Source organism: Fundulus heteroclitus, unplaced genomic scaffold, assembly GCF_011125445.2.
Source record: "Fundulus heteroclitus isolate FHET01 unplaced genomic scaffold, MU-UCD_Fhet_4.1 scaffold_44, whole genome shotgun sequence".
Classification (NCBI taxonomy): Eukaryota; Metazoa; Chordata; class Actinopteri; order Cyprinodontiformes; family Fundulidae; genus Fundulus; species Fundulus heteroclitus.
The window spans coordinates 1,434,119-1,535,490 of NW_023396857.1; the positions used below are offsets into that span (position 1 = coordinate 1,434,119).

The 101,372-nt window shown below is 45.9% G+C and overlaps 5 protein-coding genes across 12 annotated transcripts; all 5 read right to left on the reverse strand.

Moving 5' to 3' along the window:
- Positions 1–288: 288 nt before the first annotated feature.
- arrb1 (arrestin, beta 1) lies at positions 289–33,899 on the reverse strand. 2 transcript variants are annotated; one of them, XM_036131500.1, is made up of 16 exons: positions 33,633–33,899; positions 17,726–17,756; positions 15,388–15,448; positions 15,261–15,305; positions 14,918–15,114; positions 13,701–13,760; positions 13,553–13,620; positions 13,341–13,476; positions 12,987–13,071; positions 12,839–12,911; positions 10,085–10,222; positions 9,914–9,997; positions 9,026–9,049; positions 8,785–8,855; positions 7,328–7,376; positions 289–492 (listed from the first exon to the last, which is right to left on the reverse strand). In XM_036131500.1, exons 1-16 carry the CDS (start codon positions 33,650–33,652, stop codon positions 480–482), a joined length of 1,155 nt encoding a protein of 384 aa, XP_035987393.1. In that variant the 5' UTR covers positions 33,653–33,899; the 3' UTR covers positions 289–479. The 2 variants fall into 2 exon arrangements, with proteins under 2 accessions (XP_035987393.1, XP_035987391.1); XM_036131498.1 differs by having other exon boundaries at positions 289–3,449.
- Positions 33,900–36,422: 2,523 nt separating this feature from the next.
- Positions 36,423–49,517, reverse strand: LOC105915688 (protein Atg16l2). Of its 2 annotated transcripts, none has more exons than XM_021309185.2 (18): positions 49,188–49,517; positions 48,557–48,614; positions 48,388–48,460; positions 45,557–45,630; positions 44,869–45,120; positions 44,395–44,460; positions 44,235–44,312; positions 43,826–43,885; positions 43,626–43,728; positions 42,281–42,386; positions 42,128–42,198; positions 41,954–42,025; positions 40,737–40,857; positions 40,544–40,649; positions 39,957–40,106; positions 39,830–39,877; positions 39,462–39,563; positions 36,423–39,011 (listed from the first exon to the last, which is right to left on the reverse strand). In XM_021309185.2, exons 1-18 carry the CDS (start codon positions 49,312–49,314, stop codon positions 38,918–38,920), a joined length of 1,761 nt encoding a protein of 586 aa, XP_021164860.2. In that variant the 5' UTR covers positions 49,315–49,517; the 3' UTR covers positions 36,423–38,917. The 2 variants fall into 2 exon arrangements, with proteins under 2 accessions (XP_021164860.2, XP_021164859.2); XM_021309184.2 differs by having other exon boundaries at positions 43,626–43,731.
- An 870-nt stretch (positions 49,518–50,387) lies between these two features.
- Positions 50,388–77,331, reverse strand: wdr62 (WD repeat domain 62). 3 transcript variants are annotated; one of them, XM_036131455.1, is made up of 33 exons: positions 77,086–77,331; positions 73,498–73,589; positions 73,304–73,424; positions 73,036–73,203; positions 70,223–70,360; positions 69,961–70,143; positions 69,707–69,867; positions 69,441–69,627; positions 66,742–66,873; positions 64,021–64,178; positions 62,744–62,835; positions 62,549–62,674; positions 62,149–62,219; positions 60,854–60,975; positions 60,708–60,783; positions 60,513–60,624; positions 58,904–58,967; positions 58,710–58,823; positions 58,539–58,639; positions 57,952–58,004; positions 57,673–57,873; positions 57,538–57,599; positions 57,326–57,468; positions 56,021–56,134; positions 55,833–55,944; positions 55,684–55,756; positions 55,542–55,608; positions 52,889–53,029; positions 52,359–52,608; positions 51,649–51,827; positions 51,221–51,304; positions 51,041–51,141; positions 50,388–50,819 (listed from the first exon to the last, which is right to left on the reverse strand). In XM_036131455.1, the coding sequence occupies exons 1-33, from the start codon at positions 77,167–77,169 to the stop codon at positions 50,700–50,702; spliced, it is 4,002 nt and encodes a 1,333-aa protein (XP_035987348.1). In that variant the 5' UTR covers positions 77,170–77,331; the 3' UTR covers positions 50,388–50,699. The 3 variants fall into 3 exon arrangements, with proteins under 3 accessions (XP_035987348.1, XP_035987347.1, XP_035987349.1); XM_036131454.1 differs by having other exon boundaries at positions 50,388–50,822; XM_036131456.1 differs by lacking the exon at positions 52,889–53,029 and having other exon boundaries at positions 50,388–50,822.
- A 1,053-nt stretch (positions 77,332–78,384) lies between these two features.
- Positions 78,385–87,595, reverse strand: rffl (ring finger and FYVE-like domain containing E3 ubiquitin protein ligase). The gene is made up of 7 exons (XM_036131457.1): positions 87,374–87,595; positions 83,396–83,574; positions 81,855–82,052; positions 81,468–81,719; positions 81,198–81,402; positions 81,023–81,046; positions 78,385–80,335 (listed from the first exon to the last, which is right to left on the reverse strand). Exons 2-7 carry the CDS (start codon positions 83,567–83,569, stop codon positions 80,151–80,153), a joined length of 1,038 nt encoding a protein of 345 aa, XP_035987350.1. The 5' UTR covers positions 83,570–83,574; positions 87,374–87,595; the 3' UTR covers positions 78,385–80,150.
- Positions 87,596–89,849: 2,254 nt separating this feature from the next.
- Positions 89,850–100,762, reverse strand: eif4h (eukaryotic translation initiation factor 4h). 4 transcript variants are annotated; one of them, XM_036131491.1, is made up of 8 exons: positions 100,625–100,762; positions 98,335–98,522; positions 96,543–96,607; positions 96,284–96,374; positions 94,104–94,187; positions 93,694–93,849; positions 92,831–92,946; positions 89,850–90,267 (listed from the first exon to the last, which is right to left on the reverse strand). In XM_036131491.1, the coding sequence occupies exons 1-8, from the start codon at positions 100,672–100,674 to the stop codon at positions 90,262–90,264; spliced, it is 756 nt and encodes a 251-aa protein (XP_035987384.1). In that variant the 5' UTR covers positions 100,675–100,762; the 3' UTR covers positions 89,850–90,261. The 4 variants fall into 4 exon arrangements, with proteins under 4 accessions (XP_035987384.1, XP_035987383.1, XP_035987386.1 ...); XM_036131490.1 differs by having other exon boundaries at positions 96,278–96,374; XM_036131493.1 differs by lacking the exon at positions 94,104–94,187.
- Between the last annotated feature and the right edge of the window lie 610 nt (positions 100,763–101,372).

Consider the following 101,372-nt stretch of genomic DNA (forward strand, 5'->3'; position numbering starts at 1 on the left):
GTTTATTACGCTGAAACTGTGACTGCTCCACTGAGCCCAGTTCTCCTGTAAATGTCCAGAGAAGCGCTGTGTAATAAAACCCCTGCAGAGGAAATTATATTTCACAGCAACTCATGAGTGGACAAATGAAATAGGGATGAGACTAAACAAATGAGAGATTTTAAAGCTGTGCAGGATCAGAGAAATACATAAAAACTGCAATAAAATGAGCTAAACAGCTTTGTGTCATAAAGTGGGACTAACTAGTGCTACAGTTTCATCATGACTTACAGAGAAAAACACACACACAGCTTCCAATGTTGTATTTAATAAAGAGACTGTGGGGAATATACAAGTTTCCTCTGACAATATGAAAATAAAAGACAACCCGAACTGAAGTATAAACAGAGATATGATGCCTTTCTTCCTCATCCTGTCGCATCGCATCATCGTGAAGACAAACTGGTGTCTTCCAGTGTCACAGACTGGAACACATCTGTTCACGGCGTCAGCCTTCGGATCAGGAAAACAAAAGTTCAGGAATCAGACCTTCTAATCAAATCAGCTGCTATTAAACACAAACCACCATTAAAGAGCCACGGGGGTGACTAACTCTGTTAACACGTAACACCGTCGCTGAGCAGTTCATCATCATCATGAGTTTTAAAGGAACAAACCAGGTTCAGAGCAGCAACGCTGTAGTTTTTATTTAAATAAAGCAGGTGTGTGCAGATTAAACTAAACCTGGTGATGTTGGAAATGATACCAGGGCCAAATTACGGTTTTAGGAATTAATATATATTATTTATTTTATACATAATATTGTCAAAACCTGTCAAAGCAATTTCAAGAGATTTGATCCTCTGCTCTAGCTGCTTTACAGACTCCCACCAGAAGGTGGCAGTAAATATATATTAAATGCAGAGAGCTGTGGGAAAGCAGTTATGCTTTATTTTACCTCCTTCTGCTTCTGTCACATTTAAGTGCTTCAAATGTTTTAACACGTTTTAATGTCAGGCAAAGATAACCAGAGTAAACGCAGAAAGCGATTTTATCAAACCAACCAACCCTGGCCATGTATGAAGAAGTAATCACACCCTGGATCTATTTACTGGAGTTTGAGCTGACTTCTAACGAGTCTTTTAAATCAATTAGTTCATTTCAGCTACATTGGAGGATGTTTCAACATTAGCATTTGAGGTCATGGCACAGCATCTCAACCAGATTGTAGTTTTGACTTTGACTAGGCCGCCCCATTCAGAGGTGGTTCTGCTGACATGATTTGGATCGTTGTGCTGCTGCGGAACCGCAGTGAGTTTGAACCTCGAGGATCTGCGTCAGGATTTTCTTTTAGTGAGACCAGACCATCATACTGCCACCACCATGTTCTACGCTAGGCTGTTTTTCTGAAATGCTGTTAGTTTTACAGCAGTTGTTACAGGATGTCCATCTTTTAAAAAGGTCCAGAAGTGTCTCATCTGACCAAAGACTTCATGCTTATCAAGATGTTTTTGTTTTTTCGGTAAATGTGAAATGAGTTCTTTGTGTTCTTCTGGCTCAGCAATGGTTCTGACCTTGGATCTCTCCCATGGATGCCATTACTGCCCAGTCTCTCTTTCTTATTGTTTGAATCATGATCTCTGACCTTAACTGAGGCAGTGAGGCCTGCAGAGCTTAGATGTTCTTCTGGGTTCTTCCGGGACCTCCTGGATGAGACTTTAAGGAGGTCTTGGAGTGATTTTGTTCACCCACAGCAGGTTTAACAAAGCTCTGCTACTTTTCCACAGAACGGTTCATGATGCCGCCAATGGAAACAAGTTGAAATGGTGATGAGCTACAAAACAGTCAGAAGTCTACAGGACTGTGGTGCACCCAGCGGTCTTCAAAGCTGGCCGATGAAGATGGTCCAATAGAAGACGGGATGGACCCAGGTGGACCATGACCATGAAAGTCGGACCTTTTATGAGACACAACCATGATATGCATAACGACAAGGATGTCCATCTGCCATAACATTATGACCACTGATTGCTGGTTCTCTGGTTTTGAAGAAGTTTGTAGGAGATCTTCTTGTCCTTGAAGTTTTAGGAACCAGAAACATGTGGTTTGCATTTTAGGGATGTTACTTTTAACCAAACTAAGATGGTTAGACATCTGGATCTAAGCTGTGATTCTGTAGAGCATCTCCACTCTGCCTTGCCAGGACACACAAGACCTCGGCCAACAAAGGAACCAAAGAACCAGAGAAAGCATCGTGGACAACCAAGGTTGGCCATTGTTGCCTATCCAAAGAGAAAAGCAGACCACTCAGGGTGTCCATGCTGACCCAGGTTTACCACCTGAAGCTCCTGCCAAGAACACAGGAGCACCCCCCCCCCCCCCAGCATTCCCTGTAGGGCTGCAGGGTGATGCTTCCTCTCACACTGCACACACACTACAAGAAACCAGTTAGAAGTTTCAGAAACAGGACAACCAGTCTGAGAAGATGTCCTGGCCTCCAGCTCTCCAGATTGCAATCCAATCCAGCAGCTGTGGGCAAAATACCTGATCAAATTAGGGTGGTCATAATGTTATGGCTGATTGGTCCGTACACCAGCTGGAACCATATAAAATAAATCTTGTTAATTAGGCCATCTTTCGCTGATCTGGTAATAAAGTCTCAACCTGTAGGTCAGAACCATGGTTGGGTTTGTCAGAATAACCGTTAAGTCCAACCGGACTCTGTGGATCAGTTATCTGCGTTATAGTGATCTCTGAATGAGGCTCATCTTCTGTTGATAATGACTGGAAAATCATCTTTAACACTAATGATGATGATTTGGAGAATGATCAATATGTAACAACAAATCGAGGCTAACTTAACTATTTGTGACCACGATGAACTATAAAATCTTAATATATTTCATGCACTGGTTCCTGGTCCTCTCGCTGAGTCTGTAACCGTCTGGAGTCCCTGATGTTCATCTGGTGGTGCACCGCTGCAAATCATCCGAGGTTGGCAGTGATTTTCTTTACAAAGACCCTTCAACATAAAATACTGAAGCTACTCTCAGCGCCACTCAACTCCTGGTCGGTCCCTAACGGAAATATGAAGAACAAAGAGAGGCATGCTTCCAGCGGTCGCCGCAGCGCCGGCTCAGACTTCCTGCCGGGGCTCGGCCTGACAACACAAGGCTGCGGTATTCTACACCCTGCGGGACGCAGAGAGAGGACTGACATGAACAAACACACAAACACGCCACCACCGAGTGTTTGGAGGGTGTCCAGACTGTGGTTCGGCCTACAGGTAACCTCTGCCATCTCCACACTACAAACAGCAGCAAAACAACAACAGCGAAGGCGGTGGCGCCCGTCGCCTTTATCTGTCGTCGGGTTTGGGCGAGTCCACCGGCTCTTCGTCTTCCTCCTTCTCGTCTGATGCGCCGATCAGCCGCTGGCGGGCGAAATCCTCGAATATGATGTCATCGTCACTGGGGGATGGAGAATGTAACTGAGGTTAGTTCAGAGCGTCTGCACAGCGTTTAAAATTATGCTCAACCGCCTCTCTGCTGGTGATGCAAACACATGGTTGACAGTTTCGCCCAAAATGATTCCCACCCATGGCAGATTTAGATCTAAAGATCTCTTTTAGTTTGAGAAATATTTCCTCCTCTAACTGGAAAGGAAATAGATGTGGGGTCAATGGCCAAGGAAGAGATTTGATGCCAATGAGCTTGCCAGAAATCACCCATACTCAATCGAAATAATCAGATTTTGTTGAAATTCAAGGCTCTACAACATTCAAAACACCAAATAACCAACAATTTATCAAGAACAACCACTTTCAGGGTAAAAACAGCAGCTTTCTGCAGTTGGCTTGCAGCAAATCATGGCTAAACCAGGCAAGTCATTCATGGCTGCTCGCAACTCAAGGAAGGGGCCTTAAGGTCATAACTAAATGTCTTCAAGTTCCAGTGACCACAGTAACAACTGTTATTAACAATGATCCCAAAGTACGTTGCAGGAAGTCAAAACAGACTAATGATGCAAGAAGTGAAGGACAGTCAGAGGACCACCATCCTATAAAACGCGGGTCATTCCGGTAACAACGTCTTAATGCAGACAACCCAACCCTATGTGCTGCTGGAGTCCCTGATGCAGATCAGGTGGGAAGCTTAGCTTTTATAACATCTCTGGGTCTTCTGCTCTTCTGTCATGTGGTCAGATTAATACAAAATGCATGTGTTCAGCCACATTGATGCATTCTTTAGACGGAAAAAGGAAGAAGCATTCAACCCTGAGAGCAGGATCTCTAACGGTGAACATGGTGGTGGGAGCATCATGCTTCAGGCATGTTTTTAAGCCAATGGGATGTGCAACCTAATCAAAATAAATCCAAACATAACAAAGAAAACTACATCAAGACTAAAAGGCAACATTTGGCAATTTAGAAAAGACACTTGGTCCAAGCCTACAGCTCAAAGATTTGGCAACGCTGAGTCAGCGCCCGACTTGAATCTGGAAGAGAATCAGCGTGGGGAGCAATTCTGATGGGCATTTAGTTGTTTTGTTGCTCAGTAAATATTTTTTCCTTGATTATTGATAAGAGTATTAATTATGTTGGAAACTGCAATTTTTGTTCAATATTCCTCAACGGCACCCTTACTACATTCTCTTATGATGTTTTGGAGAAACGTGTGATTTCCTGTCAGAAAACAAATCTTCTGAGTAAATTTAAATAACTTAAAAAAATCCACTTCCACCAGAAGTGTGAATAATTATGGGCTCCATTGTAGATCTAAAGATATTTCATGCCTTTTGTCTTTTATTTACATACATCTGTGTGCCTCAGTTATAGAAGAAACTAACATGAAGTCACGACAGAAACCAACTAACCTTTTAGGAAAACACTGAGGCGGTTCCTCTGGGTTCACAGAGGAGTAAAGGCTTAAAAGATGCTCATTAGAGAATATTTTAATGATAAAATTAGATAATTTTTCTTAATTTGAGATGGTTTTACTGGTAAGCCTTCTTACCAGCAGTTCTTTAAACATTTTCAAGTAGACCCAGGTTGGCGTTGTGAAGGAGAAAGTTCTCAGTCATCTCTTCTGGTTGAATACATGTTTGATAAAATTAAATTAATCCACGTATTCTGCTGATTTGATTTCTTACATGTGGCTCGACACCAGAACTGAGTGACTTGTGGAACACCATACAGACACATTAGGTTGCAAACAACCCCACTCCCCACTAGGTTCATTTGTAACGCCCTCTTACCTCCACCATGTGCATTAACCACAGTATTATTTGCATACATGCTAACATTTGCAGGCTGATGTTACAATAAAACATGCCGCTGATTAAAAAAGTAGTAATAGAACCAGGATCTAAGAGTAGATCTTTGTGGAGCACCAGCCTTAACTCTGATTACTTGATTTTAAATTGAAACAGCCTGAGACTGATCAGAAATATATGATTCTGAATCTATGGATGCACACGCTCACCGGCCACTATATTAGGCACATGCTGTTAGTAGCAGGTTGACCCCTTTATGCCTTTAGATCTGCCTTAAATTGTCTCTGACATAGATTAGTCTGAGATTCTGGTCCATTTTGACATGACAGCATCACACAGTGGCTGCAGATTGCTGGCTGACGCAAATCTTCCATCTGCCACGCCCCAAAAGGTGATCTACTGGACTGAGATCGTAGGACTGTGGAGCTCATGGATATACAGTGAAATGATCATGTGCAAGAAACCAATCCTAGATGATGTGAGCTTTGTGACAATGTGCTATTAGAGATGGGTCACACTGTGATCACAAAGGGACGGACATTTTCAGCAACAGAACTCGGGTTGGGCTGTAGTGTTTACATGTTGATACTCAGGGGTCCAAAGTGCTTTGAGAAGATGCCATTCACACCACCACCCCTAACCCCTGATACACAGCTGGAAGGATCTATGTTTACTCTAACCTCTCTGACCCTATGGTCTGAACGCTGCAGCTGAAACAGACTCTCATCTGACCAGGCAACATGTTTCCAGTCTGTCGTTTTCAGGTTTTGGTGAGTTGTGTGAAGTGAAGCCCCGGTTTCTGGTTCTGAGCAGATGGTAGGGTCATCTGGTTGGGTGTTCTGCTGCTGTAGCCCATCTGCTACAAGGATCAGTGCATTCTGTGTTCAGTGACGATGTTCTGGAAACCTTCAATGCATTCAAAGTTACAGTTGACTCTCCGTCATCTTGAGGGAGTCAGAGGCGTTTCTGAAGGAGACGGCTACTTCACATCTACCAGAACCTGCTGATTTAAGCAGATCAGCAGCTCTTTAAAAATCACTGAAAGTCTCATTCCTTCCACATTCTGACACTCGCTATGAACTTAAACAACTCACCCTAACCTCTGCTAGATGCCTACATGCAATGAACTGCTACTATGTGATTGTCTTGGCACGTTATTGATGAGGTGTTGCTAATAAAGTGGCCGGTGAGTTGTAAAAGGAGAAAGAAAAAGGAGATAATTTGGATGCACAATGGATTCTTCTCTGAGAAACACCTGCTGATCTCTGAGTCTGTTTAGATTAACTCTCTTACTTCAGCCCAGAAAAAACAAGTTTGATGAGAGCAACTCGGGAAGTAGACAGCAAGTGAAGTGCAATCGATGTCTGTGGATCTGATTAGCGTCCAGCCTGATGAGAGGCTGGGTTCTAATTTCACCAACACAGAAATGCTTCTTCTGACTCCTGTTCAGACGTGTCAGGTGTTATATTATATGGAGGTATGTGCACTTTACTGTATTGACTCCCCTGGTTCAGAGGGAAGCCTTCAGTAAAAACAGCAGAAGAAGAGCGTGGGAGAGACTGCAAGCCATGAATCTGACTGGAGTCAAAGAAAATGTACCATACACACCAGAATCTGGTTATTTTCAACATTTATCTGAGAACTAATTCATGTGTAGACTTCATGAGGTCGAGTCACGACTTCTTCAGTTAAAAGGCTTCCAGAGAAAACACCAGGAAGTCCATTTATGCTGAAAATAAAACCAGCATTGAATCCTTCTGGGGACAACCCCCCTGATAGTGTCTTAAAACAATCTCCCAACCATGGCAGTAATCAGGTCCAGAGTGGCTGCTGACAGCAGGAAGAGTTTCCCGTTTAAAGCCCATTTCCTGCAGCTCCAGCAGCAGCGCGCATTAGGATGCATTAAGGCTCCGGCTCAGGAGACGGCTCCATCGCTGCTAATGCTCCAGCGGGCCGAGAGGAAACCCTCTCTGCTGCCAGCACCGTCCATGAGAAGCACAACCAATCAGAGAGGCAGCTGATGAGGACTGACAGGTGGAGGCGGGGGGGGGGGGGGGGGGGTACGGCTGCTTACTTTGTGTCAAACTCAATCAGGTTAGTGTCGATCGGAGCTTCATCCGGAGCTGTGGAGAGTCAGAAAGAGGCAGTGAGAGCGGTGTCGTCAGCACTGAACACAGGATCCGCCGCTCTCCGCTTCCTCCATGAGGAGGTCGGACAAAGTTGGCCTTGTTGGCAGGATCCCGATCAGCAGCGTTAAAACAAGTCAGACATTAAAGCTGTTCTGGGTCAGAGAAGCTCGTTTGACACTTTTGCATCGTGAAACCTGAGCTTCAACATTCCCTTTAAAACGTCTGAAGTCAACGCTTTCATGGAAAGTCTCAAACAGAAGCTTTTATTTAACTCAGACAATAAATACAAGATATATACCTGAGGATATCTGAGGTCCTGCATCTTTAAATCTAACTTCCCTCTGAGGATAAACCTTTAACTGAGCTGTTGGTTGAAGTCCCTGGCAGGAAAGATGGCCGCCAACAAGTAGAGCGGACCTGACAAATATAATCTACAACTTTTAGCACGATAAAAGGTTGCAAGACAGTTAATAATAGTTTCTATACTGCTAATTTTATACTGTTGGTTCTAAAAAGTTTTAATGGGTGGCAAAACTTTCTTAAAAGAAACTTAGAATCAATGTGGAAGTTAGATTTTACAAGTTTATGAGGTTTAAAGGAACTTAAAGGTTTAGCTCATTTGCTAGCGCACAAAAACTTGACCTTTGGAGCCTCAGATGTGGGAAACATCCTCAGCGCGTCTCTTCACGTCAGATATAGACTGGATTCACCTGTAGCTGAACTGCACACGCAGAACATGCAATAATTATCTGGCAAAGATTGAAGATTTATAAAATAACGGAGGTTGTCCCACCCTCATAGTTACACAGCAGCGCTACATCATCATCATCAGGCAGCTGTGCTTTATTTTAACCAAAATGACATTGATTGGTGACAGGAAGTTACACTTTGTTTTAATATATAAAGCCAAGTAAAACAAAGTATATTTCAGTGTAATAACATGATATCACAGTATTACCAGTGATGGTGCCACCCTTGCTTTCCAATATGACGCATCATATTACGTGATAAAATTACAGCCCATCATACATCAGAACATGCCGTGGACCAGAGACTAGCGGCCATGTTTGAGGACAGAACCTCAGCCGTGTCAACAGGCTTACCTGTTCATGTGTTCATATAATGAGCACTAAAACCTTTACAACCACCATATAACCTGTATCAGATGGAAATTACTTTTGATATTCAGCCTTTAAGGTGAGCAGACGAGGCTTTCACTGAAGCGTCCGCTTGTCATCTGATTTATTGGGGGCTTGTCCGGGATCGTTAGCCTGTTTTGGACGTATAGTAAACGAGCAGGATAATCCAGACCATGATGGAGAACTTTAGTAGGTTGTTAAAATGCTTTCATTGAGAACATCTAAAGGAGTTCTTTAGCAACAGGAAACTGAAGACGACTCACCGTCTCTGTAGATGGACTCCTCCAACGGCTTCGGGTGCATTAATGTGAAAGGCAGCTCAACGGAGACGTCGCTGAAAGACAGGCCATCCAGGTGTGTTACGGCTCACAGGACACCACCAATCCACAGCTGATTCATTAACGACGTTTAATAATGTGTCGCCACGAGGAAGGCGACACATATCCACATGTGACCTTTTGTAAATCTCAGCGTGTTTTCATGTGTGACAGAGTGAAAGGTTACCTGGAAGCCAGATCTCCGAGAAGCCTGAAATCAATAAATATTTAACAGCATCAGTTGCAGAGAAGCAGCCCATCATTTCCAGCTGTTTAAAGTGACAGTAATTTTATCACTGGTCACATATGCCGACATCATATTAATGCAGTTTGTAATCTATGTATAGTGTGCAGCTCATTCTTTATCCAAAGGAAGCATGTAAAATATTGGAGGTTTTTCCATTTTTCTTCTGAACGGATCTAGAACCGTAGCTTCATGTTGATAAAATTTGAATAATGTGTGGCCTATTTTCTGCACTTGAAACGCAGGAGATTCTTCCAGTCCTTGTTTCCCTTTAAATTACCGACAGTCCTGTGGTCTTTCAAAGTGGTCCTAATTAATAGTTTCAGAAGAAATATTTGCTTTTCTTTGGACATGTGCTGCTGTTTGAGGACTAAGAAGCACAAAGTTTTCAGCCATGTTTGGGAAATCAGGCTGGATCAGTCAAACTGAACCATCTTTGGCCATTTTTACAGCTTCTACTGAAGGAATGGGATCAAATTATGGCAGCTTTCCAATAAGCAACACATCAGGGGAAACATGACCCAGGATGTTACAGCTGCAGTCGGTTTTCCTTCATTTATTCCTGACTGATTCTGAGCGGAGAGCAACAGCCATGAAGCCCAGGGTAGAGAACAGATGTTCCCCTGATGAGGACCTGAATCCTCACTCTAATCAAAAGATGTCCCATCAGTAGAGTTGGGGGTTCCAATCCCACCCTACTGTCCAGAGGCTGCGGATGAAAAGTACCTTTTTTTGGCTTGCTTTAATAAATTCATGGCAATGATTATTAACTTTTGCTGTCCCTGTAAAATAAACTAAAGAGCTAAAAAGTTAAAAACAGAGGGAACCCACCCGCCTCGCGACACCACCAGCTTCACTTTGACTTTGTAGGACACGATGATGCCCAGGATCTCCCTGTTGGCTCCGTCTCTCAGGCTTCTCAGGAGAGGAAACAGAAGGTCAGACACCAGCGCTCACATTTTCAGCCGACAGCGAAGGCATCACCAGTGTGACGGGACTCACAGAGTGCTGGAGGCCAGGTTGGTGTCCTCGTGCTTCAGCTTTCCGTCCAGGGCGAGGCCTCGTTTCTCCCTGTTGTTGGCCAGGAACGGCGTGAGGGTGAAGACTTTGCAGAAAGTTGAGCTGGGAGCCACAACATCGCTGAAGACACAGAGACCATGTTCAGGTTACGTCTCAGCCGCTGCAAGAGCTCCGGATTCATTTTCCCCTGAATGTCACTCGTAAATAAAACGTTCTGAATAAATGTTGAGGCTTTGGTCTGCAGAGTCCTCCTCACTGGGAGAAACCCAGCAGGCTGGGCTACAAACCAGACAAACGTGAACCCAAGACTGAGAACTGAAGCATTGCACTCATAAAGAATAATTCAGATTTTAGACAGACAGGTGTTGGTTTAGGTCTGCATGGGCGTTAGGAGCACAGAGCCACTAACGATGAGGAAGCCTGAGAACTCCCTGAGGGTTTTGATCATGGCCAGAGAATCCCCAGAGAGGCTGAGGAGTTTAATCCTTTTAGTAAAGCTGTGTTGGAGGTCTCCTGAGGCCTGAAGGAACATCGCAGCAGCTGCAGCAGTGTGGCATAAGGTCAGGCACGCATGCAGCGGGGCAGCATGGTTGTTAAGCATTTAAAGTGGGCTGAGGCACGTTGAGCAGCATGTAGTTATAACATGTCAGCATCATTGTTGTATTTTTGTTTCTCTCGATCCACATTATATATGTGGATGCACTGTTTATGCCTCATGCACCTTTTCCTCCTTTTAGCACCTTCTTTTGATTATTGAGCCGATGTGACACGTGAATTTCTCCACTGTGAGATTAATTAAGTCTATCTTATCTTATCTTATCTTATCTTATCAAAGCATGGGGCGACTGTGGGCGACAGTTGCAGGGTCATCAGCTATGTCCAGTGTCATAAACTATCACAAAAATGCAGAAATGTAATTTTCATTTTTAATTCAATGTATGTTCTAAACTTAAAATTCCTCTTTCCTCCTTCATTTTGGTTCTGATACCGGTCCAGAACAATCGACTCTTATGATACCTAAACTGTTTAGAAGCAGTAGAGCTTTCTAAGCTATCTAACATTTTAGCTTCATCTAAACCTTCTACCTGAATGTTTATTTAAGTTGTTTAAGGAGATATTTCCTTTGATCAGTGGCCCTATTTTAGACATGATTAATCTATCCTTTGTAAATGGATATGTACCACAGGCTTTTAAAGTAGCTGTTATTAAACCTTTACTTAAGAAACCATCTCTTGATCAAGATAAGTTAGTAAACTACAGACCTATATCTAATCTTCTTTTCTTATCTAAAATTCTTGAATTTTACTTTGACCAATCTATCTGGAGGATTTGATTGAATTTGACTTTGCAAAGAGCCTTGAGATGACATGTGTTGTGTGTTGGCGCTATAGAAATAAAATAGATTTGAATTGGATGCATGATCAACATGCAGCAGCGCCATCATATCAGAGGATGAAATGAGAAAAATCACTGGAGCACCAAATCCCAAAGGGGCAACAGGCTCATCGTCCAAAGAGGTTGGTAGAGGAGAATATTCTCCAGACAAATAAAGTCACGAATAAATGAAAATAACAAATCTGTAAATGTAAAAGGTAAGCAGTGTTTAGACTGCGGTTTCATTGGTTCAGATCTTTTCTTCAGCAAGACGATTCAAACTGCTGGAAGTTCTGTTTCTTCTCAGACTGAAGGTTCTGACTCTGATCTGTTTCTATCTGCAGACCAGTTTAGTTTCCAGCTTTAACCGTGCTTCATCAAATCATTGTGGAAACTGTCTGACATGGAAAGAGATTCTTGATTAGATTAATGTCTGAACCGGCTGCGTCGTCATGAGCGGCTGATGTTCTTCAGTCTGTAACCAGTGACTAAATGTTCCTGAGCCCAAGCTTTCATTTGAATAATTAGATAACGGCCATTTAACACGAGCCACAGAAAAACTAATGTCTTTCCAGCTAAATTCATTTAACAGATCAATTCGACCGTTTCAGCTGATGTGGGTCAGAGATCCAGGACGGAAACCAGACACTCCTCACTGAGAGTTCTGGTTCTGCCTGGTTCTCCTCCCACTGGAGCAGATCTCCAGGACTCCCTGGACCTCAGGACCGCTGAAGGCTTCAGATGCATCAGTAAATGGAGAGCTTCTCCTTTCAGCTCAGCTCCTTCTCACACCTAACCAGAGCGGCGTCCACATGCCTGGAGATAAATGCCTGCAGTTATTCCTTTATCAGCCATCTGTCGCTTTTCCTTCCTTTAATCTGCCGCTTGTTGAAAGCTGAAGACACGACGCCTCCAGAAGGTTCCCTCTCTATACGACCAGGAGATTTTTTATACATGTTGGTGTTTCTGTCTGATGAGAAGAGTGGAGCCCCCCCGCTCCTTTTAAGGGCGGGAATCACCACAGTAACCAATGACTAAGGGATTTTAAAGCCATTAGTTGTCATGGTGAGCTTCATTTTCCTAGCAGAGATGAGGAGGCTGATGGAGGCAGTAGCTCCACATGCTTCCAATTAAACGTTCTATTTTTCCTACCTGAAAACAACATAATTATTTACCTTGCATCTGTTTTTTTGCCTTTTTGATAAAATAACAAAAAGTCTAGAGTAACTGGAAGGGACCAAACAAAGTCCTTAATGCAGCTACTGGTGGAGTTTTTGCACCAAGCTCTGCAGAAACCTGCAGAAACCTGCAGGTGACCCGGAGCTTCTGTGTTTGAAGGTGTGACGACTGAATGAGACTCACTCCGACTCCTCCACGGCCACGGGGCATTTGTACTGCGCCGTGTTGAACAGGCAGATGTCTGCGTACTGTCGCACTGCGGACACAAACCAGAGTTACAGGAGCCAACATGGCCGCCGCGGGAATCACAGGGAGCAGCTGAGAGGCCCACCTGAGATCTTCATCTTCTTCACCGTCTTGTTGGTGTTGTTGGTGACGTGGACGTTGACGCTGATGGGCTCGCCGTGGTAATAAATCTGAGACAGAGCACAGAGAACCTCAGAACCACATCTGGACCGTCCAGTTAGGAGAAGTCCACAATTATCTGCCTGTAGCGCCACCTTCTGGACAAACGGTGCAGCATGCCGCTAACAAACATCCAAAGTTTATCATGAATCATTTCCTGGGTGGAAGACTGCAGTCAAAAACCAAATCACATTTAAAGAGGTCTTCCCCCGGGTTGGACCCTGGTCCCTGGACGCCCTTTATCGGGTCTACCTGTGTGGCCCCGCCCCCCAGGTGGTACCTCCTTGTCCAGCGAGGCCTCCAGGTGGAGAGGTTTGTCCGACATCAGGAACTGTCTGGTGGTCTCGGCTGTCGGCTGAGGACCCGGTTTCTCCGGAGCGTACTGCACCTTCCTGATCACCAGACGCACCGAGTTCCTGGAACAACGAGACCTCAGAACCGCTCTGCAGAACCCGACCCGGACGCCAGCGGACCTCACCGGGGTCCTTTTACCTTTTGTGGATCTTCTCTTCCAGATTTTCTGCGCAGAAAGCTTTCACCTCAAAGTCGACTCCGCAGGCCTGAGGACAGAAACGGGACGACGTGTTGGTCTGAGTCAGAACCGACAGAACGGCAGAGAACCCAACAGGAAGGACGGTACCTTCCCGGTGTCCTCCGGTCCCGGCTGCAGGGTGACGGAGCACGGCAGGTTGAGGGGAATCTGGAACAAACCCGTTATGATGTTACCAGAACATCTGTGACTCGAGGAAAAGGAAACTTCTGATCCCGCTGCTGAGGGGCGGACCAGTTTTGGGTTCATTTACATGTTATTAAGCCACAACAAGACCTTTTTGGGCGATAATATAAAGCTTGGAACTCCACACCACTGCAGATATTTTGAATTGAGAAAGCTTTCTGGATGGGAAGCAAACCGTCTTCAAACTTTGGAAAAAAGTCCAGTTGTTGTTGTTTTTTAACTTTTTTTGTTCTGATCCCAGAATCATAATTCCTCCATCAGAGCCATTTGTCTTTGGAGAACCTGATAGTAAAGAATTACAATAGTCCAGCCTTGAAGTAACAAATGCATGGACTAGTTTTTCAGCATCACTCCTGGACAGAATGTTTCTAATTTTGGCGATATTCCGGAGGTGAAAAAAGGAAACTCTGGAAACCTGTTTAATATGGGATTTAAATTACATGTCTTGGTCAAAAATAACACCAAGATTTTTAACTTTATTACCAGAGGCCAGGTTAATGCCATCCAGATTAAGTGATTGATTAAGAACTTTATTTTTTGAGGACTCTGGCCCAAAGATTACAACTTCTGTCTTGTCAGAATTTAGATGCAGGAAATTTAAAGTCATCCAGCTTTTGATGTCATCAAGACATGACTGCAGTCGAAGTAATTGATTGGATTCATCAGGATTTATGGATAAATATAGCTGAGTGTCATCAGCATAACAGTGGAAATTAATCCCATGCTTTCTGATAATTTTGTCTGAATGTATTTTCCTGACTATAAGGTGGGTGTATTGTCTGATAAAGTCCCGTGAGATGATATGTGGTGTGAGATGCTCCACATAAACACAGCTGAGCTGAACTGAATGCTCATTCTGGTCCATTTTATCCTGTGAACTTTAGAGAACAGTGAAGGTTTAAAGACGCCAAAGGGATCTGCTCTTTACTGAATACATCTGCTGGTAGCCTGCCAGCCAGCGCACCGGTTAGGGAACCAAATGTTTTACTTCACATTAGAATATTCTAAGTATAAAATAATGGGCCACAGAAGTGTGCAGCCATTTTAAGAGAATAAAGGAATAAAACTTGGAGGAGCAAATCAAACTCAGCTGGTAAGTGTAAAAAGCTTCATCTCTGTACCTCGAAGGTGAACGGATGGGCGTGCTCTCCCAGTTTTTTAATCAGGCGCTCCTGAAGACGAGTCAGACTCTTCTTCTCCTCAGGCAGTGGAGGAAAGGCCTGGATGTTCGCCACAAACAGGTCCTTCCTGAACGTCAGGCCCAGGACGTCCAGATCCTCTCGACCGTATCGGAACGCACAGGTGAGAGTGACAAACACTGGCAGGAAACATAAATCACTTCCTGTTAGAGGATCCATGCTCTGGAGCTGAGGCCGCAGGATTTAGTCATATTACCAGAACTTTTAAAGTTTAAGATCCTTCCCTGAGGAACCCCGCTAACTCAAACACTCTCAGGTTTCTCACCTTTCCTCTCCTTCAGGTATTCTGGGTCAATCAAAACCACCCCATCTGCAGGAAGAGAGGAGCAGAGCGTGAAGGGCTGATGATCGGCAGGTTTTATTTTCATAGCCTGACTAAAACCTCCTCTCACCGACAGGCTCCACCAGGTCCACATGGTCCACAAAGTCTCTCTTCCCCAGGTAGACCGTGAGCTGAGGGAAAAACGACAGAATCAGAATGAACGGCTTGAAAAATGTGACCTAAGCAGATCATAAAAACATCTCTGCAGCTCCTGGAGAGACAATATTCAGCTTTTCTGCTCTCCTAGAGACTCCTACAGCAATAGAGAGGAACTCTGGGTAACAGATAATATCACTTATCAGTCAGCCGTCCATCAGCTGAACCCACCTGACTGATGACCAGCAGGTCAGATAGACAGCCTGTTCTGAGTTCAGTTAAATCCAGAATGCATGAAAATTATCCTTAACCTCTTTAAATCTGTTTCAGAGAGCGGCGACTGAGGCTGAGAGACAAACTGGGGAGAAATGGCGAGCTGCAGGATGAATTATGAATAAAAGTGAGACCAGAGGAGCAGGATGTCGTCCAGGATGCTGCATTCCAGCTGGATGTTGCTTTTTATGTCAGATTTTATAAAAAATCCACTCCGGTTATATTGTTGCATAACAGCCAAAGTTCATTAAGCGTGATGCTACTGTGTTGTCTTTAAAATGAAACGATGTTTGCTTATTCTAAGCCGGCCCTAGGCATGAGCGAACTTAGCCGCTGCTACATCAGGAGCGTAGAATCTTAACCGCAGATTCAAAATGTTCACTTTTATTTGAGAATGACGGTTACATCAAAGTTGATTTGATGGTTTCAGCAAAGATATTTACCATTTTTACCATTTTTCAAAATGTACATAGAGAAATGTAAAGGAATTGCCAAGTTTACTTTGTAAAGTTAAAAAGAATAATCAGTGGTTGTGGTGTTAACATCGTTGCAATCTAACAAATTAACATTTTATTTCAGACGATCCAGTCAAATTACAAATTTTACATACAAACATTATGAGTAAATAACACAGTTAATAATGTTATCTGTTTAATTTGATGATTATGTCTGAAAAGATGAAGAAGAGAGACTTATGTCACTGATACTACGAGTTTAACCTTTCTTTGTGTTTGAGCTCAGTTTGTTCATAGATACGTCTCGGCTAGAACAACCAATGAATGATGTGTGATTTCTTTTAAGCTCAGCCAGGTAAACTTTGGCCCCTGCCCCAGATTCCACAAAGGAAAGGTTTATCAAGCTTATTTACATCTTCAGAGACGTTTTAATTGATACCAACAGCGGCAGTTGTTGCATGAACGGTGGAGGGGTTTTCAGCTTTCTATGGTAGTTTTCTCTACCATAGAAAGTACTCCTGGGTCAATGTGAGCTTCTGAGCTTTCTGTGTCTCTGCTCTGTCTTCTCTACCATAGAAAGTACTCCTGGGTCAATGTGAGCTTCTGAGCTTTCTGTGTCTCTGCTCTGTCTTCTCTAACATAGAAAGTACTCCTGGGTCAATGTGAGCTTCTGAGCTTTCTGTGTCTCTGCTCTGTCTTCTCTAACATAGAAAGTACTCCTGGGTCAATGTGAGCTTCTGAGCTTTCTGTGTCTCTGCTCTGTCTCCTCTAAGCCCCAGTGGGTGGAGGCAGATGAGCGTTCACACTGAGCCTGGTTCTGGTTCTGCTGGAGGTTCTCCTCCCTGTTAAAGGGGAGTTTTCCTCTCCACTGTCGCTTCATGCATGCTCAGTATGAGGGATTGCTGCAAAGCCATCAACAATGCAGACGACTGTCCACTGTGGCTCTACGCTCTTTCAGGAGGAGTGAATGCTGCTTGGAGAGACTTGATGCAACCTGCTGGGTTTCCTTAGAGAGGAAACTTTCTCACCAACCTGGAGGATCTGATGGAGTCTGACTTTGGAAAAAGCCTTGAGATGACATGAACCCCAGTCGGTCGAGGCAGATGACCGTTCATACTGAGCCCGGTTCTGCCGGAGGTTTTTTTTCCCGTTAATGGGTGGTTTTTCTTCCCACTGTCGCTTCATGCTTGCTCAGTATGAGGGATTGCAGCAAAGCCATGGACAATGCAGATGACTCTTCCTGTGGCTCTACGGTTCCCCAGGAGTGAATGCTGCTTGTCGGGACTTTGATGCAATCAACTGGTTTCCTTATATAGGACATTTTTGACCAATCTGTATAATCTGACCCAATCTGTATAATATGATTGAACTTGACTTTGTAAAGTGCCTTGAGATGACATGTTTCATGATTTGGCGCTATATAAATAAAATTGAATTGAATTGAATTGAATTGATGTGTTAATTGGTGCTTATAAATAAAATTTAATTAAATTGAAATAGTTCAGTAAAAACATTATATAAAATGTTCTCTACAGGAATCTGCGTCTCCATGACGCTTTGTGCTGAAACAAAAACAAGACTCACCTTTCCGTTGGGGCTGGCCTTCTTAAACACTCTGAAATCAAACAGAAAGACAAAAACAGGTCAGGGCACTTTGTTCTGTATTCATGATTTGCTTTATTATTATTATTATTATTATTATTATTATTATTATTATTATTATTATTATTATTTATTGATTCTTTCTGCTGAACTGAAGTCCTCCAGGGTGTAAAGACCCGATGCAATCGGCGGACCACTGTCGCCACATGCTTGCTGACAAGGAGGGATTGCTGCAAAGCAATCAGCTGAGCTTCTTTAGGCACTTTTCTTTCTACAGTTGGAATCCGATGAATTTTTAACTTGAACTGAGTTGGGATGTATGTAAGGGCAGAATTATGAATTGTTGTATAAATAAACTGAGCTGAACTTCAATGATTGTCAGCTCCCACTGGGGCTGGTTGCTGATCCAAATCAAATATTCTAACAGAACGGCACATCTTTAATTGGTTTGGAGATGAAATAACACGGTAGCTCCTATAAATCTGTCCAGGAAGCAGATAAATCCAGCACAATGCTCCAGGTTCACAAGCTCCAAATCCACAAATACTTTTAGTTTTATTTTACCATCTAGATTAAACATTTCTTTTATTTATTATCCAGGTTAACCTTTAATTTATTTTGTTCTGAGAATGAACCAGAATGTTTCTACCTGGCCTCTTCTCGGCCCCCCGGACAAAAACATGTCAAGGGGCCCTAAATGTGATTGATGAAAGCAAGGTTTGAAACCAAGCTCCGCTTGTAGGGAAGGTTTTACCGCCTGCTGTCAGTCATCATCAGCTTCCTTTTTGCTTCTTGTATAAAAGTGCCTGACAGGAACCCCCCCATTAATGTGGTCATAAATTAGCTTCTGCGGCTCCATTAGCTCCCAGCTTCCACCTCAATCAGCAGCATCAGGGCGCCGTGTTACAGGAAACCGCCCGGACTCCAGGGAGCGCGCTCAGTGCACAATTAGCAGCTCACCATAAACTCTCTAATTATTCCAATTAGATTTTAGCGCCGAGCGGCTCCACAGCTTCACTTCACAAATCACTCCGAGCTGCTGGAGAGCAAAGCTGCCAATTAAAGCCAACTTTAACCTCTCAGGTTCTGTGCTCGGTTCTTCGGATCGTCGCAGTAAACAGAACTTCGGGTTTTGGACCCCGGCTCAGTTCAGCTTCATGTCATCAGAGCAGCAACACTGAACTGGACTGGATAATTCTGACATTTTTGACCCGGAATTAGGCAAATTCAGATAGAAAATATAATGTTCAAGTTTAATGTACCAAACAACTCGTCCTGAGAGCTAAAAAGTCTGCAAATAGTGCTTAGCATCTGATAAAATGTAAATGTTTGACTTGGAAAAGAGAAATTACAGACAAACTTTACAGAATGATGTAATTTATTGTAACCTTGCCTGCAATCTGAATCTTTGTGCTATTTGTGCATCTTGTGCTGCTTGTCAACGTTTCGGGACCGAACCAAAGACGGTTTGGACCAATCACGTTGCAGTATTGTGGTTTAAGGCGGGACATACCAGCTGTGATGAAAGCAAGAGGCCAAAGCTGAATCAACATAAACATGGCGGCGCAGGAGGACGCAGCTGCTGCTCTCATCTGATTGGTCAGAATCCACCATTATTATGAGTGTCACTACTTAAATCAGCGCGCACTGACCAGCGTAACTTCTGGTGGTTTCTCATGCCGCCTGCTGCTTACATTTTTATTTGATACCGTGATTGGCTAAAACCAACCTTTGGTAGGCGGGCACTAGGTGTGGCTTCGTCCAATCAGCTCAGAGAGTTCTGCTGCATGTCCCTCCGTTCCCTGAACGGATTGGACGGGAGCAGAACCAGATTAATAATGTGCAGAACGGAGAGAGCTGCACGTTATTAAGTCCAGTTTATCTGCAGCTCATTTCAGCAGCAGGGCGGTTCAAAGTTTACATCATGAAAACATAAAAACATCATAAACACATCAGTCTCTGGTTGTGAGACCAGCACCAAACATTTAATTATATCAGGTGAAAACATGAATAAACATCAACATGTTGGTCAGAGTTCAAGGCTGAAAGCTGCTCTGAACAGTTTCTCAGTCTGATTTAAAGGAACTCAGAGTTTCTGCTGATTTCCTGTTTTCTGAGAGTTTGTTCCAGATCAGTGGAGCATAGGAACTAAATGCTGCTTCTCCATGTCTGGTTCTGGTTCTGGTTCTGGTATCAGTCTGACTCGCCATGTTAATATTCTAGCTAAGCCTTTGTAGTTGAAACATCATTAGATTAAGTTTGTAGTCCAGCGTTGACCTGCTGCTGCTCCACAGTAATGTGCTTCCTCTATCTGTTCTGTTCATGTAAAGAACTTCGTCTAGTTAGTGAAATAAACTGACCTGGAACCAGCCGTTGATGAGCTGGACAGAAATATTGTTTAGAGGAAAGGGAAATTACCAGTTAATATGATTAATACGGTCAGATTAAATCAAAATGAAATGGTTTAAAGTTTGGTTGAACCGGACTAAATTTTTTTAATGAATTGTTCAAAGTTAAAGAGAATCTGGTTTAAAATGTATTTATTTTCAAAGAAAACAGAACATTGGTTTGAGTCGTGGTTCCTCTGCTGGGATCAACTGTCAGTCGGATAAAACTAAAGTAGATTTGTCTTAGGGCTGGACGATATAGAAAAAAAGAATAACATTAAAATAGAAATCATATTGATCAATCCATTTTCCAAACCGCTTAATCCCTCATGGGGTCGCTGGTGCCTATCTCCAGCGTTCACTGGGCGAGAGGCAGGGTACACCCTGGACAGGTCGCCAGTCTGTCGCAGGGCAACACAGAGACAGACAGGACAAACAACCATTCACGCACACACTCACACCTAAGGACAATTTGGAGAAGCCAATTAACCTAACAGTCATGTTTTTGGACTGTGGGAGGAAGCCGGAGTACCCGGAGAGAACCCACGCATGCACAGGGAGAACATGCAAACTCCATGCAGAAAGACCCAGGGGTGTACTCGAACCCAGGACCTTCTTGCTGCAAGGCAACAGCGCTACCCACTGCGCCACTGTGCAGCCTATATACATATTGATCAATATAGATAATTTTCAACAAATTCAAAACATATATTTTAAGTGCAACCTTGGCCATTTTATGCTGTTGCTTAGCAACCTATTTTTAGATACAGACACAAACACTGAATTCAAACTCAACCCTTTATTCAACCAACTTTTTACCAAAACAGCAAGTTTTTAAAAAAGAAAAAAGAACACGTGCTCTCTGAACTCTAAAGGGGGCGGAGCTTGGTTCCTGGGTCTGTGTTGTGATTGGTTGGGAGGATGTAATGATGTAATATTAACCTACATGATAGAATGCAAAAGGAAGGAAAACTGTCATTCTATTGAACTTTTTATTGACCCTTTTTCTATAGATCCACATATATTATTGAATTATCGTCCAGCACTAACTTGGCTTTGATTGGACTGAACTGTAACATTTGATTGACCAAACACTTTATTTACAGACTAATGTAACCTGTCCTCTCTGTAAAGTCCAGGTATTTTTCCAGTGAAGAGGCTCTGCACAAATGAAACTGAGCAGAGGCTGAATTGATCAGCCGCAGCTCGTTAAGTCAGACGGGTTTATGTGCTGTTGTGGTGAAACACTTCCCATCATCAGAGTGAGAAGATAAAGCTGCTGCGCCCAGGAGGAGAAGACAGTAAACACCATTAAAGATTCATTAGACCCAAATAGAGTCAAACCAACAATCCGCTTTGACGTCTGACAGGAGGGCAATGAGAGCTTATTAACAGATAAATCCTGACTTTCCTCTGAGTGTTTTACCGTCAGACAGTGAGAACAAACAGGAGGAAACTCCTAATCCACCGCTCAGGCTGTTAAATTCAACTTTCTGAGAATAAAATACATTTAAAGGCAGATTTGCTGGTAAAATCAGATCCATCAGAAGACTCAAATTATTCACCGTTTGTTTTCACGGTTAGAAGAGAAGTGAAATAGTTTGTAGTGTGGTTAGCAGGCGGCTGTGGTTCACATGGCTGCAATAAACTGTCGGCCATATTTGTAGTCCAGAAGCAGAAACGCCTGATCGATCGGCTGTAAGAGGATGAAACCAACCCTAACGAGGTGAAACACGTAAAGGTCCTAACGAGCTTCTGTGTAATCTGACACTCATTGAATCAGTCTGAAGGTTCTTTGGTTTTATTTGGAAGAACCCAGAGTGATGGAACATTAAAAAAGTTTAAACCTGATGCTGTGTTTGTCTCTCTGCCTTCCTGCATCTTCACATCAGGTTGTATCCCAGCTAAAACTTCTTTAAAGATAAAACAAGAAGTCTAAACTCTATACCAGCATCATGTGTATTCAGATTAAGATTTTAGAAATTTATTGGGTTCATGAACAGAACCAGAGCTGCTTAGTGTCCATTAATGGTCACTTTGTTGTTCCTCAGGGGTGTGTAGTAAGAAACTTGATTATTCACTGAAAGCTGATAAGATTTAAATGAGTCACATTGTGTCTCCTTTTCCCATGTTTAAATCATTTCCTGAAACCTTTATGAAACATCTTTGACACATTTTCATAAATTTAGCCTGACAGCTTGTGTTTCTGTCCCTCGCAGCATTCTTTCCATCTGTCGTCTTTCTCTTCTGACATCAGTCCACAGCTTCAGGCTGCGTCATTCATTTTAGCTTTGGACACATATTGGAGCTTAGTGACCCCTCAGACACCCTTATTAATTAAAAATGCACGGACCAGCCTGAGAGCTCAGACTAGCACACAACAAACAAGCTCCATCAAGCTTAACAGGTTACCCATAAACTAACAAGTGCTCACTGCAAAAACAGACCTAAAAATAAGTCAAATGTTCTTAAAATTTGTGTTTTTGTCCTAGATTTGAGCAAGTAAATATTGTCTGCCGATGGAATGAGTATTCTGACCCCTAAAATAAGATAATTAGACATCCTGCACTAGAAATAAGATGATGGAGATGAGTTGTTCCTATTTTAAGTGCAAAATTCTCATTCTATTGGCAGATCATCTTATTTAGCCGCTCAAATCAAGGACAGATACTCATTTTAAGAAAATTTTACTTAATTTTAGTTCAGTTTTTGCAGTGTGTGAATAATGTCTTATGTATTAAATCTGGGGCTGTTTCTGCTGTATTTACATCTGCTCACTCAGGTGATCAATGAGAGCTTCTGTGTTCAGACTATTCATCTGATCGATCAGGAGGCCCCGACACTGAGGGAGCACTAACCGCTGGATCGATGCCCGATTGTCGTGTCAGCCTGAATCAAACCTGAAGACTCCCTGCAGACGCTGCAGAGTCACACCGGCCACTTTAAACCTGATGAATGTGCACCAAAAGCAGTTCGTCTGAAAAGAGACGCGTTCATGCAGTTTGATGCAGCTTTGAAAAAGCGTGACAGACAGTAACAGCAGAGCGCTGATGTTTCCCTGCAGTAAAACCTGACCACAGCAGGAAGGCTTTACAGCAAAGTTCTCCAGATGGAAACCTGCTTTGGTTCCTCACAGCACCGACGTCTGAAGACCAAACTGTGGGAAAATGAGTGGATGATCTAAATCACTGAATGCACCTGAATCTGCCATGAAGCTCAGATTAAAACATCCAAACAGGAGAAAATCTTCTGCTGTTTTAAAGAACATTGAAGCTCAGATAATATTTTCTGTTAGTTTCTATATTTCTGTTTACGCTGTAGTTTTGGTTTTTGCCCACAGCGTTAGAGAAGTTTAAACGCTGGACTTCTTTGCACCAATCAGCTTCTTCTAAACCACTTTCACAGGTCTGTTACTTTTTACATTTGATTTTTGCAGAACTTTTCGCAGAATGTCAGGAGAAGGACGACGCGATGCTGGATTAATATACTTTCACGGTCACAGTTTCAGCTGCTCGTGTATATTTCTGTCTCCTTTCAGCGTCTCTCTGCTGGAGGATTTACAGTTTTCTGTCGGATCAGCCCAGAGCGCAGAGACACGCCCAGACTCTGATCCACTCCCGTTATGTTTCTCCTCTGATTTTCTCTCTTCAGCTCGTCAGATCAGCCATGGGAAAATACTGCAGGTCCATAAACAGCAGCATGTGTGGCCTCCTAAAGGTTCTGATGCTCAGGGCTACAGGTTCATCCTCCAGCTGCAAAAAGACGATGAACCTGAACCCAGGATCAGCGTCATCAGGAACGTGAACATCTACGAGGGACGATGCGGCTTCTTACACAATAACGCAGAAATGAAAACATTTATGAACACAGTAAAAACACAATCAGACAGACCGAGACAATAATGAAATGGAGCTCCAGGAGTAAATGTTATTTCTATTATTGTTATTATGGTAGTAGGTGATGTAAAGGCAAGGCTAATTTATCTGTATCACACATTTCAGTACAAAGTGCTTTACATGATTAAAATATAGGAAAATAAAAACAGAATAAAACCAAGATGGAATAAAATGTAAACAAAATAAATAATAGAAACTAAAAGCAAATATTAAAAACAGTTGGACTACAAAGTTGAATTAATGATGTTTCAGTAAAAAATGTTTAACTAGATAATCCTAAACAAATGTGATCTAATCTTGATTTAAAGGAACTCGGGCTTTCAGCACTTTTACAGTTTTCTGGGAGTTTGTTCCAGATCAGTGGAGCATAGGAACTAAATGCTGCTTCTCCATGTCTGGTTCTGGTTCTGGTTCTGGTTCTGCAGAGCAGGCTGGAGTCAGAAGACCTGAGTGGTCTGGAGGGTTGATGCCCTGATAACAAGTCTGTGATGGATTTAGGTGCTAATTCAGGGATTTATAGACTAACAGAAGGATTTTAAAGTCTATTCTCTGAGATCCAGGGAACCATGGAAGGACTTCAGAACCGGGTCCATGTTCTCTACGTTCTTAGTCTTAGTGGAAGGACTTCAGAACCGGGTCCATGTTCTCTACGTTCTTAGTCTTAGTGAGGACTTCAGAACCGGGTCCATGTTCTCTACATTCTTAGTCTTAGTGGAAGGACTTCAGAACCGGGTCCATGTTCTCTACGTTCTTAGTCTTAGTGAGGACTTCAGAACCGGGTCCATGTTCTCTACGTTCTTAGTCTTAGTGGAAGGACTTCAGAACCGGGTCCATGTTCTCTACGTTCTTAGTCTTAGTGAGGACTTCAGAACCGGGTCCATGTTCTCTACGTTCTTAGTCTTAGTGAAGACTTCAGAACCGGGTCCATGTTCTCTACGTTCTTAGTCTTAGTGAAGACTTCAGAACCGGGTCCATGTTCTCTACGTTCTTAGTCTTAGTGAGGACTTCAGAACCGGGTCCATGTTCTCTACGTTCTTAGTCTTAGTGGAAGGACTTCAGAACCGGGTCCATGTTCTCTACGTTCTTAGTCTTAGTGAAGACTTCAGAACCGGGTCCATGTTCTCTACGTTCTTAGTCTTAGTGAGGACTTCACAACCGGGTCCATGTTCTCTACGTTCTTAGTCTTAGTGGAAGGACTTCAGAACCGGGTCCATGTTCTCTACGTTCTTAGTCTTAGTGGAAGGACTTCAGAACCGGGTCCATGTTCTCTACGTTCTTAGTCTTAGTGAAGACTTCAGAACCGGGTCCATGTTCTCTACGTTCTTAGTCTTAGTGAGGACTTCAGAACCGGGTCCATGTTCTCTACGTTCTTAGTCTTAGTGGAAGGACTTCAGAACCGGGTCCATGTTCTCTACGTTCTTAGTCTTAGTGGAAGGACTTCAGAACCGGGTCCATGTTCTCTACGTTCTTAGTCTTAGTGAAGACTTCAGAACCGGGTCCATGTTCTCTACGTTCTTAGTCTTAGTGAGGACTTCAGAACCGGGTCCATGTTCTCTACGTTCTTAGTCTTAGTGAGGACTTCAGAACCGGGTCCATGTTCTCTACGTTCTTAGTCTTAGTGGAAGGACTTCAGAACCGGGTCCGTGTTCTCTACGTTCTTAGTCTTAGTGGAGGGACTTCAGAACCGGGTCCGTGTTCTCTACGTTCTTAGTCTCAGTGGAAGGACTTCAGAACCGGGTCCGTGTTCTCTACGTTCTTAGTCTTAGTGGAAGGACTTCAGAACCGGGTCCATGTTCTCTACGTTCTTAGTCTTAGTGAGGACTTCAGAACCGGGTCCATGTTCTCTACGTTCTTAGTCTTAGTGGAAGGACTTCAGAACCGGGTCCATGTTCTCTACGTTCTTAGTCTTAGTGAGGACTTCAGAACCGGGTCCATGTTCTCTACGTTCTTAGTCTTAGTGGAAGGACTTCAGAACCGGGTCCATGTTCTCTACGTTCTTAGTCTTAGTGAGGACTTCAGAACCGGGTCCATGTTCTCTACGTTCTTAGTCTTAGTGAGGACTTCAGAACCGGGTCCATGTTCTCTACGTTCTTAGTCTTAGTGAGGACTTCAGAACCGGGTCCATGTTCTCTACGTTCTTAGTCTTAGTGGAAGGACTTCAGAACCGGGTCCATGTTCTCTACGTTCTTAGTCTTAGTGGAAGGACTTCAGAACCGGGTCCGTGTTCTCTACGTTCTTAGTCTTAGTGGAGGGACTTCAGAACCGGGTCCGTGTTCTCTACGTTCTTAGTCTCAGTGGAAGGACTTCAGAACCGGGTCCGTGTTCTCTACGTTCTTAGTCTTAGTGGAAGGACTTCAGAACCGGGTCCATGTTCTCTACGTTCTTAGTCTTAGTGAGGACTTCAGAACCGGGTCCATGTTCTCTACGTTCTTAGTCTTAGTGGAAGGACTTCAGAACCGGGTCCATGTTCTCTACGTTCTTAGTCTTAGTGAGGACTTCAGAACCGGGTCCATGTTCTCTACGTTCTTAGTCTTAGTGGAAGGACTTCAGAACCGGGTCCGTGTTCTCTACGTTCTTAGTCTTAGTGGAAGGACTTCAGAACCGGGTCCATGTTCTCTAGGCTCTTAGTCTTAGTGAGGACTTCAGAACCGGGTCCATGTTCTCTACGTTCTTAGTCTTAGTGAGGACTTCAGAACCGGGTCCATGTTCTCTACGTTCTTAGTCTTAGTGGAAGGACTTCAGAACGGGGTCCATGTTCTCTAGGTTCTTTGTCTTAGTGAGGACTTCAGAACCGGGTCCATGTTCTCTACGTTCTTAGTCTTAGTGAGGACTTCAGAACCGGGTCCATGTTCTCTACGTTCTTAGTCTTAGTGAGGACTTCAGAACCGGGTCCATGTTCTCTACGTTCTTAGTCTTAGCGAGGACTTCAGAACCGGGTCCATGTTCTCTACGTTCTTAGTCTTAGTGAGGACTTCAGCACCGGGTCCATGTTCTCTACGTTCTTAGTCTTAGTGAGGACTTCAGAACCGGGTCCATGTTCTCTACGTTCTTAGTCTTAGTGAGGACTTCAGAACCGGGTCCATGTTCTCTACGTTCTTAGTCTTAGTGGAAGGACTTCAGAACCGGGTCCATGTTCTCTACGTTCTTAGTCTTAGTGGAAGGACTTCAGAACCGGGTCCATGTTCTCTACGTTCTTAGTCTTAGTGAGGACTTCAGAACCGGGTCCATGTTCTCTACGTTCTTAGTCTTAGTGGAAGGACTTCAGAACCGGGTCCATGTTCTCTACGTTCTTAGTCTTAGTGGAAGGACTTCAGAACCGGGTCCATGTTCTCTACGTTCTTAGTCTTAGTGGAAGGACTTCAGAACCGGGTCCATGTTCTCTACGTTCTTAGTCTTAGTGAGGACTTCAGAACCGGGTCCATGTTCTCTACGTTCTTAGTCTTAGTGGAAGGACTTCAGAACCGGGTCCATGTTCTCTACGTTCTTAGTCTTAGTGAGGACTTCAGAACCGGGTCCATGTTCTCTACGTTCTTAGTCTTAGTGGAAGGACTTCAGAACGGGGTCCATGTTCTCTAGGTTCTTAGTCTTAGTGAGGACTTCAGAACCGGGTCCATGTTCTCTACGTTCTTAGTCTTAGTGGAAGGACTTCAGAACCGGGTCCATGTTCTCTAGGTTCTTAGTCTTAGTGAGGACTTCAGAACCGGGTCCATGTTCTCTACGTTCTTAGTCTTAGTGGAAGGACTTCAGAACCGGGTCCATGTTCTCTACGTTCTTAGTCTTAGTGAGGACTTCAGAACCGGGTCCATGTTCTCTACGTTCTTAGTCTTAGTGAGGACTTCAGAACCGGGTCCATGTTCTCTACGTTCTTAGTCTTAGTGGAAGGACTTCAGAACGGGGTCCATGTTCTCTAGGTTCTTAGTCTTAGTGAGGACTTCAGAACCGGGTCCATGTTCTCTACGTTCTTAGTCTTAGTGGAAGGACTTCAGAACCGGGTCCATGTTCTCTACGTTCTTAGTCTTAGTGAGGACTTCAGAACCGGGTCCATGTTCTCTACGTTCTTAGTCTTAGTGAGGACTTCAGAACCGGGTCCATGTTCTCTACGTTCTTAGTCTTAGCGAGGACTTCAGAACCGGGTCCATGTTCTCTACGTTCTTAGTCTTAGTGAGGACTTCAGAACCGGGTCCATGTTCTCTACGTTCTTAGTCTTAGCGAGGACTTCAGAACCGGGTCCATGTTCTCTACGTTCTTAGTCTTAGTGAGGACTTCAGAACCGGGTCCATGTTCTCTACGTTCTTAGTCTTAGTGAGGACTTCAGCACCGGGTCCATGTTCTCTACGTTCTTAGTCTTAGTGAGGACTACAGAACCGGGTCCATGTTCTCTACGTTCTTAGTCTTAGTGAGGACTTTAGAACCGGGTCCATGTTCTCTACATTCTTAGTCTTAGTGAGGACTTCAGAACCGGGTCCATGTTCTCTACGTTCTTACACACATGTCCACCGTGTGATGAGTGCTGGAATAAATCAGTATTTAGTAATCCAGGCTCCTTAATTTTTAAAGTTTTTACTCATTTTATTTCCATATTTAATCACGTGTGAGTTTCGTATAACTTAATCGGCCTTCTTGGTAAAAAACGTGTGACCAAAGTTTCATCCTGTGGGAACTCCACTGGGTTTCCAGGTCTCCATCCTGGTGTGAAGCAGCAGAACATCTCCGCTCTCTGATCAGCAGCTGATCCGGTTCCTGACATTAAGGCCCATCTATGGAGAAAGTTCCATGTTTTGCTGATGAGGAACACATCATCTGACCTGCTGCTGCCTGACAGACAGACGCAGCTTTAAGATCCCTGGAATCACTCTGGTTCCTGACTGCAGCGCTGATCTACCAGCCAGGAAGCAGCAGCTCATCTGAGGACCATCAGTGACTGAAGACTTTATTATTTTACGATTATTATATTATTTTACTCTGATCACTTCCACACAGCAGGTCACTTCCTCTTTATTTATTTTATTCATCCTTCACTTCAACTAATGGAAAAACTAAAACAGACATTATGAAGCAGGCATGTTTAAAAGAGAAGCTCAAACAGAGTGTCAGGTTAATAAATGCATTATTAAAATTATGAGTTTGCATCTAAAACAAAATGCTGATAAAGACCTTAAGTCTAAAAAATAAATCCATCTATTTTCTAACACGTTTTATTAAAAATTAATCATCAGTAATTATTTTAATTTGTCGGTTTCAAACAAACATTTCAGGGCTTTAGTTATTTAATAGTTTCTGTGCTGCAGGGACCAATGGCTGCACAGCAGGTGCACCTTCAACCAATCACCCTGAGTGACGCAGTGTAAGTCCCGCCCCCTAAGACTGATTGGCTGGGCTGACAGTTCAGAAAAGCTCTGTTTGTACATTAAACTAATTCATGATTTATTTATTGAATTAAATGACTTTTGGTCTGAGGATCAGTGAGTGGGTGTGGCTAACTGCTCCTCCAGTTAATGTGATTGGTTTAAACTTTGCTGGCAGTCCAGGTGAGCCAATCAGAGGTTTAGGATCTGTTTGGAGGGACAGTTGGTGCACGCAAGCCTTTAACTGGTATTTTCCACATTTAATTTTTTAATGATGTATTTTGTAATCTTTGTTATTACAAATTTTATTTTAAAATGACATTTAATATTGTTTTTGTCCCCGATTGTTCTGCTCTGAACCAGGACAGACGACAGAAACGGAACCAGAAAAGGAGAAAAACCCAGAAAGTCTTCCTCATCTGCTGACGTCTGCTAAACAGGCCTCTGTCTGAGGAACCGCAGCTGATCGCATTGGACCTCTGCTCCTGAGCAGCAGAACCTGACCGCAGAACCGGTCCATCAGAAGCCGAGGGAACCTTCTGGGTCATCGGTGGAACGTTGGACCTTTGGTCCAGGAGGAGGTTTGAGGTGAAGATCTGACGTTCTTCTGACCCAGCCCAGCTGAAAACCTCTTCTCTCTGTCCAGCTGCAAAGCTCTAAGGCTGAAGGTTCTGGTGGTCCGGTAAACGGGTCACCAGAACCAGTGATGGGAGGAAGGAGCAGAACCAATCTGAGCGTTTTCATCTGGAGTTACTGAGAGTTTAACATGATTGGGTTGGACCTCAGCCTGTAGAGCTTCAGTTAAAACCTGAGATATGTGGAGCTCAGAACTACAGGGTGAACCCAGCAGAACCCAGCAGAACCTAACAGAACCGGGTTTAAGGAGTCCAGTCTGTGATGATTTGATGCAGAGACAGAAAGAGGAGAAAATGTTCCTCAGGCTGCAGATTTCTGCTCGTTAACATTCACAGGGAACAGTCGGGTCAACCGGGTTCCAGAACAGCGCGGTACCGGGTTCTCACCAGTACCGCCAGCAGATCTGACCCGGAACGCAGGATTCTCACACAGCTAGAGGGTTCTGGCTCGGCTGAAGTTTGGATTAAAGCCGTTTGTTGTGACGATGCTGGAGCTGCTCAGTATGTCAGAGCCGTCGCTCTGAGCTCATTAAGATTCTGCCGACACGACCCGCTCAGACCGTGGAGGCCGAGGACACACAGAACCGCACAGAACCACTGCAGAACCGCACAGAGACCCGCAGAACCACACAGAACCACTGCATAAACACACAGAGACCCGCAGAACCACACAGAACCATATATAACCACATAGAACCACTGCAGAACCACACAGAGACCCGCAGAACCCCACAGAACCGCACAGAGACCCGCAAAACCACACAGAACCGCACAGAGACCCGCAGAACCGCACAGAGACACACAGAACCGCACAGAACCACTGCAGAACCTCACAGAGACCCGCAGAACCACACAGAACCACTGCAGAACCTCACAGAGACCCGCAGAACCACACAGAACCACACAGAGACACACAGAACCACACAGAACCACGACAGAAAACCCGATAAGTCCCGATGACGCCACATTCTCATGCTGACATCACATAATGGCTGCACATCAGAACCAGAACCAGTCTTGTTATCAAGTTGCTGCACACAAAGGGAACACGGGTTTGGTTCTGATTTGCTCTCAATTAAGATGCTTTGCATATAAAATCTTTTCTCAGTTCTGGTCTCCACCACTGATGGTCATGTGATCATGATCACAGGTCATGTGACCATCAGGCCTTCAGGAGCTTTTCTGGGTGTGACCATCTGGGACCGACCCAGAACTTTATATTCCTTAAAGTTCCTCCAAAATGAATGAATGTGGATGTTCTAGTTTCAGACCTAAGAACCAGAGGTATCACAGCAGCAGGAGAACAGGGAGAACAGGGAGAACAGGGAACCTGGCTGGAAATTATAGATACACAGAACATAAACTAAACCCAACAGACACAAAGAGAAGCTGCATTTTAAAATAAGAGCTGGGTCTGAACCAGAACTGAATCCTGGTTGAATAGAACATTTCTCCCGCTGTTCTAATCGCATCGTTCAGAACCTTTAGTCCGTTAAACGTGACTTTAAAGAACTCCAACCTGAAGGCTTTCCTCGTGTTTCAGATTTAAAGAGCAAACATGACGAGCTCCCAGAGAGACGGCAGGAGGATCAATTATTGATCCAGGACTTCTCTGACATGACGGGAAAACTGCAGCTTCATGAAGACGATGAAGAGGAGGGGGTCTGGATTCTTCATCAGGACCACCCTGATCCTCAGGTTTCCCAGGTAGAACCAAACCTTCCTTCAGCTGAACGTCTCCGTTCCTGATTTAGGTCATTCTGACCTCCTTCATCCCACAGAGAGGCGTCACAGTGAACTCAGCTGCAGGGAAAGAATCCAGATTCAGAGGTAAACTGTTCACACTGGCTTTAGATAACCGGGACCGTCTGAAGTATTTATTCCCAGACCGTCTCGTCCTCCTTCAGCTCTCTGGGCCGCCTTGATTCCAGGATTCCTCCACTGGTGGCCGGTGAGGATCTGAACCTGAGACATCCACCGTCCTCCTGTCTATTCTCTGCTAAAGTGGAGATCTCCGTCTCATTACTGGAACCAGTGGAAACTGGGATCTGGCCCATCGTCCTGAGCAGGGCAGGTTTAGACCCTCAGGGCTACTTCTAACCGTCCCTGTCAGAGGAAAAGGTTCTGGCAGCTGAAGCCGACCCAGCGGGCCTTCACTGCACAGGCCTGATCATTCCAGGAGTTCCTCAAGGCCGTGTCTTTGAACCACAGATCTTCATCATTTCAGCAACACAACTAGCTTAAGGTAAAGCTAATTTCTAGTCTCCAGCTGTGTTCTCCCTCTGCTTTGGGTTCCACGTTAAACATCTCCATGAGAATCGAGGACCTGCTGGCGGTATGCTGACCTCCACCACTACAACCATCCCTCAGGATCACACAGCAGCTTCAGCGCCTTCCTGTTAGCGCTAACATCTTCTACTGATCACAGATCTCCTTCATGGCTTTGCTTCACGGTTCCTCTCTGGCCTCCTGACATGTTTTCCTCTCACCAGGCTGAAAACCTTCAGAGCTGCATTACAGACGACCTGGATTGCTCCTACAGCCAGAAACGCATCAGGGTGTAGATCCTGCAGCGGTTTTCTGGGTTCTCATCGTCTATTCGGGTCTACCTGAGATGTTACTCAGCATGTTGTCATGTTGGCAGAGATTAAAAAGAACTCTGGTGGGAATTAGATTGAAGGTAAGCTGAGTTAGACCCTGATTAAACAATAAAAACCCAATAATGATCTTAGTACACCAAGGAACTCAGCAAGGACCAGAATGGTGTCCTCAACCGGGATGAAGGTACTCCAAGGGAAGATCGGATCTGTTTGAGGAAGAGACCAGAACTCTAGACCTCCGTTTCAAGCTGCAGCCTGAAAACTGCTCAGATTTGTCTGGTTTCCTGGCCGTTAAACAAAGATGTCAGACAGCAGGTGTAAGACGAAGGAGAACTCTGCAGAACCGAGGTCCAAACGGTAAACAGGAAGAACCGAGCCCGGGTTCAGGCAGCGGGCGTTTTAAACCGTCTGACTATCAGAACCCCAAAGTCCAGCCTCCGGTTCTCCTGCACAGCCAATCCAGAGAAGATCTGGACCGGTACCCTTCACAGAACCGATGTGAGGGAACCTTTCTGGAGCTGAAGCGCAGATATGAGGACGGAGCTTTGGTATCCGGGCAGTTTTTGGCAGATTTTTACATCTAATCCCAAAGTTTCCTGTTTTCATCTGATCCAGAATGAGGATTCGTGTCAGAGAACTGAAACACTGATGCGTTTCATGGAAAACAAAGACTCTGCTCTATTTACCAAGGATAAGGAGCACTGATGCGTTTGGAGTTAAAGGGTCCAGCAGTGACACAGCAGCCTGGTTTCCCCGGATCAGCCTTTAAATATTTAAAATGTTGCTTCATCCTCCTAAAATGTGGCGCCTCAGCGGCTCTAAACCCTCAGCTTCCTGTCTCTGTGGCAGCCGTCAAAATAAGAGGGAGAAATGTGGAAAATGTTTGTGGTGGAGCTGTCAGAGTGTGGCTCACGCAGACGTCACTCTCCTCCAGGTTCTGACCCGTTACACAACACCACGGCACCGCGCGCACCAACAGAACCGACCGCAGAACCGACAGAAGGAATTAAACAGAACAAATCCCACCTGGTTCCTTTATCCCCCATCCTGACGACAGCGACGAGCCGACGGACACAGAGAGATGGAGGAGGAAGAGCAGCAGGAGGAGGAGGAGGAGGAAGAGGAGGATGGGGGGATGCCGTCACCGTGGAAACAGAGGGGAGGACGTCTCTGTGGATCTCAGGAAGCCGTCGTCACGGCGTCAGATCGCCTTCAGAGGGAAAAACCAGCTTCTGATCTCAGTGAATGCAGCCCTGAGTGAAGCTGCTGCTGCTCCTCCTCTTCCTCACCCCCCCCCCCCCCCCCCCTGTCAGCCTCATTAGCAGGAAGATGTGTGAAAACATGAGACACCCGGAGGAAACGTTACATTCCCGTCTCTGGCTGTGGCATCCTGCTGTCCTCCTCCCTCCGTCTGATGGAGGAAAACTGATTCATTTAATTACATGTGACCTCTGGGCGGGGGGGGGGGGGGGGGGGGGCAAAAACAGGAGAAAAAGTTCAAAGCTTCAAAATTTATATAAGGAAATGTGATTTTTTTTTCTAATTAGCCATTTAAAAACATTGACTCTCCACGTTTAAATCCACCTTCTAACCATAAATGGACCACAGGGCTCCTTCTAAGGACCCTGCTCAGTTTAGATCCGCCTGCAGGACGACATTCTGCATGGATTCAGCTGAAAGTCACTTCTGATGCAGATGGTAATCCTCTTCATTTTGTGCTCTTGTGCTGCCAGACCTCTAGAGAAACTTTGGTCCCAACAGGCAGTGATGGGAATCCTTGGATTTACTGGAAGCAGGCGTGTGTGGAGCGGACGGCTGAGGCCTCAGGGAGCAGCATCACAGCAGCTTCAGTCACAAAGTGGGTCTCTGGGTTTATGGTGATGCCTTCCTGAAGCTCAAACACTGCGTAAACTTTCATTAAAGTTATTCACCAGGAAACCAACGAGTTTAAGTGAGTTTGACTAGTTATGTAAACCAGAGAAGTGTTGAGAGAAATCTGACCAAATGTTGGTATTTCTGCACAGAAAGCTTTGAAGGTGTGGATGTTTTCCACTGTGAATATATTCACACACATACATACATACACACACTATATATATATATATATATATATATACATACACATACATACATACACATATATACACTATATATATATATATATATATATATATATATATATATATATATACACACATATATACAATTTGGACATATACTTAGAAACAACATTTTTTTTAGAATACTACAAAATCTATATATGCACATCGATCAAAAGCCAATCTGGCTGCCAATCTCTATGAATTAATCTCTATATATTTCTTTACAAGTAAATATAAGCTCCATCTATATCTTTCTATCTAAATACTTACTAAATACTATATACACAGGGAACATAGACATTCACTACTTTCTGCCACATCCAACATGGCGGTGAGGTTGACGTACAAACCTGCGCCCAATGAGGCGTCTACGTTTATAATGTCTGTTTCTTCTCTGGTCTGCTGGAGGAGCAGCTGATCTGCAGCTGGATAAACTCATGAGGAGGACCGGTTCTGAATCGCCCAATTACCCTACAGATTTACACATTTTATTTTACGAGTATCCCTGTTTTATTAAGAACTCTGCAGTATATTTTTCTCATCTCACCTGAATTTCTCCACTCAGGGACAATAAAGGATGTTTTTATTCTGTCGACAACAAATTCAGAGCGTTGCTCAGCAGCAACCCCAGAAATCCACAGGCACACAGATTTCAGCCGTTAGCCTAAGATGAGGAATAACGAAGAGAAATTAATAAATACTGAACAGGATTACTGATCGGTTCTCAGAACTCTGTCAGAGAATCTTTATTTGCAACGACAGATTAGAGATTTCTCCTGGATGGAGATACGGTTTGTGTTCTTCTGACCATGAAGGATCTCAGAGGTTCTTCTCAGAACCGGCATCTTGTTGGACCTCAGCTGACTGGCTGGTCCGTTAAACCGGCTTCATTTACCTTCTCTGAAACCAGCTGAGAGGTTAAAAACAATAAAATAACTCTCTGTGGGTCTGATGTTCTCTCCACTGAGTCCGTTTGTATGACTGGAGTCCTGTGAGGATGAGAGAAAGTCAGAATGGAAAAAGCTCAGAAGTGATGAGAGGATGGAGACTTCTGGCCAGAACTGTGAAAGCCTCTAAACCAGAGGCAGGAACCAGAACAAGGAGTCAGAGAAGCAGAGAGCCGTCTGGACTGTAGAGGTGTCAGCAGCTGGTCCCTCATTAAAGATCTCAGCGTGAAACGGCCAGCGGCGCCAAAAGCTCCTCATCACCTCGTATTTTTAAAAGCCGGCGTGACTTCGGCAGCTTGGAGGCGAAAACAAGCGAGAGGACGAGGTGAAGAAGGACAGCTGGGATTCAGAGTTCAGCTTCAGGGAGATCAGAGACCTAAACGGCTTTGACCGTCAGACCGTGACCTGGAGCGGGTCACAGAAGCAGCAGGGATGACCATCAGCGTGAGAAGATCCTCCAGGTCAGGGCTGATGGTGCAGGAGATGGACACATGGACCAGGGCTGTGGTGGTGAAGGTGGAGCTGAGCGTGAGAAGAACGAGAACATCTTCCCAACCGGCAGAGATGAGTCTCCTCCGTGGAGCAGCCGAGCTCCGCCTTAGACACGGAGAACCTCCACCTGGAGTCAGCTGAGGAGATCCGTGGTTCTGCTCAACTCTGGTGACATCCCACTAGGAGACCTCAGATTAGACCCTGAAGATTAGAACCTAACCCCGTCACCTTATCAAACACTGAGCAGAGGAAAGAACAATCAGCAGGAAACAATCTGTGGGTTAAATTCATGATTTATTGGTTTATTTCAGCACTGATTGTGTTTGAAATGTCTTTCCGTACAGTCCTGATTAATATTCAGTATAAATTAATGAAGGTTAGAACCGTCTGGGTGAGTTTTTACATCAGAGTAGTTTCCTGCGTGTTCCCTTTAAGCCCTGAAGGTCCAACAGAACCAGCAGCAATGAAACCATTTCACATCTTCTTCCCTTTAACCGTCAGCAGCTTCAAAACCCACAAAAATATGAGACAACATCCGCACTTTAAAGGCGCCTAGACACGTAATTTGACCAGAAAAAGAAAAATTACATTTACTTTAAATAAAACTGAATATGCCAGGGGTTCATCCTGATCGTTTTTACGTAGTCCATTTAGAGGCTGAACAGAACTTTGTACCGACCCGATCAGCAGACAAACATCGCCGTCCACCAGCAGAACCACAGAACCATCAGAAAGCAAGAGGACCGACCCGATCTACCGGTTGGGCTTACTTCACTCCTTACTTTTCGTCGGCGCCATATTGGATGTGGAATAGTGGTGCGATTTGGAGAAGATGGCTCAGTCATGAGCAGCGTGGACCGGTACCGACGAACCGGATCTACTGGCCTCACACGTCAGGATGAAAACATCCTTATGATTGGTTTCATTCATTAAAATGTCGTTAATGTCGTATATATTTGTTTATGGGCTCTATTGCTTCTCCTTTACTCGTTGCACGTATGAGAAACATACTGCTGGAAATACTGGTTGTTGTAAATGTTCACAAAAGCTTTTCTTTTACCAACAAACAGAGTAAAAATAAAGCGGAAAACAGAGAAATAGAATATAATAAACCAACAGGGCATCATCATTTACTCAGGAAAGCTTTGTATGCAACCAGAGGGAGATACTGGCATAGACATTCATAAAGTCAGAGTAAGAGCAGAACTGGATCAGAATCAGAACCAGAATGATTTATTGGACCCGAGGAAATCAGGGTGTTTGATGTTGAAAAAGTCCAGAGCAGTTAAAGTACCACCGTTGTCCCAACAGCCACCTCAAGACCAGAACTGGGTCGTCTTCAGAACCCTTAATCAGAATCTCCATCACAGACTCAATCATCATAGGGAGGTATACAAAAGGTCCGAGGCACGGCTGGACCAACCCGTTTCTGTAGAACCGACCCGATCAAAGCCAACCAAGCACCAGGTGGACCTTAAACGCGATTCTACAGCAGATCAAAGGGTCTGTCCTGGTCCAGAAACCATGTTCTTGGCTAGGAGTCAGTCCCAGAAGGTCCAGGGTCTGAACCAGAACCAGAACCATTATCCATTCCGCAGCATCTTCAGAACCGGTCAGGTCCAACTGTTCTGGCCCCACTAAGAGCAAAATACAAACAGCAGAACACGTTTGCAGGCATTAGGGGAACCTGAAGGTTCAGGAGCAGCGCCCTCTACTGGCAGGAGGCGGGAACTGCCAAGCTAAAGATGGTATTTTTAATTGGCCGTCATTACAACTTTATTAATACTAGAAGGCATTTAATATATTATTATGATATGGTTTAGCTTTTAAGGAGCCAAGACAAAAGGACGGGGGGAGGGGGGGGGGCAGAGATAACCGGGACAATTAGAAGCAGGTTCTGTTCTGATCAGTGATGGATTCAGAAATAAATTTCTCTGCCTCGCCTCTGATCCGCTACCTCTTCAGTCTGAGGGGAACCAGAACGTCGCCTCAGTGCCGATAAATACTCCTTCAGCCTCGTTACTCTGCTGAAAGCTCAGAGGCTTCAGGACGTCCAGGAGGTTTTCCCTTTTTTTAATCCCCAAGTTTAACAGTTTCATGTTTAAAAAGCAGGAAGTTAGTAAAACGTCAGTGTTTCCCTGTTAAGATCTGCTGCTGCTGCACACGTCTGTTAGAAAACATCAAGAAATTAAAATGTCCCTTTTTTCTTCTCAACATGTAGCTTAAAAACCTGTAAATGGTCCCTGAAACAGCTCTCAGATCAAACTCTTCCTCCTGCAGCGAAAACTGCAGCTGCTGCTGGATTGGCCGCTTCAGGAAGGCCGTCTGATTGGCCGCTTCAGACGCGTCTCCACAGGAAGAACCGTCTGATTGGCCGCTTCAGGAAGGCCGTCTGATTGGCCGCTTCAGACGCGTCTCCACAGGAAGGCCGTCTGATTGGCCGCTTCAGACGCGTCCCCACAGGAAGGCCGTCTGATTGGCCGCTTCAGAGGCGTCTCCACAGGAAAGCCCATCTGATTGGCCGCTTCAGACGCGTCCCCACAGGAAGGCCGTCTGATTGGCCGCTTCAGACGCGTCCCCACAGGAAAGCCCGTCTGATTGGCCGCTTCAGACGCGTCCCCACAGGAAAGCCCGTCTGATTGGCCGCTTCAGACGCGTCCCCACAGGAAAGCCCGTCTGATTGGCCGCTTCAGACGCGTCCCCACAGGAAAGCCCGTCTGATTGGCCGCTTCAGACGCGTCCTCACAGGAAGCCCATCTGATTGGTCGCTTCAGATGTCACTCCAGAGCACGGCCCGCCGGCTCCTGTCTACGCTGACGACGTATTCTCCTGAGAGGGACCAGGACACGGCGGTGATGAACGAGCTGCAGGACGACAGGAAGCGTTAAGTTCACATTTTCAAAGGACATCATCCCCCAGAATGCAGCACAGGGCGCGGTCAGGTTGCACAAACTAGCTTTAGCAACGCTGTTTGGACTGAGGTGCAGTTGTTAGCACTTCAGCACGATGCAGGGGCTGAACTCAGAACTCAGCCTCCATCTCACTTTGCCGCAGAGTATAAATAAATTAAATGTTAGAAGTCTTGAGGTTTTAGAACACGGCCCTGAGGGACTCCCTGAAGACGGACGTTGATCAGATCCAGTTTTGTTTGTGAAGCCGTTAAACCCGGCATCATTTTCCCTGAGGCAGCTCATCACACAAACACTGAATGCCTATCTGAGAACATCTCTGAACTCTTTTTTATTCCCACCATCGCTGTTCCACTCTGAGTTAGAACCAAAGCGGACCCTGTGAGCAGAACCTCAGCCAATCACCTGTGTTGGTCCGGGAGGCGGGTCTCCAGGTTCCCCTTGGAGACGTTCCAGACGTAAACAGCTCCGTCCGCTGATCCGGCTGCCAGGTAGCATCCGTCAGGGCTGTGGAGGGAGAACAAGGGGGGGGGGGGGGGGGGGGGGGGTAAACCAGCAGAACCGACAAGAAACTGGACCTTTACTGTGGAGAACATCGATTTCCCCTAAACTGATTCCTGCTGGTGTCAAAGACAGACGCCGTGGTCGTTAGGGGAGCGGTTTGCTTCTTGGTGGTTCTGGTTCTGTCTAAACCCAGATTGTCCTAGTCAAAGCCCACTCGGCTGTGAACCTGGGCAGGTGGATCTACATGCTTGGAGCAGGCAGAGACTGACCTGATGACCGCTTTGTTGCTGTCGCCGCCACATTTGAAGCCGTCGGCTCTGAAACAAAACAGACAGCGTCACCAACAGGAACCCCCCCCCCAGGCAGAACCTGAGAACAGGACTGGGTCGGCGCTACCTGAAGCACATGCGGTCGTTGCTCCACCTGAGGTCCAGCAGCTGGAGGCAGTCGTCACGGCAGCAGCTGAGCAGCTGGCGGCGGTCGGAGCTCAGGTCCAGCGAGGTGACTCTGCCCGGAGAGGGGAGCTCCTGAACGCAGCTCACCGTCCTGAGTTCAGCAGAACACGTTCAGAACCGCCGCCATGACACCCATCATAAGACACTGAGCAGCAAAGTCTGAGCTCTAGATCCAACATGGCCGCCCTGCAGGAAACCCTCAGTGACAGCTGCAGTAAAAAGGGTTCATTTACACTTTGGCTGATTTGTTTCTCATGAAACCTTCCAAACATGCAGAACTTTAGAACGTGTTGCTGCGCGGCTTGAAATAAATACATTAGCTTAGCTAGCCTGCTCACTGGCAGCAGACCCCCCTGGTGGTCCAACCTGGAACTGCAGCCTGGTTAAGGTCTCATTCCTAGATCCAAGTTCTGACTTTTTCTCCGCTCCGTGTTTGGGGTTCCGTGCCGTCGCCGGCAGTGATGGGTATGAAGGTTCCCTCTAATGCCTCCTGATTGGATAAGACTGAACAGGTGGAGGAACAGGTACCTGAGGTCCCAGACTCTGATCTTGCAGTCGAAGTGTCCGCTGATGATGCTGCTCTCAGAACAGACCAGGTCGCTGCAGAACGACGCCACCTCACTCTGCTGCACACCTGCAGACACCCAGGTAACCTCAACCACACACAGATACACCTGCAGCAGCTCAGCCAATCAGCAGCGTGGGGCAGACGGTCACTCACAGGCAGCGCGGGTCAGGTCCCAGAGCCGGACGGTCCGGTCGGTGCTTCCTGTCACCACCTGGTGGGGTGCGCAGGTGAACCTGGCTGCCGTCACCTTCCTGCTGTGGCCCGTCAGAGTCACCTGACCAACACACACACGGTGAGGGAAGTGTAGTCTTTGTTCTGCTCTGAGTCTTTCAGGACTCAATGCTGAGCTCATTATATCAGAACCCTTAGAATTCAAGTCAGTTTTATTTATTTAGCTCCAATTTACAACATGTGATCTCAAGGCTCTTTCATAGACCCTGATGTCCTCCAGCAGCCTAAGCCTATAGCAGCATAACTATAGAGGTAGCTCAGGGTAACATGAGCCACTCTGACTAGAAGCTTTGTCACAAAGGAAAGTTTTAAGATTAGTCTTAAAAGTAGACGGGGTGTCTGCCTCACGGACCAAAACTGGGAGTTGGTTCCACAGGAGAGGAGCCTGATAGCTAAAGGATCTGCCTCCCATTCTACTTTTAGAGACTCTAGGAACCACCAGCAGACCTGCAGTCTGAGAGCGAAGTGCTCTGTTAGGAACATACGGGGTAATCAGAGCTCTGATATATGATGGAGCTTGATTATTAAGGGCTTTATACGTTAGAAGGAGAATTTTAAATTCTATTCTTGATTTAACAGGAAGCCAATGAAGGGAAGCTAAAATTGGAGACATATGATCCCTCTGGTTGATTTTCATCAGAACTCTTGCCGCAGCATTTTGGATCAGCTAAAGACTTTGAACTGCATTTTGTGGACTTCCTGATAGTAAAGAATTACAATAGTCCAGCCTTGAAGTAACAAATGCATGGACCAGTTTTTCAGCATCACTCCTGGACAGAATGTTTCTAATTTTGGCGATATTCCTGAGGTGAAAAAAGGAAACTCTGGAAACCTGTTTAATATGGGATTTAAATGACACGTCTTGGTCAAAAATAACACCAAGATTTTTAACTTTATTACCAGAGGCCAAGTTAATGCCATCCAGATTAAGTGATTGATTAAGAAGATTATTTTTTGAGGACTCTGGTCCTCAGAGAATAAACTTCTCTCCTCCATCCGGTCCTGATTAACTCATGCTGACCGCAGACTGTAGCAGATTCTCTCCCCTCTGGTTTAACTTCTAGTTCAGTTCTAGTGAAACCCTCCAGAATCTGGTCTAACCCGGGTCCGGACCTTGGACCGCTGCTGGGTCTGGATACCTTGGGGACGGAGTCGTCCAGGAACCACAGCAGAGCTGACTTGTTGTGGGAAGCGCCGAGGATCCTGCGGCCCTGCGGACACAAACGTGCATCAGCACCTGAGCCCGTCCACAGGTGAGCCCGTCCACAGGTGAGCCTGTCCACAGGTGAGCCGGGCTCAGGTGCTGCACTCACCGTGGGGTCGAACTCCACGCAGGTGATGCCCTCTGTGCTGCCGTCCAGCGTGGCTCTGTGGGTCAGCGAGCCTGGTGACATCATCAGTGAGGTCACAACCACAGGAGACAGACGTGAGGGACGGTCAGGTGAGCCCACCTGGAGCCGGCTTACCTGCTCGCACGTCCCACAGCTTGATGACCCGGTCCGTCCCGCCGGTGGCCAGCAGGTCCGAGCCGAAGCTGAACCGCGCCGCGTTGATGCCTTGCTCGTGGGCCTCCTGGGGGACAGGGACACAGCTGTTACTATGGCAACGCCCACCAGTCAGCGTGTGAGTGCGTGAAGGTCGGAGAGGGGCATGCTGGGTAAGCGGCGAGGACAGAGGAGCTCTTTGTGACGCGCTCAGAGGCTGACAGAGAGGCGGCAGCAGGACCAATCAGAGCCAAGCGCTGGTCCATCAGCCCCTGCAGTTCTCCTGTTTCACCACCAGATGGAGACAAACAGGAGGAGCTGCGATGTTTTCCCCAGGATGGAAAGTTTATTTCATGATGAGCCTGAAAGCATGACATGGCTGCATTAAACTCTGTAGTCCAGCTGTTTTTAATGTTTGCTTTTAGTTTCTATTCTCCCATGTTTCTACATTTTATTCCTACTTGCTTTTATTATGCTTTTTTCCTGTATTTTAATCATGTAAAGCACTTTACATTGTCTCTGTACTGAAATGTGCTATAAAAATAAATTTGCCTTACAGCTGCAGCTTTAAGCGCGTCTTCCTTTTCATTTTCTGAGCATCATTGTTGTTGTTGTGTAAATTTAAACTACAGCTAAAACAGTTTGATGCTCAGGGGAACTCAGGTCTCCCATTTATCAACCATCAGTCGATCTTGATGCAAAACAAATCCACCAAACTGGACAAAATGGGTCCAGAAAAAAATGGGTTTTGGCCAAAATTCTCTGGTGAGGTTTTTTGTTTTTAAGGATTTTGTTTTTATATGGAGACAATGGGATGAAATCACGTTATTTCTGCCGTATACAGAGAAGATGCCGGTCCTCTCACCGACCCAGAGAGTCCAGGTTCTGCAGAGCAGACGGTCCTCCACCACCGTGGATGGAGTGTATAAAGTGTTTGTGACCACGCAGGTGGATGAGATGCAGGTTTCACTTCTATTCCTCAAAGAGGAACAGACATTTTTATTCTGCCCCGAAACGTCCAACAACGAAAAAACTCATTTCAGTTTTGGTTTTTGCTTCCCTGTCCAGATGAAAGCAGGCAGGAGGCCAACTAGCCGCGGTGCCAGCATGTCATGTCATAAGGTGAATCAGTGCTTCCTGGTTCACGTCTGAGCTGTAGACGGGCCGTCTGATTGGACGGGACATTTCTCCTCATGTTTACCGTAGGGGATGGGGAGCGGCAACCAGAGGTTAGAACCGGGCCGTATTCTGGTCCCTGAGCCAGGTTAGCAGCTGCTTTGGGGGAGGTGGAGGTTAGTGCAGAAATGCATGATGGGAAGGAGTTTACCAGCACTTGCAGAGGTCTGGCAGGGACTCTGGCTGATAAACAGATCCCGACAGGATAAGGCAGGTCCTCCTCCCGGCTGTGGACCGAATGGCCTCTTTTCTTCCTGCTGAGGCCAAAACAGGTTTTAAACAGAGAGGAAATGACCCAGAACCAGAACCAGAACCAGAACCGTTAGAAGCAGACGGGCCACCAGAACTCACTCAAACATCTCTCTGATGGAGAACCTGGACGAGAAGAAGAACCTCGGAGACGACGCCGACCTGAGAGACAGGGGAAGGGTTACTGGTCCATATGAGGACGGTACCAGAGGTTCTGGTTCTGGAACCGTCGGGTTTCATCAGCCTCAGAAAATCCGGTGGGAAATTTCAGCTTGAAGGACTTCTGTTTAACATTTTTAAAGATTTTATACGGAAATCCTCCTGAGATTTGATGCAAACATCTGACACTTCAAATCAAATATTACAAATTTTGGACTAAATTTCCCTCAGACTGTCCAAATATTTCTATAAAACACTGAAGTCAAGACAGAAAATTTTCCATTTTATGTTTGCTCTGGGTTGAACTAATGATGAAATCCCCTCTGACACACTATAGACATCAGAGGATCACCTGAAGAGACGGGTCGGTCCTCGTCCCGCGGACTTGTCCTGGTCTCCGTCCTGCGGAGACGTCGCATCGCTGGAGGAACTAGAAGACACAAAGCGCCGCGATGATTTTATTCGGTTAAAGCTCCGCAGAACCGGGCGAAGAGCTCAGGTGGAGAGCTCACCTGTCGACGACGACCGTTGACCTGGCAGCCGTCTGCAGCTCCTTCTGCACGGTCGCCTGTCGAGCTCTGATGGAGACAAACAGCGACGTTTAAAGGCCTGAAGCGAAGCTCAACAGGTGTGATGAACAGGTGTGATGGACAGGTGTGATAAACAGGTGTGATGAACAGGTGTAACGGACAGGTGTTACGAACAGGTGTTATAAACAGGTGTGATGAACAGGTGTAACGGACAGGTGTTACGAACAGGTGTTATAAACAGGTGTGATGAACAGGTGTGATGAACAGATATAATGAACAGGTGAGATGAACAGGTGAGACGAACAGGTGTGGTGAACAGGTGAGATGAACAGATATAATGAACAGGTGTGATGAACAGGTGTGATGAACAGGTGAGACGAACAGGTGTGATGAACAGGTGTGATGAACAGATATAATGAACAGGTGTGACGAACAGGTGCGGGGAGCATTTCCCACCTCGAGCGGCGTTCGTTGCGGTGGTTCATGCGGGCGGCGGCCTGCTTTTTCTGCTGCATCATGTCCTCCAGGAGTCGCTCCTGTTTCTCCTTCTCGGCTCTGAGGTTAGACTCCGCCTCCCTCTGACGCTGCAGCAGCGCATCGTACGCCGTCTTCAGCGTCCTGTTCTCCTCTCCGACCCGCTCCACCTGCTCCCTCAGAGTCCGCTTGGCGTCCGCCGCCGCCGCCAGCCGGCGCTCCTCCGCCTGCAGCCTGGTCCCAGGGAGGAGGAGGAGGAGGAGGAAGAGGAGGAGGAGGAGGAGGAGGAAGAGGAGGAGCGACCATCATCGTTAGGGATAAATGAGATGAAGGACGTAAGGGAAGAGCTTTTTCTGTGGCCCACCAGAGGAGGAAGGCGGAGGAGATATTTAACACACCCTCCGTCATCCGTACGTCTAGATTATCAGATTTTACACAAAGTTAAACCTGGAAATCAAACTAAGATTTTATAAATTGAGTTTCTAATTTTTTTAAGAGCCAAGAACACATCAGAATTAAATGTTGGCTTCTTTAAAGCAGCTGGGATCAGTCTACGCTGGTTCCCCCCTCCTCTGTGTGAGCGCCGCCAGCTTCGCTACCAGAACCGGTCCTTCAGGTGCGGCAGGTGAGCCCGCAGGTGAGCCCGCAGGTTCGGTGGTGTGTGACTCACCTGGTCCGTTGCTCCTGCAGGACGCGTTCCTCGATCCTAATCTGCTGCTGCAGCTCCAGCACCTTGTAGGCCAGCTACAACGACACACAAACACGGCGGCCTCAGCCGGGTTCTGACCCGTTTCCCCTGCCCGCCCCAGACGGCGCCGTGGAAAATGTCCCAGTTCCTCCTGCAGCAGCAGAGGAACCACAACGCAGTTAAAATGAGGAAGCGAGGCCTTCAGGTGTTTCAGCATGGAGGTCCGAGAGGAAACCTCAGAGAGATCCGGTCCGTTAGACCCGCTAAACCAGGGGTGTCAAACATACGGCCCGCGGGCCGGTTCCGTCCCGCCGAACAATTTAGTCCGGCCCGGTGGCTAAATGCATTATCTTTATTAAAAAAAATGTGGCAATAAGAATTGTTGTCTTAATGCCAAAAAGAGCTCATCAGATTTGACTTTTACAAGTGGAGCATTACTGCTTTTGCCATAGTGCTCCGCTTGATTTATGAATGTGAATAGTTTTATTATACTTCATGCGGGAAATATCTCAAATGATATGGACACTACAATGGGAAAGTAGGAGAGGAAAGGAAGAACAAGAACAAAAAAGAAAAGGTGAAAGAAAGAGGAAATAAAAGGAAGAGAATGATAAAACAATTATTGTAAAAAAAAACATGTACTTTGTTTAATTGAAAATCTGCAGTTCCTATATTGTCCACAAGGGGCGCTGTGTTTTAATCAGCAGATGGTAGCACTGAGCTTCAGATGTGGAAAATTGATTTTAAATCTTTTCTTAATTTTTATCTGTTTCATGTATTTTGTCATGCAGGACAGTGTTTTTAAGTTCCAAAAAATTTGAATAAATGTTTTTCAACATTGTATAATCACTGTGATCAGTTCTTATGCATAATGCACAAGTAAATGTTTAACTGAGTAAAAGTATTGTTGAAATAGCACATACTTTTCTTAAAAACGCTGAGGTTATTCAGTTCTATTTAATCTTGTAATGAGTTTACTCGTGTGGCCCTCTTGAGATCAGATTAAGCTGAATGCGGCCCCTAAACCAAAATGAGTTTGACACCCCTGATCTAAACCCAAACCAGCCAGAATTATCTGTGAGGAGCAGAAGCTGAGATGAAGCTGCTGAGAAGATGAAGCTGTCCAGGCTCCGTCCATCCATCCTCTAACAGGTCTATCTTTCATGGGGTGGTGAGGGGTGCTGGTGTCTATCTCCAACTGTCAATAGGTGAGAGGTGAAGTTCACCTGGACAGGTCGCCAGTCCATCGCAGAGCAACACAGAAACAAAACCACTCTAAGGAGAATTTAGAGAGTTAACCTCACAGTCATGTTTTTGGAATTTGGGGTTCTGGACTCGTCTTGGCAGTAATGACTGGTTGAGTCGTACAACTCAGGCCGACCGCCTCTATCAGCTCGTCTTCCATGTTGAATAAAAACTGCCTCGCCTCCGCCGCAGTCCTCCCCCCCCACGTCTCAGCCACATCCGGTTCCTGATTGGTTGTTGCAGCGCAACAAGACACTAAAGTTCAGCTTTTTCAACAACTGTCGTTTCGCATCCATTGCAGGTTTCATGTCGCTATGGCTTCGCTTTAAATCCCCAAAATTGCACATTTTGCTTCGCTAGAACGTTCTCTGTGACGTCGTTTAGCGTCTTATCGCTCCTGTGCTTCACCTGTGCTTCACCTGTGCGTAGAGACATGGTGTAAACCTGCCGCTCAGCCTGACACTTTCCCGCTCGGTGTGAACGCACTTTCACAGTTACAAAGGTCCGTGGTGATGTCACAGATGGAAGCTGCTAAATGGGACAACAGTGCCATCTGCTGTTTGGTCTGTGCATGCAGTCAGTAGTATGAGTAGCAAGGAATTCTGGGTAATCCTCAGCTTTACTGCATTGAGGTAACATAGCTATGAATATCTGTGGCAGAATAATAATTAACTCCTGAAAGAGTAGAAAACTTAACGTAGTTTGATATTAATGGCTTGATATTGTGTCTATTTTAGGTCTAAAGGATTTATTGATGAGGTTCATGCGTCTCTAATGGTAACGTGTGCCGTCTGTCCAGGGAGAGAACGAGTTCAATTCCATCTTTAGTTCTGACTGCGTTAAAGAGAGAAACAAAGTTACATTTTGGACCCATTTTGATGTGACGGGGGTCCATCCGGAACATGCATAGATCTGTGGCTCCAGAGCCGCATGTGGCAGCTTTGGCTCTTAAAATCTCAGACCAAAAATTGGTCAATTTTTCTAAATGTAAAGGTGATTTAGAACTGCTAGCTTTATGATGCATTTAGTTCTGCAATATATGTATAACATTTCCAGAAAGAAAGAAACTAATGGTGTTTAGAATATTTTACTATAGATAATTTAAGTATGTTTTTGTCAAAAGGTTGAAAACGACTTGCTTTTTCATCATTTTGATGTCATTTGCTATAAAAATCAATGTTCAATTGAAGAAAAGTGTTAAACCTAAACATAAAAATACTGTTGGGTAAATAATAACTTGATCTTTAATTTCTTTTAAATTAAATTTCCTATAATATACTCTAAAGACAAGCTCTTGTTTCAAAGAGAGGTGTAACTTTTGTGGCTCTGAACAGAATTTGTTTAGCTGGACCGAGGGCAGAAACGCCTCCTAAGGTTGTTCAGCTCAGAGTCTTTCTTCCTGCAGACCAAGGTCACTAATAAGGAAGCACCGGTTCTGCTGCCGATCCCGGTTTGGGCCCAGCTGCAGCTGCGCCCAGACAAGCCCACATCACCACCCTTCCTCCACCGTGCTTCACCTTCAGCTATGAGGCGCAGGGCTGGTTTAGAGTCAGAATAACGGAGCTCACCTCCCCGGTAGTAGTCTTCAGGTTGCTGTTCTGCTGCTGCAGAGATGGCCGGTTGGAGGCCCCGGAGGGAGGTCTGGGTGCAGAAAACAAACACACCCATCATCATCATCATCATCATCATCAGACACCTGCGCACGGAGAGAGGCGGTCAGAGCTCAGGTGAGTTTACCTGTGGGCGGGGCTCAGGAGCCCTTTGGTCAGGCAGGTTTTCTCCAGCAGTCGAGTGTCTGAGAGCAGAGAAGAGAGTCAGAGGGCGGTACCGAACCGAACCGGACCAGATCTGGGCCGGAACCATTTTAACTAGATGCAGTGATTTAACCAACAGATAAAACAAACTATGCAGGGACACCTTCCAGCACCTGCACCAGACTCCTTTCAGAACCCGCCCCGTTTCAGACCCGGTTCGGTGAGGCATGTGTGCAGCTGCAGAACCAGAACCAGCTGCAGAACCAGCTGCAGAGCCAGAACCAGCTGCTGAACCAGAACCAGCTGCAGAGCATCAGGCACACATGAGTCACTGCTTAGAGGAAGTGCACCAGCCTGCGGTTCGGGGTTTGGACCACTTCCTGTACCAGATGTTGGCAGAAATTCAGTTTCTTTTAGAGGTTCGGTTCGGTTCTGAACTCTGACGCCTGCAAATGTGTCCCTACCGCACAATCAGACCCGGTAAAATAAATAAAGTCGGATTTTGGGTCTAAAACGCGTCATTTCCGTCTGCTGTTAAATGGGCCCGTTTCCGAAGGGAGTTTGGTGCAGACTGGACCCAGCGGCTCCCCGAACCGAACCTCTGCGGTTCTTACAGAAGCGGATCAGGTCCTGGAACATGGCGCTCTGGACTCGGTCCCGGTGCTGCAGCTGCCGGAGGATGTGGCCCCGCCAGCGCTCCGCGGAGCCGCCGCTCCGCCGCGACGCGCCGCCTGGATCCATCCCGGCTCACCGCGGCCATGACCCGGGAGGACCGCGCCGACTCATGCCGCCTCCTCTCCCCGCCTAGCAGCGCTCTCAGGCCGGCCTGACCCTCACGGACACCTCGCTCCTCCGGCTGCCTTCATGCTCTTCTTTCCAACTTTATTTGGAGTCAACGGCTTGTTGCACTTTGTTTCACATTAGTCACTGAAATGGGGCGGGGCGACCGTTTTCAGCCAATCAGAGCGCACGCTGCTCTCTTCCTTGTTTTGAGGCCAGAATAGGCCACACCCCCAACTCCTCACCTGTCAAGAAATACGTTTTTCCTCAACAAAAATAAAAATAAGATTAAAAACCTTAATGGAAATAAAAATGAAGCCGATCCAATGAAGCAGTGAACATTTAATGTACAATAAAAAAAGTTAAGATAGATTATCTTATTCATGTTTGGCTACATCTGTTAAAAACAAATCACTTTTTTTTTTTTTTTTTTTTTTTTTACATGAACCCAATAAATAGGCCACAAAACCCCAATTCCTGCCTGTCAAGAAATACATTACTGAACACAAATAAATGAAAATGCAAACAAGATGAAAAATCTTAGCAGAAATACAAATTAAACCAATTCAATGAGTTAATAAACATTTAATGTACAATTAAAAAAGAAACTAAACACATTAAGACAAGATCTCAATGTTTGGCTACATCTGTCAAAAACCTTAGGGTCCATATGGGGGAAAAAAAAACTAATAAATATGAAAAATAATCCCCGCTTCATCCAACATTCTGCATTTAGAAACAATCATCCTCATGGTTCTGAAGTTCTGGGTCAGCAGCTGACAGATCACAGGTTTTCCCAGTTTCCACCTAAAATAACAGAATTTTCAGATCTGGGTTTCTTGCCGGCCGTGTTCTGTTGCTTCATCATCATCATCATCATCATCATCATCCTCCTCCTCCTCCTCCTCCTCCTCCTCCTGAACTGCAGCCACAAACTTTGGATTGTTGGACTAAAAAGATTCATTGGTACATCTCCACCATGCAGATCCTGGATGGTTTTGAAAGGAGCTGCATCAAAATAAAGTTTTTAAAGTAACATCTTGATTTTGGGTTGTTTTAACAGTTCATGGCTGAATGAAAAAATAAAGATTGTAGTGAAACATGTTGATCAAACATGACATTTATTACAAACGTAAAAGCTTTGTTTCATAAAAACTGACGTAAAAAGGAATAAAATACTGCTGGCTGTAAAACAATAAGGTGCCTTTAGTTTAATAGTTCCTGTCAGTGGCTGAATTCGGTCCTCTGTCAGCCTCCGTACCGATGCCGGTTCTGGTTCTGATTTTTTTTCAGTTTGTTCAGTGAGATCGGAACCAGAAGCTCAGCTCTGAGTTTCCCCAGCTGTGTTATCTGGTCATCCTGGATCTGACCAGAGGGGGCGCCGTTACAGCCTGCAGCTCCCCGAGAACCGCGGCGAAGGCCTCCTGCAGAACGGAGGCCTCTGGACGTCGCTCAGAGCCGCCGACCTGCTGGGAAAAGAAATAAACTTAAAACTAAAAACAGACGAGCAGGAACAGGCAGAAGCTCAACGTTTCAGGCTAGACGACTTTTTATATAAAAATGATCCATAAATCTAATAACTAAGATCCTGTTTGTGATCAATTAAAGATTTTTAATCGTTTAAAGATAAAAACAAGATTTATTGCAGCAGTAAAACAAACATGGCTGCGGCTGGAACAGCACCAACCTGCCGGTAAAGAAGCACGGCTCGTTGCGTTGCCTGCCGCAGCTCGCTGGCAACACGCTGACACAGCAGCAAGCTGACAGACTCCGCCTCCTCCTCCTCACCTGAAACAAAATGTTTTTAAATATGACAAAATTTCACTGTTTCAGAGCAACAATTAGTTATTCTTGGATCCCGTGTTACCTGTCCGACAGGTGGAGGCGGCGGCCTGAGGGCGGAGCCTCTCTGACAAGGGAGAGGAGGAGGAAGTGGGCGGGGCCAGGAGCGCTGCAGCAGAAACATTCAATGAATAAAATCAGAGTATAAACTTTTATAAAACAAGCCGTTTCTCTGCCTGCAGAAACCCAGAATATTCTGAGACTGTTTTCCAAACCTTTAATTTAAATCGATATAATTTAAATTCTCTAAGGTCTTGCCGTATATCACAGCTAGTTGTGTCAAACTTAACCAAGCCGAGTAACACTCCATGCAGATGATATGTTGCTATGTTTGATTAGTCTAAAGTTCTTCTAGTTTAATGAAATTAACATTTTATTTCATCCTGAACATATTTTACTATATTAAAAAATAATTAGGAAATGTTAGAGCAACGTCAGCAGGTGCGTCGTTACCTGGTTCAGTCTGGGTTCTGGTTTCCCGCTCCACCTTTCTCACAGCAGGTGGCGCTGTTGGGCCGGGGCTCTGGGTTAGTGTTCGGCTTCCAGTCGGCGTCTCCTCCAGGCTGCTGAAGCTCCACCTACTTTCTCCACACTGTGACATCAGCGGAGTGGGCGTGGCCAGTACCTGCAGACTGAAACGCAGAAAAACTGTCAAAAAAAAATTAAATAAAATTTAAAAAGCCAAACAACTTGACTGGAATCACGGAGTCAGATTCAACTTGTTGCAGAAAATTTGTGAACCATTTCCTTTGGTTTCATTTTAAAGTCACTCCTTTAAAAAAAAAAAAAAAAAAAAAAAAAAAAAAAAAAAAAAAAAAAAAAAAAAAAAAAAAAAAAAAAAGCAGTTTATGCTAGCTTTCTATCCAGTTTTATTAAATTCAAACTTAAGTTTCAACCTTAATTTTCCAGAATTATCAAAGTTTGCCACAAATTTCCTGCCAGTATTTCAACTAGAAGGTGGACACCTGTTAGAAGGTGGACACCTGTTAGAAGGTGGACACCTGTTAGAAGGTGGACACCTGGACAGAAAGGCCTTACGGACAAATGGACATTTAGACAACAGCAAAAGCAACAACGGGTTTTTCATCCTCATACAGATCCAGAGCTGAAAAATCCCTCCAGTCCAGTTTCTCTGACTGAATCCTGCCAGATGACGGCGTTACCTGCGGCTCTGCTCCTGCGGGTCCAGGGTTCTGGTGCACAGGTCGGGGCCGTCAGGCTGCGAGGGCGTGGGTGGAGGCTGGAGGTCTAAGGCGCAGCTCCGGTTTTCCTTGTTCTCCTCCTGGGCGGAGGCTGGGGGGTCCTCGCCGGGTTTGGAGCTGCTGGGGAGGTCCAGGCATGCGAGTCCAGCCTCCTCCTGTGGGACTGAAGGCTCTGCGCTGCCATTGGCCGTCTGAGTCCTGGAGGTGATGTCTGATTGGTTCAAAGAGAAAAGGTGAGAGGGTAAACCCAGCAGTGGACTGCGTGCTGAGAGGAAACGGTGCGTCCGCCGTCTGCTCCGATGGATCATCGTGACCCGATCACAGGATTGATTCTGAGGCGGCTGATTAAAATCATCGGCTGATCGATCAGGAAAAGCCAAACTTCATCTGAGCAGAAGCTTTCAGCCCCAAAGGGATCCAAACCCAGTGAGCCGTCCGGCAGAAGGAAAGCCCAGAGGCCCAGACAGAAACACCCAGTGACGCTCACAGACCTCCTAAAGTCCTCCTGCACTGCAGCACCAGCGCAGTGTGTCGTCTGCGGGCCGGACGCCGCTGGGGCTGATGGGAAATCCCACAGGAAGCTCTCCTATGGAGGACTGCTTTACCTCTCACTGTGGTCACACACACACTCCCTGTTGGTGAACCATCAGATTTAAAGGAGAAGCGCAGCGTTAGCGGTGCGTGGAGCTGCTGGACTGAATAGAAGGATTTAGCTTTCAGGACCAAAACTCCTTCATGAGAAACAGAAACGTTCATCTAGAAAACAATCAGCACAGATTAGGGAACCAGACTGGACAGCAGCACATAGACTCATACGTGTAGAACAGACGCTCTGACCCGTTTTAGGCTAAATATCGGTGTGAGAATTTCTCCTCCACTAATTTTCCCCCTTTTCTCATTTCAGTTTAGACTGACTCAGTAATTTATGTAAAGAATTTAGAGAGGAGCTCATCAGCTGGAAGTGTTTCAGTGTCAGGATGCGTCATCACCACGAGAAGCAGGACTGCATCAGCAACAAGGTTTACGTACCAACCGCTTGTCTAACATCTCTCCACTGGACACAAGGTTTCCCAGCAGAACTTCATGCATTGTGCTGGAAATTAACCCAGATCCATCAGACCAGACCAACGTTTTCTCTCTCTCTGCTGAGTTCTCCTACTGCTCTCCAATCTGCATTGTTTGTTGTTATTTCAGCTTTTAACTTTTTGTTCTCTGTCATTTTTCTCCTCATAGAAGGTACACCTGGTCTGGCGTTCTATTAGCTGTGACATCATCAGGGGAGGCAGATCATCCTCTATTACCATCTAACATAGAAAGTACTCCTGGGTCAATGTGAGCTTCTGTGCTTTCTGTGTCTCTGCTCTGTCTTCTCTACCATAGAAAGTACTCCTGGGTCAATGTGAGCTTCTGTGCTTTCTGTGTCTCTGCTCTGTCTTCTCTACCATAGAAAGTACTCCTGGGTCAATGTGAGCTTCTGAGCTTTCTGTGTCTCTGCTCTGTCTTCTCTAAGCCCCAGTGGGTGGAGGCAGATGAGCGTTCACACTGAGCCTGGTTCTGGTTCTGCTGGAGGTTCTCCTCCCTGTTAAAGGGGAGTTTTCCTCTCCACTGTCGCTTCATGCATGCTCAGTATGAGGGATTGCTGCAAAGCCATCAGCAATGCAGACGACTGTCCACTGTGGCTCTACGCTCTTTCAGGAGGAGTGAATGCTGCTTGGAGAGACTTGATGCAACCTGCTGGGTTTCCTTAGAGAGGAAACTTTCTCACCAACCTGGAGGATCTGATGGAGTCTGACGCTGGAAAGAGCCTTGATGATGTGATGTTAATTGGAGCTATATAAATAAAACTGAATTGAATGAATTGTTCTCCAGTTCTGATGCTCCAGGGTTCCTTGTAAAAGCTCAGAGGAGAACCCGGGGAGGTTCTGCAGCTACGCAGCCCTGAACCAGCCATGTGGGATGTGTTCAGAACCAGTCGAAGCCCCAGAACCTGTTCTGTTGCAGTTCTGTAAACTGATCTGATCTAAAGTTCACTGAAAAGCAGAAGCTGAACCCGTCCATCCGGTCTGGCTGCCTGCTTCCACTGAACAGAAGTTTTCCTGGAGAGACTTTGGTTCCTGAGGGCGCCGCAGCTGAGAAACAAACTTAGCCTCAAACACACGAAGCAAAGAACCATCCGTAAAACCCAAACTGCTCCTGCATGTTTAAACAGCCACACTGCAGAGGTTCCCCTGGGAAAATGACTGGAGTTCATAAGATTAGGATCAGTAGAAAGTTTCATCTCCAAAAAACATTTAGGCCGTATTTTGCATCTGAACCGAACCCAGAGACCGGGTTTCCTCAAGGATTGTTTTTAAATCTTAGAGCTTGTTGGGTCGCTGATGTTAAAATCTTATTGAAATGCAACATATGTTAACATTCGTTTATGAAATGATGTACAACACTGCCACACTATGTAGATCTACTTTTACCAAAAACGTGGTAATCAGAGGAACCCATTCAATGAGGTGAATAAAGTGATTCAAGCTGTCTGGTAATCAGGCAATTATTTTAACAGTTTCAAAGAAAAAAAATAAATTTAAATCATCAGTAACTCTGTTATATGTTTATAACGTGAAAACGGAGCGGCTCTCCTCTCCGCTCTGACAGCATGCAGGGCTCAGGAAGAGGCAGCTGCCTGTGAGACAGCGCTGAGGGAATAGGGAGATCCACGCAGCTCCAGCTGTTAGACGGTTACGGTAGACAGATTGCTGCTTTCATGTGAAGTTGCTAAATCACCAAAAACACAGAAAAGTCACTAGATCTGTTTCTAGTTGCTTTTTTGAATAAAAACTTTCTAGATGGGTCTGAAAGGTCCCCAAACATTCGTTCTGAAGGTGTGGAGGCTTTTATTTTGGTGCAACGTGATCAATTTCATGAAGCAGAAACCCTGCAGTTCTAGAACCTCGGGTCCAGTTTTAACCTCAGAGGTTAAACAATCAACAAGCTAAAGAATAACTGGAGTGACTTTTTATTTTGGCTTAAAAAAAAAAATCAAGTTTCAAACAATCTAGAAGCTGGAAGGAAACTCCGGTTCTGATGGCTGACTGGATTTTAATATAAATCCAGATAAAACCAGAACCCTCCAGAATTTAGATGAAGACTCACCTCCATCACAGTTCTCCCTCGGCGTGGAACCAGCAGCCTTGGTGGAGCAGCTCGGCTCGGATCCCACCTGAAGACGGGAGTTTTAGATCTCAGCTCCGTTCCACAGGAAGCTGTGAAACGTGTTCCTGGTGGGAATATTTACCGCCCCGCCGCTGATGCTGCTCTCCTCAGAGATCCTGCCTGGAATGGAGATCAGAGCTCGACCAGGTCGGACCCTAGAATCACATCAGAACCCGGTTAGAACGGCCGGGCTGGGCGGCGCCGGGCCGTGAGGACTGCGGCTGAACGGACCTGAGCCGGTCCTGGAAGCGGGACAGGAAGCGGGCGGAGATGCTGAGTCGGGGGTTCAGGAAGGCTTTTTCTTCCGCCGGCTGCAGCGACGTCAGGTCCGTGTCGAAGCGTTCTGCAGAACCAAACGGACCTCAGTGCTCCGTCCTGCTCAGAGTTCAGAACTCTGAGCAGGACCAGGAGTTTCCTACCTTCGTTCAGGCTGGAGGCCAGACTTTCAAAGTGGTTCTTCAGAGAGTTCCTGTCCTCGTCTTCCTCCGGACCCAAACTGCCCGCAGAGCTGCTCTGGCTCAGAGAGTCCGTGTCTGAGGAAGAGGAGGAGTTCCCGTCAGCAGCCAGACTTTATTTAGGCCTTAAAGATTGAGGCTTTTATTTTGAAATCCAAGGTAAAATCTGTTCCCCTCTTTTTTGGATTAGAAATGATAAAATTCTGCAGAACTTGTCGGTTAATTTTCAGTGTGACGGACCCTTAAAGAGCCTGTGGAGACAGTCGTGATAAATTAGAGTAAAAATCACAGGAGGTCCGACAGGAAAGACGGCTTTAGAGTTCAGCCGTCTCCCTGGACTCATTTAAAACCAGAACCGGACGTCCTGAAGCTGTGAGACACACTGAAACATCCACCTTCTGAGGCATAAACCTGGAGACAAACGCAGATTAAATCTAAACCTTTCTGAATATCTCAGTCAGAATCCCTGAGCTACCTCTATAGTTATGCTGCTATAGGCTTAGGCTGCTGGAGGACATCAGGGTCTATTTCTCTCACTCTGCTGAGTTCTCCTACTGCTCCCCACTCTGCATTGTTTGTTGTTATTTCAGCTTTTAACTTTTTCTTCTCTGTCGTTTTTCTCTTCATAGAAGGTACACCTGGTCTGGCGTTCTGTTAGCTGTGACATCATCAGGGGAGGCAGATCATCCTCTAATACCATCTACCATAGAAAGTACTCCTGGGTCAATGTGAGCTTCTGAGCTTTCTGTGTCTCTGCTCTGTCTTCTCTAATATAGAAAGTACTCCTGGGTCAATGTGAGCTTCTGAGCTTTCTGTGTCTCTGCTCTGTCTTCTCTAACATAGAAAGTACTCCTGGGTCAATGTGAGCTTCTGAGCTTTCTGTGTCTCTGCTCTGTCTTCTCTAAGCCCCAGTGGGTGGAGGCAGATGAGCGTTCACACTGAGCCTGGTTCTGGTTCTGCTGGAGGTTCTCCTCCCTGTTAAAGGGGAGTTTTCCTCTCCACTGTCGCTTCATGCATGCTCAGTATGAGGGATTGCTGCAAAGCCATCAACAATGCAGACGATAGATTCTCGCCGTTATGTTTCGCTTCATCTCGGCTCCCAGCGTCGCTTCAGTCCTCAGAGTTTATATTGAGCCCCGGCAGGAAACACAGGCTTCAACATTAGAGGTTCTGGTCCATACCGCCAGCGGACCTGTGCTGTTAAAGCTCAGGTTCTGATCGTCATGGTGACGGTGTAGCAGAACCCCTGCTGGCCCGTTGGAGGGTTACCTGTGTCGTGCTGCTGCTCCAGACTTCCTGTCGAACCTTCGGAGCACGCCGAGTCCGGACTCAGGTGTGTCCCCCACGCAGGCTCCACCCCCTGACCTTTGACCTCCTGCTGAGGAGCGGCCACGCCCTCCACTCTGAAGTCCCTAAAACCAGAAGAAGAACCTCAGACCCAAACAGAACCGCAGAGCGCCGAGCCGAGGAGAGGAGCTCACCTGTCAGAAGAGGCGGAGCTACAGTCTGGGTGGAGGATGAAGGTTCTGTTTGGATCCGCCGTCTGCAGCAGAGTTCAGAACCGAGATCAGAACCAGGAAGGCAGGATGTGACTTCATCAGGGTCTGCAGACTCACCTCCTCTTCCTCGTCTCCCAGCAGGCTGTCCAGACTCTGAGGCTGAAACTCCTCCTCTTCCTCCTCCTCTTCTTCCTCCTGGCTCCTGCTGGGACTCGGGGAGAAGCTGGAGCAGATGCTCAGCGGGTTCAGACGCTCCGCCCACTGGCCGCGGGCCTGATGAGGCTCCGGTTCTGATTGGACAGCGCCGTCGGCCTCAGCCTGCAGGAGACAGAGGTTACTGGACCCACCGGCTGGGACTGGACCGGCACCGTAGGGACAGAACCGAAGGGAACCAACCAGCTTCCGGAACCACATGGGCAGCTTCCCGTTGGTCTGGAGCAGCGAGGTCTCTGGAACAAAAAGAGCCGGGTTTATCCAGAACCGCCTCAGCAGCCCGGCGGGTTCAACACCAGAACATTTAAAAATCCACATCAATCCTAAACAGCAACTGGACCTGCTTTAGAAAACAGAACTTAGTGATCCAGAAGGTTTTAAACCCTCTGACGCTCCAGAACCTTTGCCCAGCGCCGTACAGAACCAGCCTCCTAACGGACCTCTGGTGATAAACTGTTTCAGCTGAAACATTAAAGGAAGTTCCCACAAAGATCGGATCAGAACCAGCGGCCGTTTCTAGAGACTAAACCAAACCAGAACCTGACTCCTCCACCCTGGGCACCATCAGCTGATCTCTGGTTCTGGAGGGACTTGGACCCGTTCTGGTTCAGATGATTCATTTTCCAACGGCTCGTTTAAGCCTCTGAATCTCTAACGGATCAGAGTACAGACTTTAACTAGGCCACTCCCAAACACTCTTGTTGTTTCCATTCATCCAGAGGGAGCTGGACCCGGTTCTGTGCTTTGGATCAGAACCAGAGGATTCTCACCTGGATCAGGGTCCAGTTTTCCTGGAGTCCTGAGATCCTTCTGCTCCTCTTCCTCCACCAGGAGCCGCTGGGATGAGGGGACGGTGATGAAGGTCTCCCTTCTGAAACAGAAACAGTGAAGCTGGAGCGTCACAGCGCCCCCCGCTGGCCGTCTTCAGTCACGTCACCCACCTGATGCTGGGCTTGCTGAGGCTGCGGCTCTTGGCTGCTCGGCTGACTTGGAGCGCCCGCCTCTTCCTCATGGCGCCGGTCATCTGGGGGTCCAGGCGCCACACGAACACGCAGCTGCAGGACGACAGGAAGCGGTCAGACCCACAGCTGAGGCCCCCCCCCCCCCAGACGGGCTGTGGCTGCAGACAGCTTACCTGTCTCCTGACGCTGAGATCAGGTGTCTGCAGTCCTGGCTGAACTTCATGCAGCTCACCAGCTCTGAGCGACAGACAGCAGGTCAGAGTTCACCTGGACTCAGACGTCAGCGTTTAACAGACAACATGAGCAGCAGCAGCAGCGACGGGACTCAACCCTATCAGCCGTTTTCAGCTTAAAGCATCATCAGGAGGCGTCTCCAGCACCTGAACCAGGTGAGCTGGACAGAGACACGGCTAAAGCCTGCAGGTCCCTGAGGACCAGAGGTGGACACGCCTGATCAGAACCACCTGAACCTGTCGGTGTTCTGCACACAGAGGCTTCCTCTGCGCTTCATGAACCCAGTTCAGCCGCTAAAGCTGCAGGACTCTTCACAACCAAATGGAAGTTATTTTTATTTTAATAACGCGTACCGTAGAAAACCTGGTTAGATTTTTGTGTTTAGGTCGTACGTTTTCTTAAGACATTTAAATTTTTAATCTCACACTTTGACTCATGAAGTCATTAAAAAGGGCCAGTTTCACATGTATAGATGATACTTTTAATTTCATTTCAGTTTGCAGAGAAATATAAAAATTCACAGTAACAAAAGCAGCACTTTAGTTCCAGTTTATAGTTTATCTGCATAAAAAAAGTTGATATTATTGCGAGTTAAAGTTTAACTCATCATTCTGCATCACTTCTTCTCTTTCTGGACATTTCTGGGTTATTTTAATGTGTTGTGGGAACAATGACATCTAGTGGCAGGATGCTGTTACTACACAGTTAAAATAAAACATTCACTACAGGAGGCTCAGTTTTAACCACTTTATACACTTTAAGAGGATTTATGCCTCTACTTTATGACATGATGTGCCTTTTTAGGTTCTTGAGGGCCAGATAAATTGCCTTGACGGGCCAGATTTGGCCCACAGGCCTTCAGTTTGACACGATCTTCTAACAATTTGATTCTGCAGTCATTGAGGAGAACATCTGGGCTAATTAATAAAGCTGAACATGAGGCACGGTGGAGGAGGCGTCATGCTTTGGGCCTCATGGCTGCCACAGGGACTGATGAGTGAAAGCTTCACTTCAGCTCAACGTCTCCCAGCTCAGAGTAAACCAGTTAACTTTCCATTAACGAGTTTTCACACCATCAAACTGAACCGTGGCTCTAATCCTCTAAAATTACAAGAATTAAGAGTCTGGATTATTTTTGAGTTTATTTTAATCCGATTCGTCTATAAATGAGTTTTACTTCCTGATACGAGTGACAGAAGACGTTAAACGGGGGAAACGTGTCTGGGTTTCAAACCGGCAACCTTTGCAGCCTCTCCCTGACCGCTGGACAGCTGCTCACCTGCAAGTTTTTCCTGAGCTTCACTTTTCTGAGCTGTTAACCCGGGTTCTGCTCCGTCAGAGCCCGGGTTCTGCTCCGTCAGAGCCCGGGTTCTGCTCCGTCAGAGCCCGGGTTCTGCTCCGTCAGAGCCCGGGTTCTGCTCCGTCAGAGCCCGGGTTCTGCTCCGTCAGAGCCCGGGTTCTGCTCCGTCAGAGCCCGGGTTCTGTTCCGTCAGAGCCCGGGTTCTGCTCCGTCAGAGCCCGGGTTCCGTCAGAACCGCTCCTCCTCACCTGAGTGGCCGAACAGCGTGGCGACGCACTCCCCTGAGTCTGAGTCGAAGACGCTGATGTTCTTATCGGAGCAGCTGGTGGCGAAGAACGAGCCCGACGGATCCATCTGGACCTGCACACATTCAGCCGTCACCGAGGCCCGGCCCGCGTTCCCCGGGTCCGACGGCCGGTTCCGCCTGAAGTTCTGCTGCTTACCTTGAGCAGAGCGCCTTCGTCGCTCACCGAGCCTCTGACGCTCCTCTCCAGCTTCCCCGCCTCCACGCCGTAAACCCTGAGGACACGGCGCAGCGTCAGCACCGGTTCTGACGGTACCGGCACCACCGGGCCGGGCCGGGCCTCACCTGATGTTCCTGTCCTGACAGGCGATGGCCACGCGAGTGCCGGTCGGGTCCAGGTCCATGTCGTACAGCGTGGTCTTCTCCACCACGTGGTGCCGCCTGGAGAACGTCAAACCCTCGGCGGTCTGGAGACGTTCAGAGCAGAACCGGTCCAAAGCAACAGCAGAACCAGACGGGAACCAATCAGAACATCAGCAGAACCTCCGGAAACCCACCAGAGCTCAACAGGAACAAGAACCTTTAGTCTCCAGGTGTTACCAGAACCACCAGTTCTGCTGCAGAGAACCTGGACTTCTCCTTTTAAAATCGGCACCAAAACCCACCGTCAGCTCCAGCACCAGAACCAGAACCTAGAACATTCAATCGACCCTCAACTAGTCGATTGACTGAGCAGAACTCAAACCCCACAGAGGGAAAGAGACCCGACGGTTCTGAAGGGAGGCTGGTACCGTGCGACCCACTTTCTGGGGTTACAATGCTCTCCATGCTTTAAGGCCAAGACAGAGAGACGGGTCGGTCCACTCACTTCAGAACCAGCTTGGGTCTGATTAGGGCTGAACAATTAATCGCATTTTTAATATAATCGTGATTTAAAAAAAACACAATTTCCAAATCGCAGAGGTCTGCAATTTTTGCCTATGTAACAATTAGTGAATTAGACACGTCCATTAGGTGTTGGTAAAATGTTTAAAGTGGGTTTGCTCCACATGGAAGGGAAGACAGTTGCAGCAGTGAGATAATCTAATTTAATTACTTGTTTTAGAGTTTATATAATCATACATAGCATTAAGTACAGGTCAATCAGTTTAATACATAGACTTGCTTGTTGGTTGAACTTTATGTTCAACAAGGATTGATGTCCAAATCAACTAAAAGCTGTTCTCTTGAATAATATTCTGATTAATAGAAACATTAAAAGTTCTTGTTTTAAATAGTCCTTTTTTACAAACGTCTTTATTTAGAAGCCATTTTTGTTGCTTGTGGTTAATGTGGAGAAAAGACAAAATTGTAATTTTGATTGATTTATATCGTAGGCAGAACGTAATTATTTCTGCTCTGAGTTTAGATGCTGTGGGTCTTTTAGCAGCTAATCTGCACAGTGAGGAAACAAATTGATTTATTGTTTTTATATATTTTGAAACGACATGATAAATTAAACTGGAAAAAAAAAAATCGTATTAAATCGCAATATTAAGAAAAAAAAGTCATAATTAGATTATTTTACAAAATCGTTCAGCCCTAGGTCTGATCTTAAAGCCCAAACCCGTCCGCCTGCAGAACCCAGAGACGGTTCTGACCTGCTCGGCTGCCTGGAAGTAGATGCTCTTGTCGGCGCCGCAGCTCACCATCCGGACCTCTGGACTCTCACCTGGAACACAGACGACACGCAGGAGGCGCTGATGGACTCTCAACCCAGTTCTATACGTGGACCGGTTCTGGTCCAGTTGGATTTTTTTTAAGTAAACCATCCATGCAGTTGGTGCGGCCCAGTCAGGTGACACCTGAGCATGACCTTCTGATTGGACCGGAGGATTTTACCTCCTGCAGCAGGTCGAGACCAACAGAGGAGGAACCCAGAACCTGAAGGAGTGAACCCAGCAGAACCCTCCTGGGCCCGGCAGAACCCTCCTGGGCCCGGCAGAACCCTCCTGGGCCCGGCAGAACCCTCCTGGGCCCGGCAGAACCATCCTGACTCACCTGTGAACCTGACGGCGGTGATGGAGGCTGAGTGGTCGTTGAGCGTCTGCTCCAGGCTGTAGTTCTTCTCCAGGTTGAAGACGTGGATCAGTCGGTCCCGGCTGGCAGAAGCCAGCAGCTTCACCCCTGAAACGGCAGCAGCAGCGTTCACACCTGCAGCAGGTCGGCGCGGCTTGATGATGTCATCGACCTCACCTGTGGACGCGGGAGAGAACTCCAGGCACAGCACCTCCGAGTCGTGGGCCTCGATCTTCACCAGCTGCTCCAGGGACTGCAGAGCGAAGATCCTGGAAACAGGAGGCGTCACTCCGTTACAGAAAGCTGGAACATGGAGGTTCTCATCCTGTCGTGACGGAGAACCAACCCTGATGGGTTAAACGTTCTCACACCTGGAGGCTCTCCCCCACGCAACCAGGAGCAGAACCGACCTGCCCGGAGCTCCTGACTTTATAACGAGCCTGGAGACGACGTTAATCAGCGTTCTATGAATAAAACGTAACAGATCAGAGGAAATGACGCTAGCTCGGCAGTTTGGGCCACATCCAGAACATACGGGCCGTTAATCATCATCATCATCATCATCATGGCAGCAGGGCCCCAGACATATACATCCGCGGGAGGAAATAGATCCAACAGGCAGAAACACCTGCGCGCACTACATGGCATACAATTTAATGAATGTTTTTGATTCTTACCGGACAGAAGCTAAAGTTACGACCAGCATGGAGGCAGCTCTGGTGGTAAGTAGCTAGTTTTACATCACTGGCTGGTTCCTAATAAATCATATGCCATCTCTGGAAATAAACCAGTTTCCTACCTCTCTTTGGGGTTATTAAGGGAGTGTAACTTTCTCGTTATTCCAGCCCTTCATTAGTAACATGTTTAATTAGAACTACTGGTATCTGGAATTATTACATGATTCTAGTTATTGCAGTGGATGTAAGGAAACACGCTACAAAGTTGCTCCACAGTTCAGGGAGCGAAAGAAAGGTGACGCTCATTTATTTAAATCAGGGGGAGATGAGTTTATTTCCCAAAATTGTCCAGTAATGCTTTTTCATTAAACGGATGCCTTCTCTGTTAGATTTAGATGACTGAGGTTATCTAAAGAGATTAATAAGCAACTGTCACAACAAACTTACATTTTCTTGTATTCTAAACAACTCATCTACTGTATTGTTCTTATATTCCTTTTTTTATTTAAACAAAGATAAATGTTACTCCAGTTGCACGTTTGCTGTGGACATCTTGACCTTGTTAGTTTGTAAGGTCGTGTGATAGTTAAGTAAACAAAGTTGATGCTCAAACTGTTTATTCTCCTTTTTCCCCCAAATTGGAATCGAAAAGGAATCGAATCGTTTCACAGAATCGATGAGGGAATCGGAATCGTGAAAATCTTTTCAATTCCCAACCCTAGTGACGGCAGCAGCAGAATCTGAACGCGTGGCGGTCTGCAGACGTCGGTTCCTCACCTCAGGTTCCCACAGCGGTCTCCGGCCGCCAGATGTTTGCCGTCCGGACTGACCCCCAGCACCCTGATGCCCGCCTTGCCGTCGGGGCCCTCGGCCTCGGCCCCCCCGGCCTGCAGGTGCTGCACGTCCCGCCCCACGTACAGGATCCTCAGCAGGTCCTGGAAACACAGAGGAATCAAACCAGCAGCTCTGAGGAGGAACGTCTGGCTTCAGCTCATCGGACGCTAAAGATCGACAATGTGACGTTTAAATCGTTGATGGTTTTGTCTGCAGGATGGGATTAAAACGTATTCTGATTGTCAGACAGAAATCAGACATAAGAGGAAAACAGAAGCTTTAAAAGTCTATGAACTTATTAGAAGCTCCTAAACCAGACGGTCTTAAAGCAGGTTGGGATGAGGAAATGATCATGATACCGTTTATTAACGTGAAGCACAGCCTCAGCTCATGTTCTAAGATATTAAATAGATCCAAACGGGTAAGATTAAAACTCAGGAACGGTGAAACATGTTGGAGATGCGATGGAACGGTTGGAACTCTGAAGCATATGAGTGAGAAAGCTAAAGACATGTGGAGGAAAATGATCTTATTTGTGAATAAGGTGCTGGTCTCACATTTGTTGGCGTTACTTCCAGATGACATTAAAATGTCAAAAGGTGTGGTTTAGCTGTGACAGCATCACTTTACACCACTGGAAATCTCCCACTCAGTCCACTCTTAAATAGTGGATACAGGTTTTAGGTTTAATGGCTGAGTGGGTCACCTACAGGGAGGCTGGGAGGGAAGAATTCAATGAGGTGTGACCATTTCTAGTTAAACTGCTGGACGTGTAAGGATGTCTCCTCCTAACTACATTTTTATTAGATACAGCTGCAGGATCAGTATAAAATGTAGACTTTTTGTCTTGTATTGTGATCTATGTTATATGTTGTAGATCTGGCTTGTTCTCTACATTGTTGCTGGACTATTTTTTATTAAAAGTGTTTGTTTTCATGGTTATTTAATAAAAAAAGAAGTATTCGGATTACCTTTGTCGGTGTGAACGTAGCTGCTGTTTTGTTCAGAACCAGGTAAAGGTTTTGTTTTATAGCCACGGTGAGCTACAGGAAGCTGTGGTGAGAGTCCACTGATAAATAATGAGTTAGACCACTAGAGGGCGCCTCTGAGCTGAGAGCAGCCCGCCTCAGCCGCTGGTTGTAATTTAATGTAATTATTGTATTTCTTTTATTATTAAATAGGTTTCAGTGGAAAAGTTAGGACATTTAGAATAGAAATACCTTTAATGTCCCACAGTGTGCGACCATGGCAAAAACAAGCCGACAGGAAGGATACGCCAGAGTTACACACTAAATATGAAAATAACTTAAAGTTGGGCTGTACAGCAGGACACAAAAAAATAACTATAATAATAAATTAATAATAATAATAATAATAATAATAATAATAATAATAATAATAATAATAATAATACTTTTCTGTTCGAAACATTAAAAGTTTGAATTTTTTTATTTATTCAGTGAAATTTAAACAGGAATTAGAAGCTGGTGCATGTTACAGGCTGGGCGCTCGGAAGACAAACTACTGTAAACCTGCTTTGATATTCTTTGTTTTTCAGCAAAGTTGGAAGTTCTTCTGTGTTTTTTTTTTAGGGAAATTTGATAACCGCGCATGTCAGAGTGGTTCTATTCTGCATAAAGGTGCATTGTGTGTCCATATAAACGGTAAAATCTGATTATTTAATCCAAATATATTTTAATCTGATCATGACATTATGTGCCTTTGAACATGGCTACTGACATGGGAGACCTTGACGTCTTTTTTCTTCCAGTTAATACTATTAAGCTGTTTTTCTGTACATTGAAAACATGTCATAATGAATAATAGCTGCTAAATTACTAAAATTTAAATTCTGTTCACCATGTTGGGGGTTAAACTGATTGATCAAATGTACAGGAATCTATGCAGCCAGATAACCTAAAATATATGAATAGAAAATTAGTGCATGAAGTCTGAAATTTAAATTTATTATTATTTAAGTTATTGCTTTCACTGACATCTTATTATTTTGGGTCTGTGAGAACCGTTAATCTCTCCAGTACAGCGTCTCCTACGTTACTGAAAAGCTGCTGTTGGCGTAAAAACGAAGAGCAGCTCAGAGAATTAGTTCAGAACTCAAAGCTTCTCCTCGTTATGAGCGAGGCGGACAATTAAAATCAGTGACTATGGTGGAAAACGGGAACGCTCCACATATAATCTGGATTTAATCCTGGTCTGATCAGTATTTCTCACACTTCCCTGTCCAGATCTAAGATAAAAATGGAAGAAAAACTCCCAAACAACTCTGCTCAGTAGTAATCTGTTGTCATAATTTAACTCAGGGTATGCAGGAACATTTATTTCAGTAATCTGAAATAATCTCATCTCTGGAGGTGGAGAGATTAAAAGCCATGAGGAATAACGGGGTTCTGCTAGTCTCTGCATGGCGGCGGTCTAGTGGTGAGATCTGGTCGTTGGAGTGAGAGGCCTTAAGAGGTTGCCGGTTCAATACTCGGTCTGTCTGGACGGCTCCCTGGGGCCTCTGCGCTGGGCTCACCTGGCCCTGGGCTCACCTGGCCCTGGGCTCACCTGGCCCTGGGCTCACCTGGCCCTGGGCTCACCTGGCCCTGGGCTCACCTGGCCCTGGGCTCACCTGGCCCTGGGCTCACCTGGCCCTGGGCTCACCTGGCTGTAGCGGTTGCTGTGCCTGACGGAGGCGTCAGAGTGCCACAGCCTGATGGTGTTATCAGACGAACAGGTGAGGAAGGAGGACGGAGGCAGGCAGGCCTGAGACGGATCCTCCAGCTCCGGATACACCTGGAAACAGGAAGCAGGTAAATTATCAACTCCTAGAGGAAAAAATGTTGGACATAAAAGCATGTTTTTAAAACTATTTCCTTTTATGAAACGAAAAAGAGAAAAATAAATAAATCCATCAATTAATTTTAAGCCACATCGCCCTAACGAGACTGCAAGTCAATCATTAAATGGACAATATTGTTAAACGGGTTATAACTGGATTATTTGATGTCTAGCCCATATAAAACGCTGCATTCAGAACACACTGACATCATCTGCTCTGTCTTCTCTAACATAGAAAGTACTCCTGGGTCAATGTGAGCTTCTGAGCTTTCTGTGTCTCTGCTCTGTCTTCTCTAACATAGAAAGTACTCCTGGGTCAATGTGAGCTTCTGTGCTTTCTATGTCTCTACTCTGTCTTCTCTAACATAGAAAGTACTCCTGGGTCGATGTGAGCTTCTGAGCTTTCTGTGTCTCTGCTCTGTCTTCTCTAACATAGAAAGTACTCCTGGGTCAATGTGAGCTTCTGTGCTTTCTGTGTCTCTGCTCTGTCTTCTCTAACATAGAAAGTACTCCTGGGTCGATGTGAGCTTCTGAGCTTTCTGTGTCTCTGCTCTGTCTTCTCTACCATAGAAAGTACTCCTGGGTCAATGTGAGCTTCTGTGCTTTCTGTGTCTCTGCTCTGTCTTCTCTAACATAGAAAGTACTCCTGGGTCAATGTGAGCTTCTGAGCTTTCTGTGTCTCTGCTCTGTCTTCTCTAAGCCCCAGTGGGTGGAGGCAGATGAGCGTTCACACTGGGCCTGGTTCTGGTTCTGCTGGAGGTTCTCCTCCCTGTTAAAGGGGAGTTTTCCTCTCCACTGTCGCTTCATGCATGCTCAGTATGAGGGATTGCTGCAAAGCCATCAACAATGCAGACGACTGTCCACTGTGGCTCTACGCTCTTTCAGGAGGAGTGAATGCTGCTTGGAGAGACTTGATGCAACCTGCTGGGTTTCCTTAGAGAGGAAACTTTCTCACCAACCTGGAGGATCTGATGGAGTCTGACTTTGGAAAGAGCCTTGATGAGATGATGGGATGTGAATTGGAGCTATATAAATAAAATTGGATTGAATACTTTCTTGCCTTTTAATCTAAACGTAGGTCAATCTAATCAGGAATCGTTGCTCGGTTATAGTCGTGCTCCCTTCGCCCTCAATGACTCCATGTGGCTTCAGGTCCTGCATCATCATTGTGGCGCTCTCATGCCGTGTCAAATCACTTGTAAATCTCCCATGTTACTTTTTTTTTTTTTTTGGTTTTGTGAAGCGCAAAGTGCTCCCTATCTTCTGAGGACTTGAGCCGTTTTCTTCGTGTTGTCATTTCTAGAATTCAATTTACTACAGCAGCATTTGAAAACAGCGCCTCGCCTCGTTTCTGTCGTCCTGCAGCATCGACGACGCTCTGCAGATCAGAAACGGCTCCGCAACACGAGCGAATCGATGAAACATGTTGCCGCTGCTTTTAATAATCTAATCAGACTCGTCGTTGCAGCCCCAGTCCAGACCAGGGTGTGCTGGAGTGCATTCACCGCTGCTCCCTGTACCTCCTGGGTAGTTCATTCTGCAATGTGACGCAGCCTCAGCGTGTGAAACAACAACTGACATAAGCATGAAACGCTGGTTCTGCACTGCTAAGCTCAGTAAGAACTCCCCCTCCTGTTGGCCCGTATGCTAGCTCAGAGCAGGAGAGGCCCATCCAATATGGCGGCTACGCAGGATGTGCTCCAGCTCGTAATGAGGCGTCTAATGTTAGGGCTGGACGATATAAGAAAATAAAATCATATTGATCGATATCGATAATTATCAACAAATTCAAAACATTTTTAAGTGCAGCCTTGGCCACTGAATTCAAACTCAAACCTTTATTCAACCAACTTTTTACCAAAACAGCAAGTTTCAAAATAAAAAATAAATAAAAAAAACACGTGCTCTCTGAACTCTGAAAGGGGCGGAGCTTAGTGCCTGGGTCTGTGTGGTGATTGGTTGGGAGGATGTAATGACTAATATATAATATAGTTTTTATTGATTTTCATATTCAAACATCAGACATCCCATTCAAAACAAAATAGTAGGATTAATTGTGTTTCCTCCAGTGCCACACCAAAAATGGCTGCCAGAGGATCGGACTTTATGTTTTTGTTGTAAATGCATGAAAAGGTTGTGAAAATTTTGGTCCAAAATTCTTTGAGCCTAAAGCGAGACCAGAACATGTGGCATGTGTTGGCTGGCATGTACTAATGTAATATTAACCTACATGGCTGGCAGGTAATGATTGATTAATTATTTTTTTTTTTATATATATATATATATATATATATATATATATATATATATATATATATATATTATATATATATATATATATATATATATATATATATATATATATATATATATATATATATATATATATATATATAATTATATGAATGCTAGAGGAAGGAAAACTGTTATACACTGTTATACATATACATCCATATACGTCTATCGATCCATAAATATCGTTATTGAATTATCGTCTGAATCGTTTCCCGTGTGCCGCTGACCTGGATGTTCCACACGCAGCTGCTGTGATAGAGAGCAGAATAAAGCTTCCCAGCATTCCTAGCGTCTCTCACGTCCCACACGTACACGCTGTGGTCGGAGTAGACGCAGGCGAGCCGTCGGCCCCGGGGGTCGAAGGTCAGGGCCAGCGTGTCGGGGTGCGGCGCCTCTGAGCCGGCAGGCGACGGGCTGCAGGTGGAGCACATGACGGGGATGAGGGCGGAGCTTAGCACTGAGCTCAGCGGCGGCGGCGTTTCACGGTCCTGACCTGTGCGGCGCGCTGCGGCTCAGGTCCACGCCCAGGCGGTGCGGCCGAGGCAGCGAGCCGACGTACTGCAGGTCGGACGGCCGGAAGACCCGGACCACGCCGTCCGCGCAGCCGCAGAAGACGAAGTCATCGCTGACGGCCAGGCTGCTCGCCGCCGCCGTCTGTCAGAGGAGAGAGAAGAAGAAGAAGAAGAAGAAGAAGAAGGCAGGAGGTCCAGAGTCGCCCTGAGGCGCTCCGGCCTGCGCGGCGCTTACCTTCAGGTCCACCCAGGCCTCCAGCTGCCGGCTGCCGTTGAACTGACACAGCACGCCGCCGGTGGTGACGCAGTAGGTGTTGGTCGCCGTTAGGCCCCGCCCACACGCCACGCCACAGAACACGGCGTTCCTGTGGTCGCCCAGCAAGCCGGAGCGCCCAATCAGCGGCACCGTGCTGTTCACCTGCCGACACAAACCAACCAGGTAAGAGCCACGGAGAGCGGGAGCTGAGCTGTGATTGGCCGAGCGGAGGTCAGCTGACCCGCCGTTCCTTTGAGGCGTCCAGGTCCCAGAACTTGACGTGTCGGTTTCCCGCGGTGACGAAGCGGCTGCCGTCCTGAGAGCAGGAGACGGAGAAGACTCTGCTGGACACCTTGTTGGAGGCGATGATGGCGCCTCTCTGCTCCGAGGGGGGGGCGGGGGGGGGGGGGGGGGAGAGACGAGAGGAGGAGGGAGGAAACGAGGGGAGACAGGAGGGCGTTAATGTCGCTGCAGGCAGAGAAAGGCCTGATGGGTCTAAACCGACCAACTTCTGGTCATTAAACACATAAAACAACATTTTAAATACATAAAAGCTAACTGACAGTTTTCTTTATGCGCAGCAGTCTATGGCGCTGACAGCAGCATCCTTATTCCGTCTGTTAATGGAATAAAGATCTAAAGAATAAAGATCTAAATTCCAGTGTTGTAGTCAAGTCACTATGCCTTGAGTCCGAGTCTCCAGTGTTCAAGTCCGAGTGATTAAAAAATAAAAAAAAAAGAACAAAAAGTCGAGTCACTATTGATCAAAGTCGAGTCCAAGTTCCACACTAAAGTAAGCATAGCTTTCATGTTTTTAAACTAAAAAAAAAAAAAAAAATCCACACTCCACCACATTGCACTAATAATTTAGATTTTAAAATCATACACCAAATAATATTCTAATGACATATTAAAATTATAGCCTAATGATATAAAAAAAAAGTCAAGCCTTTTGCTCAATTTCCGAGTCAGAATGATCTGAATGTAGGAGTCCGAGTTCGAGTCATCAGTGCTCAAGTCCAAGTCAAGTAACGAGTCTCTAAATTTAGCTAATGACTCGGACTCGAGTTCTTCAACACTGCTAAACTCCATCTAAAGCTCTATTAGCCGACTGCAAACTGGACTAAACTTTTCCAACACTAACGCCCTCCGCCTTCTGCTTCGGACTAACTGCTCACAATGAAACAACGTTTTTAGTTCAACGCCAGCGAACCGCCGTCACAGATCAACTAAATTTTTACGACCGCATAAAATGAATATAAACGTCTCTGCAGCAGGAAGTCTTCACATGTGTGACACGCAGCATCAGTGTCTCTGTTCTCCCTGACAGGCGGAGGCTGCAGGAACAGAAACGGCTGTAATTGCTCTGCTAGCTAATCACAAATTTCACCTCCGTTCTGCTGCTTCGTCCCGCTGGAGGAAAGTCCAGGGCAGTCAAAAGTAGCCGGTCAACGGCGGCAAATCGCCGCCTATAGCAGCTCTTGCCGCCGCCTATATTTCCCCGATTATATAATAAAGCGATATTTGTGCCTTCTGGTTGAGCGTGCAGCAACCAATCCGAGCTCAACTCTGAAAAACTCTTCTCACGCGACGCTGGCGGAGAAACAGCCAAGGAAGCGCACAGCACAGCTGGTGTTGAGCATCGAATGAGCAGGACGAGCGCGCGGAAGTTAGTAAATTATATATATTCATCAATCTGTTTTATATGGTGCTAGTAATTCAAATTCAACTAATTTTATGCAAATTTGTTCACAACCTTGTTAAAACATGATAACATGTGGAAAAAATGTTTTAATAATAAAAAAAACAAAGGCTGTTTTTGAAGAATTGATCAGTCACTTTTTTTGCTTTTTATTTAATTTAAAACATGCAATCTATTGTTTAAATAATCACCTGTCTTGAAAGCTTCCAAAATACATCAGGGAGAGTCTATTTTTCTAAATTCTCCCCTCCAGGGCTCGGGCAGCGGCATAAATGCACCCTGCTACCTGATAGTGTGCGGCCTGCTGCTGTAAAAAAGTTTGACTGCCCTGAAAGTCTGGGAATTATAGGATTTGTCCCAAGAAACGTAAACAACAGCTCGCTCAGCTGTGAAGGTAAAACATCTGAGGAGAGTCAGAGTGTGTGGGAGCCTTTAGGCAGCAACAAGAAACCTGTTAAGTTAATTATAAGTTTATTTTGGCCTTATGTCAAACAGGCAGTGTAGTCCAGCTGTTCTATAGAGGATAGAGAGCTGTGGACGTGGAGGAGGGATATTACAAACTTATTTAATGCGTCTTATGGTGCTAAAAATGTGACATTTTAGAGATCTGCAGAAGGCTGAAGGCGTTTTTACTTCATCTGGACCGGCTGCCCAACCAGAACCAGAGGTTCTGTGGTTTAGTCTGCGTGCAGATATTAGAGCCGATGTGGCAAACCGACTGTTTTAAAGTGGAGAATGTTAAATGCGAGGCTTGTTCTGACCCTGCAGAAACCCTGTGACTAGGGCTGGGCGATATAGATTAAAAAATAAATCTCAGATTTTATCATTCCAAATCCAATTAATCGATTTTTTCCTCCTTTTTGTTTCATAAAAAGAAATTAGAGAAATTATTTTAAAACCTTATTTTTATGTCAAGCATTATCAGGGAGTTGAGTGCAACTAAAAACAAGCTGTGAAACATGTAAAACAAGATGGCCGCCGTCATCATTATAAACAATGAAAATATAACAAAACATTTGCTGCTAGTGGTTTTACACACTGAGCTAAGAACAGGCTTCACTGCACTGTGAACTTCAAACTAAGTTAAAAAAATAAATAAGTAAATGAAGTACCTCGTATTATGGTAAAAAAAAAAGTTTCTACTTAACAATATTTTGACAATACATTTGCCTAAACATATATGCAGCATCACATGCTGTTCTCTTCATGGAAACCCAATGAGTGTATTGGCAAAATAAAATCCAGATTTTCCAAAAATGAAATCTTAAAGAATTGTAAATTCGAATTAATCGATTTATCACCCAGGCCTCCCTGTGACGGACATTTAACACCACCCGGTTCTGAGGACTCACCCTCCAGTCCCACACGCTGATGGTGCGGTCGTGCTGGAACCCCACGGAGACGACGTAGGAGCTGTTGGAGGAGAACGCCACGCAGGAAACGCCGTACTTGTGGGCCTGGACCTCGGCCACCTGACCGCCGCCCAGCTCCCAGACCCGGACGCAGGGCATGTAGCCGCTCTGCAGGGACAGAACCGCTTCATGAACCCGGCCACACAGAACACACGGGCGGGCCGCAGCGGCGCCAGGCGGGCCGCAGCGGCGCCAGGCGGGCCCTCACCTCTCCGGTGACCAGGTGCTTCCCATCGTGGGAGAAGTCCAGCGCCGTGAAGGGCTTCCTGGAGCCGTTGATGATGTGGCTCTGCTCGTTCTTCAGCGGGTGGAGCAGCACCGCCACACACCTGGAGCGGGAACAACCGTCAGCTTCCTGATGCCGCACCTTCGTACAGGTGGGCGGAAGGAGGCGGGGCTTACCCTGCGGGATAGGCGATACGGCCCGAGTTGGGGTCAGATGTCAGGAAGCTGCTGCTGACGGTGCTGATGCCGAGGACCTTCTCCAGAGTGACCTGAAACAGACGGAGAACCAGAACCAGGATAGAACCGTTAACCGCTGCAGACCCAAAGATCCGGAGGACCGTTCTGACAACAGAACCCGGAACCGACCTGGGGTCCGTTCTTCGTACGTTGCTTAAAACATCCGAGATCAAATGACACATCCAAGATGATTTCATCCGGCTAATCATGATCCGGCTAATTGGGTTCTTCCAACACACCTGTTGTTTATGATTAGTATGGCTGGATTGAGTTATCTGAGATAACTGTGCGTTCATGCGTTTGTTTAAAAGGGGAAATGTATCGATAGTAGAAACAATGATCAGCAGCGCTGCTATTGGCTGTTCAGCATGAACAAAGAACGCCCACAGTTTTTCTCCCAGCAGAACACGAGCTTTTAATGGAAGGTTATGATGAATTTGAGTCATTAATTAAAACGACAGTGAACACCTCAAAGTCTGCTAAAGCCAGGAGAGAGGGCTGGCAAAAAGCAGCAGACAAATTAATGTGTAAATACTGTCCATGGTAGATGTTTCCATAACTTTCTACAGTATGAATTTTTGCATTTTAATAATTTCATATTTACTTTGTTCTTTTATATCAGAGCCTCCACGGGACCCACTAGAACACGGGGACAAGTAAAAGTGAAATACAAGAATATTCTACAAAATGGTAGCCTTTAATTATTATACTTTATTTTAAAAAGGCACTTGTTATGTCAAGAGATCCAAATTTCAGTGTCATTCCTTAGAGACTGGAAGTAAAGGACGCGTGCAAACTGGGAATTTTAACAAAAAATTATTTATCCATAAAAAATGAAGTTCTTCCTTTTCCAAGTCATCCACAGTTTACACGGTAAAACTGTATTGCTCCGTGTCTAGATAATTCAACCATAGTTTTTTCTAATACAATATACGGCTCGACAGGAAGCTAACCTTTCAAAGTAAAACTAAACTTCACAATAAAATGGCCCGAACAAATCTTCTTACTGAAGATGATAAAAATAAAAAGCAAACCATCATACAAATAACTTAAATATTTTAGATTTATGGCTCCAACATCACTTTTTCCTCTTTAAAAGCCACTGTTAAATGATGTTTGTCTGTTTATAACAGCCACCAAGAAAAATCTCTCTACAATTACACTGTCGCGCTGCGCTAAAGGATCCTGTCTATTGCGCAATACGTGATTAATTCAAAAAGCTCTAAAATTATTCTTGCACCTTCCGCAACAGGTTGCTGTCGTAAAAATGGACACGGCTACGGCAGACTTCCCTATCTCCTCCGCTTATACAGCCGTGATCTAATCCTGTTTACATGAAATAAGCCTGCTCTGGAGCAGGCTTAAGCTTGCGCACATGTTGCTATGACAACAAGTCCAGGATGAGTTTCGAAGAACCAAACGATCCAAGATCATGCCAAACCATCAACAATGAAATCCTGCTAACTGAGTTAGCGACGTACGAAGAACGGACCCCTGGTAATATAGACATGCTGCGCTATAATTATGCTTTTATGTGTTCCAGTGGTTATTTCCCACCGACATCTGGGACTAAGCTCTGATTCAGAAGCTTTTTTATAATTATATTTATTTACAAAAAACATAAATATTGTCTAATCATGTCCTGGTCCAGCTCTGGTAACGAGTTGAAAGTTGTCCGTGAGGTCAGGACAACAGGTGTTTTTTTTTTGTTTTTTTTGTCCCACCAGTTAGAAATAAAATAAAAATCTAATTAAAACACCTTCCTGTGAAAACGGCTGCTTGCTGGACTGAGAGCGGAGCCGCCTCACAGAACTTCCTGGACAACAGAACTATTATCACAGCAGAATGGTGTCGTTTCTGCAGCCGTCAGTCCATCCTCGTCCCTTTAAAGCTGAAATAAAACATCTCTTCCCCCCCGTAGCCAAACTGGGCTTCTTTCAGAGCTGCTTGGTGAGCCGCTGGGGGAACCGGGTCTCTCTCCTGCCATTGGGAGGGATTTTAGTACCACATTAAATGGACGAGCCAATCCGGATCGCTGGTCGAGGTTTTTGTGGACGTGACGCATCGGAGAAGCGACTGTTTGGATTCAGACAACGATGGCGGCGAGGAAGCAAATGAACTCCAGAGAACGGCTTTGAAGGTTTTTGTTAGTGGAAAAGTAGCGCGTCAGTAAAGATGGTTTATCCAATCATAGGCGAGGATTTTTGATAAGGCCCCACCTCCTGAAACACATCTCCAGTGGAGCGATCCCAGTCTGGCTGGTGTAGCTCCAACAACCTCAGCCAGACCCGTTCCAAGTCAAAGGAACTGACGGTGAACATTAGACGGTGTAAATCAGGGTGGAGATGCAGCAGGGCTTCAGCTTCCTGAGCATCCACATCCGTAGAGACCGGACCTGGACTGCAAACTCTGTCTCAATCCAGACGACACTCTGGTTCTGGTTCCCCAGCTGGATCGCCGCAGACAGGAAGCAGCACCAGAGCGTCATCAACCCGGCCCACACATGGACCGGCTGCCCTCCTCCATCTTTAGCGGGACCTCTGGGACCCGCTGCCTCTGGAGAGCCTGCAGCATCAATCAGGACGCCGCCTCGTTGAGCTCTTTCCCCTCAGGGAGGCGTTTCAGAACAAAAACAGACTAAAAAAAAATAAATAAATACAGCCTGCCTCCATCAACGCAGGTCAGATGTCAGTGATGGGCGGGTCGTTGATTGGCATCCGATGCGCTTAAAAACAGCAGCGCTCCAACTGCAGGCTGCTCAGTGCAAGCCGCCAGCAGAGAAACTGAGCGACGGTCCGGTCGCCTCTGATTAAAGTCTGACGGTGGCACTGAAACACATTAGGCCCAGAATATTCTGCAATAATTTGGGTCCAATTCTGCACTGAAATAAAGGGCTATTCCACTCTTAATGGCGTTTTGGGCTGGCCAGGTCCTAAGTCTAAACATTACTAAACAATTAAAACCTTTCAGCATTTTGTTCCATTTCTAAAAGCCCCAAAGGGTCAAACTAAAAGCCTCTTTTTTGTTATTTTAATCCAGATTTAGTTCAGATCAGTTAAATAATTAGTGTTTCAGGTCAATTAGGGTTGTTGAAGGAGAAATTAAGCAAAACTGAGGACTGGAGTTTCCAGCATCATTGTCTAGGAAGAAAATGTTCACTTCTATTATGTTTGTATGACTTTAAATGAACAGTTTGGGGAATCTGAGTCTCTTTAAAGAGCTCTTAGTGGAAACTTTTACAAACCGCAACAGTTTTCAGGTTGAAATGCAGCTTAAAATCCCTTTAAAATCAGCCCTGAACTAAACTTGGGAGGTGAGGGGACGGAATTTAGCGTTACACCGGTGGCCCTCCGCTTTGTTTTTCTCCGAACATTAACGCGATTAAACCTTTTTTTAAAACCTCTGATTATTTACTAAAGCTTTATTTCAACATTCAGCTCGGTTTCAGCTCCTGGGACCAGTGGAAACTTGTCCCGACGCCCACGGAGCATCAGCTAACGGTGCTAACGGCAGCTGCTCAGACTGTACCCGGCTGACGGAGCTCTTCCTCGGCTGGCTCTGTCGGCTCTTCCGCCCCGCTGGCTTCCTCCTCCTGTCCGCTCTGTCCGCCATGACAGCACCTTTAACACGAGCTGCTAAATAAAGCGGCCTCCAAGGAGCCGTTACAACGAGAAGAAACCACCAGACGACGCTTCTCGGTGTGAGGGAACGGCTCCTCTAAGTTTACCAAAAGTTTCATCTGGCCGCCATGACGGCAGCAGGAAATCTGATCCTTATGTAGGCGGCGGGACTGCGTTTCAAACGGAGCTCCGCCCACTCAGTCAATACCCAGCCAATCAACTACCGGGGAACTATTCTGTGAACGATCCAGCCAATGAGAATGAAGAGGATAGACCGGAGGCCTGTCCAGGCCCCGCCCTCCGCACAGTGACCGCTGGAGTCTGGCAGCAGCCCCAACATGACCCTGCACGGCCAGCAGAGAAAATGGACGGAGGAAAGTCTAATCAGACACCACGAGTGAGTCAGTTAATCAACCATTTAAATTAATAAATGAATAAATAAATAAAACCGTCTAAAATGGTGCTTCACATAATGCATCATTAGGAGCAATGAAAAAACAAGCTGAACTAAACAGGTTAGAAAGTAAAAGCAGGCAGGCAGGAATGTCTCATCTTGTTGATACATTTCCCTAACTTCCCCATTGCGGGGCATTAAAATAATTCTTATATTAAATGTGGTGCTAGCTTGAAAGACTGGGCAAGATATCTGGTGATGGTGGTCAGCCGACAACAGAAATAGCAATTCAAAACTGAAGTTAAAAAGTCTGATCATTTGAATAAAATGTAAAATAACTCATCCTGGTGACCGCTGACAGACTTCTGCTTTGGCTGTAGAGTCCTGATCCAATAAGAGTGTTGGGATGCAGCCCGGGTCCTTTGTTTGCACCAGTGACAGAACGCATCAACAGCCATGTGTCCAGTTTGTAAATGTCTTTAATTTTCTTCACAAAATAGAACCTCAAACTAATCTTCCCACAAAACAAAAGGCATTTTTCTCAGCAGGTCACTTTACTTGCTACGTTTTATCATCAGTTTCCATCCTTTGACGACATTGATCTTAGAAACAAAATCTCTCTCCAAGTCACCGTTTTGACTTGGGGTGCAAATTTTCCCCAGAGAGGCCATGAAGGCGTGACAGACGGCCCGATAACAACACGGCTTCTTTTGTTCAGGAAATACAGCGTGTGGGAGAAGCTCCAGGCTGGAACCATCACCTGGGGTCTCAGGTAAACAGGTGAGCACGCACAGAGGACACGGCCACAATTCAGATGTTTCATTAGAAAATTTATTCGGAGCTCACGCCACCAACTAAAATCTCTTACAGATATCCCACCGATTCCAGGAAAAAAATAAAATAAAATCAAGAAACATCTGGAGGATTAGACAGCTTCCCGCTACATTTGGAGTATCTGGAGAGGTTTGCAGTCTGTTGCTGGGGGGCCCCATGAGGGCCAAACACTGCATCCCTGGATCTGTTCGCCCGCTTCGCATTAATGACCTCAGCAGGCAGAAACAACAGGTTAGACAATCAAACATCACCTCACAATCAGAGAAAGTCCAGAGTCTTCACAACAAAATAAAATCAACCCCCGAAGTATGAAGTGTCTCAGCATCGACAGGTTTTAGTGCAAACAGGAGAAAACTTCACACAGGCTGCTGTAAACGTCACAAAAATCTGTTAGATTTTAACAATCACTCAGCAGAACATCATCCTGGTTCCTAAAGGTCCAGAGCAGGAAGCAGCCTGCTGATGCGACGCAACGTTTGCAGAAAACTTTATTCCCTTTAAGCTCCTGCAGGGAGTTTCCTCCACAGGGCCGACTCTCTGCTGCCCCCGGTGGCCCAGCAGTGAAAGGTGATGCGGTTCTCCCTTTTTCATCCATTCATTCACTTCTTCTAAACCGGAAAAGGTCAGAGACTGGACATAAAGAAGCTTCACTTTATCTCCAGGACAAAACACATGAAATCTGATCATTTCAACATAAATAATTCAAACATGTCCGTAATATTCAGACGCTGCTCTTCTTCTAGTTTTAGATTTCCCTCCAACCGGAAAAGCGAGTTTTAAAAAAAGGTTTGGAAAAGTGACGCAGTGTCATGAGCCCAGCAGCTTTGCCTCCTCCGATCAATCTGAAGCTGGGGGGAAGGGGGCGGAGTCACGCCGCACACCTGGTCTCAGGTGACCAAAACCGCCGAGTCGGAACGGAAACGCTACAAATCGGTTTATGTCAGAGGAGACTGGAAGGGCCGCCAAAGCAGCTGCTGACCCAAAGCTCAGGAATTAGGCACCACCCTGGAGACGAGCCGCTCAGAGGAAGCAGGAAGACACTCAGAAAATGCCGAGTCACTGGTTGCCACGGCGATTCCCGCCTATTGTGGACAGCACCTCTTTCATCTGAGAGAAACGAGGACCTAAGCCTCAGTTCCAGTGAGAAGTTTAAGTAGTTTCAGAACAATTCGGACCCTGAAGAGTCAGAACCTTCTGGGGAACGTCGCCCCGCTGCTGCTACGCTGATTTCAGGTTATTTACGCCTGAATTTCCCCCACTGAGAGACATTAAAGCCCGTCTCTGTTCTCCTGACCCAACCCGGCTAAACTTCACTACTCGGACCGGTTCTTTGGGTTTTACTAGCAGCACAATGAAAACTGGACCCTGGAATGTAGAAACGGTTCCCAAAAGGCACTTTTGAAGGAAGAATTAACCCATAAAGTTAAAAAAAGGAAAGGAACCCGGTGTTCTGACCCTGAAGGAACCACAGTTTACCTGAACTGCGTCTCTGGTTTAAGCTTAAGGCAACATGATGAGTCTGAGCAGCTGCAGGACTGCGAGCGGGTCCCCGGCAGCGCCGCCGTCTGAAGGTCCGATCTGAAAGCGTCGTACAGTCGTACCGAATGTTCAATCACAGCGGAAGAAAGAGGATTAAATCATCTCTAGAGGAGGATCTGGCTCTGATTTGTTGCGTTTAAGGCGGTCGGTTCTGCAGCGGAAGAGGAGAGTAAGGCTGGTTCTTCGGCACCGGAGCCCGGCTAGCTTCAGGACCGGAAGACGTGGACGGCTCGGATGACGTACTGCCGGCAGATGGGACACTCGCTCATCCTCTTGCCACACTTGGTGCAGGTGACCATGTGGCCGCACTCCAGCAGGACGCAGTCGATGGGAGAGTCCATGCAGATCTTACACAGGTTCTCCTCCAGGCCCGGCGCCGATCCGCCGCCACCTGTGGGAGGACAAGGTCAGAAAGGGGCCGATGGGACCATAGACAATATATAAGACTAGACACCGCATTGACAGTCGCGGCGCAGAAATTACGGCCGCCATCTTGGGGCGGTCGACCTGCTACCCTCACCTGCTGGCATAAGGTGAACAGACGGAAGACGCCTCAGCGCTGGTGCTGGTATTGTGCCAAAAGAGTTATTCCCCACAAAATAGGCTAATTTAAATAATAATAATAATAATAATAATAATAATTTAAAAAATAATATATTATATATATATAAATATTTATGTATGTGTGTGTGTATAAATGTGTTTGTGTATATAGTGATAAAAAATTATAACAATGTATGAGGCAGTGTTGTGCAACAGACATTCTTTCAGAATATTCTATTACTTTTAACCCCCGCTAAGATTACTTAAATGCACTGAAACATTTGTTAAAATAGCTATAGTGTTAAAGGTTTAAGCAAAAAAAACAACAACGTGAGAATTAGTTTAATATTCAATGAGTTGTAGTTGATTAAAATTGATTCTGTGCCTGGTCAACACATTACACTGAGCTGAGCTGTCGACCTCCCCAAGATGGCGCCCCCAGATCTCGTCACATAGGTGAAAACGCTTGATGTCTACTCTTTAAATTATGTCTATGGATGTGACAGCTTGACCTGAGCGACGGGAGCAAACTCACCTGCAGCGCTCACAGAGCTGGCCGCTGAAACAGAAACACAGTGACATCATCAGAGAATCGTCCAATCAGCTTCACCGATGCTTAAAACCAGAACTGGAACCTGGTCTGGGCTGGATCCGGACCAGGAGAACCCGGGTTCCAGTCCCGCGTGTGAATCCTGTTGGGCTTCACTCACCCAGCAGGTTCTGCTGGTCCTGGTACAGCCGGGTCACCCTCTCCATCAGCTCCCACTTCTCACAGCAGCCTTTGTAGTCCACGAAGTTACGGGCCAGAATCTCCTTCAGCTGCCGCACGCTCAGCTCCTCGATGCCGTCCACGTTCTTCAGGTCGGACAGTGAGGCCCTGCGGCCGGAGACGGGGGCCTCCTCTGGGTCCCAGGCCTGGGGGGGGGCAAAGACACGGGTAAGTCAACAGAACCAGAACCAGAACAAGCCAGAGGCCTTACCGGGTCGTCGTCATCGTCGTCTTCTATTCCAGGGTCTGAGGGTGGAGTCTCTGCGGTTGGGGGCGTGGCTTCAGGCTCAGGTGTGGGCGGAGCAGCGCTGGACGTGTCAGAACCCGTGTCAGAGACGGAGCTGCGAGGCGTCGGCTCCGGGGGGTCAGGTGTGACTGTGGGGAGGTCGACGATGGGGGTGTCGGGGGCGGAGCCGCTGGAAGGTGACGACTGCTGACTCAGCACCAGCTCCACCAGCTCCTCCTGCAGAACAGGAAGCAGCGGCTTAACGGTGGATGCCGTTAACCCACCTGAATTCAGGTGTTTAGAATCATCAGGTAAACATGAGCAGCTCGTCTCTGATTGGTTCTGCCTGTCAGCGCCAACAGCAAGACGCACCTTCTCTCTGCACAGGTGCGTGGAGACCTCGTGCAGGTGCAGGTAGTCCCTCAGCTCCTTCACCTTCAGCTTCATCAGCTCCGCCCGCTCCAGCAGGTTCCCATAGAAACGCTGACAGGTGTGACAAAGGCGGGGCCGCAGCCCCTGCTGGGCGGAGCAACGGCTGCAGTAGTTCTTCTTACAGTCCACGCACACGTGCTGGGAGACAGGGGAGGACAGGTGAGGACAGGTGGAGACAGGGGAGGACAGGTGAGGACAGGTGGAGACGAGTGAGGACAGGTGAAGACAGGTGGGGACAGGTGAGGACAGGTGGGGACAGGTGGAGACAAGTGAAGACAGGTAGAGACAGGTGAGGACAGGTAGAGACAGGTGAGGACGAGTGAGGACAGGGGAGGACAGGTGGAGACAGATGAAGACAGGTGAGGACAGGTGGAGACAGGTGAGGACAGGTGGAGACAGGTGAGGACAGGTGGAGACGAGTGAGGACAGGTAGAGACAGGTGGAGACAGATGAAGACAGATGAAGACAGGTGGAGACAGGTGAGGACAGGTGAGGACGGGTGAGGACAGGTGGAGACAAGTGAAGACAGGTAGAGACAGGTGAGGACAGGTAGAGACAGGTGAGGACAGGTAGAGACAGGTGAGGACGAGTGAGGACAGGTAGAGACAGGTGAGGACAGGTGAAGACAGGTGAGGACAGGTAGAGACAGGTGAGGACAGGTGAGGACGGGTGAGGACAGGTGGAGACAAGTGAAGACAGGTAGAGACAGGTGAGGACAGGTAGAGACAGGTGAGGACAGGTAGAGACAGGTGGGGACAGGTGAGGACAGGTAGAGACAGGTGAGGACAGATGAAGACAGGTGAGGACAGGTAGAGACAGGTGAGGACAGGTGAGGACAGGTGGAGACAGGGGAGGACAGGTGAAGACAGGTGGAGACAGGTAGAGGCAGGTAGAGACAGGTGAGGACAGGTGAGGACAGGTGGAGACAGGGGAGGACAGGTGAGGACAGGTGGAGACAGGTGAGGACAGGTAGAGACAGGTGAGGACAGGTAGAGACAGGTGGAGACAGTTTTAAACTTGTTCAGTTTAACAGGACAAACATAAAGTAAGCAGCGTCCCCTCGCTGGACACTTCCTGTCCAGCGAGGGGACGCTGCGTTTCACAGCTCGTCCTCCAGAAACACAGCTGACTGCGTTCCTAAAAACTTTCATCACATCTGAACGTCTCTAATGGACTTTAAATCCGTCCGTGTGGACAGAACCGGCCTCATGGTTCTGGATGTCAGTGGCACCAGTTTGTTCTGTCAAGCTGTGGAACGGATCAGAACTTCTAGAACAGCTCAGCTCCTGATTTCATCTCCAGACCATAACATTCACAACTTTGTCTTTTATTAAATAAAGATTTTAGTTTTTGACTCGGCGTTAAATCGCCGTCTAACCGTATTCAGCCAGAACTCAAACCGGGCCTCAGACGGCGCCACCGTCAGGCCGTCTGAGGCGCTGACAGCGATGCGCTACGTCTGCCTGAGTGGGCGGAGTTACCTTCCTGGGTGGCGTGCCGAAGGGCCCGCCGCAGGCCTTACAGGTGTGCTCAGGTGGCGACGGCTGGGAGTTGAAGGCCGAGTTGGTGTAGGACTGGTGTCGTCTGTCGGCGCCGCCCGACGGATCCACGTCAGCCGAGTCCATGCAGAGCCAGTTACAGCAGGACGCAAACATGGCGGCTACAACACAAGGCAGACGGTCAGAGCCATAGACATCATATAAGAGTAGACGCGTCGTTGGGCGGGTTCTGCCTATGCTGCGATGCGTCAGAGCGTCCGCCATCTTAAATGTGGCAAATCTGCAGTTAGTCACTTAAACAGTATCAGAGGGACTTTAATCTCTGAATATACTTTGTATTCGTTGTATTTTTTTTGTAACATTACAAGTTTATTTTCGTATCCCTTTAGCTTCATTCTCCTGAATTTATTCTCCTAAAGAATGAAAATATTTAAAATAATCTAACCTGGCCCTATTACTCCAGGAGTGAAATAATTCTGCAAACTGTGATTATTCTGGAAATGTTCCCCCTTAATTCTCATAATATGATGTTTTTATCATAACATTATCACTTTTGTGTTTGTTTGTTTATTTTTACTTTATTGACCTAGGACTTTTTTTTTCTCATATTATTAGTTTTACCTCTTTAATACTCACCCAAAAAGTCTGTTCCTAAAGGTTCACATGTGACGCGGTTTTACGAAATAATGAAGACAACAATGTTTAGATTTAACAAATTGATCCTTATATTCATAACACATACACAAAAAACATAAAAACAATATATATATATATATATATATATATATATATATATATATATATATATATATATATATATATATATATATATATATATATATATATATATATGTATGTATGTATGTATGTATATATATATATATATATATATATATATATATATATATATATGTATGTATGTGTGTGTGTGTGTGTGTGTATTTATCGCAGCACAGGAATGAGGCATCTTCTCTGATCCACGTTCACAATAACAGAACTCAACTTTTTTCTGCCACATACAATATGGCGGTGACGTTGACGTGCCAATCTGCGCCCTGTGACGCGTCTACGTATATAATGTCTGTGGTCAGAGCCACCCAGGGTGCTGGAGCAGAAAAAAAATGGCCGCCCTGATCTACAGGAGAAACGTCTGCGGATGAAATCAAAGCGTCTAAAAACGACGTCCAGTTCCCTCAGCGCAGCCGGAACTGGACTTACATTTGAAGTCTCTGCATGTTTGATCTGATAGGAAAGTCCTTTATTGTCTCACATTTTATAGCAATGGAAAAAAAGAAACAAGCTAATCTGAAATTAGTTCTCAAGCAGCAGAGGATGAACTTTAGCAGAAAAAAATAAAAGTAAAATAAATGCCGTTGTAAATATGAGCCGAGTTTGATTTGATTTGACTCCAATATCGATTACTTTCAAATTAATGCTCAAAGTCATTCAATCACCAAAACCAGCCAAATATTATATTTATGTTACATTTATTGAACTCTGATATATTAACAGGAAAATAAAGAGCATTTGGTTCAATGCATATTTAACGTATCACAGAAATCAAAAATGTGCCAAACATCTGATTTTAGGGACGAAGGCGCTAATAAAATCCTGTCGGCCGTTCTGCAAATTCGTCTCACTTCCTCTCTGTGAACAGTAACAGCTGTAATAGCGCCCCCTAAAGGCTGGGAGGTATATCAATATTAAAAGCCAGAATATCGATATTAAATCATTTTTAAAAACATCAATATTAATCTTTGTATCGATTTAATGCACAGCCCTAATCGTTGTATTACGTGCAGGTAGAAAACATGAAAAATATTAAAGTTAAATAGCAGGAGGGGGAATACAGAACAAAAACAACTCCAGCCTGTTTACAGAACAATATGACTTAATGTGCATGACAGCGCAGCAGCATCAGTAGCTAAGTCTGTGTACGTTTACATCACCATATCAGAGGCAGCGTAAACGGGTAATGATCGGATCAGAACCGGTGCCACCATCAGCGTCAGGTAAACGGTTATTGAGCCTCAGGTGAGCATCAGAGATCATGACGTCCAGCAGCAGCTGGGAGGAAGGAGCTGTGGAAACGCTGCTTAGAGCGTCTGGGATGCAGCAGTCTGACAGAACCGGTCCTCCTCATGAGATTATCCAGATCAGCTGGTCCATCAGACCACAGAAGAAGGCTGAGGCCTCCAGAGGTAAAGAAGGTCTGCAGCAGCGCCCCCTGCAGGCCAGGAGACCTCAGCCTCCTCAGCAGGTAGATTCTGCTCTGACCCGTCCTGGAAAGACCATCAGGGTTATGGGTCCAGGTCATGGTTCTGGTGAACACCCAGGTACTGAGGAGAGTCCACCAGCTCCACACCAGCTCCCTGGACGTTCTCCTGGGTCAGAGATTTGGTTCTGCTGGTACCAGTCATCTCATCTGTGATGAGACGGACTACAGCAGGATGGCAGCCTGAAGTCTGCAGTGTGGAGGGTGACCAGAACCGGTACCAGCAGGTCAGCCTATCAGAACCTCAGCCTCCTGTCCTCACATACTGGGTCGACCGCTCAGGTAATCCAGCGTCCCGTGGGACCGGTGGTGGTCCACTCCTGACAACTCTGGTCTGCATGGTGACAGAAGCACTGGAGGAATCAGAGAAGAAGATCTTCACGGCGCTTCCAGGTGAGATGATGTCATCATCCACCGCAGGTGAGAGGCTGCAGGTCGACCATTGGCCCTCCGCAGCTCATCCCTCCGCTGAGGTGTGGAAAGGCACAGGACGGTGAAGGCGGCTCGTTTCTTCTTCTCTGGTTGCGTTTCCCGCCTTTCTTCCTCTTCAGCTCGCTGGGAACATCGTGTCGCTCGGTGGGAGGCGCCGCAGCAAAGCTACCAACAGCCGACCTCAGGTGGAACCACAAGCGCTCCGAACACAAGCGGCGTAAAAAAATCAAAGCAAAGCTCTGCAGAAAGGTCTAAAAATGGATTTAAATAGAGAATGTGGGGCTGAGCAGGAATAAGATCAGACTTTGGACCTGATTTTGCTTTAAAAGCTCTCAGGACTCTGACCTAAACCGCACTGAGTAAACATTTAATACGGGATGTTTACTGCAGCTAAAATACTTTTATGCCTTTAGTTAAGCACATAAAGAGTTAATCTTATGACAACAGTCCCCATTTCCGGATAAAACAACAAAAGCTCCTTTAAAATGTCATAAAACTGCTTAGAAGAAGAAGAAGAAGAAGTGATTCTGGTGTCATGTTGCAGTTTTCTGAGCAAACAGATGGCATAAAAACATAAAAGCTCTCTCGATGGGAATTTACATGAACTCTCGTTTCATTAATTTATGGGTTGAAACTGCTGTTGTCATTAAAATAAAATCAGATCTTTTTTTAACCACAAACAAACTTTGTTTACAGATGACCTCACGCCAAACCACAGAGAAAAACTTTTGCTTTCATTTTTTTAAATAGAAACCTAAGATTTTTATTTTAGAGATGAATATAACTTATCGCATCGAAGATAATGCTTGGATAAATCCGGCTTGACGTTTAAACGAATTTCATGATTATTTAACAACTATTAAATAAAGCTCCATCCAAGTGGAAAAAACTTCATTTAGTTAAAATCTATTACAGTTCTATGTTGATTTCAGGTTTTATGCCAGCCGAATGATAAAACGTCCAACTGTAAACAGTATTAAATCGGTTTTAGTGTTATAGTTGGGTAAACTTTTCACCCAGGAGATAAAATTGTTTAATCGAGCTTTCTGTGGAGGGAGTCTGGCTGAGGAGTCTGGAAAGTACCCCACGCTGCTAGCAGGCTAGCCAGGCTAATTATACAAGTTTATAAACAGCAAAGAAGAAGAAGAACAGCTCATAACAACTAACCCAGATTATAGTGGCACCGGTTTAAACTAACCTGGTTAACCGTGTGACCCACAGCTGACCGGAAAGAGTTTAATCGAGCCGCTTACCTGTCAGAGATGGGAGAGCCGCAGCTAGCACCCAGCCGCGGCTAACTTAGCGACGAGTTAGGGTTGGTTACCCACAAACTAACCAGCGGCCCGCGTCTCAGGCTGGAAACTGGTTAACAAGACTAGTTAACATGGCGGCAGGAGCAGACAGGACCAAGTAAAGTGAAGGCAGCGATAAGAGCAGAACCAGGAAGTTTCTGACCACGTACACGCGCGCGCGTGTGTGTTTGCGTGTGTGTGCGCGCGCGCGCATCAGAGATGGGTAAATAAAACTAAAGCAATAAAACTAGCTTCTAATCTAGAATAAAATCAAAACCCCATCAAGCGTTAATTATAAAGTCCTTTTAACTTTCCCGGTGGATCAAAGTGCAGCACAGAATAATTTATCACTGCTGTGTATATCACTGCAAAAGTATTCACACCCCTTTAACTTTTCCTAATACTGTCACATTACAGCAGGGGTCTCCAACATGGGGCCCGTGGGCACCAAGTAGCCCCTGAGGACCACATGTGGGGCCCACGAGTCTGTTCTACAAAAAGCAAAATCCACTTGTGAGCTGCATCTAAAACTTTATTTTATTCCATTACTCCTCCTGTTTATTCACACCTGCATTTATATACATATAAAACCGACAATATCTATAACAAAGCATAAAAAATGTGTTTATTTTACATAAACTTAAGGTGAACTCTGACTAGGGCTGTGGACGAAGAAAAAACATTTTGATAAAACCAAAAATATTGATCGATATCAATAATTATCAACAAATTAAAAACTCAAATGTTTTGTTTTTAAAGAGCACATTTGTGCAGAAACACAACTGATAGTTGTCCTGTGGACAGATTCCTCCACCTGAGCTGTGGATCTCTGCAGTTCCTCCAGAGACAGCATGAGCATTTCGGCTGCATCTCTGGTCTGTTCTCTCCTTGTTCTACCTGTAAGTTCAGGTGGACGGCCTCGTGTTGGTAGGTTTACAGCTGTAACTCTTTTAATGCCCAGATGATGGATTGAATGATGATCTGTGAGATGTTCAAAGCTTGGGAAATCTTTTATAGCATAAACTGCTTTAAACTTCTCCACATCTTTAGCCCTGCTGTGTTCCTTGGACTCTGATGCTGTTTACTCCTAATTATTCTCTTAACCTGTGAGGCGTCACAGAGGAACTCTACTGTGCTGAGATCAGATCACACACAGGTGGACTCTGTTCAGGCAATCATCAGGGAACCTCTGAAAAAAGGGGAATACTTTTTCACACCACACTTTTCAGTTTATTTGTAAAAGAATTTTTTTTAAAATCATGTATGAATTGGTCATATAGTTGGTCTTTCACACAAAATCCCAATAAACTGTAATGTGACAATATGTGGAAAAGTTCAAAAGTACTTTTGCAAGCCACTGCATATAAAAAAAACTTGAAATAAAGTGCAAAACACAGAAGACAACAATATAGAACCGTCTACAGCTTCAACAAACCATGGTTTTCATGCCATCTGAGGCACCAAGGAAGAAGCTTTCCACAGTGCAGACCTGGCCCTGTATAAGCAGACCAGAACCAAGGAGATCAATCTAGCAAAAATGAAAATGAGTTTCTCCACCAATGACACTTCTTCAGTGTGGAGGAGCCTGGAATCCCCCCACCACCACCTGGCTGAGGATCTGAACCATGTCTTCTGTAGGTTTAATTGTCAAACCGTCCAACAACTCTTCATCCTCCTCCTCCTCTCCATCTTGGCCTGCACCTGAGGTCAAAGAGGGCCTTGAAGCTTAGTCGGTTCATCTGAGTGGCATTAAAGCTGTAGCTGGTAACCCTGATCAGAAACACTTTTTGTTCTAACTGGGTGAAATGCTCCTTACATCCTGATAGTAGAAAATACATTATGTGTATTCAGAAAAAGGTTTAAAATTAGAGCTCTGTGGGAGCTGCAGGCCTCTAAAAACTGACCAATCCCTGCCGTTCGGTCCGAAGAGCAGCGATTGGTCAGTTTTAGTCCTGCCCCGATAAACTCTAGATGTGATATTTGCATCGATAAAAAGGTGAACTGTCCTCACCTTCTGGGTCAAATGTTTGTGTAAAAAGTGTTTTCAATATTTTCCTGAAGAACCATCGCTGCATTTAAGCCGAGAAGTTGAGAGACCAGACTTACATCTGATAAAAGCAAAAACTAAAGAAAAAAGCTTTTTATCTTAGAAATTACTCTGATTTTTAGGTTGATTGTTTCCCAGGACTTGAAGCTGAACTTTTCACTACATCTCTGACGCTCTCCGTGTTCTTAGGAGCACTTTAGCATCTAAATCTCTTAAAATAATAATTAAGCATGTTTGCACCAGCGCCCTCTGCTGGAGGGATGAACAAACATGGAGCTGGAACTTCTTGAGTCCCACAGTATTTTACGCCCGAGGGCTGCAAATGGCCCCCGGGCCACACGTTGGACCCCCCCCCCCCCCCCCCCCACCATGAAATCAAACGCACCCAGGTTGGTGTTGGATGATGATGACACAGTTTTATTGCAGTAAACAGAGTGGGTCAAGAAATGAACAAAAAAAGTTGCAGATTAAGAAAAACTTCCTTTAACCGTCCCGCTAAAGAAAAACCGCTCGGTGAGACTGAACCCGAACCCAGACCCGGTCCTGATCCACGCCGACAACACAGAGCTGTAGAGCCGGGTCATCAAATCAAAGAAGCACACGTTACAGTTGGAGCTACAAACCAAAGATCCAGCTTTATTGGACAGGAAGAGTTTGGACTTTACAACATTTATCTCCTCGGAAGTCAGCGTCTGATCCACACTGAACCAGACAAAACTTCTAATTTCTTCTTCTGGGTTGGCAACAAGGCGTGCTAGCGCCACCGTCTGGTCGGGAGTCTGTGGCGGCGGCTTTAAACGAGTCAGTGCTGCATTCAAAGACAGGTGGAAGCAGATTGGGAGAGAGGAGACGCAGCACAGAAAGAGGGGGAGAAAGCAGAGACGCATTTAAACAGGACAGTTCAGAACCGCTTCCTTTCCTCCGTTCAGCAACACATCCAAAACCTCAGAACTCTACAAATCTGATGGAGATCCACCCGCTCCTCTGCCGTTCTTCTGGGTTCCTGTTAACCCACAGAACCGGTTCTGTAGAGAGCAGGTCAGGGAGTCCCAGATCAGCAGAACCCGGTGCAGATGGGACCCAGCCCCAGGTTCTGCTGGGCGGGAACGAGGAACCAACCAGAACTGCCGTGTTTTAAACCCAGAGTCAGTCCTTAACGTTCTCAAAGGAAACCTGAGAACCGGTGTAGGTACCAGATCGTCTCGGGCGCTTACCCGATGACGTCATCATATGGCAACTCAACTCAAACAAACTACATTATGCCCACGGTCTCCATTTGTTACAAATCAATTTTATTTTGTTAATTTACGGTTATTTTCCTGTAAATTAGTCGAGGCATGAAAACTTTTAACATCATTTTGGAATACTTGTGTGGTAGTCTGACAATTTAAATCGGTAATTTTGCAGGATCAAAGTTACAACCTTAGAGAAATTCAATTCCTCCAATTTTTTTTAAGTTGTGAAGGGAAACTAAACCATAAACTCATTTAATTTTTAATAAAAGTCAGCAGCCAAATTTAATTTTATCACGGCATTCATCACTTTAAAAATCAATGACGTTCATTCCTCCTTTTTGTACTGATGTTCTTTCTGATCACATGTTTTTTTATTATTCCAGATGAAATTGTAATGAATTTGATTTTTTTTTTTATTGTGGTATTTGGTAGATTTAAGATATATGCTTGATAAATTAGTCTGGCTAGCCCTTTCATTTTTGTTAACAATATTCTTCCAAACATTGAGCCAATTGACAAATATTTGTTGATTTTATTTTTTTTGTAAAATGGCTTGCTTGGTTCAAGCTTTTGAGAAAAAAGAAACCGCTAAATTAACTAAATAAAATTGATTCGTTACAAATGCAGACCGCGGGCTCTATGTAGTTTGTTTGAGTGGCGTTGCCATAATGTGACGTCATCAGGAGGCACATGGAGAATTTCTTCGTAAAATTGTCCGTTTACAAACCGCAATCCCGCTCTAGAATAAAACCTACACCCCGCTATAAATACTTTAGTAAGTTGTCCAGACCAATCACAATATTTTGCGTAATTGAGCAAACGTTAAACCAACCACGTATAGTGATGTCATCAGAAGGCGCAGGGCCCGAGCCGATCTGGTACCTACAGCGGACACCAGAGGAACGGTTGCTCCGCTCTTTAATGCATCGGCTCTTCGCCTGGTTCTGGATTTAAACAGGCGGTGGCTCAGTCTCTCTAACCTTCGGTTCTGGTCCAGAGTGGGTGTCTAGGCTCTGGACCAGAACCAGAACCTGATCCGTTACTACTTCTCCACCCACCCCGGCCTCCCCGTCCAGGAAGCAGCGGGAGCGCCGCCGCCTGGTGGAAGCTAGAAACGTTCTTCTGGATCATTTCCAGAGAATTTGCGTCTTCTCCAGAACATTTGGGGATTTTTCTCTGAAAACGGCTCCGAGCCGAACGGACCGCCAGGAAGCAGGGAGGGAACCTCCCAGTTTGGGTTTCAGGCCCAATTAAGCCCAGAAACTGTCTGCAGCGTTCAGTGTGGATCGATGGACCAATCAGAGAAGAGCTTTCCAGCAGGCCACGCCTACCAGCAGTCACCATGTGACCTGTGCTGCGTTCGGGTTCACCTTCAGGCTCAGGCTTTTCTGCTCTCATTGCTTTGTTTCGTTTTCCAGCAGTTCCTGATTTCCCCCCTTCAGCGCCTGAACGCATCGTTTCACAGCAGGGAAGGAAATCCTGCAGACAGTGAAGGCAACGTCTCTCTGTCCTCCACCTGAACAGGTGGGAACAGAAACCAGGGGTGCGTTACTTTTAGGTCTCCCTTCAGGCAACTCTGCTGCAGATTGCTGAGGGGGCGGAGCCTGTGGGTTAGCCCCGCCCCCTCAGGAATAAAAACATACATTAACACTGTGGAGGCGTTTGAGGGGGGGGTAAATAAAAACAATCGTCTGTGCCGTGACCGATGAGGTCTAAGGGGCGAGTCTGGCGCAGGTTCGACCTGCTGGGGGCGGGGCTACAGGAGGATGCAGGTATGACATCACAGGAAGCGGCGGTGAGGTGGCGGGGCAGAAACCCAGAGATTGGACATGCATGGACGAGCTGCTCGCTGTGTTTACAGGTTTGTTACTGAACAGGTGAGTGTGTTTCCCATTCATTCCCACTAAGAATAAATATTCGCCTCAAACAGGAAGAGGAGGAGGAGGAGGAAGAGGTCAGCGTCCGCTCGCCGTCCATCCGTCCGTCTGCAGGGAAGCTAACTGTGCCGCTTCAATCATCCCAGCTCCTTTAACCCAAAGTTTGACTCCCCCCCCTCCCTCCCTCCCTCCCCCAGCCCTCCTCCCCTCCAGCCCCCAGGAGGCCTTCAGTCTCTTATGGTTTCTCCTTTGAGATCACCTCTTCTCGCGGCTTGGCTCCGCCGAAGATGGCGGAGTTGGGGTTGGCGACCTGGTTGAGCGGTTCGGAGACCGTCCGAGGCTTCAGCTGGAGGCGGGGCCGCTGTGCACGCTCCTCTGCAGACAGACACACACAGGTGGTAACGTCAGCATCAGGCCAAACTCACCACAGGTCAGAACCCCCCCATCAGAAAAGATGCCTCATTCCTGTGCTGCAATAAATACACACACACATATTTTTATATGTGTGTGTGTATTTATTATGAATATAAGAATCAATTTGGTAAATCTAAACATTGTGGTCTTCATTATTTCATAAAACCGTGTCACATGTGAACCTTTAGGACTTTTTGGGTGAGTATTAAAGAGGTAAAATTAATAATATGAGAAAAAAAGTCCTAGGTCAATAAAGTAAAAATAAACAATTAAACACAAAAGTGATAATGTTATGATAAAAACATCATATTATGAGAATTAAGGGGGAACATTTCCAGAATAGTCACAGTTTGCAGAATTATTTCACTCCTGGAGTAATAGGACCAAGTTAGATTATTTTAAATTCTTTAGGAGAATAAATTCAGGAGAATGAAGCTAAAGGGATACAAAAATAAACTTGTAATATTACAAAAAAAATACTACGAATACAAAGTATATTCAGAGATTAAAGTCCCTCTGATACTGATTAAGTGACTGAGTAACTGCAGATTTGCCACATTTAAGATGGTGGACGCTCTGACGCATCGCAGCATAGGCAGAACCCGCCCAATGACGCGTCTACTCTTATATTATGTCTATGGCGCTGATGGTTAGCGGGGAGTCGGACCAAACGGATCATTCAGGAATAGAACCAGCAGGCGGCGGCACCTTCAGAGGGTTCCCTGAAGTCGGGCGCTCCTCCTCCTCCGCGGGGGGGCGGTCCCTCTCTGAAGCGGCCCATCCCTCCGCCTCCCCGCGGCCTCTCCACGGGACGACTGCTGCCGCCTCGACTCCGGCCCCCCATGTAGTCGTCGTCTCTGAAACCTGCGGACGAGCAGACGGGTGAGTCGGCCGGCGGCCTGAGGAAGACGCGGCGGAGATGAGATGCAAGGGATGATGGGAAATGACAGAGGGCGCCGCGGCGAGCTTCACTGCCAGCTGCTGGACAAATGGAGCAACTGCACGGGCGATGGCTGCTTTTCCATCAGCTGCCTCCCTAATTAAAACCAGCCTGCCGTCTGATTGGCTCGCCCGCCCAGCTCGCAGCCTTCTGATTGGCCGGAATCATCTGACCACACCTCCTCCTTGCTGGTCGAAGAAATCTTCTCGCGAGTCCCGTGGTCCGCCGCCTCCTCTGGGACCTCCTCGCGAACCTCCTCGCCCTGCAGACAACACGGGAGTTTAACACCGGCAGGAGGGGAGAGAGGAAGAGGAGGAGAGAGAGGAAGAGGAGGAGAGAGGAAGAAGAGGAAGAGAGGGTGGAGGGTTAGAGGGAGAGAGGAGCAGGAGGAGTCGGCGTCTCCTAGAAGCAGCTAGGACAGCAGTGAGGAGGCGGAGCTTGTTAGTGGGCCATCAGCCAATCAGAGGAGGCGTTGGCAGGAAGCAGCAGTGAAGCTCTGAACGCTGAAGCTGTCAGAGGGAAGGAGGTGAGTGAGGATGGAGGGATGAGAAGATGAAGGAGGAAGAGTTCCTCCTCAGAGTCACAACCAGACAGTTTCGTTTTCCTGCAGCAGAATCAGAACCAGAGCCGTTTTCAGGGATTTGGACCAGCAGTTACTGGCTGCTCACATGCTGCTGCACGCTGCCGGTCAGCTGGCTGAAAACCAGGCTGCAGCTGTTTGGAGATTATCGCTGTACTACTGCATGCAGCCGCGGTTTGTTTTGGATTATTAGGTTAAGGTTTCTAAATGCAAACAATACAGAAATATCACCCATTATTATAATGTAATAAATAAACTTCATGAAACGGGATGTAGACTCCTGCTTTTCTGTTTTTTAAGCTTGATAGAAACCATTTCATCTCAACATTTAAGTTTTTAAGCTGTGAGACCCTCATTCAGGTCCTACTTTGGACTTCAATCACTTTTTTCATTCAGTTTCAGTTTTTGGACTTCTGGACTAAATAAGGAAACTAAAAGAGACGAACAGGAGCTGCAGCCTGATTCAAACACCAGAACCTGACGTAGCTAAGAGCAAACTTCTGACCACACACCGGACCCTGATGGATCCCCATCTTTTAATTCTGCAGACCTTTTTACTCCCGATCCTCGGCTGCTTCTCTCGGCGTTGCTCTAACCGACCCACGTCTAGTTTTGCACCAGGATAAGACTCTGGTTGGGGGCTCGTCCGGGATCTTCAAACTTTATATCAAAGACTTTCACAGATTTATTTCTCATACAGATTCTGGTCATATCATTAGAATATTTTGGAAACCATGATTTCTTTCAGTAACTCCATTCAAAAAGTGAAACTTCTGTATTATATTCATTAATTACACGCAGACTGATATGTTTGTTTCTTTTAATTTTGATGATTATAAATGACAACAAATGAAAACACCAAATTCAGTTTCTCAGATAATTAGAATATCATGAAAAGGTCCAAAATTGAAGAGACCTGCTCACAGCGCCAAAGCTACCAGTACCTGGTTTAAGGACCAAGGTACACCTGTTCTTAAAGGGCCAGCACACTCACCTGACCTTAACCCGATAGAACATCTGTGGGTTATTGTGAAGAGGAAGATGTGATGCACCAGACCTAATGAAGGCCTCAATCAGAGCTACCTGGGCTCTCATCACACCTGAGCAGACTGATGGACTCCATGCCGCGCCGCATGGCTGCAGTAACCCAGGTAAACACAGAGCTGCACATGCTCAGACTGTTCATGCTTTTCAGTTGGAGAACATTTTGGAAATATTTTTTTTTGTTTTGGTCTAAATAATGAAATTTTCTGATATCCTGAACCTGGTGTTTTCATTAGTTGTCAGTTATAATCATCATGATTAAAAGAAATAAACACTTGAAAAACATCAGCCTGTGTGTAATTAATATAATATACAAGCTTCACCCACTGCAAAAACGGATCTAAAAATAAGTAAAATGTTCTTAAAGTTAGTCTATTTGCCCTTGATTTGAGCAGGTAAATAAGATTATCTGCCAATAATCAATGTTTTGAATGGATTTACTGGAAACAAGAGCTACTTTTTCATGATATTCTAGTAATGTGGACCAGCCGGTGGAGGCTAACAGTGACCGGGCCCAGAGTTTGAGTCCTCAGTAGTTTAGCTTTGGACTGAAAAAGTGCTGACGAGGCAGATTAACGTTCTCTAACGTTGTTTCCACCCGTTTCATTACATGTGACAGCAGCCCCTGATCTCCTGCTGCAGTCTGGACTCTGGTTCTGCAAACGTTCCTTCAGCCTCAGACACACCCACCAACAGCTAACAACCTGGTGTTGCTTTGGCGCTCATACCTCTACCTTCGTCTTTCCTGAACCCGAAGCCGCTTCCTCCGCGTTCTTGCCTCCGTCCCTCTGCGATGTCCACCCTCAGGGACCTGTCGCCTAGCAGCTGCAGAGGTCACATGGGAGCGTTAGTCCTGCGGGACGCACTGAAGCGCAACACGTCTGCTTTTCTCATCATTTCAACCCAAACCTGCCGCCTGACAGTCTGAGTTCAGCCTCTGAGCGTTAATTAATATCCTTAATGTTAAGATCCGCGTTCTCAGCAGATACTTACGGCGCCGTCGTATGTCAAAGCTTCTTTTAGGGATTCCAAATCCTCAAATTCAACATAACAAAAACCTGAACGAGACAAAAAAAAAAAAAAAAGGAAATCAGATTTAGATATTTACAGAAATATGTTTCCAGAAAATTAGCAGAAATACTTCTGAATAAAAAGCCAAGCATAATAATATGAAATTATTTTCTAAATCATCACAAATGTGTTCTCAATACGTTTCTACAAAAGTATGTTTGAATAGAGAAATATGATGGATAACAACAATAAATTAACGCAATGAATTTATTTAGACTTATTTAGTAACATATTTTATTCAAATGTATGCGGTCAAATATATTTTTCAAATATGAAACCTTTGCCTCAATAATCTATTTTCTCTGTAGTTATTTTGTTGATGGAGTTCAGTCATTATTAAAATAGAGTAATATTAATATAAGTATGTACATTACTGCGTCTATTTTCAAGCAGTTTTTAGAACTTCTATATCAAACATGTATAAAAATGAAATTGTCAGAATGATTTGACCATTTGCTGCTCGGTTTGTTCCCTGAGAACGTCTAAAGGCTCAGAAACACGATTAAACTGATTAAACCGGGTCATGATTGGTACCGTCACCTGAAAATGGCTGAAAGGAGGAGATAAAAAGAAATAAACACGCCCTCCCAGCTGGGAACCCGTCAGAGCGGGGGTGTCCTAACATTTCACTACAAGGGCAAAAAAATTAACACATTTTTATAAAAAAAAAAAAAAAACAATTATGTTAATTTTTCACCTGCTCTACAAAATATAATCATTTTAAATAAATAAGTCAGATTTTTTGCAGGAATAATGTGTAAATGGTTGTAGATCCAAATTTAAAAAGGGTTTTGCTCATTTGTTGTAGTCATCCAGTTTGCAAATTATACTGAATAATTTAATTTGAGTCTAACAACAATAAACTGAACGGTTTTTGTTCTAGCGATATAAGAACCGTGTTTGGGTCAGTTGTTCTTTGAAAACACTTGCTGTAATTAGCCAATTTTAATAATTGATTTTAAAGCAGATTTCGGCAGCTAAAAACTAAACGAGTTTAACCAAATTGGTTTAAACTAAACTGAACTGGTTTGACCGGAACTAAACTCACGAAACTATGTGGAAAAATAAAACTGCTATTTAGGAAACATTTAATAAAGACCCGTTAAGATTAACCCTATAACTGATACAAAAATGTATAATTTTTTGTATTTCTGAGAGCTCTACATATCCAACAAAGTCAGTATTTTTCTAAAAATACCGTTTACAACAGCAGTGTCCTAACTTTTCGGTACATGGGCCAAAACTGACTAGTCAAAGAAACCTGAGGGCCAAAAAATTAACACAATTTTTTTAAAAACCAAAACAAATATGTTAATTTTTCACCTACTCTACAAAATATGATCATTTTAAATAAATAAATTAGTCAGATTTTATTTTGTAGGAGCCAATTTTAATAAATATGAATGCACCAAAGTCTGCATTTTGGTAATTAAATATAATTGGATAGATGTTATTATGAAATGAAAAATTATGTCAAGTGTGTTTATCAAAAGATGAATACTTTGTGTTGTACTTAACATTTTTAATTGTATGATTTTAACTTTTGTGTAATATTTTTGCCCTCATTAAAAACTATTTCAGGTCAGAACCTGAAGAAGTTCTGGGAGCCAAGAACACATTAAACAGGTTAGTTTGCATATTTTCTTAATTCTCCCTCATAGTTCAGATCCAGTCGGACCCGGACGTTTTCCAGAACACAGAACCGGCCCGGTACCTTTGAACTTGTCTGTCTCTTTGTCTCTGACCAATCGCACGCTGCGGAGGCTGAGCTCTTTGAAGATGACGTCGATGTCGCCCTGCACCGTGTTGAAGGGCAGGTTCCCCACGTACGCCGTGAACGGCGGTTCTGTCGGCAGCTCCTTCTGCTTCCGGGGGCCTCCGGCGCCGCCGCCGCCGCGGGGTCTGCAAACAGAGACCAGCGTGAGACCGAGGACACGTTCTGGACCGGGACGCCGGTCCGGCCCGGAACCGGGCTCCGGCTCTTCCTGCTGGATCAGACGGAACATGAAACAGGCCAACTGGACCTGATGTGGAGGCTGCTGCCTGAAAAACGCAGAGCCCTCTGGGTCCGGTCGGTTCTGGCTGCCGACCCGTTGGTTCTGCCAACCGACCCATTTCAGAACCAAACTGTAACCTGGAAGCAGACCGCAGTCAGCCCAGAAGCTTTATGAGCTCTGATCGGGTCGGGTGGAACTTCACTTCCAGGTTTCAGGAGCAGATTCTGGTTCTTTGGACCAACCGGACCCTTCAGAACAATCACCAGGAAACCAGCTCCGATCATCACTTCCATCGTGTTTCACCCGGTTCTTCAGGCTCCAACCCGCCTGCGGGCCGACAGAGACGATCAGAACCAGGCGGGAACTCTGGATCAGGCTGCCAGAACCGCCAGAACCAAGCCCAGAAGTTAAAAACTACCCAAGCAGGTCCAGAACGCTTCAGGAACCTCCAGCCGCTAAACCAGACCGGCGCTGATCCAGCAGAACCAGACTTTATTTCAGCGCTTCCTGTCTGGCCCGCGGCTCTGCAGAGCGGCACCAGAACCGGCCCGGATCAGGCTGCGGCCTAAAATAAACGATGCTACGCTAAATAAACACAAAGCTACACGTTTTAAAGCCAAACGTTTAAATTTATAGCATAAAAACACTCCAAGAATAAAATAGAGAATAAACTCCTCTATAAAAAACTCTTCCTGCTTTAATCAGCACAGGTTCCCAGAACCTCAGGTTCTGAGAGCAGGAACCGGGGGACCGGAACTCCGGGTCGGCCCTGAGGGACGCATCAGAACCCCGTCTGGACCCTTCTGAGCCGCCCCTCGCCCAGCGGTGCCAATTAACCGGACCTTTAACGGGTTTCTGCTTAACGCCTCGTCTGATTGGCTCCTGGAGCAGCAGACATGCAGGTCTCCTGTGGAGGACCGCTGACCTGCAGACGCTCTGAGCTCCTCAGGAACTGCTGGTGCGGTTAGGAGAAGAGTGAAAAGCATCATGTGTGCATGTTGTCTGACAATAAATCCTCCTCACTGGACTCCTGAGGTCCAGGTATAGAAATATGACCTAAATACACATTTTATTGCACTCAGATGTCCTGTAGAAGTTGCTCAGGTCCGGTAAAGCGCTGGTATTCTGACAGGAAGTCCATCATGATGTTTAAAATCAGACCAACTATCATCTCTGAGTGGAATGTCCTGCCCTGGCAGAGTTATGGTTTTATTATCTATTATTGCAGAGACCAAGCGGGTCTTAAACAGCAGTTTGCTGTAATAGCCCAGATATTAATGCACAACATGATTTATATTTTTATTACAGTAAAATAACTAAGGGCGCCTCCCCGGCTGAGTGTTCCGTGTATTTTACTCCCACTAGAGCTGCTCTGGTAATATTTCTGTGACACACAGAAGTTTCATTGAATTTGGGGGAAACTGAATGAATAAATGGGATTTTGTTTATTAAACTGCAGCACCGGCTTCACGGATCTCCTGATCGGGCTGAATGGAGCCTCTGTGGACGGAACCAGCTGGGTCCATCCTGCGGAACACAGGCAGAAACCAGCAGCCCGGCTGTCCGAACCGGACCGCGGTTCCGATCCGATCGCACGCTGGAAGCCGCGGACGTCTCTGCGGACGCATGATGCAGCCATGCGGGCAGCCTGCAGCTGCAGCCCGGCTCCGCCTCAGCCTCCACCTGCCGCGCCACCGGCGCTGCGCCCACACCGCTGCTACAGGTCCAGCCCGGAACAGGAGGTTCTGGCCGGCCAGCGGTTCGCCACATCGCTGCATTTTTTCAAGCAGTTAGCTCCAGTTAGAGCCCCGGTGTTTCCCGGCCGCGCTCGCCGGCCTCCCACACCCCAGCGCGGCCTGGTCGCAGAGCAGCAGAGGCTCCAAGAGCTCAGAGCGGACCGTGGACGGAACCGGTCCGGTCCGGGCGTGTGGCCGGGGTCCGGACCCCGGATTCAGAGGGGGCCGGTCCGGTTCGGCTGCGCGATTGTGTTTCGGAGCGGGGACTCACCCTCTACCGCCGCCGAAGCTGCCGTAGGCCCGATCATCGTAGTCCGCCATTACTGCTGCTGTGTCGGAGAGGAAGGTCCTTCACGTTACAGCCGAGCGGGTAGAGCTGCCCGCTCAGCGCCTGACTGCAAACAGCAACGGCAGCTAAAAACTTAACGACTTTAACCAAATTGGTTTAAACTAAACCAAACTGAACTGGTGTGACCGGAACTAAACTCACGAAACTACGTGGAAAATTAAAACTGCTATTTAGGAAACATTTAATAAAGACCCGTTAAGATTAACCCTATAACTGATACAAAAATGTATACTTTTTTGATGCAAATATTTCTGAGAGCTCTACATATTCAACAAAGTCGGTATTTTTCCGAAGATACCGTTTACAACGGCAGTGTCCTAACTTTTCGGTACATGGGCCAAAATTGACTAGTCAAAAAAGGGCCAAAAAATTAACACAATTTTTTTTAAAAACCAAACCAAATATGTTAATTTTTCACCTTCTCTACAAAATATCATCATTTTAAATAATTAATTCGGTCAGATTTTTGTAGGAGCAAATTTTAATAACTGATTTTAAAGCAGATCTTAATGCACCAAAGTCTGCATTGTGTAATTAAATATCATTGGATAGATGTTATTATGAAATTAACAACAATAAGTGTGATTATCAAAAGATGAATACTTTGTGTTGTACTTAACATTTTCAATTGTAGGATTTTAACTTTTCTGTAATATTTTGGCCTAATTAA

Excerpts from the sequence above, each read along its gene's own strand:
- rffl (XM_036131457.1), bottom strand. The coding sequence starts at position 83,569 with ATGTTTGCGTCCTGCTGTAACTGGCTCTGCATGGACTCGGCTGACGTG. Across the intron at positions 81,720-81,854 it reads CGCACCTGTGCAGAGAGAAG|GAGGAGCTGGTGGAGCTGGT; the intron begins GTGCGTCTTGCT and ends CCTGTTCTGCAG. Across the intron at positions 80,336-81,022 it reads CAGCTCTGTGAGCGCTGCAG|GTGGCGGCGGATCGGCGCCG; the intron begins GTGAGTTTGCTC and ends GTCCTCCCACAG.
- LOC105915688 (XM_021309184.2), bottom strand. The coding sequence starts at position 49,314 with ATGGATCCAGGCGGCGCGTCGCGGCGGAGCGGCGGCTCCGCGGAGCGC. Across the intron at positions 48,461-48,556 it reads CTCCTGAGCCCCGCCCACAG|ACCTCCCTCCGGGGCCTCCA; the intron begins GTAAACTCACCT and ends TTCTGCACCCAG. Across the intron at positions 44,461-44,868 it reads CGCAACGAACGCCGCTCGAG|AGCTCGACAGGCGACCGTGC; the intron begins GTGGGAAATGCT and ends TGTCTCCATCAG.
- eif4h (XM_036131490.1), bottom strand. The coding sequence starts at position 100,674 with ATGGCGGACTACGATGATCGGGCCTACGGCAGCTTCGGCGGCGGTAGA. Across the intron at positions 98,523-100,624 it reads AGCTTCGGCGGCGGTAGAGG|ACCCCGCGGCGGCGGCGGCG; the intron begins GTGAGTCCCCGC and ends CTCTGTTTGCAG. Across the intron at positions 93,850-94,103 it reads CTTCGACCAGCAAGGAGGAG|GTTTCAGAGACGACGACTAC; the intron begins GTGTGGTCAGAT and ends GCTCGTCCGCAG.
- wdr62 (XM_036131454.1), bottom strand. The coding sequence starts at position 77,169 with ATGGCGGACAGAGCGGACAGGAGGAGGAAGCCAGCGGGGCGGAAGAGC. Across the intron at positions 69,868-69,960 it reads AGGCCTGGGTGGACCTGAAG|ACGGCGGCGGCGAGCAGCCT; the intron begins GTAAGCGCCGCG and ends CTCCTCTGACAG. Across the intron at positions 51,828-52,358 it reads CCGCAGGAGCAGAGCCGCAG|TCTGCAGGTACTGGCCACGC; the intron begins GTAACGCCGTCA and ends TCTGCGTTTCAG.
- arrb1 (XM_036131498.1), bottom strand. The coding sequence starts at position 33,652 with ATGGGGGATAAAGGAACCAG. Across the intron at positions 12,912-12,986 it reads GAAGAAGATGAAGATCTCAG|TGCGACAGTACGCAGACATC; the intron begins GTGGGCCTCTCA and ends TTGTGTCCGCAG. Across the intron at positions 7,377-8,784 it reads GGAGTCCATCTACAGAGACG|CTCCGGATGAAGCTCCGATC; the intron begins GTGAGTCGTCTT and ends GACTCTCCACAG.